The sequence below is a fragment of the Chaetodon trifascialis genome, chromosome 2 (genome assembly GCF_039877785.1).
Source record: "Chaetodon trifascialis isolate fChaTrf1 chromosome 2, fChaTrf1.hap1, whole genome shotgun sequence".
In the NCBI taxonomy this organism is placed as follows: domain Eukaryota; kingdom Metazoa; phylum Chordata; class Actinopteri; order Chaetodontiformes; family Chaetodontidae; genus Chaetodon; species Chaetodon trifascialis.
The window spans coordinates 7,777,057-7,913,380 of record NC_092057.1 but is presented as its reverse complement, the minus strand read 5'-3'; the positions used below and the strand labels follow the sequence as shown (position 1 = coordinate 7,913,380).

The following is a 136,324-nucleotide window of genomic DNA, read 5'->3' as shown; positions in this document are numbered from 1 at the left end:
TTTTTGTGCTTCTATTTAAATCTGATCTAGATTTGTGAAAGTCGTTGCTCAGTAACCTTGGATTGAGGGAGGGGTCGTCAGGGGGGTGGGAGCTTGGATTTGCATTTTGAGTATGAAGAGCTGCAGGTGTCAGACAGTTAGACCCCCCCACACACACACACACATAAACACACACACACGCATACAAAAAGCCGTTACGCACGGCTCCGACACCAATACAGTCACTGATTTTATCTGGTGAGAAGCGACTGTGACGAGCATCTTTTTGTTCCTCTGGTCCCCTACTGTCCTGGACCTGAGGTCTTAGACCAGCGGAGGCTGAAAGATAATGGAGATTATGAATGTCAGACGGGGTTAAAACCACAGATATTAGGGTCAACACTCAGCAGCATGGAGCCACTGGCTGCTTCTGACGGCACCGTGTGATTCAGGCTGAATTTCAGCTTCAGTCTTCTAGAAACTGCATGGAAACACTGTGAAAACACAGAGGAGTTCAGTTTAGTGGGTTTGCACTGAAGCAAATAAAATCTCTGATGATGTCAGTAAAAGGCAATAAAAGGTTGAACTTTCCATGAAAGCATACATTGACTCATTACTTTGTTTTTACATATTTAATGGTCTGAACATCGAGAACAGTGTTCACTTTAACTCTTGTTTGTGTCTCTATTTGGATTTTGTTGTTGTTTCACGATGCTGATTCTAGTCTGTATTTTTGTTATTGTCCACAAATCCCACAGAAAGACTGACAAAGTGTTCGTGCGTCTCTCACTGCTCTCAGACCAGCTGGTTCCCGCTGAAGACAAACATAAATTCATAGTGTCACTTTTTAAAAAGGCTGAACTCATTTCCTGAATCACGTCTGTTGGGGACTATTTTCTGCTGTGGATTAATGCACATTTGGTGCTCTGGCAAGTATGTGTGGCAGCAGGACAGTGTGTGTGTGTGGTGTCCATGTTCATTGTGATGAAGACGCTCAGTCCAGCTCTGAGCGTCACCACGAACAGAACCCTTTAGGATCAGTTCATCACTGGTTTTCATTTTATTAGTTGAGGAAAAATCTAGACTAACGTCAGCTTCACTGTTTAAACCAACAACACAAGAGCCTCAACAGTATGTAGAAGTTTACAGGAAGTACTTTATCTTTACGTATTACAGTGTGTGTATCTGATACATACAATCATAAAAGCAGCTTTACCCAGCACAGAACAGGCCTGTGTGTCAGGTCCCAAGTAAAGAAGATCATATCAGCTGTTTATTCCCCACAGTCCTCCGTCCCATCAGTCTCCTGTTTAAAGTCTCTGCATCAGCTCAATCCTCGGGCCTGAAATCCAGCAGGCTGGATGCACACTGGGTCTTCCTGAGCTGACTTAGACCCTGAGCTCTGCAGGACTCAGGGGGAAGCAGATTATTCAAGTATTTCTCCTTCTTCTCTTTGGTGCCGTTATTGGCTGTCGGCCTGTTTTCGTGAAGGTTAAAGCACATGTGAGTAAAAAGAAGACGACTGCGTCATGCAGCCGGCGTGTCTCAGCCGCAGTCAGGCCGGCGGCCGAGGTGGACGAGCACACACACATGAACACACTGCTGTGGAGGACCAGGAGAAATCCCCATGACCAATCAGGAGGACCTTGAGACACACAGTCAGTGGGGGACGAAGAGATGGACATGGTGGGGGTGGAGGGTGAGAGACACAGAGGCTGAGGGAGAGAGAGACAGAGGAGAGGTTCATGAGAACGAGGGGTGGGGTGAAACCGGCTCTGAGAAAAGGAGCAGATCTGATGCCGAGGTGGAAAGAGAGGAAAAGGAGTGTGAAGGATCTGAGGCTGGACGGGCGGAGTTAGACATGTCTGTCCTCGAGTCTGAGGGACATGAGACTCAGCAGCAGTTTTCCTCTTATGGTCATCGTTTGAACATAGCAGTCTGAATGGTTTGACAAAGGCTTGGCCCAGTACAGTATACTGGTTTAAACATACCAGTAAGTCCCCAGTATGGCTGGAAAATCCTGCTTTGGGTTTGTGCTGCAGCACCAGAAACATTTCACTGACGTCACATCATCTGCTTGTCGTCTGTAACACAACATGAAAAGAGGACAATGATCCTCAACACGTCCACTCTGGTCCACCTCAAGAGGCTCAACTGAAGGACGGACCTGGACAATGTCTGACGTCTGTGGACAGACCTCAGATCAGCAGAGCAGAGCGTCCCGCAGCTGTTCAGTCTTCGCTGATTTGTTAAAACTACAACAAACTGTCCTTTTGTGGGGATTTTGGCGCCCCATGTGGTCAAAAGCGGAAGTGTTTCCATTGGGTTTGATCTATTTGTTTTTAGAAGTGAGTGAAAGTAAGACGCAGCTTATTCTTAAAATGGATTTTTATGTTTTAAAGAGCCGTTTGCAGGATGCGAAGCGATGAGATAATGTGTGTTTTAACGTCACACAGCTTCAGAACAGTCTGATCCACGATCGCTTTGAATCCTTTTAAATCCCAGTTTCCTCCGTCTGGTGAAGGACAGTCTCACTCGCTGCCGTAGGTCATATAGAGACATCAGTGTTAAATTGAGAGTGTTTCATAGGGAGTTAAAACCTTCTTGTAGTAAGTTTAACGTAGTTTCTCCATGAAGACAGCTGCTATGCTAGCAGTCAGAGGCTAGCGTGTCGCTAATACAACGCAACGTAAACTGACTGCTGGTCTGACTTCTGTGTATTCACCGCTTCATTCTGCCTCTGAGGACTCACTGTGGCTCTTCCTCACACGAGGAAGATTTGTGATGAATCTGACACACACGTTAAATGTGTGTTCACACATTACTGCACAGCAGGGACCTAAACTGTGTTCAGCTTCTGGTGTTCAGCTTTGAGACTTTCTGAGGCTCAAAGTGTTGATTCTCGCTGGGGCCGAGGAGCCGCTGTGCACGCAGCCCTTTCACAGATTAACTTCCCTCAATTGGATAAATTGGACAAAGTAAACTTTGCTCACAGTCCATTTTCAGGCTTTAGGAAGGCTGCAGGATGTGAGTAGTTGGGATTAGTCCAAATAATGTGTGTTTGTGAAATGACAGTGTCATTTTAATCCGTCCTCTTCACAACTTATTTGTAGTTTTTTCAGTTGTCTCATTTAATTAAATCAATAATTGCTGTTCTGGATGAGACAGAGTTTGAAGGAAGTAAACGTTAGTTGAGACTCATCGGTCCATAAAACATCTTTGTTATGTTTGAAATTATTACTGAATACTGACCCCCCCCCCCCCTTCATCTGCAGCACCACGTGAAGCCAGAACAAAAACTCATTTCTTGGTGCCGTCGTTTTGGCCTCTTTCACCTCCCACTCGTCACTCGTCTCCACTCAAAGTTAAAGAATTCCACTCGGTCGCTCACTCAAGACAAACTCAGAAATATCTTCGTGGCCCTGTGAAGACGAGGGTCCCTCCGACCTGACCGAGCTTCATTCATCCATTCTTCACTCCACTCAGAAACACAACAACCTCTTCAGACCTGAAGGCCACTGAGGCGGATTCTGAACCCTCTTACCGGCCCTCAGTCCCACATTAGTGGGGTCATTTTATCTGGGAAATGATCTCATCTGGTATTAGTGTGTAATGAGGAAGACTTTGCCGAACAGCTTTTCAAGAGTTTAACCTGCAGAGTCTCTGCTGAGTGCTGCTGCTTTATGTATGTAAATGTCCTGATGTGATGGTGAACGTCATGCTGTCGAGAGCTCGTCCTTCTCTTTGTGTTCATCGTGTATTCAGACTGAAAGCTAGAAGAGAAGAGGGCGACTTCATCCGAGTACAAGAGTGCAAATTACTCTGAAAGTATCTTTCACGTCTTCATCATTGAGCTGTAATGACACTCCATGAATCTTTTGAATGACATTTAAAACAGGACTGAGTGCAGCGTGAAGAAGCCTCTGCTTCAGTGCACATTCAAATTAATCGACTTCACTTTTCAATATTTTAAGTAATAAATCATAAATAACAAACATTTTCTGGCTCCAACTTCTCTGTTTTATATGATTTTGAATTGAATATATCTCTGAGTTTTGGACCAAGCGAGCAGTTGGTCGACTTTTCGCTCTGTGAAGACATGAAGGGCAACTTATTCATTTATTAACTGAATAATACAAAAATAATTGAGTGATTAACTGATAATGAAAATAACTTTCAGGTCCCAAGAAATGCACGAAACAGACTGTTATCATTTCCACTTTGTGTGATTTAGGCTCTCTGCTCATGAAGCGCCTCCTGAACGTCACACGTTTAAACATCTTTGTCCTCGTCGTCTCTGTACGGAAACGCGGTTTAAGATCACGTGAAAACCTTAAAAGTAGATTAGTGTAAAAAGCTTTAACACCTTTGATGAATCAATTTGTTTTCATGTGTTTCTGTGAGCGTTGGTGTCTGTTGTGCTCCTGACAAAGCATCACTGACCCTTTGATCGGGGGATCAGGCGCCGCTTGTGCATCCATCTTGATCTGATGGCCGGTGAGAGGGCTGGTTGACCTCTGACCTCTCTGTGTGGGTCGGCGCTCCTCGCCGTCCAGAGCTCCTGTCAGCGGGTTAATGAGCGACGGCTGCTCGGGGCACGCCGGGCCTCGGCTAAATGACCGGGCCGGATGACCACCCTCTGCTCTGACCCTTCCGCCTCTCTGCGGCCATCAGTTAAACACCCCCTCCTTCACCCAGCAATGTCCCCCTCCCCACACACTGAGCCTGGCCTTTAGGACTTAAGCTCAGGTTTGTTCAGCTGCTGGATGCAGTGACGCTCCTCCCAACGTGGCGTACACACTTATACCACATGTTGGAGTAAAAATTCAGGTATTTATGCTAAAATAACCAAGTACTGTAATGCTAAATCACCACATTATCTCTTCTGTCGTACAGATTATGTGTAAACCTTAACTTTAAGATAAGACTACTGGTCCCACGGCGGTCGTGCAAAAAGTCGTGTTTGTGATGTTGTGCTGTACAAAAACCTTATTTTTTGTTTGTAACACACTGAAAAGTATCTGTACGCTGACATAAAGTTTAAGTGTTTATTAATGTTTTTGTCATCACATCAAAAACAAACAACGTGTGTGTGAACAGTTAACTCTTGATCACACTGCATGAAGCTGTAATCATCTATAATGATGTTAATAATTACACATTAAGAATCTTCATTGTTCCCCGTTCAACTCTAAAAGACTTATCTCAAGAATAAGTGATTGCATAAACTCTTTTAAAAATGTAACATTGGCAAAGATTAGGGCAGACTGGGTGGATGAGTTGGGGGAGGACTTGGAAGAAGCCATATTGGAGAACTCTCTACGTAGAGTAAATGACAGCACTTCCTGTGCCAAATTAAACAATATACAATTCAAGATCCTACATCGCACCCATTACTCCAAAGCAAGACTGGCTAAAATATATCCTAACACGGATGCAAGCTGTGACAGGTGATTTAACACATATGTTTTGGTCATGTCCAACCCTGGCAACCTATTGGTCTACCATTTTTAAAACGTTGTCAGAAGCGTTGTATATTAATCTTCAACCCAACGTAGCTATGGCCATATTTGGTACCACGGATAGAAGACATACAACATTAAGGAAAAGTTATAAAAACATAATTGCTTTTACGATGCTGCTTGCACGTAGAAGAATTTTATTGCATTGGAAATCAATAAATCCACCCAAAGTGTGTGTGTGGTTTAACAACCTGACACAATTCATACAATTAGAGAAAATAAAATATACTCTAAGGGGGTCAAGGGACAAATCCATGATCGAATCCATGTGAACCATGTCTTGTTTAGTGCACAACTTCACAGCTGGCGAGCCCAGGTATATGCTCATTTTGTTATGCGTTTTTTGTTTGTTTTTTACCGGATTGGTGGGTTAAAATACAGTTATGAGCAGTTTGATCCTTCTATGTCGTTCTGTATACATGTACTGTGTCATTGATGCTCGATAAAAAGAAATCTAAAAAAAAAAAAATCTTCATTGTGTTTTTATTAACTGTTTACACACATGTACTAATCCTTCACATGTGGATAATTCATAGTTAAAAGTATAAATACTATATACTAACTATAAAGTCAGGCATTGATTATGTGTTAATTGAGCAGTTATTGAAGCTTCAGATGCACTTAAAGCTCATAAAAACTGAAATCTGCTGACAGCACCAAAGCGTGCTGTAAACCGAGTTCAAATTGTTGCTTAAAAATGCTAAAGAGGTGGGCGGCTAAAATAATAAGCACTTTCCAATATGAGATATTTTATTAGAGGTTTTCTATCTTGTATATAAGAGATGCCAGACGAGGTGTCGTTAGTAGAAGCAGTCCATTAATTCCATGTTATACACACCTCGATGGGCGTCATCCTGCTTATACCATCATCACTCTCCATAGAAAAAAATCAACACCAATAATTCATATTTTCATGCAGTTTGTAATCAAAACTTTTCACAAGCCATAAATCAGTTTCTCTGTGAGCACCTGAGAGTTAACAATCAATCATCACACCGTAATCAATCAACCATAAGGTTCTTACTCAGTAGAAGCGTTGTTTACTGCTCCAGTAAATAGGATGAGCCTTAAACAGGATGAGTCCACTGAGCTCACTGAGCTCTTTGGCTCAGCTACAAGGCTAAGCTAACGCTATGCTAGCAGGGTCCATTGTCTGTGACGCTTTAAAGTCAAAGCGGTTTGACTCCTCTGTGGTAACTAATTTAAGGTACACGCTGCACATTCATTTAGAACCGTTTCTTAGGTGTCCCTTAATTCCTTATGCAGCCAATCAGAATCAAGCATTCACCCCAGATCACCCAAATCTTTTAGAGATGCTTTATAGATCAGTTTTGGGTTGCCAGGTTGTGAAAAATCTGTCCATCCAGAGAGATATTTTGTCTGATTAGCATGTAAAACTCCACACTCAGTGGATTATTTAAGGTGGAAACTCCATGATCCTTAAAGGAGGAACTGCACACTTGAAATTGAATCATCACTAAAGATTCATGAGTTTCTCACTTCATAAAACTCGTCACATCTGCAAGTGTAAACGTTAATAACTTATCCCAAATGGCTTATTGCTGATCTGTAAACTTTTAACGTTAACATCTCAGTCTGAGGCAGGTTTAAAGAAATCATCACGTGCTGCATTTCATTCAGATTCCACAACGTAAACAAGGTTAAAATGATTATTGAATTATTCATTTTTATGTACAATATCTCTTATTTAACCAAGAAAGGGTCAAAGCACAGGGTTAGAAACATGCTGCATTAGATAAAATATGGAGGGAATAATCAAGGATCACAAAACACATGAGATGAAACGATGAAAAGATGAATATTTAAGCCGAAACAGAAAAGTGTTTAAAGTCATTTTCTTTATTTCCTGCCCCTCGTTAAGTGTTAGCTCAGTCTTTGCTGTCATCCTCTGCTCCTCATCCTCACACGCAGTTTGTCCAAACGTGTACACGTCGGCTCAGCAGCTCGTGAGGTGTCGGCCGCAGCTCGTCCCAGCGAGGACGTTTGTTAGCGTGAACAGGGTAATGAATTTTAAAGCGCTATAGGAACAGCTCTCAGACATGTGGTTTCAGTGTGTGAGCATGGGTGAGTGGGTGGGCGTGTGTGTGTGTGTGTGTGTGTGTGTGTGTGTGTGCGGTTGGGATTTGCAGTTGTGTCTATGTATTTTCTATGAATGTAGGGATATGTGCGTGAACGGGGTGGGGGCTGGGAGTCAGTCCCTCTGTGTACGTGTGGGTGTATGTGCTGAGGATAAAGACCTAGCTAACCAGCCTGGCTTAGCTGACAGGTGACAAGGGTTGTTTTGAAAGGGGATTTTGTAATACCAACAGAGAGGAGAAAGCCGGGGTACCAAGGGACTGCTGAAAGGAGAGAAAGAGGACTTTTCTTCTGGCTCTGACGGAGGAGAGAAAGGGCCCTGAAGGCTTCGGGGGACTTAAGGATCCCACTAATCAAACTGCTCCACCGTCTAGCGCACTCATTTTCATTCAAAACGTAGAAATGCTAAATCATTCCAATCGGATTGATCCCTGTGTCAGAGCCTGTGTGGTATTCTCATTCTCTGCTTTCCGCCGCGTCCTCAACTTTGACATATCAGTCAAGCAAGGACAGAGCTGTTACAAAGAGCGCTGATCCAGAGGCAGCCTAATGGTTAAGAAGTGGCATTTTAAATGTTGTTTGCAAATTTGCATAAATTAACGGGCCTCTTGAAGCAAGCGGCTTCATATTGGTCTGCTGAGCGTCTTCCTGAACGTTTTCGAGGCCTTAACGTGAATCGTTTCGTCTCATCGTGTATGTGACATCATTAAAAAGAGTGAAGGGTGCAGATGAGGAAACAACACGTGACTGAAAGTCATTAAAAAGCGGCAACTTTATATTAAAGTACACATATTCACAATTAGCTCGTCGCTTATTAGCATGGTCACCTACTGGCTCTTTATTAGATACTATAATCACTTATTAATGTTTAGATCTGTGAGCGCTTTCCCTCAATAATCTCCTAATTACAGTTTATTGATAGTAAATAAGGAAGTGTTTGTAGATGAATTCTGATCTTTATAACCAAACCCTTCATAATCGTTCATAAGTGATTTATAATGATTGATAAATACCAACATATGTTCCAGTAAGCAGATAGTTTATATGAAGCAAAGAAAGTGTGATTTTATGTTCTGAACTGCTTCATGATCACTTGTTTCTCTCTTACGCTTCAACTGTTTGCAGTGCTCACACTTCACACAGACTTCAGTCGCTTTCGTTTCTCTCCTTCGACAGATCATTTAAGCGCTTTAACCTCTCACTCTTCAGCTGACAGTTCAGCTGCTTTCAGCCTCGACACGTCGACCGAGGCTTGAACTTTTACCCGTCAGCTGTCAGTCCAAACGCGTCGTTTCAGCCGCTGTCACTGCTCACATTGAACCTTCAGTTATTTAACGTTAACAAAGAAATCCTGACAGGATGTTTCATTTTCTGTGAGCTCAAACATCAGTCAGTGTTTGTTTTTAAGAATAATGAAAGAATTTTGGCTCTAAATCTGAGACTCGGTGTGTGAGTGGGGGGTGTTCAGTGTGTGTGGCATTTGGGAGGCATAATGTGTGCATGCTTAATCTCAGTGGGCGGCGCTCGCATGTCGTGGTGAGTCTGCAGAGCTGCACCTCTCCACGCTGCACCTGTCTGCCTCTGCACCACCTGCATCTCTCCGCCGTCCTCAGCCTCTGTCCACAAACGGCTCGTATCAGAGCTTCAGTCTGCTGACGGTGAAACGTGCTCTGAGGCTCGAGAGGAGCTTTGTCACGTCCGAGAAACCGGAATCAGAGTCCAGTCCGAGTTTTTGATGAAGCCTGCGTTTCAAACTGGAGTCACAGGGATCTTGATCAAATCAGCGCCAATCACAGACACACAGCGTATAAAGGTCAACTGTTTCACAGCTGCTGTCTTTGACTCCACAAACTGAAGTGATGCATTTCCTGTGGCACACTTAAAACAACGTGTTTTTTAGCTGTTAAAGAGGGTTCAGGGTCTCCACGAGTAGAAGTCGACTTACCTTTAAATCTGCTGGGTTTGCAGCAAAATGCATGTTATTGGTTTACTGATGCACTTCATTTCTTTACGTTTTTACCTCATTTCTTTCCTTGTTTTTACTTCACTTCTTTAAATGTTTTTGCTTCATTTCTTTACATGTTTTTACTTAATTTCTTTACATGTTTTACTTCATTTCTTTCCATGTTTTTACTTCATTTCTTTACATGTTTTACTTCATTTCTTTCCATGTTTTTACTTCATTTCTTTACATGTTTTACTTCATTTCTTTCCTTGTTTTTGCTTCATTTCTTTACATGTTTTACTTCATTTCTTTACATGTTTTACTTCATTTCTTTCCATGTTTTTACTTCATTTCTTTACATGTTTTACTTCATTTCTTTCCTTGTTTTTGCTTCATTTCTTTACATGTTTTACTTCATTTCTTTCCTTGTTTTTGCTTCATTTCTTCATTTCTTTACGTGTTTTTACTTCACTTCTTTCCGTGGTTTTACTTCTTTACATGTTTTTACTTCATTTCTTTTCATATTTTTACTTCATTTCTTTCCATGTTTTTACTTCATTTCTTTTCATATTTTTACTTCATTTCTTTCCATGTTTTTACTTCATTTCTTTACATGTTTTACTTCATTTCTTTCCTTGTTTTTGCTTCATTTCTTCATTTCTTTACGTGTTTTTACTTCACTTCTTTCCGTGGTTTTACTTCTTTACATGTTTTTACTTCATTTCTTTTCATATTTTTACTTCATTTCTTTCCATGTTTTTACTTCATTTCTTTACTTTTTTACTTAATTTCTTTACTTTTTACTTCATTTCTTCACATGTTTTACTTCATTTCTTTACATGTTTTACTCCATCAGTGCTCTGCTCTGCTGCGACTCTCTGAGCTCCCCTGACTCAGTTCACCTCAGTGGCTGGACTGACAGCACAGTGGATTAGTGGCTGCAGTGAACACAGAAATTGGTAATTGTGTGTAAAAGAGACGAGTTTTGAGGGTTAAACACCCCTGCTGTGACCCAGCCGGTCTGCCGGAGAACATTTACCCAGGCAAACAGTGGCCTCTCCCCCAACCCCACCTCCACCTCCACCACAGCACACCCACCTCACTGGCCTCGTCCTCCGCACCACCGTCCGGCCTTTAAGTGATGAAACCTCTCAGTGTTTGTGTGGTCTCCTCTGGCTGTGAGGAGAAAGGATGGACCGGGTGGAGACAGAGAGGAGGGATCCAGCTCCAGCCAGTGTGTGGGAACCTTATAGGGAGAAACCCCCGGCTGATCCCGGCCAAGACACTTTGTTTCTCCCCCCTCCGCTCCCACCCGCTCCCTCCCTCTCTTTCTCTACATACATTTTTGGGTTTTCATTTTTATTCATAGGGTGATCAGGGTGGAGGGAAGGGTGTCAAGAAAGCAGGGGCAGTGTGTGTGTGTGTGTGTGTGTGTGTGTGTGTGTGTGTGTGTGTGTGTGTGTAGGAGGAAGGGATTGTTAGTCGGCTGATGCCAGTGGATGTAGGTGCAGGCCTCAGACCAGGCCTGCCAACAATAGCCACAGTGTTGTTTGGGTAGTTGCGTCCAGGACTCTTGGACATTCTTCCCATGTCAGTATAATCACTACTGGGAGGTAGCTCCATTACGGATTACCATATCATTAATAGTATCCATGACTTTTGTTCAAAGGCTACTTGTGTAATGTTGCCTTGTGGATGACGGCTAATCCGCTGAGCTGCAGCTGTAGGAAAGAAGAGGGGTAGATCCCACCATCAGTCTCTCTCTCTACCTCACACACACACACACACACACACACACACATGCAAACACATCCAGAGGCATCTCTCTGTCCAGGCCCACGGGGATCAGGCCCCTGAAAGACAGATACAAACAACAGTCAAATACAAAGTTCCCCCCATAGAGAAAAAGAAACATCCATTCTACACTTCCCAACTGATCCCCTCCTTAAAGCCAAAGACCAGCCCCCTCCACCCCCGCCTCCCCACTTTCTCTCCCTCTCCTCCCCTGGCCCTGAGTTGGCTCTCGTCCTCCCATTAAAGCCCCCCGCTCCTCAGCGCAGCCCTCCTCTCAGATGGTGGGCCAGATTAGGAGGAACAATAACAGTTTTCAGTGTAAAATGTGCATCTTGTTAGTCCTTTTTCTCTCCTCTGCTATCTGATGATGGGGAGAGAAAAGCAGAAGCGTAAGCAGCCATTCAGAAAGTTATCTGTGGGTGTCTTTGCCCACAAGCGATGGCTTGTTCTGAGGCTCTTTTAATCCTCCTATATTCTCAGGCCGCCGCTGGATTTTAGCAGAGAAAGGCCAGAACGTCCAGGCGCTTCATCTCAGGACGCCTGAAGCTTTGAATGCATCTAACTTTTTGCATTTCCTCCGCTGACAAACTTCTTGACTTAAACGTTTTGAATTTGTTCTTATTTAAGGATGATTTTACTGCCAAAATTAATTCAGATATAATAACAAGTATGATTAATTCTCTTATCATGAATTAGCTTCATAAACGGTTTCTTGCAGCATCACTAAGCTGCAGTAAATCAAGTGTTTCTCGTGCCTCTGTGAGTGATAACGTGATGAGAGCGTCTGCAGATTTCTACTCAAATTCAGCTTTTTCAACACATTCTTGATGTTTACTGTTGAAGCTTCATCCTGAATAAACGTGAAGTGACACTGAAGACTTTAAAGGTTTAGGTTAAAAACTAAACGTTTGTGTTCAGAGCAGCAGTTTGTTTGGTTGTTGTCTGAAAGGACGCCGGGACGTCGGAGCGTCACCCCCGCTGCTGGCACGTTGGAGGGGAGCGCTGCCAACTGTGAGCGCAGCAGATAGCTCTGAATGATGCTCTCTCAGGCCCTGTTTGTTTTCCTAATGGGAATTAATGTTGGGTATAAAACAGCACTCCTTTGTGTGTGTGTGTGTGTGTGTGTGTGTGTGTGTGTGTGTGTGTGTGTGTGTGTGTGTGCTCAGTGCTTCCACGCAGAGCGTTCAGCTGCGTCTCACCGTCTCATATTTCACATGTTAACAAATCGTGACGTTGGCTTTGAAGCTGGTAAACAAACGTTTCACTCAGATGATTTTGTTGCTCAAAAGCTCACGAACGAACTTTCCCACTCAAACATTAAAAGGAATTATTCAAAGAAACTGACCTGCAAAGGTTTTTAGGCCGTTGCTGCAATCAATACGTAAGAATTAACAACTCGATCAGTGTTTGTGAAATAGACAGCTGAAACCACAGGACGCATTGATCCAGTCTGCGCTCGCTGTGATGTTCAATGTTAAGCGTCAGGACTGTTTTCATGAGGTTTCACATCAGCTGGTGCTTTGTTTCGGGTGTCTGGATGTAAAAAATAAGCAGTATTTTAAAAGTGTTTCCTACATGAAAACCCTCTCACATCAGATTCTGTGCACAGTGAAGATCAAACTACCACTAATGTTCCTGATGAACACAACAACGTTTGTCCTTCTGTTGCTTCTGTCTGTCAAAATAAGGTTTCCCGCCGGCAGTGAACAGCCTCCATCTTTCATCCCATCAGCCGCCTTCTTCAAAAGGTCAGAGTTGCAGAATTTGTGCAGAACCTGTTGATATCAAGTGTGTCATCATGTTTGAAAGCAGGTGAGCTTCTGGTCAGAGATGAGGGTTTTCTGTTGTGCATGTATCTCTGCTCTGTTGGCTGGTGGGTTTGTGTGCCAGAGGTCAGCTGACAAACTGCCATAAAAACCAAACCGAGGCTCATGTGCTGCCCAGAGAAAGCTCCTCACACCTGAACGATATGCTGCTTTCAGAGTGAGGCCTGATTCACAGGATGTGAATGTGCTCTTCACATAATTCTGAATATTATGCAGAATAATTGTGGAAAATGAGCCTGTAAATGTGGTCAGAGTCCTCAGTCGTCAGTCTGAGTCCAGGTGGGGACGTTCGTTTCAGGTTGTCCTCCTTCACTTTTCTCATTTCCTGTTATGTTGTCAAATAAATGTCCGACAAATACTCAAAAGAAGAGTTTAGAATCAAACTCTCACATGTATAAATCAGGTTTTCTCATCACTGCAGTCGTATACACACAACAAAACACTGAAACCTCTGAATTCAGTCACACTGTGTTTAATAAGCTGTGTCCATATTTGTTCAGCCGTCAGTCAAAATGGGGCCGAACGGCTGTTTTCTGGTCGCTCCGTCTGTCTCATGTCATGAATGACTCGTGTTGTTTCGGACTGATCTGTGCTCGTTGTTCCACACGCTGCGTCTTGTCCTCGTGTCGGACATGGACGTCCTGCTGTGAAGGTCACGCTGAGGTCGGGGAGGGTATGACCGCTTCACCCGCCACGATGACCGCTGCCGTGTCCGTCTGCTGGGACGTCTCAGGCGCCGTCAAACGGGACCAAACTTCAGCTCCAGTGTGTTTTCTACCCGTCTGTCCTCTCGGGCTGTGAAGGCCTCTGTGCTCCTGCTTCATCTTCGTTTGTCCTAAATCTGCCTCCCACACGAGACAAAGCTCTTTCACTTCGGTTAAAAGCCTTCAGTCACACCATCGACATTCACAGGAGAAAATGTATTTGCTGGATCTCATTCAGCTGCAGTCGCTGGCTGCCAATCTCACTGCTGCTTTATTTCTTTCTCTGGATTGGTTAGTCAGATCGTGACCTCGGAGGGTGACCCGCAAGCCCCGGGGTCCCCCCCAGCTGGCCCTATGCTGGCCCCGGACACAGCTCAACACAGAGGAGCGGCCGTCATCTCGCCGGACAAAAGGCCGAACGTACCGCGCTCGCCCCTCATGAGTCCAGCCAAGCGCACGGGGAGCACATTAGGACCTCTGGGTTTATTGAGCCTTTCTTATTGGCCCAGCAAAGAGTCAACCGGGGTGTCAAGTTTGTCAGGTGCCTCAGCTGTGACCGTCTGACCACATCACACGCAGCCTTTCAGACCCCAAAGAGCTTCGTGTCTCATTCTCCTGATTCACGTTGTCGGTTTTCATATTCTCCGCTCGCCACTGAAGCGTTATGTGTGAGGGAGGTTTCTGGCAGTGAAGCAGCCTCAGCGCGACCTAAAGGCCGTCTCAAAGAAGCCTTCACACGTCAGCGCAGCCTCAACAGCACGAGAGTGATTGAGGCTGAAAGGACGGCGCTCCTCATTCAGCTCCAGGATGGGAATTCCTGTAGATGTCGAGCTCGTCTCGAGGAAGAGGAGAAAGAGGAGAGCTAAGCGTGCGTGATGCAGGACATAAAAGTGAAGCGACGACAGAAACGAGAGCAGTTCACATGATGACTGAGGTCTTTCCAGATTAAAGCTCTGCGTCTCACAGTTTCCCTCAAACTCTGTTTAGCACAGAAACGCTTTCATCACTTAAAGCTGCTTCAGCCAAACTACAGACAAGCACGTTTATTCACTCCCTCACGTCGTCTTCAGCCACAGTTTGGATCTGTTCTGCTCAGGTTTGAAGCAGATAGAACCAAAACAGTGGAACTACGCTTACTTTGTTCAAGTAAAAGTACATCCACGATGTACAAATACTCTGTTACATGTTTACTCATCATAAAGTATGAAAGTAAAAGCAGACGGGCTGCCTTCACAGCGTTCATGTACATAAGATAAGATAAGATAAGATAAGATAAGATAAGATAAGATAAGATAGAACTATATTACTGTGTATTATTGTAGTGTACTGTATTATTGATTAACATGGAAGCAGCTTGTTCAGAGTTTGAGTTCATCTGATCAAAGTGAAGCTGGTTGAACATCTTCTTCTCTGTCTGTGAAGTAACTGTAGCTTCAAATGAAAGTATTGGACTAAAAAGTACAACTTCCAGAATGTAGTAGAGTTGAAGTAGAAGTGAAAGTGTGCTTGATCCTGTACTTAAAGTACTGTAGAAGAAGTGTTTTAGCTGCTTTCCACCTTTGGACATTTCTGCTTCTGTCCTGAAACCCTGAAGGTGAACAAAAGGTCGTTTGTGTTCACAGCACTGAAAATCAACCTTCAGGGAATATTTCTTCTGATGACGGAGACATCTGAGGGAAGCCGAAGTTTAAGAGAACTGGAGGAAACGTCTGTGTTTCTGTGAAAACTCAGAAACTTAAAGAAAAGGAACAGATTGTCGTCTTACTGTGTTTTGACAGAAGAAGCAGAGAGAGGACAGAGTGGACTTCTCACCTGTCAGCAGGTGAAGATGTGTTTCCTGGAACCTGTTTTTCATGAATATTATCCCATCGTTATCTGATTTCTTCACTCTGCCCTGAATCTCTTCCCTGTAGCTCATGTGTCTGATTCTGCCTCTGCCTCTCAAACAGATGAAGGTAAATGCTCTTCCTACAAGTCGCACGACTGATGACGAGCCGCAGATGAAGGAAGTGTCAGGCGTCATGGCGGCCGGGCTGCCTCGAACTCTCCTTTCTGCTGCCCGCTTTTCTACATGTGAAGGATGTAAAGGAGCGCAGAATGAGGTGAATATCTTTATCAAAGCTTCTTTAATTTAACACATTCGTCCAAATCTGAATAATTTATTGATGTTGTCAAACTTAATGCCATTAGCCTTTAACAAAAAGGCCTGGGATCATAAATTATGCCACTCTATTGGAGCCGTCTTGTGAATTTACTCACACGGTGTTGTCGTTTGCCCCCCTTCGCGAGCGCTCACAGGAACTGGAATGCGTGGCGCTCTTTGTCTAACTACCATGCAAAATCACCTGATTTATCTGGACCACTTTCCGATGTCACACTGTCTGTGCTCGTGACAAAAGTGGCCCTTGTTGTGGCGCAGCAAGATAACCAAACACCACCCTCGTGAAGCTCACAGCACCACCCAAAACACACTCTCTCAACCTTTTGTCCCCCAAAAACAAAGAGCTGCACTTTCTCCTGGCAAATGATGCCTTAATTGTGCAAGTTAACAAGCTCGCTCTTTTTTTCCCATGAATAACAAAGAGTTCGCTCGCACTTTGTTTCTTTTTGTTTGTTGTTTTCTTCTTCTTCTTCTTTAACTCCGAGCTCCTTTCTATCTGCTGCACGCTTGTTGGGCCGTTCCCATGCTGCCCTCTGCCTCCATATTTCTCAGATCGTCGCGCCGCACGCGAGAAAAAACTCCCAAACAACAGAAGAAGACAAAGCGGGAAGGCAAGGGTGTGCCTGGAGCGAGACGTCCTCGGTGGGACGCTCTGTACAGTATTCATTATGTTTTAATTTCTGTCGAGATGTCTTTGACCCTTCCCTGCTCTCGCTCCTTAAAACACTGCCTCCTTTATCGCTCTATTCATTTTTTGGCTCAAATATCTCCGTTCTAAATGGAGGTAGTGTTGAATAGGACATCTCCATGGATTTGCATAATCTGATGGCATTGCTGGTGAGCACATGGAGGGTTGTGCCAAGTGCAGAAAGGTGAAGCCCTCACGCTTCAGCAGGGGGCAGAGCGGCTCTCAAAGATCCTCCGGCAGCAACTTTCATGGCTGTTCATGACCGAAAACACACCGTTTGTCCACAAAACGCTGCCACACATGCTTCTTTCCTGCTCATCCCCTGAAACATTCACCTGCCTCTGTCCTGGGATCAGGCAGCGTCCCTCTTCAGCTCGCATGTGCTGCTCTTCGCCTCCTCACAGGCTCCATTCATGTCGTCTTACAGCGCCGTCACTCTTCAGACGTTGGCGGTGCCAAGGCGGTAGGATGGCTGCCTCTCTCTGATGGGAAACTGTTGCTCATGCGCTGGGTTGGCTGCCAAGTTTTGGCATTATTGGTAAGAGGACGGGGGGAGGGGGAGGAGGAAGAGGGGGGAGGTGTACAGAAAGGAGACCCTTTCAACCCTGTGAGATAGTGGTATCTGTTGTGGGAATGATCTTCATCCCTTTCCCCCCTTTTCTTAACACTCCCTCCATCTCTCACTGTTCCTCTCCTCTGTCTCCCCCCGTCTCCCCCTCCCTCCCTCCCCCCTCCCCCGCTCTGTGTCTCTGTCTTTTCATGCTGGAGATCAGACGACCATCCTGAGGTGAGCCTCTGGACAACTTTGATTACCAACCAGCACTGACTGTTGGGTTTCTCACAGCTTGTCTACGTCTTTGGCTTCACTCCCAAAGCTCGACTGTACACACACACACACACACACACACACACACACACACACACACACACACACACACACACACACACACACACACACAGACTGTCCTCTCAGAAGCTTAGCTACCCGGCTAAGCCTGACCTCGATGCTTGTACAGCCCAAACAGAGCTTCCCAACCTTTTTGGCTCTTAAAGGAATAATTAGACATTTTAGGAAACACGAGTGATTCACTCTCCGGCTGAGAGATCGAAGGCAGCGCTGTCATGTGTGCAGCTAACAGGTGGTTAGATGAGTTTAGCATCAAGGCTGGAACCAGCAAGCCTGGCTGTAACTCCACTGAAGTGTGAAAATAATAATTAACTGTTCTTCAGGGTTTCTTGTGTCAGACTGTTTTCAGCCCAGAAACACTCAAACGTTCGTCATCGTGGTTTTTGTTTGGACTGAACAAACAGGGTGTGACACGTTCAGGTTTAGCAGAGCTGGTCGGCACATCGTGTTAGCTTTGGACGCTAGCTGTTTCCACCTGTTTCCAGCCTTTGTGCTAAGCTAATGAGCTGCAGGCTTCAGGTTTAATGGACAGACTTCAATTAATTTTCCAAAAGGTCAAACTTTTCCTTTAAAATCATCACAGTTTGTGGCCTCAGTGTTTTTCTTTTGTTTCCTTTTTATCATCACTGTTCATGTAAGTTGATCATAATAATGTAAGTTTAAAGTCGATGCACAAACTCATCATGTCTGATAAAGTGATGTGTTTTATCCGTGAAGTAACTGTCAGATAAATGAAGGAGAGTAGGAGTAAGGTATAGAGTTTACAATTGTAGTGATGCTGATGCTGCATTTGAAACTCTAACCAAAGAAATAACTGACTCTATTCAAAGGACCATTCCTGAGAAAACTATCATATGCAGCACAACTAATCAAAATCCATGGATCACAAAGGATATATTAAAATCTATTAAGCATAAAAATAAATTATACAAAAGATACATAAATGAACCTAATTATAATAATAAAAATGAATATATTAATTATAGAAATAAACTTACTCATATCATTAGAAAGAGGAAGAGTAATCATTATGCAGAATTGATAAACGCATCACAGGGTGATTCCAAGAAATCTTGGAGAGTACTAAACAAGGTCTTGAACAGAGGCCAAAAAACTCCTGTGTTCCCTGACCATGATAACAATACAAGCAATGTCACCAGAAATAACAGTCTTGCCGACAAATTCAATGACTACTTTGTCTCCATTGGTAGCAACATATCCAGTAAAATCAGCCAGCCCCAGGACGCCTCTTTTAAAGATTACCTATCAGGTAACTATCTGGGCTCCTTCTTCCTGAATCCAACTAACTGTGATGAAGTCTATAAAATAATCATGAATATGAAGAGTTCAAACTCAGCTGGAATAGATGGAATCTCTAGTAAAATTCTGAAAGGCATCTCCAACATAATTACTGCACCTCTTACGTACTGTATCAATCTATCTCTACTCTCTGGAGTAGTGCCACAAATGGCAAAAACTGCACAAATCACACCAGTCTTTAAATCTGGGGATAAGAACGATCTGAGCAACTACTGACCAATATCAATTTTGCCTATTCTCTCCAAGGTTCTGAAAAGAGTAGTTTACAACAAACTCAGCAGCTATCTTGACAAGTTAAACATCATTGTCCCATCCCAGTATGGATTCAGAAAGAAAAATACTACATATATGGCAATACTTGATTTAACTGATAAAATCCATGATGCAATTGACCAAGGCCACTATGGCATTGGCATTTTTTTGGACTTGTCTAAAGTTTTTGATACCATCGACACTAACATCCTAATCAATAAACTACAACACTACGGTATTAGAGGCCTGGCGCTAGACTGGTTCTGCAGCTACCTGTTTGGAAGACATCAATATGTTTTTATGAACAACCACAAATCATCAGACAAACCCATCAATCATGGAGTTCCCCAGGGTTCCATCTTAGGGCCGCTCCTCTTCATCTTATACATTAATGACTTTGTTAATTCCTCGTCCATACTACATAAAATATTATTTGCCGATGACACAAACTTGTTTTTTTCCCATAAAAATCCAAACATACTTGAACAAATCATAAACAGTGAGTTAGTGAAAATAGACACATGGTTTAAATGCAACAAACTCTCTCTAAATATCAATAAAACAAACTACATTTTGTTCCGCTGCCATAAAAAAAATGACATTAAACAAATTTGCCCAAAAATAAACGGACAAAACATTGAAAGAGTCGGCTCTACAAAATTCCTGGGGATCCACATTGATGACTTCCTTAATTTTAAAAAACATATTGATGATCTCACAACTAAACTGTCTAAATATGCTGCTCTGTTCTTTAAGTTGAGACACTATCTGCCACTCTCTGCACTTCTTATTTTGTACAAATCTCTGTTTGAACCTCATTTACAATACTGCAATATCATATGGTGTAACACATTTCCAACTCATTTAAAAAAACTTGAGATACTCCAAAAAAAAGTCATACGCGCCTTAACATGGTCTGAGTTTAACGCTCCCACTAAAAAGATTTTCCACCACTATAACCTTCTGAGGCTCAGTGAGTACAACTATTTTCAGAATGCTTGTGTAATGTACCAGACTGTCCACAAACTAAATAATAAACTATGTGACCTCATCCCAATCTGTGTTCCTAGGCACACCTATACCACCAGGAATAAAAATCTAATCACTGGGAAAAAACGAAGACTAAAATGTACAAGTTTTAGCATTGTGTGCAGAGGACCACAGATTTGGAATGAGCTTGATGAAATAATAAAAATGCCACATTCCATCTCCATCTTCAAGAAAATATTAAAAATTCAACTCCTAGCAAAGTATGTTCAATGTGCTGATTAATAATTTATATGAATACCTGTATCTTATTGCATCTATTAATTACTTTTGGTTAACATTGCTACTGTACTTCGCATCAAATCCAATGTAACCTTAATGCTGAGATTTTCTATTGTTTGTTGTGTGTCTATCTGTATGTTGTCCATATTATAAGGATATCTGGCCAATATCCTATATTCATGGAAAACCGGGCCCCCTATTAAAAGCTTTAAATAGCTTACTTGGGCTGACCCTTTTCACACATCCAACCGTGTAAAAATGCTTGTTGTATATATCATGAATTGTATCTCCTGGATGATATGAATAAACTAAACTAAACTAAACTAAAGACGCACAATATTTTCATCTTCCCCCACTACAAGTATAAGAAATACTCGTGTAAAAGTACAAATACCTCAAAATTAGGCTACACTGCGCCTGTAATATACTTAATTACACTGTTCCTGTTACATCTGTAACTTCATTAACAAATGAAGTCCTGGAAAATGAAACCAGAACATTGATTCAGTACAAAATGAACCTTTTGTATTTCACAGAGACAAAATTCATTTTTCATTAAATTAATTATTTTTCTCCTTTTTCTGAAACTTCAGAGCCTTTAAGATGAGATCTGAGGTTCAAGTGTCAGAGCAGCAGAGGAACAAGAACAGATTAACACAGAAAAAAACCTTAAAAACTCGAACGTTAAACAGATTATTATGATCATGGAGAACAAATGAACACTGAAAAGAGTTACTGCAGCTGCAGCAGTGAAACCAAAGTGTTTGTCTTCATCAGTCATATCATATCACTTTAACACAGAGATGTTTTTATGAACGAGTGAAACATCCTATTTAACAAAGTCTTTTTTGGGTTTACTGATACATTTTTCACACACTTCTTAAACACACTCGTCCCGGCCTTGTTCCCGTCATTGTCCCTCTTTCCACAGGATGCCGATGAACCTTGAACTTCATGCTCATCCAAGTATGAACTGAATTTTCCTTTGACTTTCCAGCAATGAATAATATTCGGAGCGGGCGGATTGTCGATGTTCAGCGTGTGATATTAATGCCAAAGACAAACATTCTCAAAGCGAGGCTTCACCACCGTCTCAGTTTACATGACAATAAATGATCTGAGTCCTTTTTTTTATCCGTGCTCAGTTTATCATTATTCATGGGAGGTGCTGCGGCTAAATCTTTCTCATCTGGCTGAACTTAAGTCTTTTTTCCCTGTTTAGAGTCAGGATTTAAACCAATATTGGGGCCGTAGGGATTCAAGTATTCCCTCAAAGCCTTTTCTCCTCCATCGTATTGTCACTTTTTCCATCTGCATGGACACTGTCTTTCATTTCTTTCATTTGCTCTCTTGTTGCTTGTCCTTTTGCTCAGGGGCTGGTTAATGTGGGTTTATCCAACCATCCAGGCGGTTAATGTGGGCTTATCCATGAGTCTGTCATCCTCCCATCCATCCACAAACCTCCGTCCGTCACATCTGTCCACACACACCTTCATCACACCTGGCTGGCTGTCTTGCAGTCGTCCGCCCAGGTGTTATTGCTGAAGATGACACCATAGAGAGGTATGTGCAATGATTTCAGCTCTGCTTCTTTAAGGAAAACTTGGGGTCGGGGGGGGGGGGGGGGGGAGGGCTGGGGGGGGGGGTTGTCTTGAACTCCCCTCGCAGAGAAACTTTGATTTCATGGTGTTGATTATTTTTCTTCGAAATCACTCGAGGATAAAGCAGAAGGACGCAGAGATTGTGCCCCTTTCACAAACACCACAAAGGGCCTCCTTAGTTAAGAAAACAAGGACTCCCCCCCCCCCCTTTTTTTAACTTCTCTTTTTACAATCTAACACTATACAACTTACTTAAAGGAGGACAGAAGAGCCTGGAAACAGTTTAATGCATTTATTAAGACTCTGTGCTTCACACCAGCTCGGCAAAACAATTCCTTTGATGAGAGTAATTCCTTTTTCTGTGGGAGGTAAAAAGCTCTTTCTGTCACTAACTATTCCCAATATGGCTTCCCTCAGACAGTGGGAGAAAGGTTTAAAAGGCTTAAGAGCTCACAGATCTGACAGATTTAACATAATGCTGCTCTCTAGCATCCATGTTTGAATGAGGAAACAGCAACGTTTACATGCAAGCACCAACTTTTCCTCCCTGTCCGTCCTTCCTGCATAACATCCCTCTTTCATCCACATGAATAAGCAGCCTCATTTCCCTAAACATATGGAAATAGTAAAACTTGGCCAAAGCTCAGGAGCAGGACAGCTTTTATCCTGCTTTGGCACTGTCTTCTGTGAAAATACAGCTTTTTGCACAAAGGACATCACTTTTGTTTGCCGTCATTATGAAACTGCACATTCAATAATGTCTTCTATGAAAATCATTATTGACTTATTTTCTCTTATCAGGTCCAGAAATGGTTTTGCATTCAGTGACAGACTAGAAGTTTAATGCAGGGGGAGTGTTGGTGCATCAATGGTTTTGTTAAGTGCAGTTTGTTTAAATCAGGAGGCCCAGTGGGAACGAGGCTCATGTGCCCCCTGGAACCCACCGTGACACCCACTGAACCCACACACCAGCCCACGGACAGTCTGTGGACAAGACTGAAGAATATTAGTGGAAATATGTCGCAAAAAGTGAGCTTTAATCAAGTTTGAGCCCAATCTGCTTTGTCCAAGTGATTCACTTCACTCCAAACAGCCACAAGTCACTGGGCTGCTGTTTCATTTTGAGTCCTGAAATCTATGTAAGATAACCAACCAAAGATTTAAAGATTTAAAACGTCTTTACTCAAAGATGTACTTGATGTTTCTTTTTTCTCAGTGGAAGGCATCAGATTTTAATTGCTTGTCATTTTGGTGATCTGTGGATTCACGCACGCTGAGCGTCACTGAGAAGAAACGATGACAGAACCAGCTGAGTTTCACTCAGAAATATTTATTTACAGCATTTACAGGATCAATTCCATCATTCACAAATATATAAATAAAAACAAGAACACATATTAAAACTCTTTACATGGCGTGTTGCGCACTGTGCAGACTGAACGTGTTCGCGTGCGTGTGACCGATGAAGTTGAAGTAGTGGTGGTCGAGTCCCTGCACCGGTGACAAGTACCCGCCGTGCTGCTGCGTGTGCGCGGACAGCGGCACTGTCGGGTACGAGAGGCCCGGGCTGCGGGCCGAGCTGTGCCACGAGAAGTGTCCCGGTGGACTCTGCTGGTACACGGAGTCGGACGGGCTGTGGCTTTGGTGCTCCGGGGAGGAGTGCAGCTGGCTCAGGTAGTCACACGGTTCAGGCAACGAGCCCATGGAGCCGAACACGGGCTCGGTGACCACGCGCGACTTCGACTGTAAGAAGGCGAGGATCCGTGCGTACTTGATGTCTTTGGTCTCGGCCCTGTCCTCTGTGGTCAGGTAGTGCACCAGGTTCTTCATACACTCGTGGTATCCGTAGTGGAAGTAGTTTGCAAACTCGGCCAGCAGTTCACCTATAGTGAGTCAAAGTAAGCAGCCATTAAACTCTGCACACATGAAATGATGAACAGTGAGCGCGACGCGTCCGGTGCGTAAAGCTGGACCGGAAATATAAGTGAGGTTAAACTAAAAGTGCCATAACTACACTAATAACTCATGTTTGTACTTAATCAGGGTAGAAATTGTGCACAGTTTCATTACAGAAATGTGCAGCTGTGATGCGTAAAGTGCCAAAGCTGTGAGCAAAGTTTACTCACCCTTTTCTCTCCCGCGGGGGAAGTCCGCTGAGTGGAGCGCGCGCAGGTACTGAACCGTCATCTCCAAGATTTCAGCCTTTTCCAGTTTTCCAGAGTTCTGCCCAAATGAAAATGAATGAATGAATGATTAAATAAATCCAACCTGATAAATGCTAACATGAGTAGATTCTTTGATAAATGTTGGCTGATGAGCATTGTCTTGCTAAATTATAAATATTGTTTAATATATTATATATTGTATAATAAATAAGAAATCTCGCACATTAAAAATTACGTGGTAAATGTGTCAGTACCTGTTTTGCCAGAGCCATCGGAACTGTTTTTCCTAATTCATTGAGGCAGCGGTTGATTCTGTCCCGCCGTCGTTTCTCGATGACTTTGTGTGAGATAGGAGTTCTCTGCGGAAACAAAGAGACAACATGAGCACACATCAGCTACAGCTGTTCATCAGAAACACTAAAATAACACAGTCAGGATGGTTTGATTAAAAAAATAAATAAAATGTGTGCGCGATGAAATATTTTGGAAACTCGTTGAGATCTTTGCGCGCCGCGCGCTGAGCTCCTCCAGAGCGCGCGGAGGACATCTGCGCTCCGGCTGGTTTCTGTAACTCTGAGGCCTCATTGGAAACTTTTGAAACGAAAATTTAGTAAACTGAAAATGTTTGTAGCCCAGCTGACTGCTCTAATGTCCAAACGTCCCCAAAGTGTCAGAAAAGGCTGCTTTTAAATCATCAGCGCGCCGCAGTCATCCTGTACCGCGTGCCACACGGGTGGTGGACAATAGATGTCCCCTTCACTAGCATGAAAATTACTCCAAGTTGTAGTTAAATAATATTAGATGTAAATACTGAAACACAGAATCCCGTAAAGTAACTCAAAGGTGTTAAAAGTGCCGCGTTGCCAGAACAGTTCAGTCCTCATGAAGCAGAGCGCACAAGGCGCGCGTACCTTCCTGTCCTTCATTTTAGATGCCATCGACGAATTTCTGTGAAACTTCTTAAAAAAGCACTTCAGCTGCGTGTTGGAGAGATGTGTTGCTCTGGCAGGAGATGAAGCGGACTGAGATTTGAGGGGAAAGCTGGTCCTTATAAAGGGATCATCCAAGGGACTCTGGCATTCATGGTGTAAATTATTCCATGGGATTAGAGCCATGCATCGGGTAAATGTGTGCATTTAGGATCAGTTAAAGAAATAGTAAAAATCTAAAGCCATGGGCTAGCAGGGGGGCAAACCTGCTTTGTTAATCCACGTGGCTGCTCAAAAGACACGTGATTACTTTTGGAATATTATTTGCATAGTAACAACCCAGGCGGGAAATAAGAAGTGAGCGTTGGGATCGGCTGATCCGGCGGGGCGCACTGTGCGCACTGAAAACAAAGCCGGCCAGAAAAGAAACCCTCTTTCTTCCAACTCGCGTTTCTCACACGATCGCCTGTTTACAAATCCCAGCAAGCGATCTTAACTCTCATCCAAGCCCGGTCCGAGTTTTAAGGCCTGTCCAGTGTCATTAGAGTAATTAAGTAAGCCTTTAATAGGCTGTTCCGCCAAGTTCAGGGGAGATCTTTTGGAGACGGAGTCCCCCCGTTTGTTCTCGGCGTTTCTCACACGACTTGGTGACACGTCCATCTTTTATGAGAGATGGCAAGCTTTTTGTTTACATTCTTTATTTTGTTGGACTCCTCGGCAGGTGTGTGATTAGCCCTGGCACACGAGCGTCGTCTGCGTCAAGGCCAGCGTCTCCAGCAGCCTCTGGCACACGAGGGTTACCCACCACTGGAGACTCTTTGGAGAGGCTCAATTTGTATCCTATTATCCTATAAGAAAATGTCTATTCAGTCGAATGAATAGTTTCATTGGCCTAAATTTTAATAATGCTGTGAAAGAAAGGGAGAAATAAAGAAGAATGCAGCTGGTGTGAACGCGCATTATTCCCCGTCACCTGCAAGATGGGTAGCCTGGAGACCCCTATTCATTTGCCTAATTTCGGTCAACTTAACAAACTTTGGGAGAAATTATACTGCCATTGTTATGAAGGGTGAAGCTTTCTGATCGAATTAACAGCATGTTTTGATCCGGTAAATGTCATTAGAAAGAAAGAAACAATCGCGTTTAAAGGGGCCTGGGTAATGCGCCAAGTGGAGACGCCAAAGCGCAAACTGCACAAAGGGTGCTGGTAAATGCCACAGGGGACTTTTGTACCCTCACATTGCTCAAGTTTTTCCCCCCAAACAAAGGGCATTATTTTATACTTGAATACATTTCATACAACAATTGGCTGTTTTCTTCAAACATATTTTCACAGCAAGGTTAACAACAGGTTTATTGTGTGCGCTCTCACGGGCTCAAACTGCTCTCATGCGCCAAAACAGTTTGCTCCAATTCTTTCTTTCTTCTTTTGCACTGAGAACGTTTTAATCTGGAAACCTTCGCCGTGCTTGGATATATTTGATCCTGTGAGCGACGTCGAAGAATAAAAAGCAGCGGAGATGGAGAAAGAAAAGCTCACAAGACATCTGAGGCGTTTGGAGAGTTTTTAGAGCACCATGGAGAGAAAAGCGCGAGCGAGCGGGACGGGGGCATAAAATCCAATTACTTGACTGTGCAGTTTTAACACTTTTTATGTGTTTGTCCTTTGAAATATGGAGGGATTGTGTGCTGAGGCTTTTATCAAAAAGCTGAATTAAACACTGGAAGTTTTTGCTGACCGACCTCGTAGCGCCAAGTGTTGCGTCAGCTCGAGGCCAAACGACGCGTCAGGATTTATTGTACAACTGTGACGTGAAAGTATTTCCGTCTTATTTTTTTTAATGAGCTGAAAACTCTATTTTTCGTCTAAATAAACGTTTTGATGTATAAGTGTATAGACTGTTCTCTTACCATCACTGCGATGATTTATTAACTGCGTGTTGTTTTATAAGCAACAGGCCCAATGTTCCTTATATATATATGTACATTAAGAATAAATTACATTCCTGCTCTCAGTCGACTTGATCTAAATGTCTGAAATCTCTTCGTTTGAACGATGAATGAGTTCTTGCATCCTTTGTGGTTTTGACGTGTTTTGATGGCGTTGACGTAATCGGCCTTGACAGTCTGCTACAGTACAATGAGTCACTGCTGTAAGTGTGTACTCAGCCTGTTCAGAAACAGGACTTTATTGAATTTTACTACAAAAAAATAAATAAAAATAAAAAATACACACAAATCACGACTGTACTGTGGGTGTGATGCAACAGGAAACACGCGCATTTAAGATCAAGCTTCACTGATATGAGTCACTGAGAGGACAGCTGTTAGTGTTGTCCTGTTATTAGTCCACAGCACATTGAGTAAACAGGAATATGAATCTCTTTCTTTTCAGTTTTGGCATCTCTGACTCACATCCAGCTGCTCTGGTCCTGTTAACTGCAGGATGTCTCTAAAGACACAAAGCAGCCAGTTTAATGCATCAGCGTTTGGCTGTTTGCATGCCGCACGGAGCAAGAAAACACTGATATTCAAATGATTCAGATCCTTTAAAAGTACGAATGAATTGAAATCGGGTGGCACAAGTGAGAGCAGGACACCCGATTGGCCCCAAACTGAGCGACATCTTGCAGTCAAACAGGCCTGCTGTGATTCTAAAAATGAGCAGACATGATCATATCATAGATGTTTCTGTTACCACAGTTTACTGTTCGCGACTTCTTCGCCTGTTTTTAACGTCTTCACTGTGTCACCAGGTCGGTACAGTACAATATAAACAAGCCTCCAGCCGAACGCGCGGCAGCGGCTCAACGTGCGGCAGCAGTAGCGGTAGCGGCAGCGGCGGCCTGTGTGCTCTGTGTGTGTGTGTGTTGTCAGGCGCTGCGCTCTGACCCGTGGTGACCTCTGAGGGTCCCGGACACAATCCTTTAGCTTGGTGCGCCACCCTCAGCCTGAACTGCAGCAGTTCACACGGCCCCCATTGAGCCCCTGGAACGGATCTAAGCTGAGTTCAGACTACATGGTTCAGCAGCTACAGAAGCCTTTGAAACACCAGCAGAATGAAGGGAAGCCTGGAACCAGATCAGCCAGACCTCAGTCCTCTACCGAGTCTGAAGTCATGTACAGCTTCACGGTGACTGTCCAGAGTGTAAAACCACCAGCAGACTCTATAAACTCCTAAAGGACGTGCAGAAACATCACAGTGAGTCTGTGTGTGAAAGCAGAAAAACTCACTTTTTATCACTGAAATAATCATTTGCAATATGAAACACAGACTCTGAACAGATTTCTTTAAAGTCACAATTTTATCTGGTGACAAACTAACACTCAGCTGTGATATTTACACTGTGAAAATCTGTCTGAGAGGGTTCAGCTCTTTAAAGGCGGGTTTATAAATGATGGGATGGATCTGTAGAGCTCCACTATCGTCTCTGTTTAAAGTGCAGAACTGCGCCCTCCGGTGGTGCATTTAGGGAACATCAGTGGCCTGTTCACTTCAGATTTCAACCGTTACGTCCCTGAAAACCTTTAAACTGTAGTAAATATACAGTTAATATTACAGGAATATTTATGCAGATGTCAAATACAGATAGCCAAAAATATCTCTTATCACAGATCTTAAGGAGGTTAAACAGAGACGATGACACTGATGCTGTTCTGTCTCACCGACATATTGTAGGAAATGTTTTCTGGAGGATTTGTGATTGATTGTCGCCTGCAGTAAAGCTTCCACCTCACATTCATGTTGGTCTAAATCCAAGTCTAGCAGACTCTGTTTGATGGTGACACACTCAGATGTTGAACTGCCAGCTTCAGTCTCATTCATCAAACACAACTTTCTCAGTGGTGGTCGGTGATTCCTCCACCTGTGTCACCTCTGACCTGTGGTGTTCCCCACAGCTCCATCCATGGCCCCCTGCTGTTACATGTACACATGCAGCCACATGGACAAGTTACCCATAAAGACAAAACTCAGTGTGACTGTGACGAGGACGACACACACATTCACATCCCATTTAATGGCAGTGAAGAAGTCAGTTTCCAGCACTAAAGACACTAAAGAGAGAAGACACTAAATATGTTTCGAACAGACTTCTGTAAATGTGGTTTTAGAAATGTACTTCAGTAAAAGTACACAGGCAGGATTTAGGCAGGATTAACAGAAACACTGAGCTCATGAATCAGAGAAAGAGGAAGAAAATCTCTAAAATACGACTTCTTTTATTCATTTAAGTAGCTGCTCAATTGTTGTATTTTCAGGAAATTCTTTTGCAAATCAGCACCTGCTTCTAAACTCACCACAACAAACTGAACTCAGTTACACACTGATCAGATCACACAGTGTGCTTCTCTCTGGATCTTTTAGGAAATTTCCAACATGTGAATCTGAATATTTTTTTTCAAGCCTTTTTCTTTCTGCAGGAAAAATTCTGATTACTTGACTTATTTTGTTGGCCTAAAAATACTCAGATTCAAAAGTACTTAAAATATTAGAGTTCACCCTGTAATACGAGCCAGATGTCAGGTTTTAACTGTAGAATATAACTGAAAAAACCCCCCCAAAATTTCCCAGTCACGACCCTGCAGGGTTGTTCAATCTGAAAGTAAATCATCTTATTTTCTTCTCACTGCAGCTGAGTAAAAAGTACTACAATGCTCTGAAACGCAGTGACATTATGTAGCTTTAAATCTAAATACTGAAGTACAAGGACCTCAGAATTGTACTTAAATGCAGAACTCGGATGAGTGTACTCATGTTATCGACACGTGACCTGCCTTCATTTGACAGCAGGATATTAATAGTTCATGTCTGGATGAAAATGTGTCAGCTAACTTCCAGTTTGTCTTCCTCCTCTGAGCGGCCGGATGTGAGGGACAGTACAGTACAGTGCAGTGGTGGAAAAAGTACCTTGCTCCTTTACTTCAGTAAATATACCAAAATAACAATGTGAAAATACTCTGTTACAGGTCAAATTAAAAAAAATGAATGAAAGTAAATTTAAAGATGTATTATTAGCAAAATGCACAAAAGGATCAAAAGTAAAAGTACTCAGAAAAACAGTGAAGGGTGTATTTTATATGTGACCTCATTGACTGTTAGTGAGTTTGATTATCACACATCTGAAAACTGTTTATCTGAGCTCATGAAAAGGTGATTTTTTTAGAGATACAGAAATACTAATATATGAAAATGATGTATTTTCACTTTATATACTGCTTAATGTATATAATGTAGTATATGAGTATGTAAAGTAGTTAAAATGAACTCAGGCTTAAACATCTACTGCAGTGAAAATCAGCAGGAATATTAATCCAAAACATCACATTTAATAATTAAACAATGACCATTTTTATACTTAAACTTTCAATTTTGCTGGTATTACTTATAAACTTTTACTTCGGTTTGTTTTTTAATGCAGTACTTTTACTTGTAACGGAGTACTTCCAGAGCGGTGTCAGTAGTTTTACTTAAGTAAAGGATCCGAATACATCTTCCATCACAGCACATTGACCAATGGCAGCCCGCCTCTCAAACTTTAGGCAAAGCAACACGTGTGCTCGCTCCTGATTGGCTGAGAGCAGCAGCAGCTGAGCAGCGTGTCGCCCGCCGCCGCAGCTCAGAACCAGGTTCGAGACTCCAGATCGGCCGCTCCTCACAGGTTAGTGAAACAAGCCCACACGCCGCCTCAGGCTCTCCACACACCTTCACGTCGACTCTCAGGTGTTAAACCGCGTTTGATAAAAGCTTCAACGAGAAAAATAAAAGCTGCTCTGCGTTTATTGTCGCCTTTAAATAGACCAAGCCGCGTTTCGCGTCTCTTCTCCGCATCAAGTCTTCACTTCCGTCTGTCCCTCAGGGTCCACACGGACAGTCTGTTCAGTCGACATCACGTCTTTAGGCAGAATGACGTGTTTCTGTCTCCTGTCGGTGCTTTTCGCAGAGAAAACGTCTTTATGGCAGAAGCTGAAACATCCTCAGACACGCAGCATCAGATCTGATCAGAGACCAGCCGGACTGTGTCCTCAAGTTTCCGTCTAACCTTAGTCTGAGCTGCATAAATTGAGAGAAACAGATCTAACCGTTATCAACGGTTAGCATACACGCCATATCAGTTAATACGTGCATGTGCGTGCGTGTGTCTGTGCGCGCGCGCGCGTGTGTGTGAGTGACCTGGTAACCTGAAAGCAGTCGGCGCTCATAAAGGAGGAAGTCAGAAATAACACGTCGAAGAGGGGGCTGAGGAGGGGGGTGGGGGGCAGCTGTTTTCAGGTTATAGCCTGCTCCATGCTTCTGGGCTTCATTCACACTCAGTGTACAGGTTTTATCAGGATGGATTTCAGGTGAATCGGCCTCCGTCAGTTTGTACATGGACACAAAGCAGTTCCTGGGTCCGTGTGTTCATCTCCTTCATCCATCATGTGTTCACAAAGTGGTGAACCTCGCTCCATCCTCTATGAACGAATGAGCATTTCCAGGATGCCCCTTTCATACCCAATCATGATCCTCTCACCTGTGGAATGTTCCAAACAGGTGGAGCGTTCCACATCTTTCCTGCCCCCTCGCTGCTGCATCAGATTCACAATCAGCAGATATTTACAGAAAATCAACGAACTCTGACATCATATCACATCTGGAGGATCTCACTGTGTCCTCGTTGGCGTCGTCGTCCGTGAATCCACTTTGGGAGGGGGTGCAGATCAGGGGTGTGCGTGGGACAGATGTGTGCGTGTCCAGGCAGACCTCCTCCAGCAGGAATGTGTGGAATGTGTGTTGAGTGGGCGTCTGTCAGTTCCTCCCTGTGGAAGGTCATTTTAAAGCATTTCGGGTGGTGCTGAGCAGTGACGGTGCAGACGCAGCGTGGAGCTCTCAGTCATGTGGTCCAGCCCTGAGGAACAGGAGCAGCTTTCATTGGACGACACAGAAACACTTTGTGGTGATTCTGGATCTCTCTGCGGTCCTTCGAGACCACCAGCATCAGCCTGCGCGCACCCACCTGAGCCGATGTTCATGTGACGTTCGAGTGCAGCTCGGACACGGGCCCTTTAAAGCAGAAATTTCAGCTCAGGCCGAGATTGAGAAAAGTCATCCCAACAACTTTTCCTGATGTCGCAGAGCGGCTAACTGAATTTCACAGAATCATGTGAGAGAAACACGCCGAGCGTCTGGCTCAACAAACGATTTTAGAGGAAAGTGAATTACTGACGGCTGTTTCTCCCACATATTTTCCACTGGAGCATCTGAGGGAACATCAGCCTTTTTAAAAGAAGTCCCATTCTGGGAAAATAAAAGCCAGTTAGAGAGTTATGATGATGGAGAGCTCATCCAGGCGAGTCCTGCTTCATACTGGTGCTGATAGTTTGAAGCACCAAAACTATTTTTTTTAATTTAGCATGGCTGCTGAAAAACCTCATCTGAATGCAGCCGATTAATGATCAGCTGATCAGTGTTTTGTGGCTGCTAGCATCTGTCACAGACCCACACTGCAGCAGTGTTGAAGTGTTAATTATTGACGGACAGTCAGAGAAACTGTGTGAACGTTAAGTCTCATTTGAAGCCATCAGTTTTGTTTTTTTGTAGTTTTTGTGTCCTTGTTTCTCTCGTAGCCACAGCTAACGTTAGCTCCACACTTGGTCCTGCAGCTCGAGCTCGGCTGGTTGCTGAAGGAAAGATTCCTGTGCTGCGTCTGCTGTACATACATGTACACAGACTGTTGTACTTTTATGATATACTTCAGGTTTACTGCCCAGGAACTGCTGTTGTTGTTTAACTCTGAGGATAAATCACAATCATAATTAACCTTCATTTGGTCATCAGGTTTTCAGTTATTTTTCTTTGCTGTGTGTTTCCTTACATCAGTGATCCTCACTATTTTTTTCACAAGAGCCACACTGGCAGAGCAAAATCAAGGGGAGAGCCACTTTTACGACAACATACCAAGTCACCTTTGCAGATGTGCATTTCTACGTATGAGCGGAAGCTGGCCTGCGTGTCCTTGACCTTGACTCATGTTACATTTGTAGTTTGTTGTTGGAATCAGTGAGGCATTCAAGATGAGCGTGGCTCAGTCGGTTTCTCCGTTTCCTCTTGATAGTGTTCATGGTTGAAAATGTTGACTCACAGGTGTATGCGCTCATGAAGAAAGACATCACTTTCGGTGCGAGTGTTCACTGCCAGGCGGATAACTTTCATTGAAATTTGGATGCGCAGTTTTGAAACGGCGCTCCAAGCTGCTTCGTTTGAAACAGGCGCAGGTTTGTTTGCATATTAAGCCCAGAGGATTCATGCCATGAAGAATAAATAAAGATTCGTCTGTCCACTTTTCTTTAAATTTCCTGTGCTCATCTTGTATGCTTCGTACCTTTCGTTTTTTACCGCGTACAGTAAAGTCCCCTCTCCGGCGTCTTCATGCTGATTTTTGTTTGCTTCCTCAGACTCTTCTTCCTCACTATTCATTACAACACTGTGTGTCTGTCCCTCTGTTTTTTGTGCTGGTTTTTGCCCTTTTTGTGCCTGCATCTCACGCTGGCTAGCGGAGCTAGCGTGCACTGCAGTCAAGTGTGACAGTGTTGTAAACAATGCCATAAGCGGGCTGCATTGCCAGGTTTGACAGTGCCCCCTTTAGGAAGCACCATTAAGCGTTAATTAATACCTTCATTATTAAAGTGAAGGGAGAAGTATAATGCAGATTTTTGCGTTTTTGTAGTGCAGAGGTTCACCGTATGTTTATGTAGCCCATTTGAAAAAATGCATTGGCTGTGTTACCATATTGTTATAAGCTACTATGTGAGCCACCAGTTAAAGCTTGACGAGCTGCATGTGGCCTGACACTGAGTGAGAAGAGGCAGCTCATGTTTGAGTATTCCTTTAATATCAGTGCTGTAATAACGCCAGAAAAAATACAGTGATCACGATCGTCCACCTGACGTCTGAGTCTGCTGCTCAGTGTGAAACTCCCGCTGACCTTTGGTGAGATGTTTCAGGACAGGAAGTCAACAGAAGGAACTGAACGTCTTCGCTGTCTAATGTGGAATCAGCTGATGTGTTCGACAGTCTGAAGTCACTGAGCTGCAAAGTAACACAGAGCTTAAAGGCACGCCTTTCGTCTTGTGACCACTAGGAGTGCTGTGGAGCAGCGTTTGCACGAGTCGGTTGCACCGTTCGTTCACGGGGACGTGATACACACCTGCTCAGGTTTAAGAAGCGTCAAAGTGCTTTATGGTGAAGAGCTCGTGGATCCTCTCAGTGTGTTTGTGTGATTCCAAAACTCAAATCAAAGGCACCTTTAAGAGATCTGCTCTGCACACGTCAAAGCAGCAGTTTTCCTGTGACCGGGTCCTGTAGAGGTCATGTGTCCTGACGCTGTGCTGGAAGCTGTTGACGGGGGCCTGACCTTTGTCCCACTTCACAGATCCCACCCTCCACCCTCCCCTCCCCTCCCCATATATTTCTCCACTGTGCGACCATGTGACTGGCAGTGTGCGATTTCATCAGGGAGGTCAGGACCAGCGGTGGTTTGTCTTGTGCAAGGTCAGCCTTTGTGTCCTAACACAGGGGTTAAATGTGACTGGAGGAGGACGGACACGAGTCAGGCAGAGGGTCGAGGCAGCTGAAGGACGTCACACTGAGCCACATGAGCTTCAGCAGCCGCCCGGCAGCCGCTCGCTGCTCCTGTCACCATATTTCTCAGTGTCTGGTTGCGTGTCAGCAGGCTCGCCACATTCACCGCGCTGAGACTGACTTCCTGTTCACACTTAACAGCTTGCCTTGAGGGTGCTGCTCGCCGTTCTAATGAAGAAAAAGCGTCCCGCCTCACGCCGTCTCTCTGTGAAAGCAGCTCTTCACAGGAACATATCGACTCATCTTCCTTCCCTCTGGGGGTGCTTTTGTAAAACTATTGAATTATCAATGAGCTGTTGGCAGCTGAACTGAAGCTGATTCATCATCTAATAAGTCAATAATCAGATATCCGCATTTTTCATTTTTAGAACAGGATCAGTAGTGAAACGCTGTGTTTGTCTGCAATCAGCAAGATTTATGGACGTTTGGAGAGTTTTCTTTTGTTTCCAAATGATCCAGTTTACAGAAAACTCCTCGAACTGTTCCATCGTGTCCCGTTAATAAACTGAATCCTGTTAAAATAAGATTATTTCTCACTCTTAACTTGATGAAGTGGTGTCACGATGAAGCACCACTTGTTTAAATCAGACTGGTTAATGTGGTTTTAGTTTTATTCATGCTTGGACTGAGTCGCCCAAACTGAAACATACTCTGTTAACGATCACTTAAAACGTAGCTTAGCTTTGTTGCTACAGCTCTGATTTACCATCTCAAGTTCTGGGTAATTTCTGAAAAACAGTTGATCCTTTGGTCAAACAGAATTGGACAAAAAGCAGCTCCTCATGTCGAGATGGCGATCATCCATTTCGCTGAATAAAACGACAGATGTTGGCAGATTTTAGCAGCTCACGTTAGCTCCATGAGTTGGTTGAAAAGCTGTTTTTCAACGTGTCCAGCTCACACGTTTGTCACTTGATGGCTGAAGCTCAGCGCCTCTTTACGCCTCGTCTCGTGTTGATGACGTATTATAACATTAAAGTTAAATGAAGAAACTGCTCTGTTCCTGTGCGACAGCGTAAAGCTCATCAGTGCTTGTAATGTATGAAAATTCAAAGAAATGCAGCATCAGACTGATGCAGGTCTTGAGCGAGTTAGCTGGAAATGCTAACAGCTGCATGTTACATAAGAGCAGGAGAAGTTGTGCTTTTGGTTTTAGGAGGTCTTCAAACTCTGCAGCCCCGTGCATCGATTAACCCGCGAACACGTTCACTTTGAAGCTCTTCACGCTGAGAGGAAGCAGCTTCTGAGATCGTCAGAACGGGATTAAGTGAAGTTTGTTTAAAGGTCCCGTGTGTTAATCTGATAAGTCGTAATAATGAGCTTAAATCGAGCCGCTTCTCCACCAGGACCAACATGTCTGAGCAGCGGTGTGTGCTTCTGCTTGTTTGTGACTTCCTGCTGCTGTTGGAGGTGACCGTTGAAGCTCTCCAGCTGTGGGCTGCTGTCGAGCCGCCGCCGGCTGTCGAGCCGCCGCCGGCCACTCTTCATGTTGTGTTATGTGTCAGATGAACCAGCTGCCCTCTCCCCTCTTTTTCCAGCGTCTTGGCTGGTGTGGGGTGACCAGCGAGCCGGCTCTGCCATTGGCCCGTCATGTTCTCAGGCCAAGTATGGAGAGTGGAGGCGGTGGCGGGGGTATGGCTGGAGTACCTTTTGCCTTCCACAGCTCTTAACCAATCAGGGCATGGGTGACATTTACTCACTGTTGGCTGCCTGGCGTAGAGCTGACACTAAACCCAGTTTTCAATATTGCTTCATCTATTAGAGTCTGAAGTCAGTCTAGTGGAAAATAATCTGCAGTTGTTTTGATGATCAGTTCATCCTTTAAAGACAAATGAATGAGAGAAAACAGGCAGCAGCTCCAGCTTTTCTTCATCCTACGGGACAACAAACCGAGACATTAAAGACGTCAGCGTGTATAAAATCACTGCAGCTTTCTGATTCAGTTTGATATCAGAGAAGTCCTGAAGTCACTCGTGTGATCTGATAAATCATTTGAAACTTACATTACTTTGTGGTTACTGTGTCAGTTATTGTTGACTCTCACATTGATCGGCTTTAGAATGAAATGTAATCAATAACCGCTTCGTTTCAGCACGTTTCTGTTTGACTCCACAAAGATCTGTGTGTGTTTTTCTTGTTACCGTCGCAGCTGATCACACTTTCTCTGCTCTCAGGCTGTAGCAGAGAGCTTCAGCAGGAAATGCTTAAATACACAAACAATATGCATAAATACATGAACCATATGTATAAATACATGAACAATATGTTTAAATACACGAACCATATGTTTAAATACATGAATCATATGTATAAATACATGAACCATATGTATAAATACATGAACGATATGTATAAATACATGAACGATATGTTTAATAACATGAACAATATGTTTAAACACATGCACAGCTTTGCCGTGTGTCATCTGAAAACAGGAGTAAGCCTCAGCTGTGGCTCAGCAGCTGGAAACTCTTGCTCGGCGTCTTGGACTCGGTGGAATCTGTTGACTGTGTCGAGTCAGTGTTGGCGCTCACTCGCTCTCTCAGCATGAAAACAGGGATTGTGTCAACACGTCCATTGTGTGGGACACAAAGACCTTCCTGTAATTGTGTGTAATTCTTCTTTGGATTAGTTTCATCGGTTTAGATGCTCGGCAACAGAGGACCCGAGCACAGATAACGTGTGATAAGCTAAGTCTTGAATAAACATGAATCTGTTCAATCAGCTCTCAGTTCGTTCGGTCAGATGGAGTCTTTGGCCTCCGTCACACCTGTGATCCACCTGTAAGTTCATTTTAAGCGCCCTGACAGCAGAAAGTGAGCGTGGAGCTGCTGCTGGCGGCCGGCTGTGTTTCTGTTTGGAGGGGGCGTGTTTCTGCTATTCATAGTTGTGAGAACCTCAGAGGTCTATTAGAGGTCAGCGTGAGTCCCTCTAATAGCAACTGCTGCCTCAAAGGGCCGTTCAGATAAGCACAGCTCTCCGGCTCTGGACACAGCCTCAGCCTTTCTTCATCCACACACACTCTGCCGCTGTGAGTATCCACCTTTATCACATCTCAGTTTGTCCTGCGCTGACACACAAATGTTCCTCTGTAAGATCAGTGCAGCATTTCTGAGCTTTCATGTGTTTTTAAGATGAAAATGGACCCGAGGACTCTGTGTTGATATCTGAGCGATGATGAAGGAGATTATGTCTGATCTGCTTTCACATTCAAGTGTACTGTACTTAAGTTGTCATTCAGAGAAAAGACAAGCAGCTTTTTTTGGCAGCTCTTCCGTGGTCCTTTGTCCTGGGGGGGGCGGGCCCTCGTCACAGCTCCGTGTTAATAATAGAAGTAGGTGAGAAGTCGATTGTTACCTCTGTGGAGGTTGTTCACTCGTTCATGTCGCCGCAGGGCTGCTCGCATCTAATCTAGAGGTCGAATGAGTTGAACACAGCGTACAAAAAGCTGCCATAAAAACCCTGTAAATGTTTGGTGGGGTGACATATTAATGAATGTGTTTCCATATTTGAATGTAATGATTAATGAGATGTTTGAGCTGTAAAGGAGTCTTTCATCCCACAGTCTCATTCAGCTTTAATTTTACATTAACGTGTAATTTGAAGGCACGGACAGCTCTGGTCATCGCTTCACTGTGGAATTAAAGTTTCAGTGGAGCTGCCATGTATTCGAGGTTTTGGAGGTTTGGGCCCGGCGGCGTGGCGTGCACAGTGTCCGTGTCCTTACGTCACCGCGGAGGCTTGTGATCTGCACCGAATCATGTTTCCTTCCTGTGTCTTTGTTTCCAAGTGCACAGCTGCTGAGGAGGAAAACGTCTTCCTTGTGTGCAGCGTTTGTGGAAGTGCAGAAGGAAAAGTGTTGGATTTTCTGTCAGAGGTTTGATTTCGAAAGCTTCACAGCTTCAGTTTCGTGGATTTTAAAGGGGCTGTTGTAGAACAAAGGATGCTGCTGTTTCATCCTGTTCTCTGAATGATTCGCTGTAACGATCAGCCTCACCTAATGGCCCACAGTTTGCAGATCACTTTAAAAAGAAGCCATGTTTCTGTGTTTTTATCACATCAGTGTGACAGAAATCAGAGCAGAGCGCAGCTGAATCCTGTTAACTTCTCTGTCAGGAGACAATCCTGGACTCAGACTCCTGATTACATTTTGTCATGTTGTCCTCATCGAGGAACATTTCAGAGCTTTAAACAAGAGACTTTTCAGTTTTTACTTCTAATGATTAAGAATGAAAGGCACATTTTCTGATCGATCGATTAATCGCCTTGTTGCTGCTGTATTGATCGTCATCCTCCCTGTTTGTCCTCATGTTTCCTGTTTGGATCATTCCACAGGTAAACAGGCTCATTGGTAACAGGTGAGAGCATCATGATTGGCTAAGTCGTTCACAGAGGATGGAGCGAGGTTCACCACTTTGTGAACACATGAAGCTGCTGTTTGATTATTGATGATTGATTGTGGACTTATTGATGTTTTAGCGTTCAGACAGCTTTGGGTTGTATTTTTTCGACGTGGACAAACAGAAATTGTCTCTGAATGGGACCACTGTTCCTCTTCTTCTTCGGTTCAGTTCAGCTCTCGTGTTGCTGTGAAATGCTCTAAAACAAGAGACTCATTGATAAAAGGATAATTACTCCATCCTGCTGTGTCACCGCTTTACAGACGATTTCCTTTGAAATAAGAAATGTTTCCCTGAAAATTCCAGAAAGAGCAGAAGCAGAAAAGCAGAATTAAGTCGACTCACAATGATGATGTTCGTCCTCCGTGTCCCCGCAGGGTCAGAGCAGGACAGACATGCAGGCTCAGGAAGTCCTGAGACAGCTGCGGATCCCCGAGCTGGATGATCTTCGGCAGTATGTTCGCGGTTTGCCCACCAACGCGCTCATGGGCATGGGCGCCTTCGCCGCCATAACCACCTACTGGTTTGCCTCCCGGCCAAAAGCCCTGAAAGCCCCCTGTGACCTCGGCCTGCAGTCAGTGGAAATACCGGTACGTTTCTGACCGTCTTGTGTGTTAGAGGAATAACTGAAGCATGATGCAACTGCTGGAAGGCAGAACGCTGTCCAGCAGACGTCCAGCAGACGTCACGCAGCAGGAATGTGAGCGGGATCCTTCCAGGAAGCTGAAGCTGAACTCCGTCACATTATAAAGGGCTGAAAGAAAGTGCTGGTTTTATCATCCAGATTTCATTTATGGTGCAGAAGTTATTTAACAAAGCTGAATCTAAGCCATAATAAGAGCAGCGTTTGGGTTGCCAGGTTGTGAAAAATCCCCTTATTTTCAGCAGCTGGATGCTTTGTCTTTTAATTCATGAACCGCTGATCATCTTATCTACAACTGCAGAGGTGATTCATTTCAGTTATTAATGACTTAACATGGACTGCGCTTACTCATGAGTGATTAGGAAGAGGGAGGATTTTTTTAACAGCCTGGCAACCCAGCGGTCACTCTGTATGATATCAGTATAGTGATAACTTCCATTTTGCCAAAAAACACAATTCCTTTAATTTATTCCTCCAAAGTCAAAAACATGCATCGTGTGAGTCTGCAGAGTCGTGAATGTAAACTGTAAACTGATTGGTGGAGGCGGTAATTCTGTTTTTCTCCCATAGGGTGGAGAACGTGCAAGGAGGTCTGTGCTGAACGACAGCGACACGCCGTTGATGTACTACTACAGCGACGCACGCACGATGTACGAGGTGTTCCAGCGAGGGCTCAGAGTTTCACGTGAGTGCACCAGCTGACTGTGACGCTCCCGCAGACGTCCGCTGAGCGCCGATCTAACCGAGCTTTACTCTGTCACAGATGACGGGCCTTGTCTCGGGTCGAGGAAACCAAACCAGCCGTACGAGTGGCTGTCGTACCAAGAGGTGAGACGAGGACGCAGACGGGAAGTCCAATGTTCCGCCTGTCCACAGCACACGACTACAAAGCTGTGTTTTGTTTGTGCAGGTGGCAGACAGAGCGGAGCACATCGGCTCGGCTCTCCTCCACAGAGGCCACTCGCAATCCGGAGACAAGTTCATCGGCATCTTTTCCCAGAACAGGCCGGAGGTACAGCAACGACCTTCAATGCAGACTTCTCAAAGCGTACAGCCAACAGCACACACAGCGTCACACAGTCACTGAATCCCGTCCTTCTCCTCCTGCTGTCTCAGCAAACTGAAGCAGCTCATCCAATCCAGTAATTAACAGTTTGCAGTGAACGCACCACGGATCACGATACTGACTTTATGGTGATGCTGTGACAACACTGAACTCAATGGTGGTTATTACAAAAGTGATGAGATACCGTAAAAGAGTTTGTAAGCATCACACAGCAGAGTCAGAGGAAAAGTGGATTCACTGCAGCTGAAGTCAGTGCTGCGTTCGCTGTCATGTCACTCAGCGGTTTACTGCATCGTGAGCAGGAAACTGAGATTTCAAACACCCACTGTCTGAATCATCACTGCCCGTCTTTGATGTGCTGAAGACTCAGACTTCAGATCCTCTTTCTTCATGAGTGATTTAACGCCTGTGTTGTCTGTCTGTCAGTGGACCATCTCAGAGCTGGCCTGTTACACGTACTCCATGGTGGCGGTTCCTCTGTACGACACGCTCGGCACGGAGGCCATCGGCTACATCATCGACAAAGGTACGCTGAAGGGCGCCTTCCCACCGTAGACGAAGCCTCCAGGTCTGAAAGCTGAGGCCAGTGTCTTAAACATGCTTTCTGTCTAATGGCCAGCAGGGGGCGACTCCGCTGGTTGCAAAAAGGAGTCTGTATGGAAGCTTATGGGAAAATGACACAGCTTCTCCTTTGCTTTATCGCCTGAGTACAGTTTCCTGATGAGTCTCTGGTCTCAATCGCTAGTTTCAAATGTAGATTTTGGTCCGATCTAGAGTAAAATGGACGAGATCCTGATCCTGATCCTGATTCAGAGTGATTCCCATGGTTCTGTCTGTGTTTCAGGTTCCATCTCCACAGTGATCTGCGACGTTCCCGAAAAGGCTCGGATGATTCTGGACTGCATCAGCGGGAATGCGCGAACAATAAAGACGATTGTGCTCATGGAGGCGTTTGACGTGGACCTGACGACCCGTGCAAAGGAGTGTGGCGTTGAGATTATGAGTCTGAAGGAATTTGAGGTGAGAATAACGACCTTCGTTTGAACCCGGTGGTCATCGCTAGTTTCTGACCGACGCAAAAAAACATTCACTTCTCGCCGAATCTGCCATTTAAAGAGCAAGAAAAGACACTGATTGGTTTAATTCATGTCACGCCCAAAACACACCAGGCTCCTTGTCTTTTATGGATGTCAAGGTTTCTTAGATCTACTACTGTTTCATCTCTCATCAGAGATCAGTTTTTAGCTTTCTTTTGAAAATATTCAGCGAGCTGCTTCCTGATATCTGCAGGTCATCTTTGGAGCTTTGGAGCGGGATGAACAAAGACTGCATGTCCGATTTCTTTCAACTGTTTCTGGAAACCTCCAGTAAACCAGCAGCAGATGATCAGTGTTGTGTTCATGAGGCAGTTAGCGATGTAGCTCGGTCCTCGTCCAGTAAGAGCTTTGTATACAAGCAGGAGGACATTAAAATCAGTCCTGAATGTTACAGGAAGCTGAAACTGGACTGATGTGGTCTCTGCTCTTGGTTGTGGTTTGTAGTCGAGCTGCAGAGTGTTGAATGAGCTGTCAGTGGCTTTTCTTCTGGAGGTCAGTAAATAACATGTTACAGTCATCGAGTCGCCTTGAAATGAAGCCATGAATCAGTTTTTCAGCTGTTTGGTTTAGAAATGCTTGTACTTTCTATGGTGGAAAAATGCAGTTTTAGTCACCTTGTTGATGTGAGACTTGAAATTTAGATCTGAGTCTAGGATGGTACCAAGACTTTAACCTCAGATTTAATCCAGGGAGTTAATTTCCCAGATTATTAAACAGCATTTCTCTCTTTGTTTTGGAGCCGACTGGTAGGATTTCAGTTTTGAAGATGTTCAGGAAATTGTCTGTAACTGCTGCTGCTGTCGAGTGTGTTCAGTTAAATTTGACCCGTGGCGCTGTGTGTTCAAAGTGTGATTGTTATCAGCACTTCCTGCAGACATCACACATCTCACTGTACGTTCTGTGTTTTTCCAGGCCGTGGGCAAAGCCAACCACCAGAAACCAGTGGTGAGTTGGATCAGAGCGCCTCATTGATTGCATGACTGAAAGCTCATTTTCATCATCCTCATGCCTTGTAGGACTCAGTGTGAGAGGAAAATTAGGTTTTTCTGTTAACAGCAGCATCTCACACATTTCTAATGTAAAAGAAATGCAGACTTCTTGTGCATTAGTGTAGATCTGTGGTCTGATTCCAGCCCCCGAAACCAGAGGACCTCGCCATCATCTGCTTTACATCTGGAACCACAGGTAACTCCATGGCTTGTTCCACCTTTAACCTTTTGGCATGGTTGTTTTTATGTTTTCTGTAATCGTGAACATCATTTATTCTTTCAGGAAACCCAAAAGGTGCAATGCTAACTCACGGAAATATAATCTCCAACACTGCAGCTTTCATTAGAATAACAGAGGTAAACAAACACACCAGCTAGACTTTGGATCATGTGAAATGTTGAATCTTAAGTTGTTTAAGTATTGTTTGATCCTGTTCTGTATATTTGACTCTGCTCTCCTTCATTTTAAGGTGGATGCTTTTTCTTTGATTTACTCACGAAAATCCACATGAGAGTTGATCAAAATGATCATTATCCTCTGATTGACCTTTAATAATAACTGCAGCAATAAGCTTTGTGATTGTTGACTTTTTTGCCCTGAACTTTGCCTCTCAGGCAGATATCAGCATATAGACCCCCTCCCCGTCTTCTTGGCGGAGGCTGTTGGGCCTTAGTCAGTTTGTTTTTTACTAGTTGCATGAATAAAAATAGCATCCTCCCACCCTTTTTCACACCTTCTGCTGCCCAAACTGGAAAACAAACCATCCGTTTCATGAGATCTGAATCTGATTGAGCTGTTTGATGGACTTTGCTTAAAATCTAAAGTCCCCTCCTGACTCAGGCTGACCCTCTTTCACCTCCTCTGTATTCCCTGTTCTTCCTCCTTCCTCCTCCTCATCCTCCTCTGTCTGTGTCGTCGTCGTCCAGGGCTTACTGAAGCCCACCAAAAAAGATGTGCTCATCTCCTTCCTCCCTTTGGCCCACATGTTTGAGAGGGTGGTGGAGGTACAGTTTGTCACGCCTGACCTGCACACCTGCACGTGTTTTGTTTTGTGTGTCTCCTGTAGGTGCATTGCATGGTGGACCTCCATGATATTCATGTGTCCTATCTCCCCCTAGCTCACATGTTTGAGAGAGTTGTACAGGTATGTGCTGGACTTTAACTTTAATAATGAAATTACAATGTGGAGTTAAGAGTCACAGGACAGTCAGCAGAGTTATGACTCAGTCAGTTTTCAGTCTGTGGTCCTTTTGAAGTTAATGTTTATGTTTCAGCAGCTGTATTATCAGTAGATTTTGTTTTTAAAGGACAGAAAATAGTGAAGGTTCTGAAACGTATTCATATCAGAGTATCTGAAATTCTACTTAAAGCTGGCATTAAATGATTTATAATACTATTTCCCTATGAAAGTTTCAAGAGAGTCGTGTCCCCCCCCCCCAAGCAGAGCGAGAACCGTGTGAAAATGCTTAAATAACAAACGCTGGATGTTTTGTGCAGTGAAATGTTAATGACTAACACTGCCCTCCTGTGGATGAGTCATGTCACTACAGTAAGTTAACTCCAGTAGGAATAAGTGTCTCTCTTCATCAGGGAGTCATCCTCATCCACGGGGCTCGAATCGGCTATTTCCAAGGCGACATTCGGCTTCTGATGGACGATTTGAAAACGCTGCAGCCGACAGTCTTCCCAGTGGTCCCACGTCTCCTCAACCGCATGTTTGATAGGGTCAGACTAAGCTCACGTTTGTCCACCTGCTGCCTTCTTCCATGTTGAATATAAAATGAATATAAAGGCTGGAGGCTCTTAAAATGAGTTCGCGTCAATCCTTCGCAGGTGTTCAGTCAAGCCAACACGCCGCTGAAGAGATGGCTGCTCGATTTCGCGTTCAGGAGGAAGGAGGCCGAGCTCAAAAGTGGTGTGGTGAGGAAGGACAGCATGTGGGACAGACTCATCTTCAGGAAAGTTCAGGTAAACACGGCACTCAGAAAGCTTCCTGAGGTCAATTTTCACACGGTCTAAATAAAGATTCAGAACCATGTCCACAGATTTTATGCTGTTAGACTCTATAGTTACATATTCTTCACTAACGGCACGACCTCTGTTTACTGTTGCAGGACAGATAAACACCAATCACGTGATGAGTTTAAATAGTTCAGTTTTCTGATGTTTAGTAAACAGTGAACAGTAAACTTCCTGTTTGTTTCACGCTTTGCAGGCGAGTCTTGGCGGTCGTGTCAGACTCATGATCACTGGAGCAGCTCCGGTGTCTCCGACCATCCTGACGTTCCTGCGAGCTGCGCTGGGCTGTCAGGTGAGCCGCACCCACGTGTCCATCTCATCAATCAATCACTGCCATTATCACTAACAACAATATAACGTGCCCTGCGCTCCACAGTTTTATGAAGGCTACGGTCAGACGGAGTGCACCGCCGGGTGCTCCATGTCAATGCCTGGAGACTGGACAGCAGGTAAACGCTGCGATGTCGCCTTCCTGTCTCTCGTATTCATTCTGATGATCTGTGTGTAACATGAACTGATTGTGCTCTGTGGCTCCAGGTCACGTCGGGCCTCCTCTGCCCTGCAACTCTGTCAAACTGGTGGATGTGGCAGAAATGAACTACCTGGCAGCCAACGGAGAGGGAGAGGTGAGACGACGCTTCAGTCAAATGCATGCAGCAAGGCGGGGGTGGTGGGGCGGCATGTGTTTATTTGGTTTGTGTTCATAAACAGTATTCTGCAAAAAAAAACCCTAACAGATACTCAAAGGGTAATGCAAGTATTACTTTAACTTATCATAAACACAGAGACCAAAACCAACAATGAATTTGTCCTCGTCCATCCAGAAAACATGAGCCAGTAACTGTTAGAAGCACATAAAAACACAGCTGGACTGTTGACGGGAAGGATTTCTTCTTCGCAATGAACACAGACTCAACAGAGCAGCTTTTTCTAAAACAGCTCAATGTTTGCATTTTCTGTCTCTGAACAGCAGCTGCATGTCATGGAAAGAACTAAAAGAAATGAAGAAAAACCATAAATTCCTTATTAAAGTGCACTGATGGCAAATTAAACCCTGATAAACATGTAAAAGAATTAATTGTCCAGTAGGTTAGAGAGTAAGAGTCTACAGCCATTAGTTTAGCTTGTTAGCATGCTAACTTTTGCTAATTAGCGCTAAACAAAAAGTACAGCTGAGGCTGATGGGAATGTCTTTAGCTTTGCAGGTTTTTGGTCATAAACAAAAGTATTGGACCCATTTTAAACTGATGGTGATTGTAAGTCATCTTGAGGGGGACATGAGCGTCAAATAGTCCAACAGCAGATAAAGACGTTTAACTGAAAACCACGCGTCAGGAGGACTGTTGAGACATTTCAGTATCTTTACATTCATGATTGTGTAAATGTGATCTTTCACCGTCGTTGTCTCTCCCTCCAGGTGTGTGTCAAAGGACCAAATGTGTTCGAGGGATACCTGAAAGATCCTGAGAAAACAGCCGAGGCCATCGACCAGGACGGATGGCTGCACACCGGAGACATTGGGAAGTGGCTTCCTGTAAGCAGAACAGGCTGAAGGGCTCGACTGATCTCTGATTGGTTGTGGTCAGACGTGTGACGTCTAGAGGAAAAGCATCAACCACAACCTTAAACTCAAGGTGTGTTTGTCTCCTGGTTTGTGCAGAACGGCACGCTGAAGATCACCGACAGGAAGAAGCACATTTTCAAGCTGGCACAGGGAGAATACATCGCCCCCGAGAAAATCGAAAACGTCTACAATCTCAGCGATCCAGTGGCCCAGATATTTGTCCACGGGGACAGTTTACAGGTGAGTGACCTGAAGCTGCTTCAGAGCTAAATGTCACTTTCTTATCATAACACAGCAGGTTGGTTCAGTCTGCGTGTCTCTGTGTGTCAGGCCTGCCTCGTGGGGATCGTGGTGCCTGATCCAGACTTCTTACCCATTTGGATCAAGAAAAAGGGGATTGAAGGTTCCTACTCTGAGCTGTGCAACAACAAGGTGAGCTTCATCACCGCCAGCAGCCCAAACGCTCGGTGCCACTCGCTGCACTCGCTAACGGGTTTCTGACTGCTTTTAGGACGTGAAAAACGCCATTCTGGAAGACATCCTGAGGCTGGGCAGAGACGCAGGACTCAAGACCTTTGAGCAGGTGATGGTTGCCATGTTTGACCTAATCCTTAAAATTCTGCATTTTCATCAGTTTGATCGACCAACTGAAATGTCTTTTAATGCCGCCAGTAAAAATTCTGTTTCTCATCTTTAAAGTAGAGCTGAAATGATGATTTCATTGATTAAAATCAGCCACTGCTTTAAAAACAACAGGTTGTTTGCAGATGACGTCACGTCACTTTTTTGTTGTGGCGCAAACTGCAGATGGAGGGCAGGTGATTTTCTGCATAGGAAGCACTTTGACACACTCAAAATGCTTGTTTTGTGTCATTAACGGTTGCTCAGATCAATCAAACCGAGAAACCACAAGAAGCTTTTATTTAGTACCAAATGTTGTCGTTCATAAAGGTAAAAACAATTGCAAGAAATTGACTGAAAAATGCTAGAAAAAAATGTCTCGCTAACAGTCTGTGGTCGGCTAATGGTGGAAATGGTTTAACATTAGCTATTGTTTTAAATCTGTGGTGATGGATTTAAAGTAACAGCTACAAGAAACACGACAAACATTTGTTAAATCAACGTTAACGGTTTCACAAAAGACAGATGGACATAAATAACGTACTCTGTCTTGCTTAGAGACGATCCACGTCTTTAGTGGCATTTCATTAGACCTTAGCGAGCGGTTAACGTAGCAAACAACAGTAATGTAAATGTCATCATTCAGCACTGTGGCGCTGAATGTTTGCTGCTCGTTAATCCACAGGACGATAAAAACTAAGCAAAAACCAAACGATAGTCATCCCGGAGAACTTGGGGACCGAGGTTGTGGACCAACCGCTAACAGGAAAGTTTTTTGCCTCCAGACTTTTGTTTTCTCAAGCAGAACGACGACTGAATGAGCAGCTAGTTGTTCTATCTGCTTGAAAAATCGCTCGTCTTCATAACGTAAGAGTCACATCCAACATATGATCTGATTTTCTGTTTGTACCTTTCTCTCGTAATTTCAGCTAAACGAGCACAGGAAGAAGTTTCCTTCATACGTTTTCACTTCCTGCCCTCCGTCTGAATTTAACGTCACGTGACTGCAAACAACCTATTAGTTGTTTAAGACTTTTTTCAAGCGTGCCGTAATTACATCTTGTCGTTTATGAGAATGTTCTGCTTTTCTTTTCGCTGGACTTCTTCAGGCTTCAGAAACTTGTGACAGACAAATCGTTTGTCGAGTAAATAATCTGCAGATTAATCTGTGATAATAACAGTTTGGCGCAGCCCGACTTTTAATGTTTCTTTTCCCTCTTTGTTACTCCTTCATCTTTTGCTCGTTCGTTCTCTGCAGGTGCGCGACATCGTTTTACATACTGAGATGTTTTCAGTGCAGAACGGCCTGCTGACGCCCACCCTGAAGGCCAAGAGGGCCGAACTGCGGAACCACTTCAGACAGCAGATCGATGAACTCTACGCCAACATTAAGATGTGAAGTGTGACAATCGTTTAGCGCACAGCCAGAATCAAAGAGTGTATTTGGGGGGGGGGGGGGGGGGGTTCTTGATTTTTCTACCATGATAATCGTCCCAATCTTGTGAGAACTGCTTCCAAACACCAAACACGCGTCATGAATAATGACGCTCAGTTTGGATCTGTTGTCTTCGTCTACTGATCGCACCACTAATTTCTCCCAGCTGTCCAATTAGCTCAGAACACATCAGCGTTTTCTGGTATAATTAAGTGTAAGTTGATCGCGCCTTAACTGCCTTTCTGTCGGACCTCTTCACGGTCAGAGAGGAAACATTTTTTTTATTCTTGTAGAAGAAAATCCGATAAACACGCTTTTACAAACAAATACTGAATATTTATATACCAGACTATTTAATGTTTTGGTTATCTATTTAAATTGATATTTAATGCAATGGTGGAAGCTGTAAATTGTGCATCTGCTGAGTATTTGTGTGCAGAGTACAGGGCCTGATACTCTGGGTGTGATTCCCTGCATTCCTGTGTTTCTCAGCTGAAGGACTGATCAACCTGTTTTAATCTGAGTTGGTGGCCGACTGGGAATCTTGTTGCTCGACAGACTTTTTGTGCCTTTTTGGTTGTTTTTGTTTTCCAGTAACGTGCATGGTTGATGTTTAAGGTCACTGCAGACTGTCATCTGTATAATAAAATAAGTCTTCAAGGTAAATATCTGGAACACTGGCATCACAGCTGATTTAGAGAAGCCAGTTTTTTCCACATTAATTCGGCATTTCACATGAACTTCAGCTGTTTGACGCAACGTTTGCTTTTTAATTTACATGTTTTGCCTGAATTATGATGATTACTCCTTGACAGTTTAAGCCTAATTGTACTTTTTTGTGATGGAGTTTTAAAGTACAGAAGCATTATTTGTCAACTTTACCAAATAAATACTTTCTTCCAAAACTGGTATTTAATTTCTGTCTTTTAAAATGAGAAACATATTTTGAAAGGATCAATAAAAAAGCATCTATGACTTCTAAATGGAAGAAGAAATGTTTTCTCCTGCTTAAGCTAAAAAACTGTCAAAGTGCATCAAAGCGTGTATCATGGATTTAAATAAATAGTACTAATTAATTAAAAATTATTAAAAAATATTTAAATAGTGATAATAAAGGCTGAATAACCTGAATCTCACCGTCTACTGGGAGTCAAAGTCTGCCATACATTTGAGCAGGAGCTGATCAGAGATGTCCTCAGTTTGCTTTTCAAACTCGTCCAGGCTTTCTAAATAGTCCCGGTCGTCCCCCCACACATCAGCAGGTCCGTCCCCTGGAGGCGCTGGGCTCTGTGGGACCTGGTTCGGCATCTGGCTGGGCTCGATGTTGCCGGCATCGTCCATTAAGTACGCCTGGTCTTCATCATCCTGTCAGTGAACAGAAGCCATGATCATTTGCTGCCGCACGATCTGAAGAACACTGTGAGCTTTGAAATAAGACAGACGGGATTTCAGCCAATCAGGATGCTCGGTAAAGTAAACAAACGAACCAGTGCCATGATGTATCTGACACAGATCTCCTGTGGCAGCGGGGAACCTGTAACATTAGAAATATTTATGTCAGACAGGTTCTGTTACCACCAAAGTGCACTTTGTCACCTCACAGACGGATCAAGCTATTTCAAATCCAGGAAACCAATATGGCCGCTCTTGGCGTCATAACATACTTGAGGATCTGAAGTTCTTGCATTCAGGGTCGTGACACTTCTGGTACCACACTTCCTCTTTGAGATCCACAACAATCCTGCAGAGGAGTGCGAGAGAGCAAATCAGACGAGAGGACGAACAAAACGTGTTAAAAAAAAAAAAAAGTTGCCTGACAAACGCACATGATGTTGTTGCTTTTATGAAAGCGTTGCACGTTTTCACACCAGCGGTATTTCACGATGTCGTAGACGAGCAGTTGTTCAGGAGCGAAGTAGTTCCACCGTCTGATGTCTGTGGACGTCAACAGGACAGACGTTACTGATGCACACACACACACACACACACACACACACACACACACACACACACACACACACACACACACACTCTACATCACTCTAATCAATATCTGCCATTTAACTCAGATTCAGATGGTTTTAAAAATGAGAAACAGGTTCAAGCTGAATCACGACGGTGACGAGACGTCACCAAACTCTGAGCTCTAGCATCACATCAGCTCCACGAACAGACTGTGGTCTTTTTATCTTTTATTTGTATGTTGCTAAAAATGTCCATAAATTAGTTGATCAACAAAAGCTGAACTATTAAATGACTTTATAACCAAAAATGTCAAACTTTAACGTGTTCCAGTTGAGGAACAGGACATTTTACAGACAAAATAATTCTTCAATCACTCCAGAAAATAATCAGCCCGTTAATCGATAATGGAAATGGTGATTATTTGCAGCCCTGGGTCCAAACTAGACATGCAAATGTTTTCTAAGTGATGCATCTTTTTGCAGAAGCTCATCCCTCATCAGCACAGTACTTACTTCCATGTACGCCGTCCTTTCTGACCACAGTCAGCACAAAGTCGTCCACATCTCGGTGAGGAGATGACAGGTGGCCAGAGAGCGAATCTGTCGGTGACGGATGGAGAAATACTGACTCACTGACTGGCTGTATAATACACAGTGTGCCTCCAGAGAGAAACATCTGTTCACCTGGATCACCTGGATTTAAGTCTGATCCCTGCTGGTGATGAGGTCTCCAGGTTTTGGCGTCCTGGCTTTCTGGGACGTCCCATGTAAGAATTCTCTGACCCGTGAACCTAAAAATACACAGAGATGAGCTCTTCGGCTTCATGAAGGTGATACTCGCAGCACAGAGTTAAAATGAGTTCAATGTACCTCAAATTACAGACTAAAGACGCCAAGAAGACACTTTCCTCCGCAGAAATTCCTTTCTCGGGTTTGGCAACGAACGTGTTGTCGTCTGCCACCGTGAACGCAGCGTTCTTTCCCACTTTTGAGGACTTGTAAAGGCGGAAATTTCTGTTCCTGGTGTAAACACCTGTTTTTGTAAATTAGGACCATAATTTTATATCCACAGATACATTCTGACGAGGTCTGATATAAGAGTAAGAAAGGACAAATAGCAGCTTCTCTTACCAAGATCAACAAAGAGACAGTCTTGGCCGTCCTTGTTCTTCACCTGGAGGAAACGGCGGTCTCTCTCTTCCAGCTTGCGCCTCTTTGTCTTTGGACTGTCGGCCATGTCGGCTGTCTTTGCTGCCGTCCCCACAGAAACACCATGTGTTCTGTTGTCAGCACATCATTGAGAAAAATTACACAGCCTGACAATAGAGGAGAAATTAATATGCTTATTTTCTGAAAAACAAACCGTGTTTCACTGTTTTCTACCACTGAAGTCCTCCCAACATCCAGGCGACTTCCACCTGCCGCTGTGTTCAGGACCGGTTGAAGGATTTCATGGATGAACCTCCCTAAAAAACAGAAGATATGCACTGAAGTTACTTATGAAAAAACATTCATTGCCCTCACACACGTCAGAACTCACCCACATGTATGTTGTCCTTGAAAGCTGCGTTTTGGAGATTAAAAATCAGATGTCGACTGAACTTCTCTTCGGTGCTGGAGTCCAGATTGAGGACATTGTTCGTGGTGCATGTGATCCCGTAAATCTCCATCAGCTTGTCACAAACATACTGTCGACACACAGAACACAGACAGTAATAATGATAAGAGTATGAGTGAATGATGACCAGGAAATGTTTGTTTCCTTTGGTGAACTTTTCTGTTGATATTTCTCTTATTTTCTTAATAACTGACTGAGCGTAAATCTGTCACAGCACATTATTTTTCTTCAGAATTGTTAATCTGCCAATGAAGTCTACCTGGATAAGTGACGACACCATAGCCTTCCCATCAGCCCCTTGGTTTGATGGCTTGTGGAACTCCAGGTCGAAGTAAAGCTTACAAATAGCGCCCTCTGGTATCACCTCATAGCAGTGCATCAAAGTCTGTGTGTAAGCCCTGAAATAAATCGAGATAAATCACCATCATCGCACCTTTTCCGCTCCCATAAAAGAAGGTGCAACTCGTTTTGAAAAGCAGAACTGGTACTCACCTGTAGTAATGCCACAGCTCACTGTAACTAGTGACCAGGTAGATCCTTTGACCCAGAGGTGTCTTTTCTTGTTCAAGTGCAAACACGTGGACAGTCTACAGAACACAAAGCACAAATGTCTTTTTTTCCTTAATACACTGGATGTAAAATCTGAGGCCTTGTTCAGACTGCAAGCCCAAATCTGTTCTCTGACACAGTGTGTGGACAGTCAGTCTTAAACATCTGATTTGCCTGCAGTGTGAACAAAACCTACAGTACAGACTGATGAGACGGTCCAGCATCAGCGAAGTCCGTTACCTCTTTGCAGCTCTGAGCGAAGCCCATAGCCATACTTTGACGGGGGAAGAGCCTCCAGACGGAGGAGGGCTGACACGGCCACAGTCGAGGTTTGTAGCGCGAAGCCAGAGGATTCAGCTGGAACGACTGAGCGAGCTGCTCAACCTTCTTCAGTCTGTCTCCCCACCTGCTCATCCTTCAGCGCTTGGTAACCACTTTTATGTTCGAGGTCAGAGGTCAGTCACAGCGCAGCATCCTGGCGCTCATAGAAACCCAGTGACTTGCTCAAGGACACTTCAGCAGGGTGGACGGTTAAGGAGCTTTGGTCCTCCTGTCATCCTTCAACCTGAAAAAGCATTATACAGGGAGGTGTTTCTGCAATTTAGCCTGTGCTCACTGATCAAAATGGGGTGGACAAAATAATAGAAACACCTGTGAGTATAAGGTACTACAGTTCAACAGGACCACAATCTACCATCCCCCACAATGATCACACAAGTGAATCACCATGAACATTATTACCCCATGAAGACAGGAGTTATAGCAAAACGGCTTTATTAGATTTCATGAGTTTAGGCAGCTAGCTTCAGAAGCATGTGTTAAAATTAAAAGCATCCATTAAAAGGCACCTGTCAGAGTTACATGCTTATATATCATATATCCAGATATGATACATCTGGATGGTGTTTCATATTTTCATTGAAGGTTTTCAAATGTTTAATCCGCAAGGTAACTCGTCACTGTAAACAATGAAAGAATAGCAAACGTACTATATTTCCCTCTGTCCTGGAGTGAAATAAGAAGCTAGACAGACGCATGAAATAAGATAAGCTGAGATGCGATAAAATAAGCTAAAATAAGACTTTATTAATCCCCCGTCAGGGAAATTAAGCTTACAGGCAGCAGAAAAAACAACTATATACATTTAAATGCATTCTATACAAAAAATGTTTTAAAAAATACTATTGCTTATGGTAAAATAATTAAGTACAGTGTTTTGCACGATCGCACAGTAGATAAATAAATATATAGAAGTACAGAACCTTAGTAAAAGTACCTTTAAGATTTACATAATGAGCAATTTCACTGCGTTTTCAAGTAGTTGAATGTGATTATTCCACCGCTGTAGACTGTTGACTAACTTACGGAAGTACTGCTGAAGACCAATCAACTGCACGCTCGCGTGTCAGAGCTAATTTTGGCAGGTAGCTAACCGTAACGTTGAATAGCACTAGCTGCTAGCATAACTTTAACATTAGCTTACTAAGGTACGTTGGCCTTACCTCACCGTCAGTTAACGTTCGGCGGTAAAACCGTCCAGCAGCTCGGTTTCGGTGCCGACGTGTTTGTGTTAATAATCCACTCAGTCTCCTCTCAGTCCGCGAAAACTGTTTGTGGCAGAAACATAAACAAACTTCAGTCACAGCGGTTTGTTTTGGTTTTCGCGCGTCTGGAACCGGAAACAGCAGTATTTCCGGTCACAAATGTAGACTTCAAAATACAAAACGGAGTCATAAAGAGGAATTCAACTGTACCAATTGCACAAGCTGGAGCTTTTTATTAGATATCACACAATGTAGTCTAATGATTAAATAATTTAATTAAAAAAAAAAAAAAGCTGAGGAGCTGCTTCAAGCAGAGGCAGTGAAAGCGAACTGTGTCAGGATCAAGCGCACCACATTAAGATTTCCGGCTACGTTTTTTTTTTTTTTTAAATAAAAGCCTTTCACTATGAATGTTGAGTATAAGACTAGAAATGGATGACTATGGATATGGATGGGCAGCAATTACAAGAACAGCTGCTGTGCTTGCCTTTAAAACCAAAATATAAAAGGACATATATGCCATATTTCTATATTATTAAAATGTGCCGACACACAGTAAATAGTGCAACCTGTACTTGATTAGAATCACCAAAAATGTGTATAATGATTCCACAGTCTATGACCTTCTGCTACAGACTGGCACTGCTTGGATCTGAAGAGAACAGCGTGTCAATTTACTCCTCCTGCCACTCCCACTCAAACTGGAGCCTCAGCGGACTCGACTGTACCAGCGAGGAAGGAAGGGAGTGAGAAGAGGTCAGGAGGTGGAACAGTGCTGAAGAGGAATTACCTCCCCCATCTCTGGGGAACACCAGGGAAAACAACACTATACACAGCATACAGTCATCAGGTTTGTGCAAAGAGGAGTGTTATTTTCACTTCAGTGTCTGTTTTTACCACATTTTAAAGATCTTATTAAAAGATTGTGCATTCCTTTTACACAGAGCAAAGCATTTATACATTCTTTCCATCACTGTTTAGCTGCAAGCAGCAACAAAGTAGTGTCTAGTCTAGCTGTTTAGGTGCACAAAAGGATTATCAAAGGAATTGCCTGAATAAAGTTAAAGCCCAAATGTGCTGCTACAAACCTTTAATGTAAAACTGGCCTGGCTGGAAGCAGCATCCACACAATAAACAGAAAAATAGAAGATCAGCAGGAGCTTTCTGTGTAACTCAGTAGCTCAAGCAGAACAAATGAGTGAACTTCAGGGCTCCCAAGTTATTTCCTTCCACAGGAAGGGAAAAGGAGTTTCTGGACGAGATAAGGCTTTTCACTTCCCACCGACAGTGTCTGCAGACAGTGATCACACCCCTGCAGCTTGATGTGCATGGATGTGATTTTTTTTTTTGAGTTGCTCCCAGAAATAAATGTTCCTCGCTTCAGGTATGTACCTTTTAGTGTTTCAGATCTTGAGATTTCAAGTGTTTAATCGTGTATGTTTATCTTTGCTGTATTCCAAGGAAAGAGAACAGATTGCTGCAGTTTGAGGGTTTGTCTAAACAAAGTGTTTGGGCGAGAAGCCAGATGATCCTATGATTCCAGGACTGTGTGCAGCTTCACAGCTTTTTGTTGAAGTTTGGTTCTGTGATACTTCTTCTTGATTTGTCTGTGAAGTTTCTCTTTGATTTCTGTTTCAGCCATTGGTTCCTGTAGAAGAAAAGAGGAAACCTTTAAAATGTGGAACAAAAGAAAGCTGCTTCTTGCTGCGATCATTTTCATAGCTCTCTACGACAAAGTGAGTCTTGCTTCTTTTACAAATAGCTGTTCAAAGCCTGTTGTGATGTTATGTTAGAAAAGAAAATCTCCTCTCTTGAGACTATATTTGAAATCCTGTGCTCAAAGGTGACTGCAAGAGAAAATCAGCTGGACATGGCCCCCAATGCCGTAGACGACATCTATAAAGGATGCCGTCAACAAGCTTTGGAGAAGGTTATCCATTCAGGCCTGCTGAAACAAGAGCTCAACCAAAGCAAGGGATTCCAGAGAGCGTGGAGCAGAAACAGCCAGTGTTCACGGCAGATCCCCGGAGGACTCAAAGAACACGCTGCTGCTCTTCTGGCATACGCCAACGGGGACGCAGAATTCATACAGGCCTTCAACGATGCCGTGAGGACACAGGGCGGAAATGTTAGCACCTATGAAAATCACTTCAGTTTCAAGTCTCTTCACTTCCTGCTCACGGATTCGATGACTCTGCTGTATCCAAAGAAGTGCAAGATGATGTATGTTTATACAGAACTGCAAAGCAAACCAACAAAAGGCTCAAAAGTGAGATTTGGACACTTCCTCCAGGCTTATTCAAGCTACACTGAGCTGCAGAAACTGGAGGATTGGTATGGGGGGGTCGTTTTTAATATCACTTCTTGCTTCTTTGTCAACCTGGGAGACAACATTTGCAGTGACGAGGACACAGCGCTCCTATCGCCCGCTGAAGAGTTCACTGTGATGGACGTAAAAGAAGTAAATGACTCTGATTCTGAATACACCTACATCGTTTTGCAACACTCAAAGGTGAACAGCACGCACAACTGCTACATTTTCTCACGGTAAGACTCTATGAAACTTGTTGAAACTTTTCATGTCTTTCTTTGCGCCTCAGTTTTCAGTTGTATGCTGTGGCCGTGGTTAACGACTGGTGAGGTTTAGCCACAGAAACCTCTTGGTCAGCGTGAGGGAAACGTGTTTTGCTTTAAAATACCTGTTTTTTTGTCACAAACATGGCTGGAAAATGTCCAAAGTCCCGTTAAAAATGTCCAGTTTTGCGTGAAACATGTCTTGAACATCCACCAGCGCTAACTTGAACCACGTGTGGGCTGCTTGTGGATCTGGATTTTGGTGGTTGGACCTTAAGAGGACACAGTTTTTTGTCTTTTATTGAATGAGTGAGTTAAAGTGATCGGGATGAAAGGACAAAAACTGGATTTTAAAAAGTGGACGTGACGCCCTTTTGTGCTCGATCAGATTTCATTGACAATGCTAACGTTAGCAAGCAGCTCCCCAGCTTTAATCAGACTATGATTCAAATGTTCCTGATTGGTGCTGAGAGGCAGGTGACATCATATTTTTCCAGCTGAGCTCCGCCCACTTCAAAGCCACAAGAACAGAAACAAACAAACAAACAAACAAACAAAACATCTGAAACAAACGAAGCTGTTCTGACGTTAGCAGAAATCTTGTTTGGACCATGCTGCTCGTAGAAAACAGCTGATTCAGAAACTGATTTTCAGGCCCTTCAAGGTGTTTTGATGCTAATCGTCTCCCTCTGTCTCCTCCACCTCCCCAGGTCTCCGGCTGATGGCTCCACCCAGTGGTCTGCGTTGGCGCTTGCAGCTTTATCTCTTTTTATCTTAAACTGCTGAGAAACTTGAGCGTCTCTGAGAGTTTTTACAGCACAGAACGCTGCTTCGTTAGCACAGAGGAACAATTAACAACCTTTTGGCTAAAATATACTTTTAATGACTTGTAACACATTTTTTCAATGGTAGAGTAAAATCATCTTTTCTTTACGCATATCAGCAAAAATGTATTCTAATGGCAATATTTCTGAAATACGGTAATTTTTAAAAGCATTTTTTTGAGGACTTTTCTGCTTTTTTTAAACGGTGTACAGGAGAGATGACAGGGGGAGGGGAAGTGAGTACATACTGTTTGTGGTTGGCACCTGAAACTCCAGGCCAGCAGGGTGCCCTAAAACAAGGCCAGTTCCCGGATAATATCATGAGCTCCAGACAAACATAACCAAATAAACTGGTGGACCTGCTCAAACTCTTCACACCTGTTTGTACATTCCAGCTCTGACCCACGAGCATCTTTTCCTACAACAGTAACAGTTTGGAAACATTGAAGTTGTTAAATTCAGACCGTATCCTGCTCTGCTTTCAACCAACTCTTCAACTATAGTTCACGTTTTAGGCGGTAAATATGTTTCAACCTCACTGGCTGATATTGACTTCAGTCACAGCATCCATCAGCGTCGAGCGTGTGACTGCCTCTACAACCAAAATGACTTGATTTAATCTTTCTGTTTCCATCCAAGTGAAATAAACGAATATATGCAAAACCAGACAGCTTTGGAGTTATTTAAGGGCCCATTGGCATGAAACGGGTTCAGTCTCATCAGACTCGGAGTAAGATGGCAAACAGTGTGTCAGTGTCTCATGGTGGACTGTCATTGGTCCACGCCTGCACCACTGTGCTGTACATCATTTAAATAAAGTGTAGTAAAACACTTCATGACACACAAAGGAAATGTGAGCCTTTATTATATTTTCACATCATAACACAACCCCAAAAAAGCTGGACCGCTGTGTGAAACATCAGTCAGACAGAATGTGATCACCTGCTAACAGCACAAAGAAAGCACAAAAATGAAAGATGTGGAACGCTCCAAAAACACCTGTTTGGATCATTCCACAGGTAAACAGGCTCATTGGTAACAGGTGAGAGCATCATGATTGGGTATGAAAGCCGATCATAGAGGATGGAGCGAGGTTCACCACTTTGTGAACACATGAGGGGATCAAGGAGATGAACACATGAAAGCTGCTGTTAGTGAACACAGTTTGATTATTGATGACTGATTCTGTTTTTAATTACATTTCACACAGCGTCCAACTTCTTTGGAATTACGGCTGTACAACACAAATTCACCATGAACACTGTATATAATGTGTGTTTATATGCGTTTGAGTCGGCACCAAAATATCCAAACATTAAAACACACACTCTGCACACACTTACTGTATACAAAAAGCAAATACTAACTATGAAAACAGTCCAAAAAGTCCATTTTATAACGGCACATTTAAAACAAGCACTTGTGATTTTACATTCTGTCATGAAATGCAGGAAACATCCAAGCAGAAGCATTTATGTCACTGTCACTGTCAACTCCTGTTGATGAGATCCACTCAGTAACATCTGATCCATTAAATATGTCACCACAGTATTTCAACAAATGCATATACTACTGTTATTATACTACTGTTATATACTAGCATATAGAGAGCAGCATCTACAAAATGTCTTGAGCAGCTTAAAGTATTTAGTCCATGATGAAGTGCTGAAAGTAAAATAAAGACCCACTCATTAACCGTTGATGTATGTCTTGACAGGAGCCAACGATGAATGATGGAGATATATCTACATCTACATGAAAAATGTGTCAGAAGCACATTCAAAATATGTGAATATAATACAGTCGTACAGACATCTAAAACCACGTTTTACCACAGAATCAGCAGATTTCAAATGATTCCATAAAGTATTAAGATTTAATATAAACGCGTATGCATCATCTTTCATCTGTTTGTGGCCACTGTGTTACTGAAATGCTCAACACTTTCCTGAAACATTAAAAATCTACACGTATGTACATGAATCAGTCGTCTCTCACTGACCGACTGAAATCATCTATTTTTGGAATTTTGCCTCAAATCATTTGTCTGTTTACACAAACAAGCTCACAAAGTTACATTTTAAATACAAAAAAAAACCAATAAATAAATTAAAAAATAAATGTAAGATTACACACTTTGTTAAAAATGCTCAAACTGAATGGCAGCATTTTTAATAAAAAAAAACAAACAAACAAATGAAGATGTGAGAAGAACTTTCCAAATCAATGAAGATATTTGGTGATTATCTAATAAACAGGTTGAGATTCAAGAATCCACTTGATTTTATTGTTTTTGCTAAAGTGAAGGAACAGGCCTGATTCTGTATTTGTCTGCTCTGCACAGACAGATGAACAGACGTGACTTTATTAATGTTTATTCTCGATGGACACTGAACATAATAACATCATCTCAATGCAGAAGCCACACTGAATCTACAAACGTGTGTCAGCTCAGTCCTCAGGACCTGAACGCCTCCAGGACGCCGAGGTCAGCCAAGAAGACGCCTCACAACACAGACACAAACTCTGAGACCCTTGCTGGTGTCCATCGGGACCAGAACGTCACACCACAAAGACCGTTTGTTCCTAAACGCTGCTGGCCTCATCGACACTGACCCTGACCCCCGTCCTCAGAGTGTGTTACAGTAACACACATCTCAACACTCTTTATGCTTCGTACTGTCGATGATCCTCCCCCGCTCAGTGTTTACACTCAGCTCTTTCATTGAGCATATTTTTTAGATTTTTTTACATTTTGTTTTTTGTCTTTCTTTATAGAAATAAACCTGCTTGTGACTCCGTTGAACTAACCAAACTGCCTCAGTGTGTGTGTCACTCCTGCTGCTGTTCCTCTCTCCCACCCCCCTCACATTTTGGAAACCCCTGGTGTGCAAATCAACACTACGCCCAGATTCATAAGCGTTTACCCCACCCATCAGTGTTCACTGATACTGATCAGCTAAAGTGAACAAAACAGTCCAATCGACATTCAGCTCAAAATAATGTGCAGAAAAAAAAAAAAAGAGCCCTAGTGAGCGCTCGGCTGGAGTGTGTCCACCGAGGACGACCAACTGTCTTTGTTGTTGTGCTCAGACTTGAGTCTTGACCTGTTTCCACGGGAACAAGTGCTCTTGTCCTTGCTGAGGATGCTGGTGTCGACCCTGGAGAGGGTGCACATGCTGCTCTGGTGACCCGGTCGAAGCCTCGTGTTTCGGAGCTCGAGCTCATCGTAGCTGGAGACCCGGACGAAGGGACACCAGCGGAAAGCCTGCTTGAAGCCGGCCCGGAACCTGCACCCAGATGACATGATGCTGCTGCGTACATGTACAGTGTCCACATGTGTGACTGACTGGTACTCACCTGCTGTTGAGGCAGCAGTAGATGATGGGGTTGTACATGGTGGAGCTCATGGCCAGCCACAGCACTGACAGGTAAACCTGCTGGATGTACTTCCACCTGCTCAGACGCTTGTTGAGACCCGTCACGATGAAGTAGATGTGATAGGGCAGCCAGCAGAGGGCGAAGGTCACCACTACGATGATCATCATCTTCACCACCTGCAAGAGAAAGGAGAGGGCAGCGGCGCAGCAGACAGGTCAGACACCCGCAGACTGCACCTGTGTTGCTGTCAAGCTCAGGTGTGACCACGGTGCAGCCCAGCCAGTGGACAGGTAAAGCTGCAGGAACTGAGTTTGATTGGTTTGTTTTTGCCACTTTGGGGTAAGAAGCATAACAAGCTGGAAACACAGCATCTAAATAAAACTGCTTATTTACACAGCAGACGTCTTTCATTTGGAGTGATGAACATCCAGGATTCACTCATTCACAGACAAAAACACACGCACGTTTTGATTGGTGCATTTTTAAATAATTCATCTTTTCTCACAAACACCTCATTGGTGAAAAACTGTCCACCCTCCTCAGCTGGAGGAAAGAGGAGCGTCTCACTGTGGACAGACTTTGGACAGTCTGAAGCCACAGCAGCTCTTCACACGCACGCCGTCCCTGAAGCTGTCTGCTGTCCTTCCCTCTGATCACAATGGCATTTCCATTTAATGAGTTCAGAGCGGCCGCCGTACGAAGGGTGAGAAAGGTCGGCGATGACGCAGCAGGCGTCAGGTGGGACGGAGCGGAGACCTCATCAGTGCGGTGCGGTACAATGTGCAGCTGTGGGGGGGTTGAAAGGCGCAGGCAGCTATTAATACAGCGGCAGAAGCTCAGCTGCTGGATGAGATGAGGGCGACTTCCTCTTATCTCCAGCCCAGGTGGCGTCTCGTTAGCCGGCTCCTTTGAATCAAGCACGACATTGTCTTGTAGCTTTGTTTCCTGACATTTAGAAATCCTCTCACAGCCCAATTCTGCCATCAATCTGAGGCTCTGATGAGCTTTCTTCTCTGCTAGAAAGGCCTCTTAAAGACTGTAAATGGCAGACCTGCACCTGTCTCTGCCTCTGTCTCTGTCTCTGCCTCTGTCTCTGTCTCTGCCTCTGCCTCTGTCTCTGCCTCTGCCTCTGTCTCTGCCTCTGTCTCTGCCTTTGTCTCTGTCTCTGTCTCTGCCTCTGCCTCTGCCTTTGTCTCTGTCTCTGTCTCTGCCTCTGCCTCTGTCTCTGCCTCTGCCTCTGCCTCTGCCTCTGTCTCTGCCTCTGTCTCTGCCTCTGCCTCTGTCTCTGTCTCTGCCTCTGCACCTGTCTCTGCCTCTGTCTCTGCCTCTGTCTCTGCCTTTGTCTCTGTCTCTGTCTCTGCCTCTGCCTCTGCCTCTGTCTCTGCCTCTGCCTCTGTCTCTGCCTCTGTCTCTGCCTCTGCCTCTGTCTCTGTCTCTGCCTCTGTCTCTGTCTCTGCCTTTGTCTCTGTCTCTGCCTCTGTCTCTGCCTTTGTCTCTGCCTCTGTCTCTGTCTCTGCCTCTGTCTCTGCCTTTGTCTCTGTCTCTGCCTTTGTCTCTGTCTCTGCCTCTGTCTCTGCCTTTGTCTCTGCCTCTGTCTCTGTCTCTGCCTCTGTCTCTGCCTTTGTCTCTGTCTCTGCCTTTGTCTCTGCCTCTGTCTCTGTCTCTGCCTTTGTCTCTGCCTCTGCCTCTGTCTCTGCCTCTGTCTCTGTCTCTGCCTTTGTCTCTGCCTCTGTCTCTGTCTCTGCCTTTGTCTCTGCCTCTGTCTCTGCCTCTGCCTCTGTCTCTGCCTCTGTCTCTGTCTCTGCCTTTGTCTCTGCCTCTGTCTCTGCCTCTGCCTTTGTCTCTGCCTCTGTCTCTGCCTCTCCCTCTGTCTCTGTCTCTGTCTCTGTCTCTGTCTCTGCCTTTGTCTCTGCCTCTCCCTCTGTCTCTGTCTCTGTCTCTGTCTCTGTCTCTGCCTTTGTCTCTGTCTCTGCCTCTGCCTCTGTCTCTGCCTCTGTCTCTGTCTCTGCCTTTGTCTCTGTCTCTGTCTCTGTCTCTGCCTTTGTCTCTGTCTCTGCCTCTGCCTCTGCCTCTGCCTCTGTCTCTGTCTCTGTCTCTGCCTTTGTCTCTGTCTCTGCCTTTGTCTCTGTCTCTGTCTCTGCCTTTGTCTCTGTCTCTGTCTCTGTCTCTGCCTTTGTCTCTGTCTCTGCCTTTGTCTCTGTCTCTGCCTCTGCCTCTGTCTCTGTCTCTGCCTTTGTCTCTGTCTCTGTCTCTGTCTCTGTCTCTGCCTCTGTCTCTGTCTCTGTCTCTGCCTTTGTCTCTGCCTCTCCCTCTGTCTCTGTCTCTGTCTGTGTCTCTGTCTCTGCCTTTGTCTCTGTCTCTGCCTCTGTCTCTGTCTCTGCCTCTGTCTCTGTGCACTGAGACTGAGTCTGAGCTCCCGAAACAATATTCCTGAAGTCAAGTGATGAAATCTATTTTAAGGTTCCTGAAAGTTTTGTGGATTTTGTCATTGCTTTCTACACTCACTTCACATGATGCATTTGAATTAGATTAAAGTGATATTGTGTGATTTGGCTGTTGCTGTTTCAGATTTAGGAAGCGTCCCTGAATCAATGAATCGTCACGGTCTAATCTCTGCTGTCACTGTCAGACACAGCCTGCAGTGTTTCTGACGCTCATCGATATTCTTTCGCTGTAATCTCAGGCTTGGCGTGATAGATGCTCGTCATGACAGCTGCGATGAGCTTAATCCCTGTTTAACCCAACCCTCAGTGTCCCTGCTGCAAAGCACACTGGGTAGTCTGGTCCAGCAAGTGCCTCTGGACGCTATTTTCTTCTGGGCTGCAGCTCAGACAGACAGAGACAGAGATGAGATGACGCACGGCAACATAAAGTGTACTTGTACTAATTAAGATGTGTTTTCTCTGCTTGTGCTTTCAGTGAAGTGTGAGCTCCTTCACAGCACTGAGCTGACGTGCACGTCTGTCTGCACAGTGTTTGGTCACGCTGCAGAGACCTCTTTGCGTTTGTTTTAGTTGTCAGTGAAAGGTGTTCCTCCTCCTCCCTGCAGAGATCTCTGGTAACGTTTGTCTTTCCTTTCAGCAGGTCAGGATACAACAGAAACAGAGCTTCTTTCCTCTCCAGGTCAGGGTTCTTGTTATTGTCTTTATTCTCTGCAGAGGGAAGCCTGTGCAACATTTAGCCCACTGACATTTGTCTTTTCTCTTACTTCTCAAATAAAGATTCTCAGCTGCTTTCCAACAAAGGGCCTTGAACCTCAGTCCTTCATCTCTCTCCGGGCTTTCCTGTTCTTTATTCTTTATTTGGATCCCGTTAGCTTCCACAAAGTGACTGTTAGTCTCCCTGAGGTCCACACAAAAACAGTCAAACCAGACAACAATTCAAAACCGCAAGAAAAAAAACCCAAACCGGCCAGATATTAAGATTAGAAAATAAGTGACAGCAGAAACAAAAAACAAAGAAGAAAAAAAAAAAAAGGCTCCAAAACCGCAAGAACCAAAATAAAATCTGTCTGAGTTTAATTACACTAACACTCGACGAGGTGAGTAGAAATGTAAAATCATATCTGCCAGTTTTCATCTGTCCATGAGCACACCTGTGTGCCTCCCCTTCAGAGACACACAAACTAAATCAACAGAAAAAGTGTAAATGTTACGTGTAAATAAATGTGGTTCTTACCTTCCTCTTAGCCCTGAGCTGTCCGTGATAGTTATCAGATGAGTCTCCGGGGATCTCCCCTCCCCACAGACTCACCCCCACGATGGTGTAAGTGATGCCCATCACCACTAATGGCAGCACGTAGACCAGGACTGTCACTATGATATGATACCTGCAAAGTGGAGAAACACGTCACCAGTACGCTTTAACTGGTGTGACTGGAGCAGGATGGGGGGGGTGAACCTGACAGATCTGGAGTAAATGATAGACAGGAGGTGGAGCTTCATCAGGGTAACGATAACGAAGCCTGAAGTTCGTCGGTGCTCTCACATGAAGGGGTCGTCGGCCATGCGGGGCCAGGCCACGTAGCAGAGGGTCCGGCGGGGCAGAGCTCGGGTGGTGGAGAAGAAGCAGAGAGGGAAGGCCAGGACCACGGCCAGAGTCCAGATACAGACGATGACTCCCACCGTGGCTTTGGCTGACAGACGAGGCTTCAGAGGATGAATGATGGCCATGTACCTGCAGGTCAGAGGTCACAGGCTGAGCTAACTGGCTGTCAAACCTGACACACAAACATGGGGGTCAGTGTTATCAGGGCTGCAACAAACATTTTCATCATCGATTAACCTGAAGATGATTAACCTGATTCATTTATTAGATGTTTGGTCTATAAAATATCAGAAAATGGTCAAAAATTACATCCTCAACATCTTGTTTTGTCCACAAAGACATCCAGTTGAAATAAATAAAGATAAAAATAAGAAAATGAATATTAAGATGAATATTATTCAGTGGTTTTATTTTACATCTCTGTTACATCTGTGTTGTCTTGATTTTCATCCTTCTATCTTATTTTCACTGTTTTTATCACGTCTTATTTTCACGTTTTATTCTGCGTTGTTTTCTGTCTCTGTTTTATGTTCATTCTGTTTCTAATGTGGATGGATCTTCGGTTGAAACGTGGCTTAAATAATCAACTCATTTCATGTTGGATTCGTCAAATTTCTGATTTCACTGATTCAAATTATTGTAAAATATCTCAAATTATAAAATAATCTGGGAAGGTAATCCAGGTGATCAGGTGTACCTGTCGATGGCGATTGCGCTCATGGAGTAGATGCTGGCGAACACGGCGGTCACCGGGAAGAAGTTGTGGAACCTGCAGTAGATTTCTCCAAAGTACCACTCTCCGTGGGCCGCGTACACGAAGTTGATGAGCGTGTTGAACGCGGCCATGGACACATCCGAGAAAGCCAAGTTCAGCAGGAAATAGTTGGTGACGGTTCTCATGCGTTTGTGCGCCAGAATGATCCAAATCACGATCAAGTTCCCGAAAACCGCCACCGCCAGCACGCTGCTGTACGCCACCGACCACAGCGCCACGCGCCACGCCGGCTGCACGAACTGGTTGGTCAGGTTTCTGGTTGTGTTGGACTCATGGCGTTCAGAGGCCATTCCTCCAATGAGAGTCCGCAGTCTGGATCTGCTGCGGTCCGCTGCGGAGCAAAGTGACACACATGATGCGCAACAGGCGCGCGGGGGGGGGGGGGGGGCAGAGAGAGAGAGAGAGGGAGGAGAGAGAGAGAGCAGAGAGGAGAAATGAGGGGTCAGAGAGAGGGGGAGGGGGGAGGGAGAGAGGGAGAGCTGAGGGGGGAGCAGAGGGGGGGAGAGGGAGAGAGGAGAGAGAGCATAGAGAGAGAGGGAGAGGGGGCGGAAGAGAGGAGAGTGGGAGAGTGGGGGGGCAGAGAGAAGAGAGAGAGGGAGAGCTGAGGGGGGAGCAGAGGGGGGGAGAGGGAGAGAGCATAGAGAGAGGGAGAGGGGGGCGGAAGAGAGGAGAGTGGGAGAGTGGGAGAGTGGGGGGGCAGAGAGAAGAGAGAGAGGGAGAGCTGAGGGGGGAGCAGAGGGGGGGGAGGGAGAGAGCATAGAGAGAGGGAGAGTGGGGGGCAGAGAGAAGAGAGAGAGGGAGGAGAGAGAGCGAGAGAGAGCAGAGAGAGAGAGAGAGAAGAGAGAGCAGAGAGGGGAGAGAGGGAGAGAGGGGAGAGATGGGGGGTCAGAGAGAGGGGGAGGTGGGGGGGTCGGGGGGAGAGAGGGGGAGAGGGAGAGAGGAGAGAGAGAGAGCATAGAGAGAGGGGAGAGAGGGAGAGGGGTAGGAAGAGAGGAGAGGGGAGTGTGGAGGGGGAGCAGAGAGAGAGGGGGGAGAGAGTGGGGGTACTCACACCCATGCAGCAGAGGATAAACTCAGATGAATTGAGCTGATCAGGTTTTAGCCTGGATCAATCCCTGATCAGATAATCGAAGGCTGATATGAGCGCCACATGCAGACTCCATTCACTGTGTGCTGCAATCATTATGGGTTATATTCGGGTCCCTTACTTCAGTAAAAGTACTAATAAATAATGAGCTCAAAGTGACGCCTACACTCTGTCTTTTTTTTCCAATCAACAGTAAAAAGCTCAACATTTTTACATTTTGCATGAAAAATTACTAAAAATAACACATTTTCTCTCGGTCAGCTAACGGATTCATCAGCTGTTTCAGCTGTACTTGTTCTGCCAGGAAGTTCAGAAGAGAACACATTTTACGAGCTCGTCATTTGTTTTGTGTGTTGATTTGTAAAGTGATCAGTAGCTAAAGCGTCAGATCAGTGAAGCAAACAGAGGAACACCTCGTCTGAACTGCAGTAGATCAGCAGGTGTGTGTTTCCTCCTCCTGAACGTTCAGGCTGTGACTGCAGCTGCTCTCACTCATGACTTCCAACGGCAGGGGGCTGTTTGAGTGTGATACTCTTAATCCTTAATGGCTGTGCCATTCAAATAGAGCTTATAGCTCCAGAGCTGTATGTCGGCTGGACTGTATTATACAACCACCAGCTCAAAACAGATTTAAGTGTAAAGGCCATGAAGTCTTCTGACGACACGACTGCGAACGCAACATTTAGGTAGAGAACATTTGACTGAAAGGCAGCTCGTCATGTTCCATCTTTGAAGTTTCACACAGTCTGTTTCCTCCCTGCAGACTGAACAGACTCACAACAGATGAGAGGAAAAATATGCAAAAGGTGACAGATGATCAGATGTTTACACTGAGCAAAGAAGAAACTTTGAGCCCTTTAAAACATTTAAATAAATGTCTGTGAAGTCGCTATCTGTCCCAACACAGCAGCGACTGAGCCTTTAGCCCCCGAGGAAACTGCTGCAATATTTATACATTTGCAATTTCACAAATAGTGTAAAAATTAAGTTACTGTTAAAGCAAATGGAACATTTCCTCCAGCTGCAGCTCCGAATGAAAAACAGTAAACGGTGAAACACGAGATTACTTTTATTGTGAAGCACTGACAGGAAATGTGAAGTGTTTCTCACTTCCTGTCGTCCTTCAACAAACCTGCATCTACAAAACAAGACGACGGTCGTTTTCTGACGGCAGACCAGTTTGAAACACTGCAGGAAGTGATGGAATCAGGCTGCACACCTCCAACGTCTCCGCCAGGTAACGAATTCCTTTCACCGTCAGGTCCTGGTTGCTCACAGAATGATGGTCTTGCTGGCCCTAGAAACCAGTAACCACAGGCGTCACCAAAGGTCGGATTGTTCCTGGAATAAAAAAAAGCTTTATATTAGTTTATATTAGTGGACACGCTGTGAAGATCAGCCTGCTGAACATCACGTACGCCTCATCAGACTGCTGTTCAAACGCTGAAATACACACTTTGTGTTTTTGTCCTCCTGCTCACTGTCAATTAGCTTAAAGTGTGTGTTCCTACAGTATGAGTGTTTTGTGTATGAGCTTTGTGTGTTGTCTCGTGTCCTGTCACGTCTGGCTTTAACATCTTGGCGTCCCCAAAGGTTTTCTGGGCTGATTCTGAGTTGATGGGTCAGTTTCTTCAGAGCACATAAACACAAACAGAGACAAGCTGTGAAACACACACACACACACACACACACACACACACACACACACACACACACACACACACACACACACACACACAAGAAGGTCAAAAAGTCTGTTTCCTCTCAGCAAGACCTCATTACCCAGAGGCCACCTCTTCTGGGCCGCTCCCTGTCTCAAATGTCACCGTCGAAACCTCTTCCAAACACACCCCACCCCCTCCCTGAAAAGGTCACAAGGTATTAAGTAACAGCTTATAATATCAAAAGCTGCATTCAAATTATATTTCCTCCATTTCATTTGAATAATTCAGGCATCATTTAATCACAATGGAGGCAGCAGCAGCAGGACGACATCTGATCTGAGGACAGCAAATAACTGGAAGTGGCTGACAGGGGCTGTCAAAAAAGTGAAAAGTCAAAACCTGTCAGATTAACACGAATTAGAAAACAGCATGAAATACCCAAGTAAAGCACAAATCAAGTGTATTTGAGTAAATGTACTTTGCTATTTTCCACCACTGGAGGGCAGTGATGTCACTTCCTGCTCCCATGTGAGGTGATTTACAGTCAGGTGGTTTTAACATAAATCAGCTGTCTCACATCCCACCAATAAAAGAGCTCAAATGACTGATAGAAACATGCTGTGAACAGTTTCAGACAATTTAGTACATTTAATAAAAAACACAAAAGCGAAAGCAGAAAATTCTTCACAGCAGACGAACGTTTCAGATCATTGATCAGATGATCAAACTCAGCTCACGTGAATGAAGGATATTTTCAGAAAAACAAAACCTGTTTGTCCTCATGAGACACCGATAATGTTCAGCACTACAAACGTACATTAACACGTATGAAATGACAATAACAAATGATTTAAGAAAAGATTTTTGAACCCCCCTCTTTGGCGCCCCCCAGTGGCAGCATCATAATGAAAAAACTCAACTTTGACCTTTAATGTCTCATTTTTTAAAAACTCTGCTGTTAGAATAATTCATCACACTCATCTCGGCACGCAGCAGCTTTAAGTCCTGACGTTTGTTATTCTACACGTTGACCGCTCTTAACCTGATCCTGGAGCTCATGTTTTAACGTCTGAGCCATAAATACAGACACACATTGATTTCCATTATTAAGTCTCCACATACAGTCAGCCCGTACACCAGGAGCTCAGCTCAGAGGACAGAATTATAGTTCAGTTAGAGGAACATGATGCACAAAAGCCATTTTCCCTCGTCTGTCAGCCTTTACACCAGCAGCTGAATGCTCCTCCAAAATAAAACACCGACCTCTGCTTTGCATTAAAGCGTCTGTGGCTGTGAGGTTTGTCACAGCTCTGATGTTCAGTTAAAGGTTAGACATCAACAGGTCAAAGGTCAAAAGGCTCCTCTGCCGTCCCTCTGGTTCATTGTGAAAGCTTGTTGGGTTTGACTGAACTGAAGTGAACCGGCGGAGAGAACGAGTGAGAGGAAGCAGCTTATGATCAAGTGACTGATCCCACAGGATTACAAGTCTAAAAGGAGCTGAGGAGAGAGAGATGGAGGAGAGCAGAGGGGAGAGATGGGAGGTAATCAACATTTCTGTATTCACTAGATTAGTCATTCCCAAAGTGGGGTTCGGTGCCCCTTCAGTGGGATGCATCTGAGGGGTTGCAAGTTGATTAATGGGAGAGAAAAGAAGAAGAAACTCAGTTCTTGTTTAAAACTCTAAATTAATTTTCTTGGATTGGTCTTCACTTTCATGTGAAATATCAGACAGTTTTACACCTCCACGCCTCCAACGCTCATTAAAGTGAACATCTGAAGGTGAGAACTCATAGCAGACGAAGGAGAGAAGCATTTTAACGTAATGAGGTGAAAACATGCTGACGTTTCTGAAACATGTTGAGCTGAGAAGCTGAAGTCAAACAGTGAGCGGCAACAAAGACTAATTAAAGCTGATCAAGGTCTCGGAAAGTTCGGTTTTAGGCTTAGCGTGAAGGGAACACATGTTTTCTCCAGAGTTCGTCCCTGAAGGTCCCTGAAGGCTGCACGAGCACGAAGCGAGGAACAAAATCCAACAGACAGAATCGAAGTTTTTAAATAAGTTAATGTTTCTTCTTCTCTGAGATGAAACAGAGCTGTTCAACAGGTAGAGTGGGATGCATCCATACTGTCATCTCTATCAGCCGAGGCTTTATGAAGCACCATCGGTGAAGTCGAGCTGTTGTTGCTGCTGCCGTAGCCCCTCACTGTCCCACCCAGCCCTCAGAGCGGCTCCTGCTGGTTCAACAGCAAACAGCACAGAGCGAGTTCCTGTTACATCACAAATGTGTAACTGCTTGAAATCTGAGCTGAAGAACATAAAGAGGAGGGACGCAGGAAGGAGGAAGAAATACTAGGAAGTGAAGGGGGCCGGCTGTAAATGGAAGCATTCTGTGCCGTATGTGGACAGTTTGTGCTCGGCTCGGCCCTCGATCACGGCCCTGCATGTGAACGGTTAATGCTCTGACTGGAAAGTAGCTGCTGCTTGTGTCTGCACTGCTTTGCCTGCAGGTAACACTGTGTTACTGCCCTGGTACGACTTTCGCCTGAGTTCAAAGGTTGCTGGAGTGCAGCGAGCGCCGAGCGAGGCTGAAGTGTTGATTGAAAGGTAAGGCTTGCAGCTGAGAACACCGTGTCTTGCATATATTTTCATGCACACGTTGATGTTTTGCTGAGCTGATCATGTAACCCGAACAGTGCAGAGCTGCACTTTGCTCCCGTGGAACAAGCAGGACGAACAAACAGGACAGTCAGCTGGAGGTGAAAAGTTCTCTCTTCAGATCCATTTTCTTCATCCGTATTTGTACTTTTATTACTTCGCGGCTCATCGTCTCTGTGAAGGCAGCCTGCTGCATCTGGCACAGTCTCACAAACATCAGAAAACTACAAAATGTCCCATTTGCATGGCCTTTTGATGAGGACACGACAAGGCATTCCTCTTCTTCAGTGCCTGTTTTACTGCAAAGAAAAATCAACTTGTGCAGCAGAAAGTAATAATTTGATCAGAAGTGTAACGTCTTAGTAAACATATGGCTCACCGTCTCTACTTTCAGTGGCTGTGTTTGGCATTCATAAATGATTTATAGCACACTATAATGTAGCCGGATGCACATCTGAAGACTGAAATGTCTTTGAAGGCGTTTTCAGTCTCTCACACAACATCCCTGCTCACTGTCGGAGCGACAGCTCTTCATATTAGATCGTCATGTTTAAAAGGTGAAACATGCAAACTATGTGTCGAACCCTGTGGCTGTAAGGAGTTTTAGATAAACATTGATAGATAAGCGTTTATGAGGGCACTGTCTGAGTGTCCTGCGTCAGCTGGGGCCTGAGAGCAGATGTGAGATCTCCTGTGGCTTTAGTGTCGACCTCAGGAGGCTGAGCAGGGTTTGAAGAGCCAGACTGAAACTATGAAACGAGACCATTCAGTTCTGATCTCTCCTCACTGCTTTCTGATTAAACACAGAAACCATTTTCAGAACTCTGTCTCATATTTCTGAACTTTTCAGAGCCTAAACTGTAAAAGTCTGGAGGAGAGAAGACACCAAAACTCTTCATACCTCTTTAAAGGTCACAAGCTTTGATCGGGATGCATCTGTGTGCTAAAACAGATTAGAAGTCATCAAAACTCATCAGCTAAATCCTGGAGAAGAGATAATAAATCAGCTTATACAAACATATGATCGCATTCTGATTATTTGACCTGTTTCTGCTGTAGGTCTGAGGTCCCTCTACTAAAGTCACAACAGAATTATAAACTGAATGCAGATGATAACACTCAAATATCATAAAAGTCCTTTAAATCCTGACCGAGAGAAATATCTGAGCAGTAAAATGAGTTTTTCTACATGAATGCAGTACAGTAACTGCAGTAACTGTACTGCACATTAGCACTAATGTGTCACAGAGGAGTTCAAAATAAAGTCATTACGCAGCAACAGCAGCAGCAGCAGCAGCAGCTTTTAAAGGAGAGTTGGAACAAAATGGAAGACCTTCATCGCTGTCAGTGATTATCCTCTGAATACTACAACATGACATCCACCACAAACAGCTAAGGTCGGGTTATCTGCGTGTTTCCTTGAGTTAAACCGCCTGAGGCCAAACATGTTTCCAGAGTCGACGCCCCGCGCTTCACTGACTGAACCTGCCGACTGACAGCAGGCAGGACGGTTCAGTCAATAGTCAACTACAGTTTGTTGTGCTCAGGAAGTCGTCTGTTCAATCATTCACAGAATTACGCCACGAAAACACTGTTTAACAGCCTCAAGGCTAATGATTGTAGATCTGCGTGCGGTGTTTATTTAGCAGGCAACACGTCTGCTGGGATCTCCTGTGATGTGACACAGACGGTCAGTCACTCATTGAAGTAAATGACTCACTGTCTGTCGTCCTGCGTTGTGTTTCTTAGAGGCTGAGGCTGATTTCACCACAGTCGCAGGTTTCTCTCGTCTGTCTGGTTGATCCATCACATGTTTACATTAAACTGGGTTTGACAGACTTCAGGAATGTTTACCGTAGCTTTTAAACAGCAGACAGAGGAGGGAGACATTTATCCAACAACCTGTTTCTATCGGCCAACAGATGGAGCACGTCTCTTTCCCGCCTCTATCCCGTATGGCCGTTTGTGGCGGCACCCATGGGAATGAGATGACGGGGGTGTACATGGTGAGAGAAATGCAGAAACAGAAGACAGATCAGGCTGGATCCGTCTCTATAACCCCCGTCCTGTCCAGTCCTCGGGCTGTGGATGCCTGCAGGAGATACATAGACACAGACCTCAACCGCTGTTTCACGAAAGCCCTGCTGAGGTAAGCTGAAAAAGAAAAGTGAAATGAAAGTGGATAACAGCAGACAAACTCCTGATTGTGTCTTCTGGCTTCCAGCGCCCCCCTAACAGACTCCACGCCCTACGAGCAAAGAAGAGCCCGCGAGCTGAACGCTCAGCTCGGGCCCAAAGGAAGCCCAGAGGCCGTGGACCTGCTCTGCGACCTGCACAACACCACGGCCAACATGGGCCTGTGCCTCATCCTCTACTCCTTAGACTGGGTCACCCTGCACATCTTCAAATACATACAGGTGAGAGCTTCGCGCAGACATCCAGAATAATGTTTAAAGGATAGAAATTGATTTCACTGACTTTGACTTTAACGATGCCGAAGAGTTATCACAACAAATGCAGAGCAGAAAGAGCTGAAACTGCAGGTGTTCAGCTTTAAATGTGTTGAATTTGATTTGCATTTTGTTTGCATGCAACACAAAAAACATCGTAGTTATTAGTTATAAAGTGATCCAGAAAACATGCATCAGGAGAATCCATAAAGTTTCCATAAAGTTTTCTTAAAGCTTTTTGTTTAAAGAATTGTTCTGAACATTATACTTTACAGTTAAGTCTGCAGCCAACTAACAGCTACATGAACCTGCACAGCGCTGCTTTGAGCTAAATGCTAACATCGGCACACTAACACGTTTATATTTACAATGCTATTGTTGCGCAGGTATAACACCATGCTCACCATCTTAGCTTAGCATGTTAGCATGCTAACATTTGATACTAACGCTGAGGTTAGTTAGGTGTATTCAGTCATACACTATTTTACAAAATGGAAAGTGTGACCTGATGGTGGCGCTAAAGGAAAAGCCAGTGGGTCACCAAAGTGATCGTGATTCATCCTCTGGGGACCACAAATGTCGGCGCAAAATTTCATGATGAAATAATGTTTATTTTGTTGAACTGACCGACCGGTCTTTGCTTGGTATTCCATCATTACTGCCTCGTATGTGTTGTTTCTTCTTCATGTTATTTTGACCAATAAAACCCTGAATCTAAATGGAAAGCTGTGTGTGTATCGTACGTCAAAGGGCTGAACTGAAGCTCGCACAGCTGTAAAAGTCGACTAATTTGGCTTTCAGAGCAGAATGGCCCCCATGGCTGTGAGAGCAATCCAGCTGGATATTCCCCCTCCTGACGCTTATTCCCTCGAGTCAGTGGGCAAACATGGCTTCTGTAAGTGTAACTGTAAAGAGGTTTTTTTTGAATAACTGAACTGATTCAGTAAAGATGCTGGAAGAGTTCCTCTTGATCTCTACAGCCATAGAAGTCGGCCCCCAACCCAACGGTGTGCTCAGAGCTGACATCTTTAACACGGTGAAGCAGGCAGTGGACCTCACAATAGAATGGCTTCAGGGATTCAACTCTGGTAAGAAAACATCTGCTGGAAGATAAAGGGTCAGATCACCTGTGCTAAAAAAAATGAGATGTTATCGTACTTGAAGCTCAGGACTGGAGGTTTTGCTGTTCTGGGTTGTAGATGATAGAACAGCCTCCCTCTGAGGACCAGATCAGAAAATGTCAAATGTTCTCATCTCAGAATGATGCTTCTTGACCCGTTTGTTCCTGTATTTTAACGTTTTTTGCATTTAATAGTCTTTTGTGCACTTTGTAACACTGTTTTGAGGAGTTTTATATCTTATATATGAATATCTTATCTCCTGTGATATGGAGCCACAGAGATAGTTTAGGTTTTATTTGCTCAGGTTTGATCTGCCTCTGAGATTAGCGTCTCTACTCTGGAAAGCAGATATGTCAAAAACTGGCAAAATCAAACCACAGCTATCTGCATGGCAAGATGCCACAAGGGACAAGTGATCAAATACTTTTACTATTTGATTAAACTTAAATAACCTCTGTAGCTGCGTGCCTCCTTGAGTGCACAAACACTACTCCTCAGACTGTGCTTTGCCAACAGGAAGGACTTTTGATGGAGGTGAAGTGGAAGTATACTCGCTGGTGAAGAGTGTAGACTACCCAAGGGATCCTGCAACCAATGAGATTACTGCTGCCATACACCCCGAGCTGCAGGTAGAGGATGTCTGGGAGGGACGCATGCACACATCGTCAGTTAAAGCGGCTAAAATCAATGTCTTTACGATAACGTGTCAAACGACAAAACAACGACATAGCTGGTGAACATAGTGGAGCATTTAGAGGCTAAAGAGACAAGTTTTTCACCTAGGAGGTGGTAGAGACCAAAAACAGAGCTGAAAGACAGAGAATATTGGACTTACGTCTACCAGATGGACGGAAACATGACAGGAAATTAATGTTACTGTTGCTATGTAACTGTTAGCAATTGTTCCCACGTCAACTTAAGAAGGTGATGATATGTAAGCAGTAACCTCCAGGACTGAATGAAGCCAGTACAGAAGAGCCAAAAACTGCACTGAATTGAGTCAATCCCCATAGACCCCCATATTAAAACTTAGCTAATTTCCCCGTTCACGACATGCATGAATCCACAAATCAAGGAGCCCGATTTGGGAAAATAAGGCAAGCAATAAACTCCATATTTGCATTCAAAAACTTGCCCTGGTGCATAATGACCCACCTGTTCCCATTTATCTGTCTTCCTCCAGGATAATGACTTCAAGCTTCTCCGACCAGGCGACCCCACTTTCCTGACATTTTCCAGCGAGACAGTGAGACACAAGGGCGAAGAACTCTTCCCTTTCTTTGTAAATGAATGTGCCTACTATGAGAAGAAGATTGCTTTCCATTTAGCCAAGAAGATCACCGTGACCTTCCCGTCCATTAGTGTGAAGAAGGACTAAGAGTACAGAGACAGAACGAGACCAAGATATACTGTATGAAAGATTTATAATCACAGGAAAAATGCGTGCGCTACATCGACAATCACGTTCAAATCATCTCTAATGAGCAAATGCACAAAGGTATGCAATGAATGACACGATAACATGATTACCTCCTTATATTGTGTGGAAATGCAACAGCCCTGCCTCTGTGCGGCTCAACAGGAGGCTCAGGTGTAACACTAGTGTTGTTTTTCTACCAGAATGATACTGCACAGGTGCTGGAGTTATGATCCTCCACCCCTAGCAAGACCTAACATTTGCACTGTGGCAATAATGTAAAACCCATGTTTGAATAAATGGAAACATGGTTCACATCAGATGTGTGTTGAATTGACTCTATAATAAATTCTCTATAATTTCCACGTGATTTGAAGAACTGCTCAGTTGCTAAAGAAACAATGGATGAAATGTTCATAACTGGTTTATGCAGAGACAGGTGACAAGAGGTATGAAAAGCCTTAATTTAGTTGGTTAACTGGTTGTTTAAAATGAGTGATATCTTCCCATTGTCCTCGTTATGGTGGAGATGATTAAAACTGATTGATTGATGATCAGTTAAACATTATTCCATCATGTACTGAAATGACCAAAAGACACAAAAATTGCAGTTGTACAGAGATATTAACTGAATAAAGCTGTATGACGAATGTGACTGATTATTCCTGAGCAATGCTGCCTTGCTAGCTATGAGCTATTTAGCATATATACAGCTATATATATATATATATATATATAGACAGTTATCAGGCTGTCACGTTGCCATGCACTGCAGTGCTTTAAGCTACATGCTAACATCAGCACACTAGCATGTGTTCATGATGGTGATGCTAACATGTTTATGTTTAGCAGCTTTAAAATGTACCATGTTCACCAACTTAGTTGAGCAGGTTAGCATGCTAAAGTTTAGAGGTTACCAGTGAACACACAGTACAGCTGAAGCACGCTGACATAAGCTCATGATGGCAATGCTAACACGCTGATGTTTAGCATGTTGATTAGCATGCTAATATCTGCCAGTTAGCACTGTGCACAAAGTACAATGAGGCACTCACATGCTGATCTTTAGCAGCTTTGAAATTTAGAAAGTTCACCCATTTATTTGAGCAGGTTAGCATGCTAATGTTTGCTAGTTAGCACTGAACACAAAGCACAGCTGAGGTTGATGGTAATGTCATTAGTTTGCAGGTTTTGATCATAAACCAAAGTGTTACTCCGCTATCCCTCAAGCCACCCCGCTAATGTGGCTAATACCAAAGCATCTCATGGCTCTACCGCACAGGATCACACAAACCATAGAAGTAGGCAAATGTCAAATTTATTGATACAGAAACAGTCAGTGTGCTTCAGAACACATGAGAATATTTACAAAAGCCAGAGTTTAACGCATCAGACGAGTAACAAAACGTTGTGACATGAAAACATCACAATCTGATTTTTGCTGCTACGAAATGAGTCAATTTGGAATTTGACACAGACACAAAAAACTCACTTTGCACACAAATGTTAAGTGTAAAGACGCAGATTCATGAGAGTTTTCAACTGCAAATTCAATTGTTATTCAAAATATCTTTGTAGTATCACCAACAAACATTTTAAAGGCTTTCTGATGGACAAACCTGTATTTGGCTGTCAGACCAGTCAATTAACTGACTGAACTGACCTCTGAAGGAGCTGATGGCAACACGGATTAGAAAAACATTTCAAGTATCTTACAGTGAAACTTCACTGGTACAAATGTGAAGTGGAAATAGAATAATTTGGAGTTAAACATCTAAATTTAAAAATGTTCTGAAGACGTCACAGGTTTGCTCCAGTGGCATCAAATCAAATGAGTTTTTCTTTAACATTCAAATGAACGGCACCGATAAAAATCAGATCTATAACAGGAGTGACGGCAGGAGGAGTGGTTACATCTTCTCTTTTTTGAGTGACATTTTCTGACATTTAGTCGACACATACCACAGACTGAAACCAACAATTACCACAGAGGACAGAAATGTCATCTTAAAAAGGCATGCACAGCAAAGGCTTGATATTTAAGATAATACACGGAAATAAAACCAAACGACCTCAAAATGATAATAAAAAAAACTGCTTGAGTGATATCTGATAGAGAAACATCCCCAGCGTAGAGAAGTGCAGGTGGGACATTTGTGACTGTGCACGTCTGTAATCTCTAACTGATTTAAGGGCAAAGTGGTGAGCAGCTTTAGAAGCGATGGCAACTGAAACAAAGGCATTGAAGTACGCACGCCACCACAGCAACACCAGACACAGGAAATCATACAGTGAACATAAAGAACATGCTGGTTAGAGATGCTACAAACACAAAGATGAAATAACTCAAAGGTATTAACGCCTGTTTATGAGCACTTATGATGATTAGCTGCAGACTGGTGTAGTTTATTCCTGTGATATCATGTTGTTGTGTTTTCGAGGTCAGCTGTCGCAGCAGTCTCTCTCTCTCAGGCGACTCTGTAAGCTGTCATGCGGGTGTAGTTTTTGCGGTGACTCCTGGCCGCCCACAGGAACAAGGCAGCTGCCATCATCTGGAGAGGGAAGGAGATGAGGGCGAGGTAGAGGGACCATCCCAGCGAACCCTCCACCCCCTCCGGCGGTGGAGAATACTGGTGGAGCAAATCCACGCCGGCCAGGAAGCAGCAGACGGTGCCCAGAGAGCAAAGACCTGACGAGAGACGTGAGACGTGAAGGAAGAACGCCACAAACAGCAGGATAACACGACTGGGGATGTGCAGAGTTGCAACAACCACAGATTTAGTTCAACCAGCAGCTGAAGGTATAAATGTTTTCAGTATGTACCACAATCAGGATTTTGTTTATGCAGAATATTATAGCAGAGGCACTGAAATAAAGAGCAGCTCTGCAAAGATCAGAGAAATTTTTAACCTTAACCTGAAGAAAAGATTGCATATGTGTGTGTGTGTGTGTGTGTGTGTGTGTGTGTGTGTGTGTGTGTGTGTGTGTATGTATGTGTGTGTGTGTGTGTGTGTGTGTGTGTGTGTGTGTGTGTGTGTGTGTGTGTGTCACATAGCAATGAGACAGCTGTTCAAACCGTCACTACAGTCAACGTTTGCTTCACAATAATTACTGTAAGCAAAAGAAATCCGTTTGACACGTCTGGGATTCAGTTCAATTAGTCACAGTCAGGTGAGGAAGAACTCACCTCAGAAGACGAAGGCCACACTCTGCACCGTCAGCTGATGTTAGTTTTATGTTCCATAATCACCACCTGGACATGTGTTCAGTCCAAACGGCGCCAGTGGCTCAAGTCGAGCATACAAACACTTATTTCCTCTGTAAGCTCACACGCCAGCGTCATCGAGGACGTCCCTTTTCCCATCATCATCACAGATCATCGCTCCAAAACATCTAATGATTTTATACATTTGTTTGCAGCGTGTCACTGGCATCAGCTGACGCGCCTCAAATGATGCAGCGCTTGTTGAACATGTGCTTTAATATCAGTGGATGTGATTTAACTGACGTTAAACTTCAATCCAATCTCCCTTCAGAAGCCGATGGCCATCATCACAGATGCTTTGTCATTTCTTCTGTTCTCTTTTTCCTGTGTGCATTTCTCTCACCTGCAAGTAGATGGAGCACCCCCACACCCAAGGTGGGGGTGAAGCTGCGGCACAGGCAGGCGCAGACTCCAACGAGGCCGCTGAGGAACACCAAGGCCAGAGACACCAAAGGCAGGAGGAACTGGCACCTCCACAGGTCTGCACAAAGAGAGACCACCACAAAAAAACCTTTAAATCTCCACACAAACACAAGGTCTCAGGTTCAAAGATGGCAGGTGCACCTTCAGCCAGCGACAGGGGCACGAAGGTCATTATTTAGACGTCAATTTAAGGTGAGGAGGCTTTTATTGGAGGGTAAACTCCTCCTGACACAAAAAAGTCTAAGCCAATAAGCTTAAAGGAGGACGCTTCATGTTAGTGCCTGAAATTCTCTCCTCAAAGAAACTGGATCAGACATGTTAGAGTCATGAAGTCTTGCAGCAAAAATACAGACTTGAAATATTCCAAATTTCAATGTTTTGAATATCTAAAATAGCGTAATGGCCTCGAACACTGATACATGGCGCTGTCACAGCTTTCACAGACTGTGGCCTTCAGGTCTGGTGAAACTGGGTTTAACTGGAAGGAAGCAGCATCAGAAACACAACCTCTGGTAACGTGCAGACATCGGGGGAACAGGGTGGACTCACATGTTCTCAGCAGGTCTTCATCGCTGTTCTGGTTTCCGGGGGATTTATACTTTGGACTGAACTGCTGAGGAAGAGTGAAGCTCACACACTGCGTCTCCATCTTCGGATCTGAAGTCACAAACAGAGGACACAAACTCAGAGACCGGAGCTCACAATGAGACAGCAGACGTTCGGCCTCCATCAGAGATTTTATCATTTGGAACTGATTCACTAACACAATGCAGAGATACTGCAGAAGCCGTAGAGATGTAGTATTTTGCACAGGTAGTCATACCTGGCTCCTTGAACCAATGAGAGCGGCCGGGGACCAGGATGCACCTCCACCACAGACCCAGGGTGCCGTTCAGCCGGAACATGGTGTCACTGTAGGTCTTCTCATCAAACTCTCCATTGACGAAGTCCTCTCTGAGCTCGGAGGCGTTGCTCCCCTCTCGTTTCCCTGCTGGGCTGCTGTACTGGTACCAGTGCTGAGTCCCCACGGCCACAGACAGGTACACGGTGGCCAGCAGGCTCAACACCGAGCCGATGACCAGAGCTGTGGCGTAGCGGTTGTCTACCATGGTGTCAACGAGCACGGCTCGTCTTACAGCCCGTGTCTACAAGGAGAAACTGATATCTGATTAAAATAGAAATGGAGTTTGGCTTTCACTGTGCGATGGAGCCCGGGGTGTAAGCTTAAAGGTGATATTTCCACTTGTTTTTTAGGCACCACGGCATGTTAGTTATCCGCTGTCAGTTACTATGACTACAAATATTGTACTCTACTCAGTCATATTACTACTGTGCTGCATTTTGAGCAAATTCCCCAATAACCACCGAGTTCACCACCTGCCGAAGAGTTAAAGAAACACACAGGTTATGTTGAGCTAATTTCAGGTGTTCGGTGCTTTGTTACATCCCGTTTCCATGGTTGTTTAACAGTATGACAGGAATGTGCTGTTAGCTTGTTCGGAACGTTACAGCTAACAGTTTCTTACAGCTAACAACAAAAGCGGCTTCCTCAGCGGAGCAGCACAGTAAGCATCCTGCTAACTAGCTAAGGCTAATTATAGCATGTTACATCTGCTGCTTGACTACCGACACATTTAACTGACGACTAAACTTTAAATATTCGACTCAAGGCGTTTTTATTACCTCATCGCTGGACAAAACTTCCAATTATTAGCATTATTTCTTCTGTACGTTAAATTTCCAGTAGGCTTCCGCCCTCTTCTTCTACGAGTACGGTTTTTCTTCTTCTTCCTGGTTTTTAACGACAGTTGGCGTCCAGCCTGTTAAGCTCACTATCGCCACCTTGTGCTTCGGAGTGTGGACTACGTGCCAAACCCGGGACCGTAATCCTGTTTAATAAAGATTATTGTCTTTGTATTAAAATCCTAAATTCCAGCCTGACTGAATATCTATTTACCTATTGGAGCAGAGCGGATTAAAATGGCTGATATCAGAAATATTAGTATCTGATAAATACTGCAGTGCACAAATGCCAAAGATATGTTATACTGCATAGTTTGCCCTCCAGAGAGCTTTGACAAGTTTGTTTCTCAACTGTAAAATGTACTGCTCAGTACCAATCCTGGCCACAGTTGTTTACAAGAACAAATTTAAATATTCTGTCTGTCTTCTAGTAATACTCCCGTTTGTCTAACACACATCCCTTCATACAGTAAGAAAGCTGATGGAGTAAAATAAAATCATACTCTTTATTTTAAAATGCTTTACAAGTATTAAGTCAGATGGGTTCAGAGTGCAAAAAGCAAAAGCAACATAAGCTTCATATCAGCAGCCCCAAAACATATCTGTAGTAGTTTGATCATACTTGAAGTATTTCCCAGACGTGTTTGTCACAAAAGGCTCTCTGAAGTAAAGGCTGCTGTGATGTTTGGCAGTGCTTGTGTTGACGGTAATCCCTTTGCGAAGACAAAAAAAAGGCCTTGAATGAAAGTCAGTGAGGTAGAGACGGCCTCAAACATTTGGCTGAAAATTTCACCACTTTCCAGAAATGCACACTGGATCATTGATGTGACGCCTCAGATGAACCTTCAGTCACAGCTTCTTAAACTCAAAGTGTTCCCTCCTCATCACAACAAATCATCTTTAGCGAAGAGCCTCCCGCGCTGCCGGTGGTCAGACTGGACTGTTGCGTTCAGGATGGGGGAGGCGGTGAACTCCACCCTGCACGGCCCCGAGCTGCAGGGGGCCTCCTCCAGCTCCAGCACCGTCACGTTGTTGGGAGCGGCCGTGCTGAGGATGCTGGCGGGGACGAAGAGCGTCAGCTGAGGGCCGCGGGCCGGCCAGTAACGTCCCACGTTGAAGCCGTTGATCCAAACTTGACCCTGAAAGAAAAAACACTTTATTTACTTATTTAATTATTTGTTTTCATTGAAAAAATCAAATCGAATTAAATCAAGCTGATATTTTCAGTTTTGGTCTGTTGAGTCAAACACAAACGTTTGTTTCTCATCTGGTCAAACTCTTCATTGATTATTAGGCCTTTAAAAACGTTTCCCCCTTCCTATCTTTGAGTGAACTGATAATCTGACTCAATAATTTTTTGGATTATATTCAAAACAGTGAACTGAAGAACTGCAGGACGTTTGTCTAAAACGAGCGATTTGGAAGAATTTTGAGCTGATTATTTGATCAGAGATGAGTTTTCCTGATATTTTTATGAACTTCGTATTCTGTTTTTTCTTCTTCTTGATGTTTGTCAATTGTTTCTTTTTGCTCTTTGGTTGTTTTACCAGGACGAGGCTGTTGTCCTGATCCGCTCACACAGTGCACGGACACTTTAAAGGGTAAAAAGGCCTCAGCTCTAATGAAACGTCCTGAGCGGTGACATGCCTTCTTCCACTGGGGCAGACTGATGAAGGTGTCCTGGGGGAGGTCTGGGATGCCGTCAGGAATCATGAAGCTTCCCTGGTAGAAGGCTGGAAGGGAGAACGCCGCAGGCTGAGGAGGGACTGATGGTCTGGTTTCGTCCAGAAGGCCCAGACGGACCGCGTCATCGATACGGAGGCTGAACATGGTCCAGTCCTGCAGCGTGTCTGCGCCCAGAGTCAGGCTGGACACCAGACCCTGCAGAAAGCAGCAGAGTCAACGAGGCGAGCGATCAGCTGGAGGGAGACAAGCTTTACATCACAGAACACTTCATTTCTGCATCTGACCTCCAGGGAAGTTTAAAATGAAGCTGAGAAAAACCTTGAAGTCGTTGATGCCTTTTCCGTAGTTGACTCGGCCCATGTTCTCCACCAGGATGTCCAGCCGGCTGCCGGCCGCCCCCGTCACATTCACCGTTAAGGCGATGTTCCTTTCAAGAACCCCGACAGACACCTGAAGAAGAAGGTCAGGCTTCACACACCAACGTGGATACGATGCCCGGGTTTCAGCCACAGACACACTGACAACATGTGACACCCAATAAGGAACAATCCGACTCACCCCGTCCACCGACACGTACGCCCTGTCGTGGACGCCGTTCAGCGGCGATGACAGAGGAGTCGGCGTGGTGCAGTTAACAGGCAGAGTCGTCCTGTAGAGGACATAACCGAAGGCCTGCAGGACACAGACACAGATACAACAACAGCTAAAGAAGCCAAAATCAATCATCTGACGAAAAAAACCAAAAACCAAAAAAAACAAACCTGCTTCAGCTCGGTGAAAGTCTGAGGATACGAGCTTCTCATGGGGCCGAACGACAGGTTTTCCAAAGCATCTGTCACCGTCTGGAGCTGCAGGAGGAGCATTAATTCACTGTTAGTTCTTCACGTTTAACAACCCGGATTCCAAAAGTCTGAACGCTGCATGAAATAAAGCCACAATCAATCATCAATAATCAAATCAGCTTCATGTGTTCATCTCCTTCATCCACTCACAAAGTGGTGAACCTCGCTCCACCCTCTATGAACGACTGAGCCTTTCCAGGATGCCCCTTTCATACCCAATCATGATCCTCTCACCTGTTACCAATCAGCCTGTTTACCTGTGGATTGATCCAAACAGGTGTTTTTGGAGCGTTCCACATCTTTCACAGTCTGTGAAACGTGTCGCTGCATCAGATTCACAATAATACAACAGTTTCCAGACGAGAACTGCTCTGGAATCTGGGTTGTAAATCAAAAACAAGTTGCTTTTAAGCTTCAAACAGAGACAGGAGTGAAGTGTACGAACCATCGTCATCACCACGGTCCCGTATGCGTACTTAGGAGTCGTCGGTGGTATCGGCCCCTCGGGTACGTTTCGGTACTGATGTGAAAAGATGGATCAGTTCCTCCAGATGTCATAAACTACAAAACACAGCTGCAGTGACATTTCAAAGCGAACCTTCTCACCATTCTGATCACCTCTCGAATGGCAAAGTACTTCTCTGTGAGGTCTCCTGCCTCCGTCAGCGGCGCGTCGTAGTCGTAGCTGGTGGGCTGTGCGGCGTAGGGAGAGTTAGCACCTGAGGGATCGACAGGTGATCAGAGGGTCAAGAAAAGACCCGAATAATTAAACGGCCTCATAAACCAGCATGCCCCTCACCGTTCCAGTATCCAAAGTTTGTTCCTCCGATGAACATGTACCTGTGAGGAGAGACGTGAAGCTGAGATGCTGACATCATAACAACTTGTCTACATCTCTGGCGTTAGCCTAGCGTTGACTTCCTGTGTCTTCATCCATCAGTGTGTCTGATCTGAACTCACAGGTTGACGTTGGCTCCCATGGCCAGGATCTCGTTGAGGGATTTGGCCACAGTGGCAGACGACACGACGGAGTGACGGGAGCCCCAGTGGTCCAACCAGCCGGTGTAGAATTCAGAGTTCACCTGGGAACGAACGAGGAGGCCCTGTGAGAATGAACCAGTGTGCTTTTAAATGACGGACGGAGGGAAACACTTACCAAAGGTCCACGAGGTTCAGCGTGTCTCTGCGCCTCGAAGGCAGCGGTCACATTTCCACCTGACGGAGTCACAACAAAGGAGTCATACTTTAAAGTACCAACATCATTCACAGTGTCACAAACTGGGCGCCAGTCTGGACATCCTGGAATAAACGCTGTATTAAGTTACTGCTAAATGAGCATTTCCTACAGCTGCAGCTTCACAATAAAAGCATGTAACGGGTGAAACATGAGCTGATTTTCACAAATGAACAGCTGAACCTTTAAGCACCTGAACCAGACACCTGACACCTACCAGGCCCAAAGTCAACCGTGGCGTAGAGGTTCTGCAACGCGCCACACTTCAGGTAGTTGACCCCAGCGCCGTCCGTGGTGAAGAGCACCACCTCGTCGCCCAGGTGAAACCGGAACAGCTTCAAAAGGTGGCGCATGTAGTTGTAGTCACATTTGAAGTAGCTGCCATACTCATTCTCCACCTACCAAACACAGGCACAGCGGGGGAGGGGGGGTCAAGTCCTGACTGAGGGCTGCAGTGACACACACACCTGCAGAGATCAGACCCCCAGACTCACTTGCACAGTGATGATCGGACCCCCGTTGTGGTAGAGATAAGGCTTCATCATTGGCAGTAACCTCCCCATCCAGATGTCCACCTCTGTGATGTAATCTGAAACACACGACGTTCAGTGAGGCCGTGACGACGCCTCATCACCCCACCCGCTTCGCCCTGATTCTCACCTGGATCCGACGAGCGCAGCACGATGTCCTTCTTGTTGAGGAGCCGGGCAGGAAGCCCACCCTGATGGACAGAGACACAGGCTTTAGGCATCATTTAAATCACAAAATATAGGAAAATATCCACATGAAGTTTAAGTTCAGCTGAATTTGAAGGGATACTGCATCCAAAATATATGCCATGGGTATGAATCAGCCTCTGTGAAGAAGAAGAAGAAGAAGAAGAAGAAGAAGAAGAAGAAGAAGAAGAAGAAGAAGAAGAAGAAGGAGAAGAAGAAGAAGAAGAGTGGTGGAAACTGTGACCATCTGACTCTATTTTAGCTGATTTCAGCTTGTCTGGTTTAGCTGTCCTGTCTCATCAACAGATAGCAAGGAGGAGGAAGTACTGACAAACTATTCAAATACCACAGTACAAATACTTCAGTACAAGTTAAACCGGTATCTGATCCAGCTATTTGAGTCTCAGACTAATATCTGATATCAGTGTGGATGCATCTCTAGCTTCAGATCGACATCATCAGCTCATGATCTGTTATATTCTGTCAGGTACTTCAGTTCATGAATGCATCGCATGTGATCAGATGTTCTGTGTGTGATCTGGACTGAGATGAGCTGAAGTGGAACTTAAAGCAGCATGAGGAGGAAATAATCAAGTAAAAGTACTTCAGGATCTCCCTGCAGAGGCCTCTGAACATGTGGAGAACCAGTTTTCACCTAAAAACTAATGTCTGACACTCGAACGCATCCCCACTTATTCAGATATTTACTATGAGTTTACTGTTTTCTGCGTTTCCTGCGTCCCTCTGAATGCCATCCAAAACCTCACCATGTCCCACTCTGCACATATGTAGGGTCCCGGCCGGAGGATGACCAGCAGGCCGATGTCTTTAGCCAGCTGGAGGAAGTGCTCCACATCTCGGTCCCCGCTGAAGCTGTACTGGCCTGGAGAGTCCTCGTGGTAGTTCCAGGGGACGTACCTTCAGTGTGAACGAAGTATCAGTATCACCAAAACACACACTCAGAGTATTTATGACTGAGGCTGGTTGACGGAGACGCAGGGAGTCCTGAGCTCACGTGTTAAAACATTAAAACAGCAGCAGGAGGAAGATTTCACTGATTCCTTCACAATCTGGTTGATAAGGGACTGACTTTTAATCCACTATTTGGGATTATGGAGACCACAAACCAACACGCCGGTGGATTTTTAGTTACAGCTGCAACAAACGAGCGTTTTCATGTCCATTGTTTACTCAGTGAAGCAATTCATCACAACTTCTGACATCTTCACGTCTTGTTTTGTCCTAAACCCAAAGACGCTCAGTTTACAACCAGGAAATGCAGAAATATTCAGATTTGAGGAGCTGGGAGCAGAGAATCAGGACATTTTCTTACAGACTAAATGCTGCAGATGGATTTTCAGTGATCGACTGATGGTTGCAGGTCTAATTTCGATGGGACTGCTGATCAACGCTGCCTTTTTGTGAGTGAAACACGAGCAGCCTCAGTTTTTTCTGTGAGTGTAACACAAATCAGAGCGTCAAACCTACGTCTGGATGGCGTTCAGGCCCGCCATGTACATCTTGAGCAGCCGGTCCCTCCAGTAGACTCTGGGGATCCTGCTGTAATGGATGCTCCCCGATATGAAACGAAACTCCTCGCCGTCCTTCCGGAAGCAGTCGCTCTCGTAATCCACGGTGAAGGAGCGAGGGGCTGCGAGCTGCAGGTCAACACATCAGAGTTCAGCATCACTTCACGTGCTGTTCCACGGTGTGATGACAGCTTCCTGTTTTTAAGGCGTGGAGCTCAGCTGACGTGTCAGCTGACTGTCAGATGTGTCACAGTCTAACACTTTTTAAATATATTAATGCTTTTAAATGCTCTGATAGGTATTTAACACTATACAGAGAGGATGTACACACACACACACACACACACACACACACACACACACACACACACACACACACACACACACATCTACATTTGGATACTCAGTTTAATTTCTAAATGAAAAACAGCAAAGTGTTTCTTTAACTGAACTTCTAACTGAAATATGAGTTTTATCTTTGAGCATCTCAGCTCACATTAAGTTCAGGCTGCAGGCTCCCGTGAGGGGTCAGAGGTACTCACTGAGTGTCCACACAGCAACAGCAGCAGGAGGAGGAGGAGGACGCATCCACACCTGAGCGGAGACACCTGAGACATGATCGGAATCACTGTGCCGCTTCCTGCACCATTTGCTTAAACTCACTCACTCCTGAGTCGAATTCCCTGAATACTCGGGTTGTTTTGAATGAGAGCAGCGTCAGGAGATGCGGAAGTAAAGTCATGTGACGCTGCGTCGTTGCGGTGTAAGAAGGCTTCCTGTCGGCAGGCGGCGGCGTTGCGCGTTTTATTTATGTGGCTTCACGTGATGAAATGAGAAAACATCATCTTTAGAATTTGTAGGCAGTGCGGGGAAAATATGAACCTGAAACAGACTTTAAAGAAGACGATGGTATCAATAAAAATACAATAAACTGAAGCAGCAGGAAAGAAAAATGTTCAGATGAGATTATTATTGCTCATTAGCTGATCTGAACTTTTTGAAGGATGTTTCACTGATATATTTTTTTAGAGATTTTCAAAGGCTCTCAGAATCCACTTGTACTAATCTTGGTGTTATTTAATTTAATTTTGTTTGTTTTTCTTGGCTTGACTTGAGGTTTGTGCAGAGTAGATTGCCGTTCACACTCCACGCCTGTAGGTGGCGGCAACGCGCCTCCACGTTGTTTACATCCGCTGTAGATGCGGAAGTAAAGCAACGTACACAACGCTGGCGTTGGTCACACGTGGGTCCATAAGTTTTTCAGAGTGATGTGGTTTGATCAGACTAATTAAAAAGATGTCAAAGAGACAGAAAGCCATGTCGGAAGAACAGACCGGGTCTCTGGTGGAGCGCGTGGAGGAGGAGGTTCAGGAGCCGCCGCCTGAGACCAGACGGACCCGCAGCGGCCGCAAAGTGCGCACTCCTGCCGCACTGCTGGACTCAGAAGCCCCGGTGCGGACTCCCACCCGGAGAACAAGGAGGTCTGTCCTCCAGGAGCTGCCGGCGGTGGAGGAGAAAAACACGGAGTTGGCAGAGCGGAGACCCGAGAGTGTACCCGAGGAGAAGCTCGCTATGTCCGCGGAACCGGAGCCGCGTGTCGGTGCAGAGCCAGCGGAGTCGCACGCGGAGGCCGCCGCGGCAGATACACGCAGATCTGACGTTAACGGGAGCGGAGACGCTCATCAGTCCGAACCCGAAACGGGACCCGTGAGCACCGAGACCGTCCCAAAGAAGCCTCGTCTGGCGTCAAGTGGGAAACAGAACCCGGTCATTCCGCTGGGAAAACCCAAGTCCGGCAGAGTCTGGAAAAACCGCAACAAGCAGAGGTGAGACACCCGCGGTGCGGCAAGGGTCCTGCATACAGACATTTATTTAAGAGACGAATAAAATCCATCACTGGAGATTAAACCGGCCAGCAGTGAATGAATGCGGTGTGAAAGAGTTAAAGTACGACCATAATGAAGTCAGTTCCATCTGTGACTGGAGGTGAACGCTATAACTACTGCAGGACATGTTGTCTCTTATACCTTTTACATGAAGACAAGTCTGACCGCAAGACTTGTAGTAGAGTACTTTGAGAGACGAGTATTCCGTGTATTTCTACGTTTACTCATGTAAAGTGAACACTTTGACCTCTGGCAGCATGCAGACATCAGGCCGGTCCTTTTCAGCCTCAGGCGTCTCCTGTTGTCCTCTCACCTGCTGTCCTCTCACCTGCCTTCTGCCTCGTTCCTCAGGTTTTCTGCTCTGGTGCGAGACAAACCGCTGTGTTCATCCTGGGAGAAGAAGATGGCGGCCAAGCGGGAGAAGGACCTGGTCAAACAGTATTCTCTGCAGCTCAAAGAGGAGAAAGCCCGACAGAAGGAGGTGATTGAACCCGTGCGGTGATTCAGCTCGCGTCACCGTGAAGCTCCTCTTACATTTACTGTTTGTTTCCCGACTTTGTAGGAAAAGAGGAAGAGGAGAGAGGAAAACCTGAAGCGTCGCGCTGAGAACGAACGCAAAGCAGAGATCGTGCAAGTGGTACGTCGACCAATGAGCACACAGACATCTGTAGGATGAGCCAACCACATGATTTCACATCAGTTCACAGAATATGAGAGGATGAACTTCACTCTGAAGGATTCATGTGAGACATCTGCAGCAGAACTGACAAAGACTGACTGACAAAGATGAAACCTGCAGTTAAACCCAGTGATTCTAAACTAATGAGGGGCCCAAATGTTTGACCAAAGTAAAGATGGCCTCCGTGACACACAGGAAAGTTTGGAAAAAGCTTGAATTGAACTGTTTTCAGGTTAGAAATACGCTTGAATTCAGATACACGTCATGAAAAATGTTTGATTTTCACTCGTCTGGTGTCCCGTCGACACAATCGCACAGAAGCCAGAAATCTTTTGATACTTGAGATGAAACGATCCCGTCGTCAGATGTGTTTGATGCTTCCCGCCGTTGAAATTAGCAAGTGCAAGCTGCTGCGATGATGTCAGGAGAGCTCTGTGATGTTATGTGTTTTCACCACTAAGCCAATCAGAGTGATTATATGTGACGTGTGAACACAGAAAATGATGCTCAAGAGTTTATTTCATGTGATTTTTGCCACAAAATATCTGAAAAACACCACGATGCTAATTTTAACCGTGTTGCCGTAGTCAGAGCAACATTAAAGCTGCGGCGAGGAGAAGAAGAAGAAGAAGAGTTTAATGTGTTTCAATTGTGTGTCACAGATCAAGAACACGACAAAGATCAAGAGGATGAAGAAGAAGCAGCTGCGGAGGGTGGAGAAGCGAGACACGCTGGCTCTGCTGCAGAGGTCACAGAAGCAGGGCGCCAAGAGCAAACGGCCAGGAAGTGACACGACGTCGCCCAAAGACTGAAACAATAAAACACAAATGTCCTCCACCTCGTCTGCGTGTCTCATGTTTCATTTCTGTTTACACAAAACAGCAGAAGCTTTCTAAGAGGAAGAGTGAAAAATAAGATTCAGGTTCATCTTGAGTAAGCATTGCAAACAAGGCTGTTCATCAGCTGATCAAAAGTTTAAGACCATATCTCAAAAAAGCCCCAAAACCCCTAAAATAGAAATACATTTTTCAAAAAAAAAAGGACTCCGTAATGAGTAGCTGCACCATTGTTGTTAATTACCTCAAAAATTCGTTTCGGCATGCTTGATGCGAGTGTTTCCATGAGTCTTGTGGGAATGTTGCTCCAAGTGGTGAAGATGGCTTCACGGAGGGCATCCGCTGTCTGGAGCTGGTGTCCATTTTTGTAAACTTCCCTTGCCGTCCAGCCCCAAATGTTCTCAATTGGATTAAGATCAGGGGAACACGCAGGATGGTCCAAAAGAGTGATGTTATTTCTCTGGAAGTCCACTGTTGTTCCATTGAAGGAAAAAGCCCCCCAGATCATGATGGCGCCCCCTCCTCTGTGCCGTGTAGAAAACATCTCAGGTGGGATCTCCTTGTCATGCCAGTAACGTTGGAAGCCGTCAGGACCGTCAAGGTTACATTTTTTCTCATCAGAGAATAGAACTTTCTTCCGCCTTTCAATGTCTCATGTTTGGTGCTCTCGTGTAAACTCCAAATGGGCAATTTTGTGCCCTTGATGGAGACGAGGCCTTTGAAGACGTTTTTTGTTCTTAAAACCCTTCTCTCGCAGATGCCGTCTGAGGGTTAAGGACTGCAGCTGGCACCAGTGACCAGCTTAATTTGGGCCGAGGATTGTCCCGTGTCTTGACGGACAGCCAATTGGATCCTCCGGCTCAGGGCCGGTGAAATTTTTTTGGGTCTACCACTTGACTTTCTTGTTCCATAACCCTCAGGATCTTTTAAGAAGTTTAAAATGACTGTCTTACTCCGTCCAACCTCAGCAGCAATGGCACGCTGCGAGAGGCCTTGCTTATGCAGCTCAACAATCCGACCGCGTTCAGAGAGAAAGCTTTTTTGCCTTTGCCATCAGGAGGTCATGACAGTGTGGACACCTGACAGCAAATGACCCCCCCCCCAGCAGATCTTACCGACCCCAGGCTGCTCCCATTGGCTCCTCATAGCCTTTCATGATTCCTGTGGATGGACTCCTCATGTCCATCCAGGCTGAAGCAGCTCAGGCCTTTAGACAGACTGGACAGAGAGACGCGAGCATGTAGAGAGACATCAGTGTAAGATCACAGAGTTTGTCTAACATCACCAAATCAGATGGAAAACACACATCTGAGCATCTTCTGATGGTCGATGCCACGAAAGCTGCAGAACAGCAGCTGAATGTTGAACTGGACAGATGTGTGGCGCCCCCCAGAGGACAACGAGCAGGTGACTTTATTTGACTATCTCCAGGCTCGACCGTGTATTTGTTCTTCAACTCTGTTTCCAAAAGTGTCGGGACTCTGAAACAGAATGTGCTGATCTGGAAAAGAGTGAATCTCCATATTTGATTAAAAAAGCAGAGAAAACATGAAACTTACTGAGAAATTTCACTTTTTTTAAAAATTAGAATTATATGCAGCGACACGTTTGAATGAAGTTTGTCTGAGATGATGAGACGACAAAGATGTCGTCTGCTCAGCAGCATGTTGCCCCAAAACCTGAAAGTGTTCGGCATTAATGGCGCCCTCACAGGTGTGCAGGTGAGCAGGTTCTTTGCAGTTTTACGTTCATTCAAACATTCTTCTTGAATCATTGAACTGTTTTGCAGCTCAGTCTGTCACAGACTGATGAAGCCTCCTCATCTGCACCTCAGACAGACTCCGCCCCTCCTCTTTTATAGCCAATCATGCGACTCACCTGTGGCCAGGTAAGCTAATTAACTGAGAGATGTTCCTCCAGCGGTTTCCTTTTAGCATTTCACAGCTTTTCTAGTATGTTGGTGCCACTGTCCAAACTTTTTAGAAACAACAAATCCTCAGTGAGGAAATCATTTTCATCTGTAATCTGAGTTTCACTGTTTCATCATCACATTCTGTCTCTGTTTCACTTTAAACAGTTTCATCTCTTCTGGAAAGGGGCTGTGCAGTGATTGGATACCTGACACCTGTGATTGTTCATGATTTGCTGAACTTTTGCAGAACTTTGACTTTTTCTGAAACTATTCATTGATTATTTGATTAGTTGATTGAAGAACAATTAACTGGCAGTTTTTTTTTTTTGGTTTTTTTTTTTTCAAATTTTATCCAAATATAACAAATGTATTTGTTATATGTTTGCTACCAGCCTCTTAAATGTTGAGCCTGTTAATGTTTGTCTTTCTCTGATATGAGACTAAACTTTATGTCTTAAAGTTTTGGACAAAACGAACCATCCGAAGGTGAGACATGTCAGTTTAATGATTTCATTATCACAGTTTTGACTTGTGATATGATTTTGAAATCCTCTTCCTCCCCCAAGACCCTCACCTTTAAAACCAGCGTTCTTCTCTGAGACGACAGACCTCATGTCCGCTTCAGGCTTCATTAGCAGCTACTAGCAGAACACGTCCAAAACCTCCACGAGTCCACGTTCTCCCACCGCAGTGCTCCGAGCTTCCACAGATCAGTCAGCTAACAGCACTGCTAACTGCACGGCTAACTAGCTAACAGCAGCTACAGTTAGCAGCAGTTAGTCTTCCTCTGCTACCCCCTAGTGTCCTGTTCTAACATGTCGCACCTTTAAACTGACAATAGACAAGTTTATTTTTCTTTAATGGATCATCAGGAAGTAAACGTTGATTTTACATCAAGGCGTCAGTGTTTCGATTGGTTCCCTGTTCACCGTCACTGAGCAGTTTGATCTGACATGTTCTCCCGGGAAGACAAAGTGTGACTGGTGATCCGGTCCGACTGGAGCTGTTTCTATGTGCTCTCATGTCTCCATCAGAATTAAAATGAATGAATGAAATCACACTTTTCTCCTGGTTTTCAGCAGCAACAATAATGATACCACCTGGGAACACTGGAGGGGTTGAAAAGGTCACTTTAAGGACTTTAAGTCCAGATTCACAGCAAGGCTGAACTCATGCTGCAGGACCACAAGGTGGCGCTATTACACAATCCATAAAGACAATTCATTTGGGTTCCGAGCTCAGTCTTCAGTGAATGTGGACAGCCTGCAACCTGTGTGAGACGCAGATGACCATTTTCAATCAAATGTTGAATTATTTCTAATCGACAGATTTTCTGAGTTTTGACTGTTGGCGCAAAGAAAAACACTCAACTCTTTCCAAAACCTGGAAATTTTATTTACAGTTCAAGTCAGTCACATGCAACATTTTCTTAAAATGAATAAACATGAAATTAGCAAAAACAAGAAAAGAAAAAAAAAAAAGAATATTATTTTCTCCAAAATAGCAATTTACAAAAATAGAGCTTACAAATACTGTACAGCATCGTCTCAAAAATATTCTGCTGCAGAATTCTTAGTTTTACAAATAATGTCTGTGAGAGTCCACAAACGTGATCAGTGTTAACGAACGGGGAGGGGGGTGGGGGTGTCATGGTGGAGCGGGGTGTGGGGGGGGGCTACAGAGGAATAAATAACAAGGAGGAAGTTCACTTCAGGGAGGCAGTGATGGAGATCAAGAGCCTGAAACCAACAACGCCTTCAGCCGCATCGTTTCCCATTAGAACACCTGACCTGGGGGGCCAATCACGCTCATGGCTTCCTGACCGTCTGTGACGCCGAGTGGCGGCGTTCTGTCTGTTTATGATGGAGTTAACTCACAGGCAGCGCTGACGTCAGTTTCACATAATTTTTTGGCCAAATATGACAGGATTCGATCTCACTGGCTGAGATTTGGATCGGTGACAGCTGAGTTTGGGTTGGCACTTTGTTTTCGCCAGGATGAGGACGGCACACAGGAAGGAAAAGGGCTGGAAAGGCTAAAAGTGTTTACAATCAACACAACACTTAAGATGGCCGAAGGGCAGCAAGTGTTCAGCTGCCATTCAGTTCACATGAAGGAGTTTCTCACGTGCACCTCATGTGTAAACACACACGACGGCTACACATTTATCTACGGTGGAAGCTTCACGATGCTGACAGCAGCTTTCACATCAAACCTCGTCCTGTTTGCTCAGGTGAACTTTACACTCTGAGACCGTGAGCAGGAACGAAGCGTCGCGTCATCAGCTGAGCTACAAAACACTGAGGGGCCGAAGCCGAACGCTGCCCACGACGGTTATTCAGTGAAGCGTTGGGAAGAATGTGATGATGATGATGATGCTTCTCACAATGCAGCGTCAGCAGCGAGATGCAGGTTCAGTGAAACAGTCACAGCCTCTTCAGAACCAAAGAAGCAAAAAGGTACCAAAAATTGAACGTCACGTGGTGTCAGAGGATAAAGTCATCATCAATTTAGACGTGTTTTATTTTTTAAGCATATTCACAAAGATATCTGTGTTAAGATGTTCACAACTTAATGTAAAAGGCTCAGATGGAAATGAGACAGTGTTTCTAAACCAATCAGAAACCAGTTTGCTTTACCATCGGTGATGTTTGTGAACGTTAACACGTTGGCACTGAAGGCAGCTTCCACTTTTGCTTTGACTCTCTTTGAGTTTGCATGTTCTCCCCGTGTTCACCTGGGGTATCCTCCATAAAAACCCCCACTAAAAACATGCAAGAAGATCACCACCTGACCAATGGTGACAAAGAGAGTTGGGTCCCCAGGTGCTGCCATCGAATGGCAGCCCACTGTTCCTGGTCTGCCGCGGAGGAAGGACGGACCAAGGATGGGTTAAACGCGGAGAAAATAATTTCACGGAAAGCACGGCGTGTGCATGTAGTGTGCAACTAACTGTGTGATGTGATAATAAATGTACATTTCTTCTTCTTCGTTTCTTCTGTTTGGACTCGTCTGATCACAGATTTGAAGACGACGTTCGACTGTCGCCTGTCAATCAAAGTCATTCTCCAGCTCCTCTTCATCGCTCTGCTGCACAGCTTTTTTAAGCAGCCCTATCAGATCAGCACATTTACTTACAACACATTCACTAAATGCAGCCAACAAGAGACGAGGACAAAAAAAACCCCGCACAAAAGCCGGCAGGGCGGAGAGTTCCTGTTTGAGCGGCGCCAAACAAAAGCGCTGTGTACCGTAGAGAAAGAGGGCGCGAGGAGAAAGCACCAGAACACTGCAGCCCAAAGCACAGCCAGCCTGTGTGCATGCGTGTGCGTGGACATGTGAATGAAAACGCTGCTTCACTGCAACCTGCTGACCACAGACTCTGTGGCAGCCCTGCGGGGGTGCGGTGTGGGGGGTCCGCCCAGCCCTCCATGTGTGCATGAGTTTTACAAAGTGACAGCAAATGATGTGCTGATGATATGCTGAGGGCGGTGATGCTGATGCAGGCGTCAGTCAGCAGCTGTACCAGGAAAGCAGAATAAATTAAAAAATAAATACACATCATCTGACGGGTGGAGGCGGCTGTGAACGCAGCGCATCAGAGGAAGCAGCCGGCAAAAGCCTTCTTCATCCACTCAGCCGTCGTTCTCCATCAGGATACATGAAGCTAGTTTCACATAAATCAGCTGGACATCGAGCCACGCTGACGCTCATCCAGCCAAACGACGCTGCAGCAGAGCCAATCACAGCGGAGCGCTGACATTTCCTTTAGTGCTGCCTCAGTACGAGTGTTTGTTCTGTAAAGCAGCAGCGTACACACACTAATACTGGTTTAGATCATCACAGTAGTTAAAGAAGTAACTTTGAAAGTCAGATTTTCTGCTGGAGACGACCTGAATTGGGTGACTACACATATGTTTGTATGTATCTATATCTGTATATATAGATATATAGGTAGAGAGAAAGCGCCTGCTGTAGCCTAACAGCACTCATATTTACAGGATGTTACCCAGTAAATTCCTTAAATGAAAGTATAATTTGTTCCTGTATTGACTGAATAATAAAAAAGGATAATAAGAAGAGTTACAGAGTGATGAAGACGAGGACAGGCGACGAGGAAACAGATTCCAGGCGGAGTGTGAAAACTTCTGGGCTTCAACACATTCAGACTTTTCACATTTAGTCAGACGAGATGTCTGGAGGCTTCATTTCTTCCGTGTGTGTGTGTGTGTGCGCGCGCGTGTGTGTCATTAGAACACGCAGGTATTGTCGTCCCTTTGAGATTCTTTTTTTCTTTAAAAATCAAAGTTCACTAATCAATGAAAACCCATGTTTACTGTACACAGAAATAATAGTTAATGATAAAATACAAAACGCGACCTCGCTACTACGATCACAAGCAGTGAAGGTTGGACTTCTCGTAAAGTGCTTGTTAAAAACAAACTTATGTGTTTTAGTGTGTTCTAGTTCTTGGCTTTGTGTTTTGACTCCTGGTCTTTAGCTGGTGTCCCCAGAAAAAGTGCTTTGGTTGTGAAAAAGTTATCGACCACGTCTTGGCCAAGAGCGAAACTTCTTCTACATCGACTCTTCATCGTCCGCCAGAAGAAAAACACGAAGGGTTGATCAGTCCGAGCTGATGTCAGGAAATCCTTTCTGTGAACCAATGCGAGGACACGAGACGTCAGACTCGCAGTCTGTGAGCGTCTGCGCTGTAACTCCGGTTTCTCCGATCTGTCCACAGACTCATACCAAAGTGTACCTGTACAGGTGAGCGTATGAGTGACGGGATGTGTGACTGTAGTGTGCTGTGAGCGAGGGTCTGACGCTACACCAGGTTCTCGATGCCGGGCAGAGGCTGCTGTATCGGCAGGGGGGGGTCCGTGCTGCCGGCCTGCTGGGCGAGCTGCAAGACGGGCATGTTGCACAGCGGGCACACCTTCCTCACCTCCAACCACTTAATGAGGCACCTGAGGACAGAAAGCATGTGTACCTGGTCAAAGGACGGACAGCAATGAAGGGGGACACAGAGCAAACCAGGGGACTGTCAAAAATCATTCAAGGAAAAGTCTCAAACACACAATTTGGACAAAACAGACTGAAGAGAACCTTTCAAATGTGTTAAAAAATACACACCAATCATGACTGTGTATCAGATGTTTTAGACTCTCCAAAGCTCATATTAACATATATTAATATTAATAAAACATCTGTTGAGCTCTGAAACACATGAAGAGACGGCAGGAGACCTTCATTTCCTCTGGATGTCCACATCGTTTTTCACCATGAAAACTCAGAAATGCCAAGAATCAAAATCAACTTCCCGGAGTTTGTCGCAATCACAGAGGAGATTCTGAGTGGATGGATCAGGGCTTTATGAGCTGCTATTGGCTGCTGGTGTCCTGTCTGCTGCCGTCCTCAGGGGCACTGGATCACCGGATCACAGGGGCACTGGATCACGGGGTCAGAGCTGTGGTGTGGCGGCTGCAGCTTCATGCACTAAACTCACTCCTTTTCTTCTGAATGGTCACATTTTATGTCCACACTAATGACGGCATCACCTGAACCATCAGGTGATGTAACGCCGTCGGTCGCCGATGGCACGGCTGTGCAGCTACAGCCAATCATTGCTGCTCGCTACAGTCCTCTGACTTGAACACAAACTATCTGCAACTCACTGATTGGTCACAGGACAGACAGTCAACTGATTAGTTTCACTTTTTCCTTTTAAGCCAAAAAGCAAAATGCTGGCTTCTCAGTCTGTTTAACATCTTTATTCATTTAATATCTTTGGCTCATTTTTGCCTCGCAGGTATTTCAGTGGGTCAACTGTTGCTGCAGCTCTAACTGATACATGAATCATGTGTTACTCCTGAATGTCCTGCTTCACTTTCCTGACTTTAACTTTCCTGTTGGTCTGTCTGAGGCCGCTCTTCACCGCTGAGTGTTTTCGGTAACGGTCAGCTGGAATGTGTGTTTTCTCTGTAAAACAGCACGACTTTAGTTGCACGCACACACAGAACAGCGTGTTTATACAGCAGATTCAGTGAGTGGTCACCACTCGAGCTGCAACTGGGGGAAAAGTAGGCCAGGGGAGGTGTCGTGCTGATATAAACAACCCAGCTGAAACGGTCAGGGCACGGGGGCGGGAGCGGGGGCGGGGTGAAACTGGCTCAGGCAATCCATCATGTCCAGAGCGGGTCCTCACACACACTGGGCTTTAGTTTGGAACACAAAAACACACAACTTTGACCTTTTCTACGGTCCACAAACATGCGTTCTGTCCAAGCAGTGACTTTACCACAACTTCACTTCAGTCTGAGTTATGACCTGTGAAAATACTTTATCGAGGAAATCTGGACCGATCTGTGTGTCCTTGACTCTGTGTGTTCTGTGTGTGTGTGTGTGTGTGTGTGTGTGTGTGTCCACGAATGTCAACAAAACCTTATACTTACTTCCTATGAAAGGCATGTTTGCATGGACAAATCCCCAGCTCATCTTTCTGTTTGAACTCCTCCAAGCACACCGCACATATCTGAAACAGAGAGGGGGGGTTAGAGGCAGTGAGTCAGCGGGCCGGTCGGGTTGTTTGGTCAGGCTTTATCAGAGGTTTATGTTGGTGGGTTGGAAACAAATTAACCAAATAATGGAGGTCAACAACTCATGGAAAGTTTGGCCAACATCTGCAAAGACTTTGCCACAAAGAGCCGAGCAGTCGGTCACAGACATCTTCTGTTAAATAACTGACTAAAGACTAAAAGACAGCCAGAGACACATCAGTGGACCCACATCACGTCTTCAAGCCACTCTACACGACTGTTCTAGTCTCTGATCTCAGAGCTGTTAGCTTCTGTCATATCAAACAGGTTAAGAGTCGTGAGGACTGTGGTCGTGTGTCCGGCTCGTGTCCTTTTAAGGGTCACTGAGTCAATCCTGATGGACAAGTTGGAGTAGTTTGTCTCTGCGTGTGTAAGTTTAACACACACAGAGGAATGGCATCAACAGGTCGCGACCTGCCAGCCAGCGCTAGCTAACCGTTTTGGCTGTGTGTGATAGTTATTGGTGGTAAACGTGGAGTAAAAAGTGGATCTGTCTCAGATTTGATCAGTTTTTATTTACTAAACAACTGATGCTAGTAAATCACTGTTTTACTGCAAATACATGAAGATGGTTTACATCTGCTCAGTGCACCCCAGGTATCATCCAGGAGGGACACAGTCCACATCACAGCATGAGGCAAACATGAGCTACACTGGTTCAACCGTCCACTGTCCACCCGTCCACGTCCTCCAGGTGCTCCAAGGCTGCACAGAATGAAGCGTCCCACTGAAACTCACTTGCGTCCAGTGTAAAGAAGTGACTCATGACACCACCTGCACCGTGGGAGCAGACTGCTGACTACAGCCTCCACAGACCACAGCTCAAAGACACGACCCACAGCTCCTAACTGGATACTTCAAACTGTGAGAAAATGAGCGAAAATCTGCAAAAGATGAATTTTAACCACACAGCCTCCCATCACCAAACCTGACCCCACCAGCAGGTAGTCGTTTGGTGAAAGAGGGTCTTAACCTGGACACTGTCTTTTTGGCTGTTTCGCTCTGTAACTGACTCCTTGAGCCACAGATTCTGGTGGACGGATGAAAAGACCAGCACGGGGCCTCTTAGCTCTGTCTCCTGATGATTTCTGGATGGAGAATAATCCTCTGTTAAGGCGTCTGCTTTGCTCCCTCAGTTGGTGAATGCATCAGTGTTTTTGTTCTTTTCAGAGCTTTGTCCGCGGTGTCACGCTCACAGCTGGGATCTGGCAGCCTTCAGCAACTTTGGACAGAACCTCTTTCTCCCCGTTAAGAGAATAAACTCCAGGCGAAACACATCAACTGAACATGGAAAAAAACACGAGCAGATCAAAGATTGGACCAGAGAAAAACACATTGACCTCTGCCTGTCAAGACCAACGTCTTTCCACACTTATGGCTCCTCTTCCCGAACAAATGCGGAGCAGAAACACAAACCAACGAACGGATCAGGACTACAACAGGAGTCAGTGAAGAGACGAGGGGAGCCGACGCTCAGAATAATCGCCAGAAGCTATTTGTGGCCAGAACAGGCACTCGTTGGCTGAAGTGGACATTCAGACCAACAGACGCTCTCCTTCCTGAATCTCTCGTCTCAAGGACACATTGTCCTTGACTTCTTATCTTTGGCATCACTTCTTTTCACCCACTTTTTTCATACTTTCTGTTGTCTTCAATAGAGATTAATACCGAGTGCTTCTAACTGTCTCTGTCTGCAGATCTGTGGCCGTTTTCTTCTATTTGTATGAAGAAAACATGATAGAATATACTCATGCATCACTAATAAAGATGAACGACATATTAGACATCACTGGACTCTAACCAAGCAATCAAATCTTCACAAATTATCAGTCTGACAATAAGTATTTAAAGCATTCACACCACGATACGAACAGGCCTTCCATCTAATCTAACACCAAAAACAAGGTCAGTGTGGAAGCAGCTACACTATCACGGTTACTCTGAACTTTATAACGCCAGCTACGATTACTTTAAGACAAAGATATGAAACATGAAATATTACCTCCAGCCCATATGGATAGAAAAATAAAACAACAGGACACAATCTTAACCATCACGCTTGTGAATGCTGACCTAGAATATGATATCACAGCAGCACGTCAGAGAGGATCTGGGCTAATCAGAGAACATAAACCAAAGACACAACAGGAGACTTCAGTCCTATTAGACATGACGATGGGACAGATGACTGCAGGGGATCACAGAACCAGTGCTGACCTGCACACTGCACATCCACACTGGGATCATCACGGGCAAACTTTACAAACCTTTCCACAAATAAATACACAAGTGCAGCCGAAACACACATTTTTTGGTGTAATCTTTCAATATGTAGAGTAACGGCAGCCTTAGATGTTTGCATCACCACATCTTCATTATTTTCTGAGCTTGCTCATTTTGAAACTAATCTGAACTTCTCCTGTTTTTTCCCCAGTAACTGATTACACAATGATCTGGTTCCTGAGTAAAACACCAGTGACACAAAGACTGACCACAAACTGAATAAAGGCTCAACAGAGAACATGACAGTCAGCTGAGCACTACTGTCATCCTGTTAACAGCAGGCTGTACTCATGTGTACTGTGTACATTAATGCATGTACATGTGTGTGTAACTGTACCAAAGGGCTTTAAGGTGTGTTTCATTATGACACTCGACACACGATCAGCAGCATTCAGTCGCGTTGCTCTCAGGCAGTTCGATGGAAACGGGGTCAAATCATGTGACTGGTTTGGTTACACATGAATCAAACGTAAACACAGCATGACCAGTAAACTGATCTCAGATCAGCACTCCCATTCTAGATGCTCCTTTGAGATTGTGAGTTCAGCCTGAACTCGTGTCTGCAGGGCAATCCTTTAAAAGTGGGTCAGCCGCCCGGGCCGAGCATGTGTGTGTCTGTATGTTATTGTCCTTAAACAAACACAGCTTGTTGTTCTGACAGGCTTCACTCACATGACACCTTCTGACGCTTTCCCTCCGTTTCTAATAACATCAACAATAAAAGGAGAGGCCTGATGGGAAGGTGGGAAATTCCATCACTGATGACAAGAGAGCGCGTTCAGCCCAGAGTCAGAGCGCACCAAGACGCCACTGTCCACATTTCATTTGCACGACGGTGTTAAACGGTTAGTGCTCGTGGCTGAGGACGACCACGTGTCCAACGCAGAGCTGCTGCTTCACACACTAACGTCCATCTGTAATCATCAAACCAGGCTGTGCTGACATCCAGCATTACGCAACAACGCGAGGGAGACCGCTCATGACTCGACCACAAGATGCTCGGTTTCACAACAGTGCGTCAGGACAGCTGCACTGAATGTTACAGGCAAACGATGTGTGGAGGAGACACTGAAGACTCAGTGCACAAATGTCCCCGCGTGTCCTGATACGAGCAGACAGATGACGTCTGTCTGCTGCTGACACGTCTGTCTGCTGCTGACACGCATCACCTCCACCTCAAAGCTGATGCTCATGTTAAGGATCAAACCCTGTATCTTAAATCAGTGGAGAGCACAGTGCAATGTGGGTATTCACGCCACAGTACAACAAAAAGAAGACAGAAGTACACAGATGAAGGATAAAATGAAGCAGTACATGATTGGTTGGTTCAAACTAGCTGATAGAAGAGCACGCTGTGTACTGAGACCAGTGTTATAAGTGTCATCAGCTGATAACTACAGAACACAGAAGAAGAGTTCTTACCTCATGCAAATTTAGCTCTTTGACCTTTTCCTTCTGAATGACCTGAGGGGCAAAATGAGAGATGACAAAGATCAGTCACAGCTCGATGCCAACGCCGCCAAGAGACCAGGAATACAAGAAGAGACTCGACATGAATGAGAAATGAAGCTGAGCGAGGGCAGAGAAGATGGACTGAAACACAGCTGCTGGTTTATGTGTATGTGTGTGTGTGTGTGTGTGTGTGTGTGTGTGTGTGTGTGTGTGTGTGTGTGTGTGTGTGTGTGTGTGTGCGTGTGTCTATGATATGACACACAGAAGCTGGACAAATCACATTTTTAGCTTGTAGGCAGTAAAGAGTTAAACAACTGAGGTAATGGTCACGATAGCATGTACTACACCACTGTGTGTGTGTGTGTGTGTGTGTGTGTGTGTGTGTGTTTTTTTGACTCTGACATGTTTGGATGTTTTGCATGTTGGTGTTGCGTCATTAAAAGCAATAGGGTCACGTTCACGCCCTCCATCGCTCCCTCCCTCCCTCCACCGGCACGCTCGGCCTCAGCTAACTGTCAACCTGATTTTTCCGGCTGAGCCGCTTTCTTCCCTTCAGCTAAAGTGCAGTTCATAATGTTTGGGAGTTCACTTAAGCTCACCAACAACCTGCACGTGCTCTGAAGTGGGCCAGATCCACTGAGCAGCGTCGCACTCGAAATACCTGCAGCTGCCACAAGAGTCCACAAAAGAATACCTGCATTTAGAGAGCAGAGAGGGTCTTCATGGTTGCCTCCACACGGGGACTCGACTGTGGGCCGTGTGTGGTTTCAGATCTGTGAAGTGCAGTGTGTGTGTGTGTGTGTGTGTGTGTGTGTGTGTGTGTGTGTGTGTCACAGGAGCACTTACTTGTTTGTATGCATAGAGCTCTTTGTGCGCCTGGTGCCGTAACCTGGAGAGACGTAAAGACAAAACATCTGTTTGATTAGCAAGTGACCTTCAAGTGACTTTGATAAACAGAGACAAAGTATTGATACATCCTGGAAAAAGAGAGAAAAACGACACACGGATGCAATTTCCTGATTAAATACCTGCCTTCTGACATCTGTCTGTTCTAGTGCATCGCTGTGGTACCGATACCGATCTCAGTCCACACAGGATGGGGTTATAATGTGGCACACACAATCATAGTACATCTCAATAGGAGACTGTCAGACAGAAGGCAGAGCAGAGCACGCTCTCAATGGAAATGTTTGGGTTGTGTACAGTGATTCTGCTCAGGATCACATCAGGTGAAACTATCACAACTACAGACTGAAGAATTATTAACTGGATTCACCAATTACTGGAAAAATCACCTGACTGAGCTCTGTCAGCTGTTTGTTAGGTAACAGTACACCAAGTTACACACTGACACACGTGATTCTTTGAAAGCCTTCGGCCTTAATTTCTCATCAAAAATCGAAAATATCAAGTCGATATCACAGAATGTACAAGATTAAGCTTTAACAGCATTAGTGCAGATTCAACCAATCGAACACAGCAAAGAGCACTGAGGAAGGAAAGACTCTAAGTACTGAGAGTGAAACATGGAGAAGACACGGGAAGGAAACAAGATGAAGAGAGAGAGGGAGAGAGAGAGAGGGAGGAAGGGAGAGGGAGAGAGAGGGAGGGAGAGAGGGAGGAGGGGAGAGGGAGAGGGAGAGAGGGAGGAAGAGAGAGGGAGAGAGAGGGAGGAGAAGTTCATAGGTTTGTAAGATTTACCTCCATTACAAGTAACCTTAACCTCTCGCAGCAGAGTGAGAGGGATCTGTAAAACAAGCAGCACAGTCCAGGAGAGAAACTGACATTTTGAAAGAGGTCAGCAGGAAAAGGTGCAGAAACTCCCAAGGGCAAGGGGCAACTGGTCATGGGGGGGGTTGTGGGTGACTGATGGGGGTAGCTCACTGACCCTTGAGTACAAGGAGAGGGTGAGAGGGCAAAGAGAATGACCTCATGAAATACGGGGTTCAGATTCAAACTGCAGTGATGGCTGGCTGGTAGCCTGAAGCCGGTTTCTTTAGGCTGCTCATGAATTCAGCGTCCAAAGCCTCCTTCTGCTCATGTTTCAGTCCTCGATATGTGTGTGCATATTTCACGTGTGTGTGTGTGTGGACTGTAGACTCACTGATGGAGCTGGTTGAGTGTTTCTGTGAGAGTCTGCCTTGTGTCAATCTGCGTGTGAATATTTATCTTTGTTGGATTAATGACTCGCCACACATCAACTATAAGGCCGGTGCTTTATGGCCTTTATGGAGCAAAATGGCTTTTTGTGCCTTTAACTGAACCAATCTTGACTGTCAGCACTGAATCATGGTACTGCATCAAAGTCGAAGCGTCTCTTCACAGACAGAGGTAACCTACTTACCATTTCATATCCAAGATAGGATATGACAGGGTAGCGTGGGGGGGCGGGGTTGGGAACTGCTGCTTCTTGCTGTCTTAGATAAAAAATGTTGGACATTATTTGTGTTCACTTTGTTGTTGTGGGGGGAGAAGACCCCTGCAGCAAGAGCAAACCAGTGGGGTTAAAAAGAGGGAGATAACTCTAAAGTACCTCCACCCTTCCTTTGAGGGAAATGACTGGATTACTGGTTTATAAAGGGATCTTTAACGAGATGAATATTAATAGATGCAAACAAGAGATTTAAACTACCAAATGCAAATTTAATGAACAGCCAAATGTAAATGTAACTGATGTGAACCTGGTGAAGACGCTGAGGAGGTTAAGTGTTCTAACGAGTTTCTGTGACGCTGTGATCGTGAAAATATGGACCATCAGCGTCAGATTTCAGCATCACATCGCTGCTTTTCCTCTTAATCCAGATTAGAAATTCACCAGCTGTAGTTCTTAGCTTCCGTCTCCAAACTGTGCTGTTCAAACATTTTGCCTTTCAGTGAAATAACTATCAGCAAGACAAATACAACAACACACAGTTCAGCCTCAACAGAAGCCATCGTGACGAGTGTCATACAGGTCGCTGGACGTCCTTACAGGTTTCACCGCTCTGCAGGTGCAGACGTGTTTAGCCCTGACCTTCACAGCACCGTCTCTACTTTTTCAGAGTACTAGACGTAAAGTCTCCATTAGCATGAAGCTGTTAGGATCCAGCTACAGTGAAGCAGGAGATGAGGACACTTTTGAACAAGTAATTCATGAGCCAAAGTGACCTGAAACGTACAAAGACGTGTTATGAAGAGTTGCATAATGACGGTCTGTGAGAATCAACGTTGGGCTCTCATTAGAACTCTCAGGTCTTACATAAGTCCTGACAAAAGAGGTACAGTGTGTTCAAAGCTATCATGGTGGGAGAGGGATGAACACTGCTGCTAAAATCACACGCCATCATTAAAATCCTCCATCAAGGGCGGGGTTTAGCCCTCCACACCAAGCACTGCAGAGACGGTGAAGTGATGCTAACGTTAGCATCGATTACAAACAGGCTAGTGAATGATGTGCTTTTTGGGTTTTTTTGGCCAAAAAATGTGTTTCTTTAAAGACATCAAGAAATCGCTGTGTCTTCTGTCCTGTTTTTTGTTAAGTGGCAACAAATGAGGACAACCTTTGTTGGACTAGCACAAGATTAACAACGTGTTGCACCACGTCAGTGGAGCCAAACGGACCCTGTATGACACTTATTGTCACAAACTCACAGCAAAGAAACAGCAAACAATCAAAAGTCTAAATGAAGCCAAAGCTTGTGGATGCGTGGACTTTACCTTATTAAGTAGCAGCAGAAGAGGAGGCTGAGGATGAAGACAAAGATGGCTGTCCCAAACACCACAATGTAGATGTTCAGGGGAAGGTTCTGGAACCCTATATTTGGCATCCTGAAACTGTAGTGCGGGAAATCGGAGCTCATGGATATTCTGGATGGAGAGAGACAAACGACAGAGAGGACATAAGTGTTTCCACACACTTCAGTACACTGTGGACCAAAAAAAGACAGTAATGACTCAGCATTAAAAAGAAACTAACCTAACTAACTAACTTTCACTTAAACATTAGTTTTATTTTCAGTATTACAGACACATATTTTTAGGCCTGGTTTCATTTTCAGTTGAGTGTCACTGTAACTGCTAATGTTAGTTTAGCTTCTATCAGCCTGCACACAGCTGGGATGTCAGATCTCTGCTGGCTTTAAGCCCAAAACACAACCCATGTACTTTTACTGCTTTTGTGTTCTGAGAAACTAAACCATGACCCTAATGTATATTTCATGTTGTTGAGGATTTTAAAGTCTAAAAAGGATCAGCGGGTATTTGAGGAGGAGTGACAACATGCAAAGTGAGTCCAGTCCAGTGTGCGTATTCATGGACCCTAACACACAACAGAAAACACTGTCTATAAACACACGCACGTACGTACGCACGCACGCACACATGCACGCACACACACACACACACACACTGTAAAAGACATCCCGGAGTCTGTTCACGGTCCCTGTCGACTCTGAAGGACTATCAGAGTCTCTGAGATGATTCAGTAATGCTCATGAACTTCACTGTAAGAGACTTGAGGGGGGGCCCTGGCACCCTCCCTTCCGCCATGGCAGCTGTCGCACCTGTTCTGATGTAGGTTAACTATGTCAGAGCAGCTAAAAATGAGCTCTGGTTCTCAGAAACACACAGAAACTGAAAACATTGGAGTAATTCAATAAAAAGCCACAGTGGGCTGTGGAAAAACATGCACTTTGCTCTTCATCAGCCCCCTCCCCTCACTAATGAGCCAATGGCCATTCCTGCACAGCTGAATCATGAGCCGGAGCGAAGCCATCCTGGTCTAAGCTTTGTTGAATTTGGTCAGATGCCCAAACCTCAAAATCTACACTGAGAGCTGACAGCAGAGCTGCGGGGCAATAAGTGATAAAAGACGACTCAACAACAACATCCTGAGACATGAGGGGGTCCATTAAAGTCCCATCTGTGTCCTAAAAGGCCAGCAGATAGGTAGAGCCATGCAGGAAGTGAGAGCTCTTTGTTTTTATTATTTAAAATCCAGCTTTAAAACACATCCTGGTACACAGCTGACAGAGACCACCACAGAAGAAAAACAAGGTTTATCTGATAAAAGGCTTCAGATTCACATTCCTCTGTTTACACTGAGCGACCACGCCTGACAAACTCCTCCTCAAAGACTGATTGATAAAAGCCAGCAGGGATCTATGGGTCAAGTGTCTTACTCAATATACCAAAGGGACATGACCAGACATGCCTATGCAGGGAGGAGGAGGAGGAGGAGGAGGAGGAGGAGGAGGAAGAGGAGGAGGAAGAGGAGGAGGAGGGGACAGGAATAACTTGTGCTCCTTTGGGAGCCCTGTCTCGTACCCCTCCCCTTCATTAAACACAGAGCTTCACTCCTCTTCTCTCCTCTGGACAGTGGGACATTTTGTGTGTGATGACATCATGTGTGTCACGGTATCCCAAAAACTGTCTCTCTATCAGTTATCTGAGGTGTCTCCGTATGGGAAACACTGCCTTCACATTATCCTTAGCATCATCTACTCCATCCAGTCCTGGCAGCCATGACACCACCCAGCAGTGATCTTGGTGAGACACCTGGTTCACAATGTCAGAGGACAGGGTTGACAGGATCCGTAACCTGAAGTCTTCCCAACATGTTTAACAGCCTCGCTGTGCCTTCAGTATCACCAGAGGAGCTGATTTCAACAGCACGGCCGTTCTTTATATCAGATCACATATCATAAGTTATATAAGTGTTGTCTTCAGTGCACTGAGCACGCACTGAAAGCACATATCATGTCATGTTTTCTGATGTGAGGCCAAACACCCCTGTATTAAGAGACAGCATCAGCGTGTCATGAGGTTCAACTGGTGGCTGGGAGACTGTGTCCAGCTCTTAAGATGCGTCTTTTGACGGGACAAACAGCTCAGGCAGCGGTTTGAGACAGAAAACGTCATCCAACAGCGATGGGGACCGTTTTTAACACCCACCATTAGCCTTCAGGACGCTGTGACAGAGTCCTGAGACTGAGGCAGTCTGGACGGAAATGACGCATCTGTCCTCAGGCCTGGGAGACCAGGACCAGGTCCAGTTGTAATCCTGCGTATTGCTATGGCCTGACGATTCTGCTGATCTCTCCAGCTAATGATCTAACTGTTAGCTGTAGATAAACGATGCAGTGATGTCCAGGTTCAAACTGTGTCAGACTGAAGCCGTCTCTCTCTGTCTGTCCCTCAAATCACAGCCCAGATGACCTCCCCTTGCTTGTTTGAACACACAGACATGTTGTAGAGCTAAGCTAAGCTAGCCTGTCACAGACACCAACAAACACCTCTGGAGACACACAAAACCAACAGTGACAGTCCACTCTCCACAGCAGGACTGTGGACTTCTGTCCATTCGTGTAAATATAGCCAGCAGAGGTCACAAGGAGAATACTAATAATAATAATTTAAGTTCCATGAGATGAAAACATAATTTATTGGCCACCTAACTTCGAAGCCAACTGTTCTCCGGCTAGTTTAAGAGAAGGAGAGGTAGTGGACATACCCGAGCGGAGCCTTCATGCTTTAAAGCCTGCACAGATCGATATCACAGCTCCTTGACGAGTGACACGACTTGTCCTTGAGAGCCTCGTCAGAGCACTGTCTCCTTTTAATTAGTGTGGTTCCCTCGTTTTAGCCTGCTCAGGATGGCTTCACGCCAAACTCAAGCCCTGCTTCGCTCTCGCCTCAGTAGCCTTTATGGAACAGCCACAACAACCTCCCCCTGTTTATGTGAGCACACAAACATGCTGCAGAGCAACATACTTTACACACACACACACACACACACACACACACACACACACACACACACACACACACACACACACACACACACACACACACACACACACACACACACACACACACACACACACACACACACACACACCAACAATTAACCTCTGGAGAACTTTGGGAAATTCCATTGTACAGACAGATGACGATGAAGAACAGGCCCCCAGGAGGGAGATGTGGAGAAGTTACTGATAAGTCACAGTTCGACAGATATACAAGAAACTGTTCGAAGCAGACTGTGCAGATTTAAGTCCAGACGGCTTCTCCTTCAACAAAAAGAGCTTGGTCTGTACCAGCTCTATATGGAAAGTGTCCTGAGACAACTTCTGTTGTGATTTGGCGCTATACAAATAAAATTGAATTGAATTGAATTGAATTGAACTTTTTACTCATATCTGATTATTTCCAGAGTTATTTCAGCTGTCATGAACAGCTCCTGTAGCCACTGGAGTTACAAACTGCAGAAGCGGGTCTGCATTGACATTTTTAGTGCGTCTTTGAGAGCAGGTCGGTTATAAACGGCAAGCTGTGGCTCCAGCAGAGCTGACATGCACCACTGGTGAGCTGTCACCTTCGGCTGCATTGAGGTGGTGGACATATTGTAATGGAGCAAAGCCATTTCCACTGCAATCCTTCTTGCAACTCAGTAATGCCCACATTCATTATGCATGGAAATGGTAGATGGACAAGGCTCTGCTGGTTCCAGACCCTGAATTACCGCTCACATCTCCACTTCGTTCAGTGATTCCAATAGGTCTGGTGTTGTGCTAACGAACGGCTGTCTCCCCTGATTGGAGGAAAAACTAAAGGTAACAAATGGGGACAACATGTTTCTGAAGAGCTCTTTGTCTACCAAGCTGGGCGGGGGGACCGTCAGTATTTCAGTTTGTTGTGCTTATTATTCATGCTTTCTTTCTTCAACACACCTCACTTACACTTATGATAAATATTATTTATTTCTTGGGGCCGACTGATGGTTTAAATCACAGACATTTAAGGAACAGTCCTAAAAAATAGCCACAAAATGGCAACAAAAATGGCGATTAGCACGCTAAAAAACAAAGCAATCCTTGGCAATAGGAGCATTAAAGCATGTGAGAGTTACTACTGTGTATGCAGTATTTGGAGTATTTGCATGACATGGCCTGACGGTCTATGACAGATCCAGCTCATGTTGTGGTCGTGTCATGATAATCCACACGTTAACTCCTACGCTGAAGTATAACTGCAAGGTGCAGCAGGACCGCCGTAACACCTGGTGCATAAATCCATCTTTCCAGTTCTACTGACAGCGTTAGAACATACATGTGTGTCATCCAGCTGGTGCGACTTTAGGGAGTGAGAGTACGTCACCCAATGCAGCTTAGACTGAACCATAGACTTAAAAGGTCTCACTTCAAGTCTTCTGCTCCCTTCAGTCTGTGCAACACCCCTGAAGTATCAACATATGCTGACCAAGAGGATCATGGGTCCATTAAGCGATCCGGAAATCCAACCCCTTTGCAGTAAACAACCCACATACCACAAAAATGCTTCTGGGGTGTCAGATAGTCAAACACAGGAGTCTGTTATGATATGAGCTAACACGGACTGCTGAACAAGGACAACAGAAATCCACTGATGAGAACAGAGCGCAGCCAGACACTCAGCAGTACAGCACAACTCATTCTTCCTCTGTAGAGACTGCAGCTACACGATCTGAAGTCATTCACTACGGACACAATTCAGTGAGTGAGGTGGGAGGTCAGTCCTAGAGCACACACCCCGAATGCCAGGCACAAAGATAAGGCTGGTAAGGAGGCCGGCTCCACTGGCCAGCCAGAGGAAACATACTCCTGGTATGGCAGATGGCCGGAGCACCCCTGTTCAACAGACTCGTAGTCTATGCCAGGGTCTCCTGAAGCTGCTCTGGCAGCCAGAAGTGGCCCTACAGTGAGCTCAGACACTGAATGCTGGGTTGCATGTGAATTTGTCACCATCTGTATTTTCCACAAATCAACACACGTGAGCCATGACATTAAAAACCAAACACCGTCCAAGCTCAGCACGTTGCCCTGAATTCCCTCCTAAGATGCTTCCTGCTGCTAAATAGCTTCCTGTGCATCTAAAAATACCTCGTTGCCCCTCTCCCTCGTTGAAACTGAAGGGCCCACTCAGGACAAAAGCCAAACCTGCACGCTTCACTGGGTATAAAACTAGCTGTGTAAAACGTGAAGGTACAGCGAGGTCGTGCTGACAGGGCGATCTCTGCTGCACAACAACTGAAGTGCAGATGTACACAGGTCACAGCTGACAAAAAGGATAATCCTCCAGCTTTCAGAGCGAATGTGATGACCTGGCAACAAACAGCATCTTCTTGTTGGAAAGGGCAGATGTGATTTGCATCTGCTCTCCTCATCCCACCGTTTCCGCCACCATCTGCCTCTCTCACTCAGGCATTTTCACAGAGCCTCACCCTGTTACATAACCAGCAGCGAGACCACGCATGGCACATCACATTTGTAGGAAATGAGTGAGAGTGAGCAAATCCCTCTAGGCACTCGCTGTGCACGGTTTCCTGCGGTATGATGCAACAGAAAATATGGATATAACTTGTGTGAGATGAAAGACTGAGAACAAACAAATGAGAAAAACAAACAAACCATGACAAAGCTAAGAAGCTAACACTTCAGCCTCAAAGTGTCAGTTTACACAAATCGTCACAGTGAAAATGGATTTGGTTTTATGCCCTGGGGGCGGGGAACCGTTAGCAGACACATCACATGGACTAATGATGACTCATAATACTTCATATATTTGTCATCTGAAAAAAGAAGTTTCCTGCTGTTGCTGAGTAACACTGACGTTTGTTTTTCCAAGGAAAAAGTGCCAAATGCTCAACCAAAACAGGCTTCTGAAGCTGTCCTGTGATACTTCAAACAGTTATCTCCAATCCTTTACACTTATTAATGTCCTCGTTTTGTCATCATAATTATCAAACTCCTTTCAAAAGAACCCAAAAGTTTCCTGTGATCAGCCCACACCACACTCACAAGATGCTGTCCGAAAGAGAAGTGGAAATTTCCACCAGCAGCCACCAGCAGCTCTGAGATTTGCACATCTGAAACTTAATATGCCAAAGGGCAGCGACAAACACCAGGGCCTCAGAGGCAGAGCGAGGGAGAAATGCCCACATTCAGGATGACACTGAAGTTACACACCGAGCTTTGAGTGGGGGAGGTCAGGGCCAGCTGGCCATTCACGTGTCCACCCATCCATCAAAACATAACCGCTCCCAGTTAAACTGTTTAACTGGTTAACTCGTCACACAGGATAGAAAATGCAGGCTGAGGGTCGAGCTGACAGTGAGGGCTGCAGAGAGCCTTGAAAAGCTCTTTTCTTTCTTTAAACTGGGAGACAATCACCAGAATTATTTTAAATTATTTTCTGAGGAACGGAGACGATGACATTAATGATCATGCACCCCATCACTGAGGACAGCAGCCATGAGTGGTTCCACTTCAAGCTCTGAAATATGCATCACAGAAAGCTTGTTTTTCCAAAGTTGGGCCCAGTAAGTAGGTCGCAGTAACTACAACTCATGGAGACGTGGGAGGCACAGGACTTAAGTGGAGCTGACAAGGTCAACCTAATGTCGGCTGCTGATAGAATTCAATTAGTGGATTTACATCTCATGTCGCTCCACGTACCGTCCAACACTCGTACATTCACCAGCATGCATCAAGCATATCAGGACCTCTACAAAGTGCTGTGCCGTTCACTCCCTGAATGCGTCTGTCTTTAGTAATAAGTGTCAAAGGTTTATCATATCAGTGACTGACCATCCCATGCATGCAATCTGACTCTACTGCAAGCATCAAAGGAGCACGTTATCAAGATGAGATTCACAGAGAGCCATAGACTGTATAAGGTCCAGTCCAACCCTGACCTGAACCTGGACTGTGACTACAGTCCAACCCTGACCTGAGCCTGGACTGTGACTACAGTCCAACCCTGACCTGAGCCTGGACTGTGACTACAGTCCAACCCTGACCTGAGCCTGGACTGTGACTACAGTCTAAACTAAATTATAGATAGACCAGCTTCAAGCTACTGATGCTAAGATACTACCAGACAGCTGACCAGTAACTAACACCCAAAATAATCTGTAGCTACTTGATAAAAAGATTTATATCATTTAATAAGTAAATATGATACACATGAGAACTATTAACAAAAGTCCATCACTGGTCAAACTTTTTACTGTCTGAGCGGGAAAGACATCGTGGAAATGGGAGCAAAAGGTTTCTGTGTTTGCTCGTTAGCTCATGGTAACCCCCCCAACACCCCGTCATTCCTTGTGGACTCTGATAGTAACACAAGCCGACACAAACAAGGGGAACTGACACACACAGCTGTCTCACTTGTCTCCATGTGTCCAGAGCCAGTGGACAGGTTTTTTTTGGACTTTCTGTGTCACCTCGTGAACTGTCGCCGTTTGACCGTCTTTGTTTTACTTTCTTTTCTACTCCATTTTAATCTGGCTATGGACTGTTTGTTGACTCCAGTTTATCTCGTGGTCACACACACCCTTTAAACCAAGAGTGGTGAGATATTTCATTTGAAAACAACCGTTTCAGTACTGCGTCATGATGTAGCTCATGTTATAACAGGCTTGATGCTACGCAGTGTGTTTTCACAGCTACCTGCTTCAGAGGAACAGGATCCTCTGTCTATTTACAGGGTCACACTCACTATAAATAAAGCCTGCAGTCATGTGAGAGTCAGTAAGTGAAGCTGAAACATGAAAACAACCTTAACCCAATACAAGTCTTATCAGTTATTGGGGTTATCAGCCACTGATCCACAGGAAGTGAGCAAAGACAAAACAAAACACATGAAGAGGTCAAGTTCACAAACTGTGACTGAGGATCTTTTTACACCTGAGAGTCTGAACCAGGGTGAGCGTTTGTTTTTTGCTGTACTCATTTGATCGATTGGTTTTTGGAAAGAAATATTCCCGACATACCGACGTCCTGACCTCAGCACCTACATGAGCTGCGTCTCCCTGTTCTTGAAATGAAGTGCTTTGTAGACATCGGCGTGCTGTCACTTCAACTTCTCACTCCCTAACTGATGTGTCAGACTGTTTGTGATCATCTTCGAACTGACTTTTCATGAAGAAGATGAGCCAAACGCCGGCCAAACATGCATGCTGCTCTCCTCGTCTCCTCATGCGCTACCAAAGATCACTTTGTTTTGTTGTTTTGTTTGTTCTCTTTCTGGTCATGACGTTAGACTTTCTACAATTGGTCCAAACAGATGTTTTCACACTGGAAACAAACTGAACCACGGATCTGATCTGGACTGAGACCACCTCTTTTTGTTGGACCATTGTTCAGCTGTTTGGTAAGGACGGTGGTCCAAGGAGGGTTTCAGAGAATCGTTTACTTTGGTGTGGACCGACCTTGTGTGCTTACTTGATGAACCTACTTTCAGCTTCAGTGTTACCTCAGTTTAGTCCATTTGAGACCAAAGAGTCTTGTTCTGGAGTGCAAGACTCAAACTAAAGAAAACTAAAGAATTACATAATGAACACATCGTCCCAAAACTTTGCCATAGACTGGACAGACAGACACTAACTACATTAAGACAGAAGGGGCCACTCATTGATCACCATGGAGTGATACGCAGGCTTTAAGATGAATCTTTGCTGGCGTCTAACACTAATGAAACATTGCCCACATGCTGACAAGCAGACACTACAACCTTTCGCTGTGTTCTCTGATCTTTGAATATTAATATGAACAAACAGCCTTTTCACTGGGGAATCTACTGACATGGCTGCACCTCTGCACATGAAGCCGTCATTTCGGGTCATTTGGACGATCCTGTCAGCGAGCTCCGTCCCTCCTCTTCTAAACCACCTGTCCTCCCTGTATAAAATATATGCCTTGTCCTCAAGAGTCACCTCTCGGGTGAAAGTAACCTGCTGAGTCTTGACCTGATGAGGTGAAGTCTGTGAATGCACAGATCTGATTAAGCATTTCCTGGATGACTGACAATCTTTGCAGACATCTGGTATGCAGGTATTCACGTGTCATGTGTTTCAAAGCACACCTTTGTGCACCAGGCAGCAACTGCCTGCAGTCATCTTCGTGTTTTCAAATTTCTTGTCAACATATTTGACCTAACAAAGTAACCTATGGTGAGAGATGTCTTAAAAACAACAGACATTGAGGGGCTACTCTGGCGATCCGCCGCCTACAAAGAAACATCAAACTGAACTCGAGCAGAAGAGGCTTTCTCTGAAAAGTGGCTCCAAGATGAGATGTGGCTTGAAGATAACAATGAGAGCGCCGAAATGTGGTCGAAGACACGTCATTAGCCTCAAATCCAGCAGACAAAACAGGTGCATTTTCCACAGACAGTCAATTGTCCCTCCTTTGATAAGCATGAAAAAAGTATCAGCCCTCAAGCGTGGCACAAGCTATCATTAAGAAAACAGGCCAGTCGAGCTGAAAAGACCAGTCGCATGCTTGATAAATGGCAAAAGAAGTTGAAGAACAAAGGAGAGCGCTGTGTGTCACTGCGCTCTGAGGGTAAACATGCACAGCCTATGTCCTCCTGCACTGAGCACTCTGCTCTGATGAGGGGGCAGAGTGAGTGCTGCAGGTGCACATTATTCTCATGACGGGGGAATGTGGATGATGAAGAGCATCGCACAAACCTTCAGCGTGAGCTAAGTGTGTGCAACAACAGAGGGTTTACTGATGGACTGACTGTGCAGGTCATAACGGACTCATGAAGCTCTTCCATGATGCAGTCTTGTGTAATTCTTTGTCTGATTTTTTTACTCGATCTATTGTGTCTGCATGAAGGATGCTACCTGCTTTAGGTTCCTTCCCACTCTTATTAATTCTGTGTATTGTACTGTCATTATATGTGAGCACTGCAGGCACTGAAGGACACTGAAGGAGGACTCTTCATCACCCATGTCTCAAATGCTGCAGCGGTGCAGCTTGTGTTTTCCAGGCAGAAAAATGCGTCTGGAACGCGCTGGACCAGCTCAACATGTTTAGGAGGAGACACCAGTCTGCTTTAAAATCTGCTGTCATGTGGTATTTGCCTATTTAACTTTTGCCCTCAGTGTGCCCCTCAGTAACTTCCCCACACTTCAAGAAAGTCCAGTAATGCTCATTTCCCCTTAACCGGAAAATTACACAACTCGCATTAACACAATTTCCTCTTTTTTTCTGTAAACCTTTTCCAAACAGCCACCAAAACACAAAAACCTCACTGTGACAGAAGCTCAGTGTCACACCTACACGATCGCTGGGGAGATTTAACTGTGTAATGAAGGACGGTATGACGTCACTTCTTTCTGCTGAAAAATAAAAACATGATCAAGCTCAACCTCCAGGGAAGCAACCTCATCATTATGCAAATGCTGAATGATTTACTACTATTACTATTTAAATAGTCCATGTAAGACTAGACTAAGGAGGCATGAAAATGTATTGTTCAATAATCTCCATAGATGGAAGAAAGATATTCAAGTTTTCTGGGACATGGCACCATGTTGACCCACAGTAAGAAGACACCAAACAGAAACACATGAACACATGCTCTAGCTCCATCAGGCTGAATGCTTCATTAACAATACTACATGTGTATGAAAAAGCATTTTCAGCGAGTTCACCAACACTGCCAATCAATTCAACCTCCATTCTGGACAAGATGTGCAGACATGATGTCGCTCTCAGAGGTCAGTGCACAAAAAGTTGATCAGATTTTAGCTTCTGGTACATTTTACGATCCACCACACACTTCAGCTAAGACTCAAAGCAGTCAATAAAGCTTATTTGAACAAAACAAGCAGGTTAAATCATACATTTGCCTCAGGGGGCTTTACAATCTGTGCCACACCGCTGATCTTTCACTACTGAACGGCAGATGTTCAGTCTCCTGACTTCTAACATGAACGATTTTTGGGAGGGGGTCATTGCATTGCTTTGTCTCCAACAATAAGCAGTCTGCATCTGATCAGATCCCAGCTCATACTCACTCAATTTGTACTCCTCTGTTCACAAAGAAGCGGGGATGGCTGCACTCAGCCCGCACAGCCTCGTACCTGCGCTGCTGCCAGCCGAGCCCACGCCGGATGAGCGTGTCACAGCCCACACAATGCTGTCAGTGTTGACGGAAACACAGAGAAACTCCTACTGTTTCCCTGCCGTGTGATTTCACAAAGCTCGTCCCTGTCTGGATGACAGTGAGGGCACTTTATGTGAGCCGTGGTGGCTGCTCTATCGCTGCTCAGCCCTGACGTTAACGGCTACCGTACGGAGCGAAAAACGTGCGATAATCACGGTTACAGGACATCCCCGAGCGGCTGATTGCCGGACACTCTTCATGAGAGATGACTTTATGGTTTCACACGACACTGTCGACGTGAATGCGAGCTGGCATCTTGGTGTTGAGGCACATGAGTTGGTGGTGCGGCTGTAGCTCCTCACAGGGCGGCAGATAACTGGGCGTAGGCTCGCTAACGTTAGCTAACTAGCAGCGTTAACGGCTAACCTTAGCTACACATGACATAGCGTTACTTAACGTTATCGCTGAGCATCCTCAGTCCAGATTAACTACGACAAATACGGTTAAATTGGGTCAACTCGGCGCATAAAGAGCAGCACACCCAACTAAAAAGTCTTCTTGATATTACATAATGACCCTCATGCTAAACTAGTTAACGTTTGAGTGGTAAAAACTGAAATACAGTATGACATCACTCGATGCCAAGTTCAGCACCGCGAACACAACAGTTAACGGCTAGCAGCTAACGTTAAGGGGTTAAAAAGGACCGTCCACTCACCAGCGACTCCCTCTGCCCCGTCAGTAGCTGTGACCTTCTGCTGTGTCTTTCTTCACAAACTCGGGGTGCTGGAAGGCTTTAAAAGGCGACAAACCGTCTCAAACTATAAGCGAAGACAAAAAGTGCCTTATCTGAACACAGCCGAGCCGCTGCCGCAGAGCGACCTCATCCCACAGCCCCCCGCCCGCGATATCGGTGATGGTGGCGGTTGTGGTCAACGGGAACCTCGCCGGGAAACAGAGGCAAAAAACACGGCGATGTGTCGGGTGAATACAGCCTTGTCGCTGGTAGGGAGGGGGGGTCCCGCGATGGGCTTCCCGGTCGTGATTTCCCACAAAAATCTGCGCCGCTCGCTCGTTAACGCTCGCTCGCTCGCAGCAGGGCTCGATCCCACCTCCTCCCCGTCGGCTCGGCTCACACAGACCGATGCGTTCAATGCCGCTGGAGGTTTTGAGGACAGCGTGTACGAGGGGAGTGATGCTGGGAGGGAGGGAGGGGATGCTGCACATGGTCACGTAGCTTATTGCGAGGGATCCTTAAAAATAATGGTTCAAGTTTGAACCAATGCTGGTTCTTCAGCGGTGATGGGATGGTACCAGTTTAGTCTCCCATTAGTCTCCAACAACTAAACTGAATAAATAACGACATGAAAGTGCTGTATGCAGTTTTCCATAGGAAAAATAAGTTTGTTAAAAAGAAGGAAATACCATTGGCTAGAATATTCCATATGATGAGCTGTCTATATTAACAATATGATAGTAATAAAAAAAGTATTATTAAAGTAACTTTACTGCACTTGAGCTGCAGAGGACCAAATGTAAACAGGCTGCAGGCTACACTTAATGAGCTGCAGCATGTTTTTGTCGTTTTCTTATGTCTGTTGGTTTGTTTTGAATAACTTAAAGTGTAGTTTGCTGTAATTTAATGGAAGTTCTCTTCTTTGAGTTAAAGTAGCTCCACGGTGGAAAAACACCATTGCAAGTAAAAGTACAGTAGCATTAGCTGCAAAATGTACTTAAAGTACCAAGAGGACTCATTACTGAGTTATATTATTATCGTCATTTAATTAGTTCATTAAATCTCGGACGTACATGTGGATGCTGAATTTTACTGTTGTAGCTGGTCGAGGTGGAGCTTTTAACTGCTTCATATGCTGTTGGTTTCACATGAAAGCAAATGATTAGAAACCATGAACTAATTCATGATTCAGAGAGTATTTACCCTTTAAACACTTACTGGAAAGTGAAAGTGTAACTAAAGAGGGCTGAGTTAATAGTGAAAGTGAGTTAGATGCCACTCCTTTTAAGGACCACATGAGGGTTAAAAATGTTCTTCTAGGCACCAAACACAAGAAGGATAAAGATGAATTTCTTCACAATAAGATCCACCAGTGGTTCTAAATGGAACTTTTCTTTTTGAGGGTGGTTGTTGGGATAGCAGCAGTTTATTCATGCCTGCCTGCTGTAGTGAACTGTGTGCTGCTGGTATTTCTCAATGACGACGATGATGATTCTTGCCTCTTTCAGTAAGGTCTGGATGAAGCTGAGAAAGTCACACATGGAGATAAAAAGTCAGAACTGCTCATGAAATGTTTCTGGATGTGAAGGAGTTTCAGGGTGCTGTGATTTCGTCAGTTACTGTACAATGAAAACAACAGTCTGAACTGAGATTTTTTTGTGGTCGGCAGTTTAGACTAATTTGTGATTTCCTTTTCCACTCTGGGTCTAAAGCAGACTGTTTGAAGCTGCACATTCACCTCGCAAAGCCTTTCTCCTAAACGAGGAACATTCAGTAACTCTTAGACTGGTGGAAAAACTGCTGATTTTGTCCCAGTATCTCCAAGGTCAGGTATAAACTGCAGTAAGACACTTATTAGTCAGTGTTTTAAAAGCTGTGACTCCAAACAAAAAGCTGCTGAGGAGTAGATCCACTGTATTGTTCTCTGACAGTAAGCTACAAACAGCTCTCAATAGTCCCAGATGAGAGGTGCACTGCTATGCAGAGGCCGATCTGGCGACATTTTGCCCTCGTTTTGTCATATTAGGTATCAAAAACACCAGATTTGCTACTAGATTATCTTCATCCATTGAGTCCAAATTCGATTGAGCATCCAGACATGAAAATTTATGTCATCTTTGACAAACTGGAGGTGGAGTAATCTGCTGCACATCACCATGAAGACTTCTATGTGCAGTCATTAATCAGCTCATGGGAAACAAGGTTAGCACAAACAGGCAGGAAGCTGAGAGATGCAAGCTCACCGCTGCTCGTCTGAACTGATGCATCACTCTCCAGAAGAAGAGGCAGGCAGGTCTGACATCGACATTTGCACTGATGCATTTTATCAGTAGATCTTAAAACGCTGAACATGACAGATCTGTAATTACTCGGAATTATATCACAAGTGTTGTTGTCTGGTCATTCCTGGGAAATCTTCTGTCAGTTCTCACACATCTCGTTAAAATCACAAATGTCTGTAAAATAAGATAAACCTTTATTAATCCCACCGAGGGGAAATTTGCCGGATCTATGATCAATTTCACTTGTCTTTTACATCCTTACACAGAGGCCAGGGTTTCCACACATCACCAGCAGCTGAGCGCCGACGTTTCCATAGAAATGTTCAGTCAGCCTTTACATCGTTCCACATGATGTCAGCCACACTACTGGTTTTTATGACATCAAACATTTTCTCAGGGAAACTGACACTTCAATGTGTTGTGACACATTTACTGAAGCTCACTGCCAACTCCTAACACACACTCACACACACAGGTTTCAGCACTTCCTCCTAAGAAATATGAATACCGTATCCAGGAAGCCACACTTTGGCCACCCAGCCCGGCACTTCACTTCCTTTGAAAGCAGTGGAGGAGCACGACCATTCCCCAATGCACATCACTATGAACGCATGTCAATGAGGTGCCAATGACAGGGCCGCTTTGTGAGATGGGCGCAGAGTGGGAGTGCCATGTGACACCCCTGAATAGGCTGCCGGGGGTTGTCCGGGGGGGAAGGATGGCAGCATCCACAAAGACCCATTGAAGGATTGCAGACTAGGTACAAGACTGGCACTGGTCCTCCTTCCCTTCCATGGGACGGCGGGAGGAGGCTGCTGCTTGGTACTGACTGAATGGAGGGATTATTTCAGAAGAATTGGAGAGAGGAGGTTTATTATCACCATGTTACACTTCCTTCAGTCTGCCGCTGCCATTATGTCCACTTCTGCACATACACTGCTGTCTTGTGTGAGTCAGTCTAGAATAGGCTGTTTTCAGTCACACAGAAACATCACGAAGTGACACAAAACGGCACTTTTTACCCGACAAATACTGTCATCTAATGAAGGTCAGAAGAATCAAAACTGATGACACCAACACTGTATATTGATCCCTAAAATGACGGCAGCGTAATCAGAATAAGTGACGGCAGCTCCAACACTTTTCCCTCACTGGGATCAAGTAAGAAGAGTTGTGGGCTGACCATAAACATCACATTTTGCACGCACTTTTCAGAGGAAAAGCTGTTACTCTTAATTCTGCCAAAATTAAAGTTAAAAATGTGTATCTATCCACGGAGGTGATTAGTGGGGGTTCAGGTTTACACCAGAGATGATGACGAGTGAAAGCATTTGAAGTTTTGGTCTTCAGGAAATCAGATTTTTTCACCAGCCTGTGTCCGTGACACACACACACACACACACACACACACACACACACACACACACACACACACACACACACACACACACACACACACACACACACACTTCAGTGACATCCTTTTGTTTTTTGTGTAAGCTACTGAAACAGGATGACGAACTTAAAAAATGTCTCTCTTTTCCAGACGTTAGACATATTTCATAGACCTTCTGTACTGTGTGATGGGAGACATAAGAAATGGTACCGTGTAATGTCTGGACGGTGCACTTGTGCAACGGCGCATTATTGCACTAACATCTATTTGCTCCCCTCTAGTGGTGATCATTATGCATTACACGTTCAGATCGTTCAGATTGAGGCCGCACTGCCATAAAAAAACATGAACAGTCTGCAAATGAGAAACAGATCAGCCTTAAGTCCTGGTGATTAGTGGAAATGCTGCATAAGGTTTAAATAGGTGTTTACATCTGTAGCTCAGGTGTGTGTGGGAAGGATTTCAGCAAACATACATCATATTAATGTGGTACATTTCCGTCATTTAAAGAGTTGGAAACAGCTATAAGAGTTTGGTTGTATATATAAAAGTTGTATTTTTGTTTCCTTCACGCCAAATAATTTCTTATATTATCATCTTTACCCAATCAGCTCCATGTGTTTTTTTTATTCCTCTGTTTAGTTTTCTGTTGAACAGCAGCGTGCTGCAGGGGGTGATCTCGCCTTTCGATCACTCCATTAGATGTTCTGGATTCCCGTGCAGGCCTGAGCTGGCCAGCGGAGGGCAGAGCAGAGCATCTTCAGGCTGCTCTGGAGTCTCTGAGAAAGAGACCTACTTCAGAGTTTTACTGTATTACACATGACATGATTATGTTACAGCTGCTGAACCAGTGTCTTTGAGTCCGGGACTGATCAAAATAGCATCCGAGCTCTGAGAGTTTTTACTGGGGCAAGTAAAGGAACAGTGATGAAGGCTGATTGTGAAATGTCATTGTCTTTAACAGCACGAGATGTTTCAGGTCTCTGGTCGTCCTTTGAGCGCTGAGCCCACCACACCTCTAAGGTCCTCGGACCTGTTTGCCTCCAGAGGACTAAAATAAAACATCAAGAGGTGAAATAAACTAATAAAAGCAGAGAATTAAAGAGTGTGCAGCTCATTTATTGAAACATGAGGCTAATTAAACTTTCTCAGAGTGACTAATACCACAAAATACTGCAATGATGAACCTTTCAGGTTATATTTTCCACCACTTTCCATTCAGATATGGTTGATTTTCCTGCCACAGCATGTGTATCACCGAATTATCTGTGTTGCGATGAACAGAGTTGATCGGTTATCAGACACTTCACTTCTGCTTCACCATCAGCAGTTCTCTGATGTGATGGGCATACTGTCGCTCACCTGATAGGCTTCCTGCTAACAACGAACAAATCACACTGGGCCAACGCTCTGTGCTAATCTGAAGCTAACTGAGCACAGGGCAGTGAATAATGATGGTCAACTCAGAGCGCTGAGCTTATTGAGCTTTTTCAGAGTCACTGCAGGGACGTTAGGCTCCACACAGTGAATGCATATCACCCTCAACTACTTTGGCCTTTTCTTATATAATATGAGCAATCTTTATTATCACTTTAACAACATTGTGGTGGTTATTAAGTAATTTCAATACAGTCAGCGTTCTTAGTACCAGATCAGCCACATCCAGACTTTGTTCAGTGTTTACAAGCCTGCCAGCTTGGACTGAAGACGAGAGCGTCGTCCTCATGTGTGTGCCAGTGTCCTGCAGCCTGCGTGACATTTAGAATCAGCGAGGTTGTGCGGCTGCAGCGAATGTTTTGTAACAGGAGAGGTCCACGGTCACATGCCTCCCACTGAGACACACACATAGCAGAGCGGCCTGTGACGAGGCGGCGTATCCAGTGACAAACACAGGCGAGGTGGAGAGGGGAGCGTGTTTGCTGACCTCACATGGAGCAAAGTGTGGAGGAGCAACGCACAGCTGCAGACATGCAACTGCAAATATAACGAGTCTTTGCGAATTTATCTGAAGCAGCTGTCCTTTGTGTCAGGCTGCTGTAATCTGCCAGTCTGCGAAGGACACTAAAACTCAGTGCTTGTCTTCAGTAACCTTCCAAACCAATACTAGTTTTCAGAAGGCCGTCTGACAGTGAGGTAGCTCACTTCAATCACCACTTCAAGCTGACACTAATCAATAATTTTGTATCAACAATGGATCAGATGACTGTGTGTAGCTAGCTGTTCATCACACTCGACTCTGAATGCTCATCAGAGTTGTTTTTGGTCACAGCTGGCGGCCGTTTACAGCCAAAAAAAAAGCTCCGCCGTCCTCCACCTGCCCCGCAGCAGTTAATGGCGAGCCGGTGAACTAAGTGGAGCGATTAGCATCTGAAGAGCCAGATATTTGCTCAGGAGTTGGTGGAGACCAAAAACAGAGCTAAAAAGATTAAATATTATATCATATTCATCAGTCGTCCGGAAACACGACTCAGATGAACGATAACGTTGCTCTGTGTTTGCTGGATAACATGTTCACCATATAGACTTCACAAGGTGACAGCAGGTCAGTGTTGTGTTTACAGCCTGAGCCGCTGAGAGGCCAATAAAATGAATTCACAGGGCTTTAAATAATATTAGCAGGTTTTACTGACCTCAGGTCTGCAACATCCTGCTTCTCTTTGTCTGGGCTTTGGAGGTGTTGTCTGCACCTTGTGTAACTGCAGAATGAGTGCAGAGGGGCGCTGGTCTCTCATCCCTTTCCTGGACGTTTAAAATAACCTCCACGTGTGCACAGGTCAGGTCAGAGGGTTATCGCTCACCTCTCGTTTGTGTCCTCGCCGCAGGACCACCGGATGAGACACCCCAAAGGGACAATAATGTAATTATCATACATCTTTTTTTTTCTTTTGTTCCTCCGGCCGTTGATAAGACAGGAAGCTGATATCATTATTTATCATCCTGCACCTCCCTCCTCACGTCTATCTTTGTCTGCTTCCTAGCCTCTAAAAGCTCAACGTTCTTCTGTGGCCTCTTTTTCCTTTGCTGCTTCTATTTGAAGTCCTAACTCATCATAGTTTCCCCTGTTGGCTGAGGAAATCAAGATGAGATTGAAATGAGGAGTGGGAGGGAGTTTGTGTGGACACACTGCCGAGGCAGATTTACATCACCACAAACAACAGAAATATGAGTGAATACAGTGTGCAGGTAAACTTTGTTTATCAGCCAAGAGGAGGTTCAGTTTCTTACATCACTGTTTTTAAAATCCTGTTCATGAATCACATGATTCTTAACACAAACTGATGAAGACCTTCGTCCCTTTGTCTTTAACAGACGCCTCCTTCCTGGATTCTTGTCATCACTGTGATGTTGCCAGGCAACCAGCAGAGACTCAAGGAGGTCAGTGCACCCGGTGAAGAAACACTGGAAGGAGGAGTTTGTTACCTTTGAACAGAGCCAGGCCAGCTGTTTCCCTCCATTTCCAGTGTTTGTGCTAAGCTAAGCTAGCTGGCAGCTGGCGGTAGCGTCATCATTACTGTACAGTTACTGATGCATTTCAAATAATGTTGAACTCTTCCTTTAAAACTTGCATTTCAGTTCCTTTAGAAACACTTCTGCAAAGAAAGAAAACGTTTTCCAGCCCGTGTAGTTTTAAAGCAGTGGTGGGGAACATCTGGCCAGTCCTGGGCCGTGAGGCAGTTCAGAAATACAAAAATGCAGTTACTGTTTTCAGTGATAAAGGAAAAGAGCATTAAATAGAAGTAGCGCTGATATCGCGTCCGTGCACCATGGTGACAACAAGCTGAACCGAACGAGCTGCAGGACAAATGTGCGTCTTTGGCAGAGACGGTGTGCTCAACAAGCAGCTTTCACATCCTGACAGGGACAGAGTTCTGCAGGCAAGCTTTGCGGTGAGCGAGCTAATAGCTACGAAGCTGAAGCCTCATTCAGAAGGAGAACTGAAGGAGCGCCTTGTTGGTGCTGCTGCGGAGCTGTTAGCAGCAGACAAAGTCAAACTGTTCCAGAGTCAGTTTGTCTGGAATAATTCAGAGAGATAGCCGAGAGCAGCTCTTACAAAGACTCTGTTCTGCTCAAGACTGACTTTTGCTTTGCAAAAGAGACGCAGATCCAGCCAACACAGAGGTTAGCATGATACGAGTGTTCATGAGTTTAGTATAGCCCATGAAAAAACTGAGATCTGGCCGAATCAGCAACTTTTCCGCTCAAGTTTCCTCCAGCTTTGAAATCATAAAGAAAACAGTTTTAATTATTTCCCCAACAGTAGCTGAAGCCCAGTGAGTGCATATGGAGAAGACAAACGTCCAAACATAAAACTGCTGCCGAGAGCTAAAAATAACATTTGTTGACTGGGATGAAAACCAAAAGGGTTGGACTTGAAGCGTCTCCTCTTTCTTCAGCATTTTTCTTTGTCCTGCTAGCAAACGTGCTTCCTCCATCAGACCAGACAGCGCTGGTTTAACAAAATGTGCAAGAAGGGTTTCAGCCTGTTCTGCCGATTCAGATGCAGAAGTGGGAATGGACCAAAACATCGAATACGCTGAGAGACACAAACACCTGAAAGACAGATGAGACACTGACAGAGTGAACGAGTTTCAGTGATGATTGTTTTATTGATTGGATTTAGCCGTAAGTTTTTACAGTGGAACGTCCCTAAAAAGCTTAAAGACAAACAAAATGAAGACAAGCTGGAAAAAGAAACGATGAGATGAAACAAAAGCAGGAACGAGTCTGTTACGAATAAATACACAAAGAATCAAATTAGGACAACTCTTTGAATTATGCAGAATTAAAGAAAGAACATCTTATTTTCTTTGGTTGTTGATTGATAACATTCAAATGTATTTTCTATTTCTACTGTAGATTATAAAGACAGGAACAGTCTCTTTGCAAAACGTTTGATTTATTGTCTGTTTAACCCATTTTTATTTTTGTTTTTCAGACTGATTCTGTTCCTTCAGACACACAAAGGTTTCTTACTGAAATGAGGAAGTCGTCCCACTTGTCTTGGAGTTGAGACACTACTCGTCCTGCTAAATGAAGACATAAAATTGCAATGACTGTTTCACTGTTTCCTTTTGTCTTATTCTCACACTGAAATCCCAGAAGAGATTTGTGAGTGTGTGCTGCGTAGACTCTTATAATCCTCCAGTTTGTGAGCCTTGTTATTCTCTTTGAAAAGGTGCAGCAATGTCTCTGAAACCACAGAGGAAGTACAGTTTCTCAAAACTGACCTCTCTTTCTAAATATTTCTGGAGGTGTGATTCGGCCTTAAATGTATTTGCTTGTCTTTTTTGCTCGCTTGAGTTTGTCTTGGAATGATTTTTGGATGGAGAAGCGGATTCGGTCATTCATGCAGATAATCTGCCCGTCGCTGTTTGAATTAGCATAGGAGGACGTCTGATGGACAAGTGTCAAAGCGTGCATGGACAGCAACAGTCAGTGTAAAGCACTGAGAGCTGAATGGTGGAGGCTGCTATTGAGCTTTTTCAGAGTAGCAGCACAATGAGTCAATGTTTACTAATAAACACAAGTCATATGATCCTCATATCAACAGCAATACATTTTATCCTCTTTTTAATACAAATAACAGAATTAAAAGGAGGAAGGAGAAAGTTTTCTATGACTGTGTGTGCACATTGTTACCACACAGCCTTACTTAAGATAAGCAGCTTTGTCCTCTGGGTCATTCTGTGAGAAAGGCAGCTTACTGGTTAACATGAGTGATCGAGGGAGTGGAGGAGGGGGAGGAGGAGGTGGGCAGCATCAGTTTCAGCGAAGGGGGAAGGATTTGGCCGAAACACTTTGTGACAGGGCTCCTTGTTACACTACAACAACAGAAAACTCAGACCTCTGGCCAAGACCTGTTGCGCAACCGGTGGTGTGATAGTGTACACAAAAGGGAGTGAAATAGAGGAAGGGGCAACAGGGACGAGGGGAGAAGGGAGTGAAGGTGGTATCTGGGAGCGATAGTGAAATCCCTCGGGCGAGTGTTTGTTTTCTGTTTTCTTGAACTCAGCTACCTCACTTCCTCGCTGGTGATGAAATTCCTTCATGTATGACTGAGCTCAGATGTGGTTTGAAACATCGACCTCCACATCAGGGAGGGCCTTTCATGTGCTGTGAGGAAGATAGAAAGAGTGACTTATCGTTAACATTTTATACGTGTAAGTGGCACAACAGCTTAGATGTTATTTAACAGCAAGAAAGATGCTGGAGAAGACGTTCATGTGGTTTTCACATAAACTGCTGATGGTAAAAGCTGATGGTAAGATGGTAAAAAGGACACGTCCTCACAATAAACCTTATATATAGTGAGTGTTTTACGCTGTTGCAAAGTTTTTAGACTCAATTTATAATAAATAAGACAACTTTCATATCTACACAAAACCGACGAAGACTTAGCATGTCCTGTTAGCTTAGCGCACAGTAGGAGCTTCCAAAGACAAAGAGTGCATCATTAATTAAAGGGGCTATAATCAATATTTTTCTAATAACAATACATGAAATGATAACTTGAAAGTGGTCGCTCGTAGCGATTTTCCTGTTTTCAGCGTAAAAGCCCCCAAACCCACTGCCTGTCCAGGACTGAGCGGTGGACAGGAACAGTTAGCCGCTAGCTGGTGGACATAATGAAGCATTTTGAAGCTAAATAGCCAAATATTTCCCTCAGGTTTTGGTAGAGACCAAAGAGCAAAACAAAGTGAATGTTGGATGTAAAATTCAGCCTGAGATTAAAAAACTCATGGAGCTAACGTTAGCCTACTTAGCTGGCTAGCTACAGCAGATAAAGGCAACAAAAGGGTAACTATGGAGCTGCAGGGCTTAGCAACCAGTCAGTTAGACGCACAACCTCAAATCTGTCTGATAACCATGACCTGGAGGACAGAGTAGCTTCATAAAGGAGGCCTGAATCAAGAGGTTAGAAAGTGGAAAATGTTTTGCCTCTCATCCTCGGTGCTTCCTCAGTCCTGTCTTCAAGTTTCTACAACTTTAATTTTTCCCAAATCTTGGCTAACGCACAGTTTCCAGCCCTTTGGAGAACAAGTGTCTGGGTTTGGGTGAAGTCTGCCAGATCTGTTCTGACAACATGAAATTCAATTTGCAAAGGTTTTTAATTTGCTCCAGACAACATGTTTTCCTCTCGCATAAGTACAAAAGCTCGCTGTCCAAAACGTCCTTCACTGAACTCTGCAGCTGACTCCCTGAAGCTCAAATGGATGTTCTTTCCCACTAACAGAGGACCTTGAAGTCTGACCAAAGTGAGTTACACTATAACAATAAACCTGCCATTACTGAGAGCGCTCTGATTGGTCCGTCACAGCGGTGGTGGAGGTAATGAGTCACCCTGCAGCATTCATGCAGGTCGCTGGTTGCTGGGGGATGGCTCGGGATCATGAAAGGCAGTAGCGGCCAGCTGACTGACTCCCCTCTTCATTGAGTTCCTTTGCATGTTCCATCTGACCCATCAATGAAAAGCCACTTTCTTCCCCCTCTGCGGTGCGTGGCTGTGCAGGAGAGCGAAAGGGAGGTGGGGAAGCGGCGGACAATACACCAACCCAACGCTGGCCAGACTCACAATGTGAGGTCTCTGTGCCGTGATGGACCAACAAACAGAGAGGCCTTTCTCATGGTCCAACTGCTCCACCAATCCCACGCCAGCATTCCTCCTGCAGACTAATTATGTAGCAGACACATGCATATTCACGTGCTAATCACATCACCTCCGCTGGGAAACCCTGTTAAGTATTTAAGATAGCAAAGGAACATGTGATCCGAGTGGACCAATACATAAAGAGGACACAACTGTCTTGTGATTGCATAATCCTGTCAATAAAAGACTGAGGCTGATTGTTTAATCAGTGTTGATGCATCTTGTAGGGACCCGCAGGGTTTCCTGCTGTGTGAACAGTATGGATCCATATCATGTCAAAACAATAATCCCATTAATATAAATACGTGTCTTATTCCAGGAGAGTCATCTTAAACATCTTGTTCTGTACTGTAACAGTTTACTCTCCTTGTTAATTCAGTTATGTTCTATTTTAATTATATTTCTTCTTTTTAAATCCTATCTATCTGTCTGTTTACTTTGCCTGATGTCTCTTTTTCATCTTACAGTGTCTTTTCACGTCCCACGTAAAGTGCTCGACTACTTTGTCTTGACATACAGAGTTATCACACACCAATTAATGTCGTGAACGCAAAAGATGAGCATAGAAAACTAAACCATGCTATACTTTCCTGATAGAGGTATTTAAGAGCTTGTTTTGTGTGTTTGTTTTGTCGACATGTGCACATTTCATTCACTTCAATGAGCTCTAACAGCCGTTCCTACACCGACGCTCAGCTGGTCAGTCCAAGCTGGTACACAGCTGATCATTTCATGTTTATTCCAAGCAGCAGCTAAACTGAAGGTTTCTAGGGAAGCGGTGCAGTCTGCAATGGAGAGATTCTGAGGAACTAACTAATGCAAGAATGATGATCAAGCTGACCTAAAGTAACCCTGAACACAGCAACATGTGTGCTGAAAATACAAAATCAGATGAACAAATCAGAAATGAGCAGCTGAAGAACGAAAACTTCGGCCTCACTCGGAGAGCTTAAACTCTGACATGAGCCGAACAATATTTGAATTTTGCCGATAAGAAGCGGAAGAAAAGCTTTGTTTGACAATGAGTCAAATTTTGGATTCCACATCTGGAGTTTGAGTTCTCGTATGAGAAGACGCTGCTCAAGCAGTTCATTGAAATACATTAAACCTACAGTCAGTCGAGGTGGAGGAAGAGTCAGGGATGAGGACGTTTCATCTCTTTCAGCTGGTGACGTGTACGACGTGAATGACCCACAAATTAAAGAGACTTAGTGCTCAGTGCTGCAGACTTGTCCCGCTGAACAGCATTTTCCAGCAGGACAATGATGTGAAATAGGTCAAACATTCAGTCAAGCTTGACTTTATGACGGACCGACTCTTATACGGGGTTCGAGGTTCAGAGGAGTTGCTTTCAGTTCGTTCAGAGCTGATCAGGTCAGATTAAAAGCTAAGGCGTGATCCGTGTGTCCGTCAGCAGACAGTCGTGTTGAGGACTTTGTACTTCCTTGAAACTGTATCAGTTCATAATCATGTGAAACCGCAATGCAGGAAATAACCTCAGAACCTGGTCACAGAGCAGGTTTGACTAGTCCTACACCCTGAGGAAGGCTGGGGTTTTTTTTAATTGGTTATCTGTTCGATGGAAATTTGATCTCCCTGTAAGATTCTCTAAAGGCTGCTTCAAAGAACAGCCAGGATTTTAAGTCAAATTAGATTAACGGCCAAAAACACAAACCTACAATAACTGATTTCTTTTCTTTTGTTGTGCTCACCTTCAGTTTGATGGTTTGTGTAAAGATCTTTATTTTTCACCTTGTGCCATTTTCTGCTGATTATTCAAACGGTTGTCTGGCAAACATCCTTCTTTTAACAAAGCACAGACAAAAGCACAGAACAGGAAGGGAGGCAACCTGCAAGATGAACTTGAGCAATTATTGGCCCATACACGACATCCCGATGACATCCGAGAGGTGCGCTGCACCAGTGAATCACCCACACGACTTCCTGTTGATTTATGGTTTCAGACCTGTAGACCAAACAGCTGGGGATGGCCTGTCGGGAAAGTTAAAGGGTCAACTCACCAAAACAAACGACGCCTGCTTCCTGAGGGATTTCCTGTTCAACAACATGAAACAAATCCACACAGGCCCCATCATCCATTTCAAACACAGCGTCGTGTCATTGAGAAGACACCACAAACACTGTTTTTTATCAGCCACCATCTAAACGATTCTGACTGTCTGCTGATTAATATGTTTTCATTAAGATTTCTCTGCAGTTTGGGTCGATGTGAGGCCGAGGCTGAGTCCGGGTCACAAGGACTGCAAAGGTCCCACCCAGCAGGACAGTGTCTAATGTGGTCTGTGAAATACGATGCCTTGCTATAGGTCAGGGAAACTCCAGATCTCCGGGCACAAGAGCGTTTGATCCAGCTTCGAAGCCATGAACACAAAAAAGCATTTATTTGTTTACAGTGAACATAATAGCTGACTAACAGCGGTCCCTGAATGCAACACACACATAGAGGTTGATATTACTTCAGTGCATCATGGACACTGTCAACAAAACAAAAGTAGATGCAGAGTGTTCCTGAGTTCCTCCTCCATCCTCCTCCGTCCTCCTCTGTCCTCCTCCATCCTCCTCCATCCTCCTCCGTCCTCCTCCGTCCCCCTCTGTCCTCCTCCATCCTCCTCCGTCCTCCTCCGTCCTCCTCCGTCCCCCTCTGTCCTCCTCCATCCTCCTCCGTCGTCCTCCGTCCTCCTCCATCCTCCTCCGTCCTCCTTTGTCCTCCTCCATCCTCCTCTGTCCTCCTCCGTCCTTCTTTGTCCTCCTCCATCCTCCTCCGTCCTCCTTTGTCCTCCTCCATCCTCCTCTGTCCTCCCATGTCCCCCTCTGTCCTCCTCCGTCGTCCTCTGTCCTCCTCCATCCTCCTCCATCCTCCTCCGTCCTCCTCTGTCCTCCTCCTGTTATGATTCCAGAGAATCAAGGCGATTGCTGGACCCGAGGTGCAGACAATCAGCAGGAGACAAGGAGCCGTTTAACCAAACAACGGTTTATTACTGACCGAAAATACAGGACCACAAAATCAGCCCAATAAAACAAAAGATCACTACACCGTGGCGAGCGGGTAGGAAACTATAACCATGCCAAGCGAAGACTAAACTAGAACCAGAATATAATACTAACAATACAAGACAATACAGGGAAACTGAAGAAACTAGGCTAAGCAGAACCAGAAGACTATGGAACGAGATCAATGGCTGGAAAGCCGTGGCATGAAAGCTTAGACAATCTGGCGGCGTGCCCATGCTGCCACACTGCTTAAAAGTGTGTGGCAATCAGTGGAGATCTGCCTCAGGTGCAACGGAGAGTAGAAGCACCGCCAGGACACACCTCCACTGCAGGCGAGGAGAGAGAGAGAGAGCCATTAAGCAAAACAATTACAAAAATAACCAAAAACACAAGATAAACACACAGACCATAACACCTCCATCCTTCTCTGTCCTCCTCTGTCCTCCTACACCTGAAGTACTAGATCTTTTACTTCGTACCTCAGCAATAGTGCAACAGTATAAGCCTCAAAACACACTCAGAGTAACAAAAGTAGAAGTACTCGTTATGTTGAACGGCCCATTTCAGAATAACGTCTATGACAATATTGGATTATTATTACATATGTTACATTACTGCGTTCATCACTTCTTGTGTTTTCCCAGGGGATCAATAAAGTTTCATTCATTATATTTTGTATTAATAATCCAAAAAAAGTAATCAGTAACTGAAGTTAGAAATAAATGCAGTGAGTTAAGAAGTCAGTGGAGTAAAAGCATAAAGTAACATAAAATCAAGTAAAATACCTCAAAACTGCACACAAGTATACAGTTCTTAAGTAAATGTACTAGTACACGTATACATGTACACGTATACAGTAAATGTACACTGTGCTTTGATTTTCTATATGACAGAGATGATGAAGGAAACAGTCGCCACCCTTTTAAATGATGACATGTATGATTTATAGGTGGATTGGGTGTTTCTTTATCCAGCGCACAGTGTGTGTGTGTGTGTGTGTGTGTGTGTGTGTGTGTGTGTGTGTGTGTGTGTGTGTGTGTGTGTGTGTGTGTGTGTGTGTGTGACAGCAGGCTTACTCAGTGGAGGGCTGGTCTTTGTCGTCATCCCCGCTCATATTTAATTAATGAGGAGGCAGCGGCCACGGAAAAACTGGCTGCTTCTGGTTTCCAGGCATAAATACAAAGCGGAGCCGGTCTGAGGGGAAACGGCACAAAGGGACGCGGAGCACTCTGAGGTTTTACAGCTGAAGCCCAGGAGAGTCAGGTAAGCTGCTGCCCAGCCGGATCACACCGAGCCGGTCGCGGGCGAGTGATGTTCGGTGCGGTGGTGGGAAGTGTTGGCCGGGCTGTATCGGTGCGTGTCGGTGGGAATCCGGTGAGATCAGCTCGTGAAGTGTAGTTATCAGCGCGGCTCCGTGAAACCAAACGTCAGCCAGCTGTTTGTGGCGATGAGACGAGTCGACACGGCACGAAAACAGCGTGAGACATCCGACCTCCACTGATGTGCTGTGGGTCTGTGCCTGCGCGCGCGCGCGCGCGCGCCTATGTAACGGGACAAAGTGGATTTCTGTGTTTTCGCTCGATTTGTCCGCTTTGAAACGCGTCCAGGTGTTGTCGCGTCTCCGCCGCACGCCGCGCCTCACAGGTGTGTCGTCCGCGCGCGCAGTGAACTTGCCCGGTTTGTTTCAAACCGCTGCCACTTTGGCATCACAGCTTATACGTGGCAGCAAAGCTTCTATACGGCGCAGCTGTGCAGCCTGCAGCGCGCGGGGTGACGGACGGGATCTTCACCTCCTGAGCTTCAGCCTTCAGACACATCTCTCCCCTGATCAAACTTTTCATTTACAGCTCATTATTTTTTTGGCACCGCTTTCAACTAAGCCACCATTTCTAAAGCTGTAACTAGTGGAAATATTAGTGATTAATCAATCAGTCACTGATGCTTTATAGATCAGTTACGATGTGTAAATTTAAAATAAAAAAGGCCAGACTGGGTCAAGAGAAAGTCCTTTAAGTGGAGTTAAATTGATAAATGGTCACAGAGTCTGATGTGAACCAGTCTGTCAGTCAAAAAAAGATTTTGATCCAATGACGTGTCCAACCACAGTTTGTACAGTCTGCCTCATTAACTCCAGATATTACAAAGTGGTACCCATATTTTATTTTTCAAGGATGTGGGGCTTCTGTTACAGAATATAAACTTTTAAAAGTAATCCTCATTTCTTTTATTTGTCTTTTTTCTGTTTTCTCTGCCATCATTCGCCTGCCGTCACACTTCTGATTGGCTGCATCGAGCTTGTTCTCTGTGTCTTTGGGAATCCTCAGGCCGCTCTTTAACTGCACCAGGGGAGCGTCCAGCGTGGTGTACAGTAGCACTGCGGTGTGCGTGTGTGTGTGTGTGTGTGTGTGTGTGTGTGTGTGTGTGTGTGTGTGTGTGCACGCGTATCCACTCCATCATCTCATCTTGGGAAAGTCAGAGCTGGGAGAGACGTGTGGAATGTCTGGCCCTCGGCACGAAGCCGATTTGCAGGGATATAGAAATGTTTCTGCGATGCAAATGCTCACATGGGACTGAAGCAGGAAATGCAGATGTGAGTGTGGACACAGCTGGAAAAAGAAATGTCCACAAATAAAGGAGAGAGCGAAGAGGAGAGACGGGGGCTCAGGCTCAGTAATGGAAGATATTCCTGCTCTTGAGAAGGTCACTGGCAGACACTCTGTACTGTAGATTGCCATTTCTAGGTCAGTGGTAGCCCCCTCCCTCCCTCCTTCCCTCCCTCCTCACTCCACCCCATCCTGAGCCGCCTATCCACCCAAGGCCAGCCCACACATTAATCTGCGGTGGTGGTGTAAAGCGTGGAGTGTTGGCATGTGGCGAGTGTCTTAACCAGCTGTGCAATTACAAGTGACCAGGGGAGGATGCAGTCTGCAGAGAGGCCGGCGGTCAGTCGCTGTCTGTTGGTCAG

General features: G+C 44.8%; 11 protein-coding genes across 13 annotated transcripts in view; 5 read left to right on the top strand and 6 right to left on the bottom strand.

Moving 5' to 3' along the window:
• Positions 1–23,472: 23,472 nt before the first annotated feature.
• On the bottom strand, positions 23,473–25,168 carry helt (helt bHLH transcription factor). Its single transcript, XM_070988361.1, has 4 exons — positions 25,142–25,168; positions 24,485–24,589; positions 24,192–24,288; positions 23,473–23,948 (listed from the first exon to the last, which is right to left on the bottom strand). The coding sequence occupies exons 1-4, from the start codon at positions 25,166–25,168 to the stop codon at positions 23,473–23,475; spliced, it is 705 nt and encodes a 234-aa protein (XP_070844462.1).
• Positions 25,169–30,740: 5,572 nt separating this feature from the next.
• acsl1a (acyl-CoA synthetase long chain family member 1a) lies at positions 30,741–49,522 on the top strand. Of its 2 annotated transcripts, none has more exons than XM_070979345.1 (21): positions 30,741–30,819; positions 39,556–39,768; positions 40,392–40,506; positions 40,585–40,649; positions 40,732–40,833; positions 41,314–41,413; positions 41,732–41,907; positions 42,897–42,929; positions 43,118–43,169; positions 43,257–43,330; positions 44,041–44,118; positions 44,565–44,699; positions 44,808–44,942; positions 45,190–45,285; positions 45,370–45,442; positions 45,531–45,619; positions 46,411–46,527; positions 46,654–46,797; positions 46,888–46,989; positions 47,069–47,140; positions 48,437–49,522. In XM_070979345.1, the coding sequence occupies exons 2-21, from the start codon at positions 39,574–39,576 to the stop codon at positions 48,575–48,577; spliced, it is 2,094 nt and encodes a 697-aa protein (XP_070835446.1). In that variant the 5' UTR covers positions 30,741–30,819; positions 39,556–39,573; the 3' UTR covers positions 48,578–49,522. The 2 variants fall into 2 exon arrangements, with proteins under 2 accessions (XP_070835446.1, XP_070835456.1); XM_070979355.1 differs by lacking the exon at positions 44,041–44,118 and adding an exon at positions 43,901–43,978 and having other exon boundaries at positions 48,437–49,521.
• A 231-nt stretch (positions 49,523–49,753) lies between these two features.
• primpol (primase and polymerase (DNA-directed)) lies at positions 49,754–53,158 on the bottom strand. The gene is made up of 13 exons (XM_070985982.1): positions 52,985–53,158; positions 52,688–52,782; positions 52,455–52,593; positions 52,118–52,265; positions 51,941–52,043; positions 51,709–51,857; positions 51,448–51,610; positions 51,271–51,368; positions 51,091–51,177; positions 50,440–50,548; positions 50,278–50,354; positions 50,101–50,147; positions 49,754–49,978 (listed from the first exon to the last, which is right to left on the bottom strand). Exons 1-13 carry the CDS (start codon positions 53,156–53,158, stop codon positions 49,754–49,756), a joined length of 1,614 nt encoding a protein of 537 aa, XP_070842083.1.
• A 2,412-nt stretch (positions 53,159–55,570) lies between these two features.
• On the top strand, positions 55,571–58,528 carry LOC139341906 (GPI-linked NAD(P)(+)--arginine ADP-ribosyltransferase 1). The gene is made up of 4 exons (XM_070978625.1): positions 55,571–55,672; positions 55,927–56,024; positions 56,132–56,835; positions 57,573–58,528. Exons 1-4 carry the CDS (start codon positions 55,657–55,659, stop codon positions 57,646–57,648), a joined length of 894 nt encoding a protein of 297 aa, XP_070834726.1. The 5' UTR covers positions 55,571–55,656; the 3' UTR covers positions 57,649–58,528.
• Positions 58,529–58,534: 6 nt separating this feature from the next.
• tacr3l (tachykinin receptor 3-like) lies at positions 58,535–66,228 on the bottom strand. Its single transcript, XM_070978611.1, has 5 exons — positions 65,812–66,228; positions 65,055–65,243; positions 64,746–64,896; positions 61,047–61,243; positions 58,535–60,976 (listed from the first exon to the last, which is right to left on the bottom strand). The coding sequence occupies exons 1-5, from the start codon at positions 66,177–66,179 to the stop codon at positions 60,715–60,717; spliced, it is 1,167 nt and encodes a 388-aa protein (XP_070834712.1). The 5' UTR covers positions 66,180–66,228; the 3' UTR covers positions 58,535–60,714.
• Positions 66,229–71,013: 4,785 nt separating this feature from the next.
• On the top strand, positions 71,014–76,932 carry LOC139340631 (N-acyl-aromatic-L-amino acid amidohydrolase (carboxylate-forming) B-like). Its single transcript, XM_070976544.1, has 7 exons — positions 71,014–71,245; positions 73,219–73,445; positions 73,521–73,713; positions 74,548–74,641; positions 74,727–74,834; positions 75,384–75,496; positions 76,051–76,932. Exons 2-7 carry the CDS (start codon positions 73,219–73,221, stop codon positions 76,243–76,245), a joined length of 930 nt encoding a protein of 309 aa, XP_070832645.1. The 5' UTR covers positions 71,014–71,245; the 3' UTR covers positions 76,246–76,932.
• On the bottom strand, positions 76,276–81,778 carry cldnd1b (claudin domain containing 1b). 2 transcript variants are annotated; one of them, XM_070976565.1, is made up of 5 exons: positions 81,656–81,778; positions 80,796–81,117; positions 80,522–80,629; positions 79,893–80,030; positions 76,276–78,973 (listed from the first exon to the last, which is right to left on the bottom strand). In XM_070976565.1, the coding sequence occupies exons 2-5, from the start codon at positions 81,079–81,081 to the stop codon at positions 78,753–78,755; spliced, it is 753 nt and encodes a 250-aa protein (XP_070832666.1). In that variant the 5' UTR covers positions 81,082–81,117; positions 81,656–81,778; the 3' UTR covers positions 76,276–78,752. The 2 variants fall into 2 exon arrangements, with proteins under 2 accessions (XP_070832666.1, XP_070832674.1); XM_070976573.1 differs by having other exon boundaries at positions 77,583–78,973; positions 80,796–81,137; positions 81,656–81,755.
• Positions 81,779–82,198: 420 nt separating this feature from the next.
• Positions 82,199–88,487, bottom strand: glb1 (galactosidase, beta 1). Its single transcript, XM_070976533.1, has 16 exons — positions 88,265–88,487; positions 87,682–87,851; positions 86,961–87,111; positions 86,138–86,198; positions 85,972–86,066; positions 85,695–85,875; positions 85,400–85,458; positions 85,204–85,325; positions 85,043–85,083; positions 84,850–84,962; positions 84,689–84,763; positions 84,163–84,249; positions 83,960–84,073; positions 83,720–83,851; positions 83,363–83,596; positions 82,199–82,854 (listed from the first exon to the last, which is right to left on the bottom strand). The coding sequence occupies exons 1-16, from the start codon at positions 88,337–88,339 to the stop codon at positions 82,600–82,602; spliced, it is 1,965 nt and encodes a 654-aa protein (XP_070832634.1). The 5' UTR covers positions 88,340–88,487; the 3' UTR covers positions 82,199–82,599.
• Positions 88,488–88,914: 427 nt separating this feature from the next.
• On the top strand, positions 88,915–91,296 carry ccdc86 (coiled-coil domain containing 86). Its single transcript, XM_070976554.1, has 4 exons — positions 88,915–89,548; positions 89,960–90,089; positions 90,171–90,245; positions 90,950–91,296. Exons 1-4 carry the CDS (start codon positions 89,019–89,021, stop codon positions 91,097–91,099), a joined length of 885 nt encoding a protein of 294 aa, XP_070832655.1. The 5' UTR covers positions 88,915–89,018; the 3' UTR covers positions 91,100–91,296.
• A 3,115-nt stretch (positions 91,297–94,411) lies between these two features.
• Positions 94,412–119,455, bottom strand: rnf24 (ring finger protein 24). The gene is made up of 6 exons (XM_070974059.1): positions 119,004–119,455; positions 107,063–107,212; positions 104,213–104,255; positions 103,337–103,378; positions 99,488–99,567; positions 94,412–98,002 (listed from the first exon to the last, which is right to left on the bottom strand). Exons 2-6 carry the CDS (start codon positions 107,203–107,205, stop codon positions 97,861–97,863), a joined length of 450 nt encoding a protein of 149 aa, XP_070830160.1. The 5' UTR covers positions 107,206–107,212; positions 119,004–119,455; the 3' UTR covers positions 94,412–97,860.
• A 15,016-nt stretch (positions 119,456–134,471) lies between these two features.
• smox (spermine oxidase) overlaps positions 134,472–136,324 on the top strand; it is a 14,561-nt gene continuing 12,708 nt past the window's right edge. The window contains exon 1 of the mRNA XM_070988687.1: positions 134,472–134,622. The gene's annotated coding sequence lies outside the window, so the exon portion shown is untranslated. The remainder of the gene's footprint in view (positions 134,623–136,324) is intronic.

Coding starts and splice junctions, on each gene's coding strand:
- helt (XM_070988361.1), bottom strand. CDS start 25,168: ATGGCATCTAAAATGAAGGACAGGAAG. Junction 24,590..25,141: donor CTAAAATGAAGGACAGGAAG/GTACGCGCGCCT, acceptor TTGTTTCCGCAG/AGAACTCCTATCTCACACAA. Junction 23,949..24,191: donor CCCCCGCGGGAGAGAAAAGG/GTGAGTAAACTT, acceptor GACTCACTATAG/GTGAACTGCTGGCCGAGTTT.
- acsl1a (XM_070979345.1), top strand. CDS start 39,574: ATGCAGGCTCAGGAAGTCCTGAGACAGCTGCGGATCCCCGAGCTGGAT. Junction 39,769..40,391: donor TGCAGTCAGTGGAAATACCG/GTACGTTTCTGA, acceptor TTTCTCCCATAG/GGTGGAGAACGTGCAAGGAG. Junction 46,528..46,653: donor ACATTGGGAAGTGGCTTCCT/GTAAGCAGAACA, acceptor TGGTTTGTGCAG/AACGGCACGCTGAAGATCAC.
- primpol (XM_070985982.1), bottom strand. CDS start 53,158: ATGAGCAGGTGGGGAGACAGACTGAAGAAGGTTGAGCAGCTCGCTCAG. Junction 51,611..51,708: donor CTGTCTCTTTGTTGATCTTG/GTAAGAGAAGCT, acceptor TTACAAAAACAG/GTGTTTACACCAGGAACAGA. Junction 49,979..50,100: donor TCAGATACATCATGGCACTG/GTTCGTTTGTTT, acceptor GTTCACTGACAG/GATGATGAAGACCAGGCGTA.
- LOC139341906 (XM_070978625.1), top strand. Junction 56,025..56,131: donor TCATAGCTCTCTACGACAAA/GTGAGTCTTGCT, acceptor CTGTGCTCAAAG/GTGACTGCAAGAGAAAATCA. Junction 56,836..57,572: donor AACTGCTACATTTTCTCACG/GTAAGACTCTAT, acceptor CCACCTCCCCAG/GTCTCCGGCTGATGGCTCCA.
- tacr3l (XM_070978611.1), bottom strand. CDS start 66,179: ATGGCCTCTGAACGCCATGAGTCCAACACAACCAGAAACCTGACCAAC. Junction 61,244..64,745: donor AGCTCAGGGCTAAGAGGAAG/GTAAGAACCACA, acceptor TTTCTCTTGCAG/GTGGTGAAGATGATGATCAT. Junction 60,977..61,046: donor TACTGCTGCCTCAACAGCAG/GTGAGTACCAGT, acceptor ATCTGGGTGCAG/GTTCCGGGCCGGCTTCAAGC.
- LOC139340631 (XM_070976544.1), top strand. CDS start 73,219: ATGGAGCACGTCTCTTTCCCGCCTCTATCCCGTATGGCCGTTTGTGGC. Junction 73,446..73,520: donor TTCACGAAAGCCCTGCTGAG/GTAAGCTGAAAA, acceptor TCTGGCTTCCAG/CGCCCCCCTAACAGACTCCA. Junction 73,714..74,547: donor ACATCTTCAAATACATACAG/GTGAGAGCTTCG, acceptor TTTGGCTTTCAG/AGCAGAATGGCCCCCATGGC.
- cldnd1b (XM_070976565.1), bottom strand. CDS start 81,081: ATGGTAGACAACCGCTACGCCACAGCTCTGGTCATCGGCTCGGTGTTG. Junction 80,630..80,795: donor TCATTGGTTCAAGGAGCCAG/GTATGACTACCT, acceptor TTGTGACTTCAG/ATCCGAAGATGGAGACGCAG. Junction 78,974..79,892: donor GGTGCTCCATCTACTTGCAG/GTGAGAGAAATG, acceptor GTCTCTCGTCAG/GTCTTTGCTCTCTGGGCACC.
- glb1 (XM_070976533.1), bottom strand. CDS start 88,339: ATGTCTCAGGTGTCTCCGCTCAGGTGTGGATGCGTCCTCCTCCTCCTC. Junction 85,084..85,203: donor ATGGGAGCCAACGTCAACCT/GTGAGTTCAGAT, acceptor CTCTCCTCACAG/GTACATGTTCATCGGAGGAA. Junction 82,855..83,362: donor GTCTGCCCCAGTGGAAGAAG/GCATGTCACCGC, acceptor TTTTTCTTTCAG/GGTCAAGTTTGGATCAACGG.
- ccdc86 (XM_070976554.1), top strand. CDS start 89,019: ATGTCAAAGAGACAGAAAGCCATGTCGGAAGAACAGACCGGGTCTCTG. Junction 89,549..89,959: donor AAAAACCGCAACAAGCAGAG/GTGAGACACCCG, acceptor CTCGTTCCTCAG/GTTTTCTGCTCTGGTGCGAG. Junction 90,246..90,949: donor AAGCAGAGATCGTGCAAGTG/GTACGTCGACCA, acceptor TGTGTGTCACAG/ATCAAGAACACGACAAAGAT.
- rnf24 (XM_070974059.1), bottom strand. CDS start 107,205: ATGAGCTCCGATTTCCCGCACTACAGTTTCAGGATGCCAAATATAGGG. Junction 104,256..107,062: donor TTCTGCTGCTACTTAATAAG/GTAAAGTCCACG, acceptor ACGTCTCTCCAG/GTTACGGCACCAGGCGCACA. Junction 99,568..103,336: donor AAGAGCTAAATTTGCATGAG/GTAAGAACTCTT, acceptor TCTCTGTTTCAG/ATATGTGCGGTGTGCTTGGA.